The sequence below is a fragment of the Chionomys nivalis genome, chromosome 23, assembly GCF_950005125.1.
Source record: "Chionomys nivalis chromosome 23, mChiNiv1.1, whole genome shotgun sequence".
NCBI lineage: Eukaryota > Metazoa > Chordata > Mammalia > Rodentia > Cricetidae > Chionomys > Chionomys nivalis.
The window spans coordinates 1,612,689-1,755,771 of NC_080108.1; the positions used below are offsets into that span (position 1 = coordinate 1,612,689).

Here is a 143,083-nt window from a genome sequence, read left to right on the forward strand (position 1 = left end):
CTTGCTGAAGACACCTTTGGAATTCCCACCAAGCCTGTTGTCAGATGCCGCATTACAAATCAAACTTTTACTATCCCCCGACAAACTGTATTTCCCAATCTTCCTTATGTCAGTAACTGTTTTATGTTAAAAGTCTCAGGAGTCTGGGAGAGATGGCTCAGTGGGTGGAAGCCTTGCAAGCCTGGGGATCTGAGTTCAGATCACTGCGCCCACACGAAAAGCTGTGTCTGCAGCTCTAACCCTATGGGAGCAGAGACAGGAGGCCTGCCGGGGTTTGCTGGCCACTAGCCTGGCTACAAGTTCAGTACCCACACTACCCTCATACACATACATAATCTCGGGAGTTACCCTTGACTGTTTTCTCTTATAACCCACACCCAAACTATTGGCAAATTAAGTTGGCTTCATCGCAAACTTTATCTAAAACGCAGTGTGTCTCTTCCTCCTCTTCTGATCTGGACTATTTCAACAGTCGATCCCTGGTCTTCCTGCTTTCGCTTTTGCTCCCCTACAATGAACAAGAGTAGCCAGAAATCCCTGTGAGAACCTCTCTCAGCTCTAAGTTCTCCCGCTTCACTCAGAATAACCCCGGAGTGTTTCCCACCGACAACTTCCTGAACAACTTGTGACTCCCATACACACCTCATCAGCAAGCATGCCTTGACTGCACTCTTCCTGTCTCCAGACTTCCTAAGGTATTTCATGGATGTCCCCTGCCCTAATTCAACTCTTTGCTCAAATTCACTGTGGTGAGACTTTTATTGTTCCCTCTGTTTAAAATACCAATTGTGCCTCTCTCGTTATAATTTAAAAAAAAAAAAATGGGTAAGGGCCGGGCGGTGGTGGCGCACGCCTTTAATCCCAGCACTCGGGAGGCAGAGGCAGGCGGATCTCTTGTGAGTTCGAGGCCAGCCTGGTCTACAAGAGCTAGTTCCAGGACAGGAACCAAAAAGCTACGGAGAAACCCTGTCTCGAAAATCAAAAAAAAAAAAAAAAAAAAAAAGGTAAGTGAGACAAGACCTCACAACCGTAGCCCTAAATGTCCTGGAACTTGCTTTAACTCAGACTGGCTTCAAAACTCAAGCTAATTCTCCTGCCTCCTCAGAGCTGGGATTACAGAGCAGGTCACCAAACGCAGTTCCCTGGCTATACTTTTTTTAATCTACTTATTTATATGCATAAGTGTTTTACACTTTGAGCCTGGTACACACAAAGGCCAGACGAGGTTGTGCATGAGATCCCCTGGAAACGGAGTTACAGGGGGTTAAGCCACCGGAGGTGGGCTCAGAACCCAGGTCTTCTGCAAGCGCAGCAAGTGCTCTTCAGCGCTGAGCCGTCTTTGCAGCCGCTCCCTGGCTACCTTCAAACTCTTCCAACCTCTGCTGTATTTTTCTTCAGGGTATTTTCTCATTTGGGGGCACACTACTGTAAATATTTTACTTGCCAGTTTCCCACCACTTGAATGTAACCTCTGAGAGCAGGGACTTTTCACTGGCTCATCTGTTACCCTGCGCTCAAACCAATTTCTAGCAATTGTAGGCTTTCGATAAATATTTGTCCAACTAATAAATAGCATGCTACATTACAACGCCTGTTGATAGATCTGCTCCCTCCACGGATTAGGCGCTTTCTGCGGTTCCTGACAGCATTCCCAGGGTCCCCAGCACCTGACATGAGTACTCCAAACACGGCTAAGCACCGACTTTTAAATGAATGGACCAACAAGAGAGCCCCGTGAAACGCCTCCTGCCCATCAATCACACGCAGTCCCTACGCCTCTCAGAGCACGACCCGGAGGATGAGCTGCCCCAAGGGAAGAGTGAAGTTTCAATACCTATTCCCACGCCCTCACACGCGTCCTCGGAGCTCACCACAATAACCGAGGGAGACAATGAGTAACGGTCTGCCTTTGAACGCTGCGAGTGATGACAACCCCGAAGGAGGCAGCAGTTGTGACCCGACTGAAGATCAAAGCAAGCGGCCCGACTCCAAACAGAAACACTGTCCCAGGAGCAGAGGCAGGGCCGCCGGGACCGCAACCCGGGAGTCCTACCCTTCCTTTGACAGCTAGGAAAACGAGCCGGACGACGGAAGCCGCTCGGCGCCCCCGGGGTGGCACCCTCTCGGCCGGGTCCCCGAGGGCGCAGCAGCGCACGTGCGCCAGACTCCCCGCCGCCTCCGCGCCCCGCTCACCTACCTGGCCGGGTCCCGAGGGAACCTGAAGAAGGCCAGGTCGGACTGCGTGCTCTTCCGTGTGCAGTTCGGGGCGGCGCAGAAGTTCGGCATGGTCGTCCGGCCACCGGCCGGTCCAGCACTCCCCTCCCCGCCTCGTCAGGGCAGCAGCACGGCCGCCCCGCGGGGCCGGGGAGGGGAGCTGGGCCGGCCGGCCGGCCGGCTCCGCCAGGCCGCGCGCGCGGAGGAGGGGCTGGCAGGCGAAGCCGCGAGGGCCAGGAGGGGCGCGCGGGCCGAGGCCGGGCTGGGGCCGCGGCTCCACAGTGCTGTGAGCGGCCGGGAGGATTTACCGCCGCCGCCGCCGCTGCTGCACCTCCAGCCCGCCCGGGACGCTGCCGCCTCCTTCCCACAATGCACCCTGGCGCTCGGGGGTGCCCTCTCTCCTCTCAGCCTCCTCCTCCTCTCCTCGCCGGCGACCTTTCCCGCGGGCGAGCATGCGCACACGAGCCGAGCGCTTCCGACCGGGCGTGGGCTGGAGGCGGCGGAGCCCCGCGCCTCTGCCTCAGTGCGCACGCGCACAGCCCAACCCGCGCGAGGGAGGCATTGCGCATGCGGCCTAGCCTCCCGGGACTCCGGAGCCAGCAGAAGCCAGGGCTTCTACGGTAGGTTTGTCGTCCTTCAGGTCCCCGGGGCGAGTTCTGACGTTACCGCCACGGCCGCGTCATCCTGCTTTTTGAGTAGCCGCGCTTAGGCTTCCGTTGCATGGATCGCCATAGACTCTTAGGACCACAGAATCCGCACGACTTTGATGACTGCTTTGCAAACTCCGTGCACGGATTGGACGCAAACGTTGGGGTTGTAGAGGCTTTAATTTTTCCCAGCTTTTTCTCTCGGTTACTTTATAACTCGGTTAGTGCGAGATTGCCAGCCCACACCTCGACTAGACGCCAAGGGCGAAAATTCACAAAAAGCAGAAACTTCCCTGGTGGCTTCTTGAAGAGCAGGAATAGCGAGATGATTAGAGATTGATACCTCGGGGCTTCTCACCGTCGTGGCCTGATCATGTTCCTGTGTGACTTAATGCCGAAATGAGTGGTCGCTGTTTAGAGCAAAGGATTAGTATCAAGTTTTACATGAAATTGAACAAGTCTGCCAGTGAGACCCACCGTCTTTTGAAAGGGTTTAGGTAGGGCGGGAAGGTGGCCTAAATGATGCATAAAGAGTTCGTCCAGTCACGCACAGGACGGATGAAAATACCCAGAAAGTCAAGGACTCGGTTTTTTCAAACAGGCAGTTAACGGTGAGAATGCTGCTGAATGTTAGACTCATTCTGAAAGAAAACCTGAACATGAGAAAAATGTCTGCCAAAGTTCCAGCGAGTATTCTAAAGGATGAGCCTGAACTCGAGAAATTTGAATTCCCTCTGATTCATTCAAAGGAAATTACGAAAAGCCATCTTATAGTGAGGGAAAGGGTTATGGAGTCCTTTGCAGCAGAAATCTGGTGGGGAAATGTCTCTGCCTGTGTTGAATCCCAGAATCCACGTCTCCACCCCCACCCCGCCAGCCAGCTTCTGCAGGGGCCAGCCTCAGTCAGCAAGCATTCCCCCTAGGGTGGCTCAGCATTGGTTCACATCCTGCTGAAATGAGCCTGGGGTTGCCAGAACCTGACCAGGGAGCAGTCCTCATCTGCTTTTCATCTCTTGCTCCTCCTTCACGCTGGGCAGGATCCATCTACATATAATACTGACCTATGGGGTTCTCTTCCTTGCTGTTCCCAATCTTCTTGGAGGGCTTGTGGCTGTTGACTTCTGGTTATAGTTTTTTTTTTTTTTTTATTTCAGCAAGTGTGGCTCTCTTCAGTGCCTGTAGCTCGGCTTGGGGCTACCCTGCACATCCTGCTGTCCCAGGGGATCGTGCCAGTGAGAAGCGCAGGTCCAAGTCTATTTCAGTGTCCCGGGAGACATAATTTTCTGAGGGGACGCCAAAAGAAGTCCTGCAGTTTCAGCCTGCTTCACAGTCAGGGCCTGAGAGGTGTGGTACAGAAGGCAGTGTGATCTAACCCGAATGACTCACGGTTGGCCTACAATAGTCACGTCACAGAACTCCCCTCCTCCGGCAGGAGAGCTAGGTGTGCCTCATTCTCCTGAGCTTTGGACCCATTCTTTAGGGGTGTTCCTTCTGTAAAAGAGAAGGGTTGGCCCTAGAACATTTAAGCCATGAGACCCAGGTGAAGACCGTGATGTCCCGTGAAGAGACCAAAGTGACTCTGGGATGCAGTGCCAATTCACACACGACATAGTAACTGAGGTCAAGTGTGTTTTGGATGGTGTGAAGCTCTGTAGTGCTGATTGCTGGGGACAGGTGGGGTTTACAGAGGAGGTGGTTTTTAACTATATCCGTGAAGAAGGGTGAGAGAAAGGACCATGAGATTGGAGGATGCACAGGAGGTGGTGCGGCATGAGGCGGTGTAAAAAGAAAATGCACTTTTAGTGTTAAAATACTTAGGTCGGGCGGGGGGCAGGTAGTTGTGTTGCAGACGAGGAATTTGAAAACTTTGGACTTCCTCTCTTCTGACTTTAATTTTAATGCTAGTAGTTTATACATTGCTACCCCTATCTGCAGGTAGGTTTATGATAAACTCCCTTGTTAGAGCAGCTAATTGGACTCTCCCCGCCCCCTTCAAAAGCAGGCTATACAAATTTAAACAGTCTCTTCGTACCTCGCTGCCAGAGTTCATGGAATGAAACTTGTCTCAAGAGGGTTGCAAGTACTCCACATGGGCGGAAAGCATCTCAGAATGCCTAAGGGGGTGCAGAGGGAAGGAAGGCAACAGCTTCTCAGTGCTGGCCAGTGTCTGCCTTACCCAGGGGTTCTGACACTTAGTGACTGGCTTGCTAAGAAGTAAATAATACTGGGTGATAATCCTGACAGTGCAATTCACTTTACTGTCTCTCCTGCTTTCAAATGGTTTCAGGGCCGGGTGGACCTTCAGTTGTGAAGTTCCTTGAAAGCTAGATCTTGTCATCCAGCTCTTGAAGAGGGGTGGAGAGAAGGCTCAGCATATTCAGAGCACCGACTTCTTCCAGAGGACGCGGGTTCAAATCCCAGCACCCACGTGGAAGTTCACACAAAGATACATGCAGCATAACACCAATTCAGTTCGCATGACATAAAAATAAATATATCTGGGGGCTGGAGAGATGGCTCAGTGGTTAAGAGTGGTTCTTTTAGAGAAACGGGGCTCATTTCCCAGCACCCACATGGCAGCTCACAACTGTCTTTAATTCCAGTTCCAGAGGACCTAATGGCAAAACACCAATGTGTATAAATTAAAAAATAAAATTTTTAAAAATTATATTTAAGTTCGAGGCCAGCCTGGTCTACAAAGGGAGTTCCAGGACAGGCTCCAAAGCTACAGAGAAACCCTGTCTCAAAAAAAAAAAAAAAAAAAAAAAATTATATTTAAAAAAAAAACTTTGAAAAACAAGCAGCACCTTACAGACTTCTCCCTGCTTAGTAGTTTTAAGACATCCCACTTTTAGGTCATTAAATTGTCTTGTGAGATGAAGTTCTGGTTCCTCCATGCTTGTCACCCAGGACAGTATATCTTAGGATGAAGTCCCCACTATTGCAATAATTTTGATGAATTTATTAATCTTTGCTCTGGCCTTGTAATCATTACAGAATAGTGTGTCCATGGGCACAGACCAGGATCCCACGATCACTACTTTCAGGTCTTATCTCCATGTTACTTTATTTTACTTTGTTTTTTTGAGACAGGGTCTCTTCACAGCAGAGATCCACCTGCCTTGGCCTCCCAAGTGCTGGGATTAGAGGCGTGAGCCACCACTCCTGGCTCTCACTTATAGCACAGATCCTGAGAGAAGTGGTTTCTGGGTTTATTTCATCCTGTAAACAGGGTTAGAATGAACCCAGCAGTGATGCTGGACTGAGACCCATATTGAAATACAAGGCCCCAGAAGTAAAATGGTCTAGGTTAGGGTTTAAACACAGAATACTCAGAAGCAGGTGTTGGGAGTGTGAACTCAGATTGTTCTAAGTGGTTTCCAAAAAGGGACTTAATTTATTACCCGAAGTCAAGTCCCATGTAGCAGTCAGATTGAAGTGCCATTTCAGCCCATTACTCCTTTGCAAGGCTTTCCCAGACATACTCAGCAGTGGCAGAATGTCCCAGATTTGGGGGAGGTAAAATTACCGCCCTGACTTCAGTCCACTCTCATATGACTCTGCAGCATCACTGAACCCAGCCGTAGAGCCTGGGCTCCTGGGTGACGGGAGAGCTCTAGCCCAGCAGCGCTTGCTGAGTACCTGTTGTCGCTGATGGCCTGCACCTCACTGCACAGGTTTCCTGAGTTCCTGGCCCTGTAGACTGAGATCCAGCTACGGTTCTGGGCCACACCTGGAGGTGTGACTGCCTTGGGCCTTTGGTGTGGTGTGATTTTCCTTCCTGATCTTTGGACCGTCTTCCTGCTCCCGACTTAAGCCGTGGTCCAACTGAAGCAGGCCGTTTCTGCTTCAGCCCTGGTTCCAAATTGTCTTCCTGCATCCGCGGAGTGGAATGGGGAGGGGTGATACAGCCGCTGGTGGCCAAGCCCTCCCTTAGCAATCACAAGGATTGGGTACCTCTGGGCCCTAGAGTCAGGAAGCCTTTTCAGAGCGGTAGCTAGTCGTCTTCTCCCTGGCAGGAGGTCAAGCCTGGTGTCCTGTGAAGTCGAGAGAGCTGGCCATTCTCAGGCTTCGTCAGCTGACTCTCCCGTCATCTTACTCCCTGCTCTCACCTTCACTCCTCTGATTCCGAGTCAGTTCCATGCTACTGTATTCCATGTTACCGCCAGATACCTTCTAGGAAGGTACCATTCCGTCACTGATTTTTGTCTACTTTTCTCTGTCTCAATCACCTCATCTTGCTTCCTGTCCCACCCAAAGTAATGAAATAAATCATCTTTTTTGGGGGGGCAACATTTTATTGCTTTATTTTTGTTGTTGGTGGTTGGTTTCTCTGTAACAGCCCTGGCTTTACAAACTAGGCTGACCTGAAACTCAGAGATCCACCTGCCTCTGCCTCCCAACTGCTGGGATTAAAGGCATGCGCCTCCGCTGCACAGTTTATTTTTTTAATAACATTTTTAAACAGCATTTTTTACAGCGTTTTCAGTCAAATGTTTACCAAATCTTTGATTTGAAGAAACAAACAACCAGGCAATGGTGGCACACACCTTTAATCCCAGCAGTTGGATTCAGAGGCAGAGGCAGGGGGATCTCTGTGAGTTCAAAGCCAACCTGGTCAACAGAGTGAGTCCCAGGACAGCCAGTACTGATACACAGAGAGCCTTTCTTGAAATACTAAAAAACAAAACTCCGTGTATGGGTACTTGTGACCAGCACTGGGGTGTGTCCTTTTAGGTGAATCCGTTTTTATTTAGCCTAAACAGATCTCTCTTGTCTTCATTGGAACGGCTTTCCCAGGGCTTTGGTAGAATTTCAGATGGAGCAGACCTTTACAGTGTTTCCCAGGAACCAGTAGTAACCAAACCCTCCGGCAGCCGTATGAAAGAAGATTCTGTGTTAATTCACTCAACAGATGTTACTGAGTGGCTCCTGTGCCAGGTACCGTCCTGTGAGCTGGAATACAGCAACGGACAAAAGTGAGCCCAACCTTGGGTTTGGCCCCTCTGCTGAAGACTGCGGTCACGTGTGCTCACACTAACTCACTATTAACGGCAGCCCTGGAAATAGGGATGACCTTTGCCATAGGCCTCTGTGCCAGATGTCACTGTGCCTCTCCAACGTCATTAGGAACCCACGGACTGTATGTTCCACTTAATTTTATTATCCTTTTGCACAGATCCATATTGGTAGAAAAAACACACTGGCAATGCTGGAAGTGTAAATTGGCAACAGCTTTCTGTAAGGCAGCTTGGCAGTATCTGTGGGGAGCTTCGCAAATGTTTGTATCCCCCGATCCTCCAAGTCCACTTCTGGGAATCTGTCCTAAGGAAATAGTCTAAAATATGGGCAGAATTTATGCTTAATAATCTGAAAGTCTAACGGTAGAAATCGGTTAAATAAATTGTAGTCTGACTATGATAGGCTGGTAGTATGCAGTCGTGCTAACAGAGAACACTTAGCAGCAGACTAGAAAAGCTTGTGATGTTTTAAAAGAAATAAAGAATTCAATGCATACATCCAAAAAGATTCAAATGGCCGGGCGGTGGTGGCGCACGCCTTTAATCCCAGCACTTGGGAAGCAGAGGCAGGTGAATCTCTGTGAGTTCGAGACCAGCCTGATCTACAAGAGCTAGTTCCAGGACAGGCTCCAAAGCCACAGAGAAACCCTGTCTCGAAAAAACAAAAAACAAAAACAAAAAAAAACAAAAAGATTCAAATGCCTAGAAAGGATTTGTTAACTTTTGAGTTGCTGAACTGTTGAACTTTAATTTTTTTTTTTTTTTTTTTTGGTTTATATGCCTTTAAAAGATATTTCTTGCTGGGCAGTGGTGGCACACACTTTTAATCCCAGTACTGGGGAGGCAGAGACAGGCGGATCTCTGTGTGTTCGAGGCCAGCCTGGTCTACAAGAGCTAGTTCCAGGACAGGCTCCAAAGCTACAGAGAAACCCTATCTTGAAAAACCACAAAAAGGATATTTCTTTAAAATTAGCACAACAGTTTAAAAAATAGCATCAAAAGTTGGCAGTGGAGAGGTGGCAGCTCTATCACTTTGATCCATGAACGTTAACTGGCTTGGTCACTCGGAGGCTGCATGTCTTGTGTTGGTAGCCACAGTGGGACAGAAAGGAAAAGGATCCCCACCCTCTTCCACCCATGAAGGAATGTGACCAGAAGCCCCACAAATGCCAAAGTGGTTATGAAGACACAAACGCTTTCTGGAAAGTCCTTGAGTCTTCCAGAGAATTTCTTGAGGGCTAAAAATAGCTTTCAATGTGCTAATACATCTGTCTTCTCCCATAGCAGGGCACACAAGCAACATGGCTGTGGGCAGTAATATTTGCACGGGGAAAGCCACATGCAAATCACAAGATATTTAACATTGTAACTATTGAGGTTCAGAAATGTTATCCCATTGCTGTCTGGAATATATAATATGTATTCCCGATAAACATACAGTAATACAATTGTGTCCTGTACATAATTGTGTTATTTTTTTAAGATTTAGTTCTAAGCATTTGGAGGTGTATGTGTGAATATGAATATGGGTGCCAGTGTGGGTGGGGCAGAAGAGGGCATCTGATCCTCTGAAGCTGGAGTTAGAGGTGGTTGTGAACTGCCTGCCATGGATGCTGGGTACTGAACTCAAGAACTACAAGAACATCAGGCTCTCTCAACCAATGAGCTCCCCGCCCCCTTTTTTTAAAAGATTATTTGTTGTGTATAGTGTTGTGCCTGCATGTATGCTACAGGCCAGAAGAGGGCACCAGATCTCATTATAGATGGTTGTGAGCCACCTTATGCTTGCTGGGAATTGAACTGAGGACCTCTGGAAGAGCAGCCAGTACTCATAACTGCTGAGCCATCTCTCCAGCCCCCAATGAGCCTCTTTAGCCTCTATGTTGTAGGATTTTAAATGTACCCCGGATAAAACTAAAACGTGCACTTCAATACGAAGACGTTATCACCTTGGTAAAATTTCCAGCCTCGGAACAAGCACACAAAGTAAAAAGTTGCATTTAAGCGTTGTATAGATTATGGATGCCCTGAACTGCGTGAGTTCCTCAACACCTACGTGTTCATCACTCTGTGTGGAAAGAATACTAATGGGGCTCAGGCTTTGGTTCTGGCTCCTCGGCCGGCTGTGGGACTGAGCAGTTCATCTACACCCCAAGTGCCTCCGTCATTTGTCTATAAGAGGGGCAGAATACCACGTATCCTACGGCATTGTTCATTTCTCTAATTCAACAAAAACTCGGGCTTATATGTGCCTGACATTGTACTAGGCAGAGCGTATGGTAATATGCAAGACAAAAAAAAAAATCTGTGTGGGCATACATCTAAGTGAGGGAAATGTAGCATCTCTGTGGTCATTAGACGTGACTCTAACACTGAATAAGAGGAGGTGCAGGGCAGGAGACCTGGCATGCAGTTAAGTGCCCCCGTTGTCTTCCTGATGACTCCTAGATACTCTACATAGTCGGGGGGGTGGGCAGCAGAAAGTGGACCCCGCTCGCTGCTTCGTTCTATCTCTGGCTAGTCACTCCCTAAGCCAGTTCTGGCTTCAGACAGATTCTTCCATGTCCTATGAGTCTTACAGTGTGTTTCCAGAGTGACAGATCAATTCAAAGTGACCTTTCCTGGAGCTGCTGTTGGGCGTCCTTGCATGGGATGAGATGGCAGGTGTGAGGTCCACAAATGCAGGGCTGTTGCCGTCTAAGCACAACACACACAATCGTTTTCACGGTTGCTCCTCTTCAAGGAAAGCTGCACTCTGCGTCCACATCAGACACTGGAGAAGCAAGCAGGGCTTACAGCGTTAGAATTGGCTACTGTGTTATTTATGAGAGACAAGGGGGTGCTGACAAAAAGCCAGAAAAGATGCTCTCACATGCGGTTTGTTCATATTTTTACTTGTCAAGAATTTAGGAAGTTGAGAAATGCTTACGGAAGCAGCCAGAAGTTTACCCCTGGCACTGGAAGCCTTTACCAGCTTCATCCCTGCCTCAGCCTCCTCCCTTCAAATTATCTAAAGAGCCACTAACTGATTTTCTCTGGGTCTGCTCTTGTCCTTAACTGCTGCCTTGCTCTGTGGGATGGAGGGAAAGGACCAGATGTGGAGAGATGTACCCACTGTGGGGTCCTGATGTGGAGAGATGTACCCACTGTGGGGTCTTGCTTTACAGGACTAATTTTCCCAGAACACGGTTGTAAGGACCCAACTCCTCTAAAGGAAACAGAAGGTTGGAATTGTCGCCTTTACAGTCATCGTATAAATGAGCAAAGGGCGGTGAAGAGGCGAAGCGTGCAGTGGAATGGTCGCTGTGGCTATCACTAGGCCCTCTTAAGGAGAAAGGCCCCAGAGCACTGGCCTTAGGAGCGGTTTGAAACCCTATCTCCTGGAGGAGACTGGACATCGCCCTCACCTTACGAACTTAGTAAATGGGGCTTATTAGGCAAAGGGGTCTGTTGCCAAGCCTGATGACCTGAGTTCAATCCCTGGGACCTCCATGATGGAGGAGACAATTCCCACAACTTATCCCATGACCTCTATGTGTGTGCCATGGCACAGCATGTCCCTACACACACACACACACACACACAGACACACACAGAGACACACAGACACACACAGAGACACAGACACACACAGAGACACACAGACACACACACAGAGACACACAGAGAGACACACAGACACACACACAGACACACAGACACACACAGAGACACACACACAGACACACACACACACAGAGGTCCAGGAAGGTTCGACAGCTTCTTGAGTTGCACATCTGCTTAATGGCAGAGCTGGGACAGGAACAAGGGACTCTGAGCCTATCCAAGCCAGTCAGATGGTTTTTTTTTTCCATGATGTCCTTCATAGTCATTTCTTTTACTAAAATGTTTATCCTTAAGGTGTCTTGCATTTGATGACTAATCAGATGATTTGTAGAGCTTTAAGGTCAAGGCACAGACCGTGGTACAGAGCTCTGAGGAGTATGATCAAGGCACAGACCGTGGTGCAGAGCTCTGAGTATGGTCAAGGCACAGACCGTGGTGCAGAGCTCTGAGTATGGTCAAGGCACAGACCATGGTGCAGAGCTCTGAGGAATACGGTCAAGGCACAGACTGTGGTGCAGAGGTTCCCCACATCCCCGGGGTGTCCACTCACAGATGTGTATGTATGAGGACCTGCTGGTCATTCTGCCTTTCGCCTTTTCCAGATGATCTTCCCAAGTTGTACGTTGCACTTTTGTGTTTTTAGAGTTTCTCACAGAGGTGTTTAATGTCCGTGAGAAAATGAAAACCTGGACACATAAATCCTGATAAAGCGCCCAGCTATCTCCTCGCTGCTGGCTCGTATTTCTGTGTTTGTATTTATGACACGGTGTATGAAATCATGAATCCTGTCATATAATTCGGACTTGCGTTTCTGCAGGTTCTCAAAATTCTCAACACTTCACTTGTAAACCCCACTGTATCATGCTACGGTGTTTCCATAGTAACATGTTTCAAACAGAAAAACAGGAAGCCCGAGGAGGAAAGATGGTTTCAAGCAGAGAGAAAGGGGGGAATAGGGGACGGAGAGACAAAATCATTCGATGTGGTAGAATACACAAGGTGTTATGTGGGGCACACTAAATACTCTGTCCAGTTAAAAGTCTCCTGAGTGGAGTGGCCTGCCTGCTTACCACAGGAAGGCGGGGTGCAGAGGTCAACATTTGGCGTCTTTCTCCATCGCTGCCATGTTGTATGAGACAGGGTCTCTCACTGAACCTGAAGGTGGCTAATTGGCTCTTGCCTTGACTGTTCTGGAGCTTACTGTGTAGAGCAGGCTGGCCTTGAACTCACAGAGATCTGCCCGCTTCTTGCCCGTCTAAGTGCAGGGCTTAAAGGTGTGTGCCCCCATTCATGGCTTGCATACTGTTTTTGAAATTCATTTATAGTGTGCATATCCCACACTGTGCATGTGAAAATCAGAGGACAGCTTGCAAAAGTAGGATTTCTTCCTTCACCGTGTGAGTCCGGGAGACTGAACACGTCATCAGGTTTGACAACAAGCACCTCTACCCACAGAGCCGGCCAGCTAGCTGGCCCTATATATACTAATTATTTTTATTTTTATTTTATGTAAACATTGCTTTTACAATTATTAATTTATGCATAATGAACACTAAGATTACTTTTTAAGAAAGAAGAAAAAAATACACATTTTATGGCCGGAAAGCTATCTGCCCCCAAGGAGCTGATGACTTCATGGGAGGCATGGGATACATACACACATACCTTTCTTACAAGGCAATAAGAAGGATAATGGAAATTTCACCAAGTGTGGGTGGAAGGATCAACTCTGCCTGGGAGAGCGGTCCTTCAGTAAAAAGAGGTGACATTTGCACAGGGTCATAAAGATGAATAGAGGTCTCCAGGGCTTTGTAAATTGTTAGGCTCTGTGCAAGTCTAAGTTAGTCTTTGGCCGTCGTTACCCTTCTCTCGTATAAAGCTCTCTTTCTTGTCTCTCTTTCCCATGCTCTCCAAAGGCCAGGATCTCTGGGCCAGGAAGCAGCAGCAGTTAAACAGTCCCACGTCAGTGCTGCAGCCAGTGGACTGCGGTGCATCCACAAGAAGCAGATTCAGGACCAGGAGAGCTGAGCCAGGAAGGTTGAGGTGGGAAGCAGTCACCCCACCTCCTCTGTTAGCACCGTGTGGAAAGGCCAGCTTTGCTTGGGCCTCCACCCTGACTGGTGTGAATGTCTCTACCTGGGGCGGCGGGGTAAGAACTAAGAGCAAGCACCACACATTGGTCTCATTGACCCCGACAGGAAATGACACGTTAGCTGTCTTACGGTCTGCAGACAGGGCGGAGTAGAGAGTGGGGTGTGAGCCAGGGGACAGGCTGGGTGGCAACGGATGATCTGTTCTCGATTAATGTCTTCTGATTTAATTCTCCTGGTCCCCTCCCTGGGGTATCATGGTGTCGCACCCCTTCAGGGTCGGGGTTAGAGTCCTTCTAATACCTCTATGGAAAAATTAGTCAAAGCTTGCTCTGGGCCAGCAAAGGACTTGTGTTGGTCACAATGTGTCCTCCTGTGCCTGCTCTTATTTATTTACTCCCTTAACAAAAGTATACTGGACACTCACGATATGTTCTACACGTAAACTAATGGAGGAAAAGACAGCCAAGACTTCAGCTCCTGTGGACAGAGCGTTTTATTTTATTTGTGGGTTTTTATTTTCCAAGATGTGATTTTTCTATGTAGCCCTGGCTATCCTGAAACTCACTCTGTAGACCAGGCTGACTTCAGACTCGAGAGATGTGTCTGCTTCTGCCTCCCCAGTACTGAGATTAAAGGTGTGTATAGGCATACTTTTTGTCCCACCAACTGCTCCCCAAATAACCACACAGAAAGTTCTTATTAATTATAAAAGCACAACCTGTAGCTCAGGCTTATTACTAACCAGCTCTTACAGCCTAAATTAACCCATTTTTACTAATCTATGTGCTGCCCCGAGGCTCATGGCTTTTACCTCTCCTACAGATCCTGCTTCCTTTCCTTCTGGGTGGCAACTCCTATGACTCTACCCTTCTTCCCAGTATTCTCTCTACCCCCAAAACCCTGCCTAGCTATCTGCCAGTCAACTGTTTATTAACAATGAGAACAACACAGTTTTACAATGTACAGAAGAATTATTCCACAGTAGATGTGTACCACCATGCCCAGCTTTGTTTGTTGTTTTGAAACAGAGTCTCATGTTGCCCAGGATGGCCTCAAACTTGCTGAATAGCTGAGGCTGATCTTTAACTTATTTTTTTTTCAATTAAAAAAAATTTATTTTATGTATATATTTGCTTGTATGTATGTATGTGCATCATGTGCTTGCTTGGTATTGCGGAAGCCAGAAGAAGGCATCAGATCCCCCAGAACTATGGTTACAGATGGTTGTAAGCTACCACGTAGGTTCATGGAACCGACTCAAGTCCTCTGCAAGAACAGCACTTGCTCTTAACTGCTGAGCCATCTCTTCAGCCCCCAAAATACTGATCTCTTGGTACTCCTGCCTCTGCCTATCAAGTTCTGGAATTATAGACATGCCTAGATAGATCAATTATTTTGTTATGGGAAACAAAATTAAAGAAAATATCATCTTGAGCTTGGCGGTGGTGGCGCACGCCTTTAATCCCAGCACTTGGGACACAGAGGGCAGGCAGATCTCTGAAACTTGATCTATAGATGTCTGTGAGCCATCGTGTAGATCCTGGGAACTGAACCCAGGCTCTTTGCAAGAGCAGCAAGTGTTCTTGAATAGTGAGCCATCTCTCTAGCCCCCTGAGAATGCTTATTTAGACCTGGCAGATCTGTTGCTCAGTGCTGGGCCTTGTGCTGTGAACTTTTCAGCCTGCTAGCTTGCATGGGCTTCACAACGGCCCTGTGCAGGGCCATATAATATCCTACAATTAAAACTCAGACCAAAGGAGGACAGGAATACAAATGAGAGTTCAGATCCGTTTTCTTTTTCTGTTTTTATTTATTTTTATTTTACATGTATGAATTGTGGATGTGTGCCCACATGGATGTCTGCACCACACATGTGTTGTGTTTGCAGAGAGAATCGGACCCCCTAGAATGGGAGTTACAGGTGGTTGTGAGCTACCATGGGGGCACTCTTCTGGATGAACAATGGTGCTCTTAACTGCTATCCCATCTCTCCAGCCCTGAGATTTTTTTTTTCTTTTAACAAACAAATAATTTTAAGGTGCACTCGGGAAGCAGAGACAGGTGGATCTCTGTGAGTTCAAGGCCAGCCTGATCTACAAGAGCTAGTTCCAGGACAGGCTCCAAAGCCACAGAGAAACCCTGTCTCGAAAAACCAAAAATAAATTTTTTTAAAGTTTATTTTTATTTTTAATTATGTGTATGCATATATCTGTCTTTGTGTGCACACATATGTGCAGGTGCCCAAGGAAGCCAGAAGAGGGCAGCATCCCCTGGAACTGGAGCCAAGGTGGTTGTGAGCTCCCCAGTGTGGGTTCTGGGCATGGAACTCAGGTCCTCTGCAAAAAGTAGCAAGTTCTTTCTTTCTTTCTTTCTTTCTTTCTTTCTTTCTTTCTTTCTTTCTTTCTTTCTTTCTTTCTTTCCTTCCTTCCTTCCTTCCTTCCTTCCTTCCTTCCTTCCTTCCTTCCTTCCTTCCTTCCTTTCTTGGCTTTTTAAAGATGGTTTCTCAGTGTCGTCCTCACTGTCTTGGAACTTACTTTGCAGACCAGGCTGGTCTCAAGCTCACAGATATCTGGCTTTTCCTCACAAGTGCTGGGATTAAAGGTGAGTACCATCACCACCCAGCAAGTGCTCCAGCAAGGGCTCTTAACTGTGAGCCATCTCTCCAGCCTCTGCAGCTGAGCTATTAACCCAAGTCCTCCTGATACGGTACCCAGACACTTGATCTTCTCTATAACGTGATGTCACCAGTCCCACACCAGTTCATGTTGTAGACCCACCCCTTTCTCCTGGATTACCAATCCTTGAGGGAAAGCTCTGTATTTGACTCCATTCCCTGTTTCCCATGGCAACAGAGCAGGACTTGCCATTGACTACACTAAGTATGAGTCTTCTTTTGAGACACGGTCTCACTGTGTAGCCTTGGCTGAGGTGGAACTGACTTTGTAGACCAAGCTGGCCCTAAATTCACAGAGGTCTCCCTGCTTCTGCATTCCGGAGTGTTGGGATTAAAGCCATGTTCTGCCATATCAGGATGCAAGCAGGTTTCTGTGAGTTGGAGGCCAGCCTGATCTACATAGTGGGTTCCAGGACAGTCAGTGATACATGGTGAGACCTCGCCTTAAAAACAACAACAACAACAACAAAACAGTCACATATATTTTTAAGACAATGTCTCTCTGGGTACCGAGATTAAAGGCATATACCACCATGCCCAGCTCACTCCACATGTCTTACTTAAATCTCCAAGGACTGGAAAAGAATAAGAACTTCTGTAGACCAGGCTGGCCTCGAACTCACAGAGGTCTGTCTACCTCTGCCTCCTGAGTCCTGGGACAAAAGGGGTGTGCCACCAAACCTAATCCCAGCCTCTGACCACCACCACTGGCAAGAATGAGCACTTCTAACATCAGGTCATAAGAAGTGATGGGCAGGAGGCAGGCACCTTTTGAGGTAGGTACCTTCCCGGTTACCTCCAGGCATCTTTCTCAGGAAGGTTGGGGAAAACCAAGGATACACTCAGTGCTAAAGCACTTTTAGAACTCATACCTTTTGCTCAGCTCTCCATCTCGGTAGACAGGCACACAGGCAGGTCAGGCAGAGGGGAACACGCATGGTTTCCGGCGAGTTGGGAAAATAAGGTCAGGTTTGGATTCAGATAGTTATTTGTGTTTTCTGGGTCTGCCTGGTCGATAAACGTTCAAGGAGCAGTGATTCTGTCCCTCATCTTTCATTGCTTTATGGGACTGCAGGGAACGAAAGCATAACATCCTGCTTTCCCATAAGTTCCCCGGCCGCTACCCTGGCACCGATTAAAGACATGTCTGCGTGATTAATCAAAAACCGATGTGGAAGCCCTCTGGCGCTGCTCGGATGTGCTGCTGGCTTCACACACAGTGGTTCCTCGGCTGCAGCGGGTGGGCCAGCATATAGGGGCTTTTGATGAACTGGCTATGTTGCCCCAAAGTTAGCTATGTCATCCGACATGACTAATGAGGCTCCGGATCTGATCTGTGCTGAACGGCCCTGCCGTCTAGAGGAGGCTGGGTTCCGCAGCCAGCCTGGGAAGAGGCTGCACCCTGGGCTGTACATACACTCCATCATTCCAGCTGGAGTCTGGGAGGCCTCTAGCGTTGGAGCTGGGAGTTGACTAGCAGGAGGGTGAGAGAAATTTGTGCTAGGTTCTGTGTTAGGCTCCGCAGTGAATGTGACCCAGTTAAACTAGCTCAGCCTCCACTTATAGAAATGAGAACTAAGATCCAGGAAAAGTGAGGGGCTTGCAGTGGCCTGAGCTTTGGAGAGAGGAGTACAGGAGTCGACACAGGTAAACATGTATGATATTAATGACTGTGGTGCCGTGTTAATACACCTTACGAAGGACTCACTCTGGCCTGCCTTCCTTCCTCAGCAAAGTATTGACAAGGGTAAGGTAGGCAGAGCCCCTGTTCCCCACCCCCACCCCCCGTATTTGCAGAGAAAGGCGTGTGGAGTCAACAGAGCTGGGTTTGGGCCAGCTTCATCTTCGCAGATCACTTCGGTTTTCCTAGCTTCGGTTTCCTCAGCTGGAACAACCAAATACTGCTCACCGGGCTAGAGCCCTGTGAGACTTGGCAGAGTCATGCATTAGTTCCTATCGCATTATTGCCCTCTCTCAGGAGCTCTGGCTGGACTCTGGAATGTGGATCCACAGACACCTTTAACCCTTTTCTTCCTCCTCCTAGAACGCACAGGGATGCAAGGGACATAAAACCAACTGGTCACCTATAAGCAGTTGTGTGGGCATTGATCATGTCTGTATATATAAATGCACTTCTTAGTTGAGCTGTGTAGGGCTCTGTGATTTCAGTTCCGTTCTTGTTTGGAGTTTAGCTTTTCCTGGAGGTAGTCATATCTTGTCTTCTTTTGCCTAGTTTCTTCGTGCCCATCACTTAATCTTTTCCTAGACCCTTTGCCAGAACAATCTGCTGACTGACTCTGTCAGGTAATTTATTATGTCCAGTGATACTACCAGTGCTGTGCCATGCTGGCTCTGGGGATTCACCTAGGAGTAAGACCTACATGGTCCCTGCTTTCCCTGAGTTTATGGTGTAGCAAGGGGAGAAGTATAAAGTATAGCATCCCTTGGTAGCTGTGAGAGATTGGTTCTAGAACCCCCACCCCGGTCTTCAGCAGACATTCAAACCCACAGATGCTAAGATCATTGACTTAATATGGAATAATATTTACATACAATTCACACACATTCTCCCACATACTTCAAATCCTATCTAGAGTGCTTGCAATGCCTACCTCAATGGAAGGACTGTGTAAACAGTTGTACTGTATTGCTTAGGGACTAATGACAAGGAAACCATATCTGTACATTTTCAGTGTGGAGGTAGCTTTGTTCCCTGTCTATTTTCAGTCCTTGATTGGCTGAACCTGTAGGGGTGGAATTTATAAACCTATAACGTGAGCGAAAACAGAGACCGCGTCTGCCTTGCTCATAGCTGAATCCCCAGTGCCAGCCAGCCTTGCGTAGGACTGGAGATGATAGATTGCCCAACAGCTTCGGTCATCTGTTGCTTTGTCAAAGGGCCAACTGTAATTGTAATTGTTATAATGAGAGACCGTGTGGGTCCTCTGGGGACGAGTAGCAGAAACACCTCACCCAGGGAGACAGGAAAGAATACATAGTTGAAGAGTCGGTGGAAACAGTTTATTCGGGGGATACAATTACCTAGTACCACTCTGCCACTGGGAACACCTCACTTGATACAAGGCAGCGAGTTGCCTGCCTCCCTGGAGCTTGCATTCCGGCAAAGGGAGAAGAAAAATAAGCACAGAGGATGGTTTTCAATAGAAACAAAACCAGTCAGATTAACAGGGGCGGGATGGGGGGGATGGCTGAGCAGGAAGTGGGGATGAGGCTAGCTTAGGCACATTGGCAAGGTCATTTCATAGAATGTCTCTCTGAGGAGAAAATGCTGAACGTGGTATCTGAAGCATGAAATTGGCTAGCCACGTGAAGAGAGAGGGACCAGGAATGCAAGATCCTCGGGTAGTAGAAGGCAGTGAAAAGGTAAGAACATTAGGGACACAGAAAGTGGTTAGTACCGAGGGAAGGGACATGAGCTCTAGGTTGCCTGTCCTAACAATATCATCACCAATAAAACCCCTCTTCTGTAGTCTGTTTATTATAAGATCCATCCCCGGCAGCTCACAAGGCCCCACCCCCTCTACTCCAAGTTAGTGATTTCTGGGGGTGGGAGTAATTTTCTTTACTGGTTTAACCACCGGTACGTTGTTTACATTCATGCAAGTAACCCTAAGTAAACTCATGGATTAGAGAGAGAGAGGAGGGGAGGGAGAGGCTGGGAAGAAAGGGTTCACTGGAAGTGGGAGAGGAATGAGAAAGGGTAACGGAGAGCCCCACTTTCTATGCCCTCCTCTGTATTACAGGCAATATAGAAAACTTGCAAATTAGGATTTTTTTTTTCCCGCATCCCCTTGCTAGATGGCAGTGTTGACAGGAGACTGGAAAATATGTGGAGAGAGAAGGTTCTTTTTTGTCTTGCTTTTTGGAGGCCCCTCTGGAAACAGCAGCTGCAGCACAGCCCCGGTTCCTCCTAAAACAGTGTTTTCTTAGCAGCGGGGCCCAATGGACCAGAGTAACTGGAGGCTGGCTGACGGGAGAGGTGGATGGTTGAGTGGGCGGATGCGCACTGGCAGCAACCACCGCTTGCCACTCTTTTCTAGCACCGCTAAGCCTTTTTTGTACTCCTCCCAAACATCCGGCGTCTTTGAAAACAAGTTCCTGAATTTATTCATCTAACGTAGCGCTATCCGATAGAATACTCTATGGTGACAGAAATGACCTAACTGCTGACCGACACAGCGCATCTTAGCCAGACGTGAAGAGTGAGCTCTTGGATGAAGTGGTTAGTGTCAGGAACTGACATTTCGGTTTCCTCTAGTACTTTAAATGTGGGCCGTTACAATGGTCGCCTCATGAGACAACACAGAAAGACACTGGGTGAGTTAAGTCGTTGTGGCGATCTGACCCACAAAGACAGGACTCCTACGGAATACCTGACTCGGCTTGTCCAGTGATGACGTCACTGCTGACGCAAGAGGGGTTGCTCTCCACCTTGTGACGACATCAGGGAGCCCCAGGGCACCAGAAGCTTGGCCCAGCTCAGCAGACAGAAAAATTTCAGCAGGACCACTGCCTGGTAGAGCAGTTCCATTGCCTGCAAGTCTGAGAGGTCTATGCAAATCGCTGGGATAGCAGCTTTCCGTGTCGTGTGGGAGTGCTCTGCCTACGAACTGGAGCCGAGAGCTTCGATGCTCTTATGGCGAGCAGGCAGTCAGCCTATTTCCTTCCTTCAGGGGAATGAACTGTTGGCACAGAAGTCATGCTCTAGGCTCTTTGACTACCTAATTCCTTTGTGACTCAGGCGTAGAGTATAGTTAAGTCTTACCCGTTTGGCACATCTGCCGCGGACATACAGCAAACCTGGAGCTCTGCTGGATGACATGTCTCAGCAGCTAATGGTCTAATGAGAGAGACTTTGCTTAAATACCACTTATGAGAACCCGGGACAAGATGACTGTGGGAGACAAGGCTTTGGGATACCAAGTGATGGTTGGAAGGGACTTTATTTTTTAGTTTTTTTTTAAAGACAGGATTTCTTTGTGTAGCTCTGGCTGTTCTGGAACTTGCTCTGTGGACCAGGCTGGCCTTGATCTCGCAGAGATCTGCCTGCCTCTGCCTCCCGGGTACTGGAATTAAAGGTGTGTGCCACCACATGCTGGAAGTTACTTTTTAAAAAAGATTATATATATATATATATATATATATATATATATATATATATATATATATATATATATGGTGCTCTGCCTGCATGATTCCTATAGGTCAGAAGAAGGCACTAGATCTCATTATGGATGGTTATAAGCTACCATAATGTTGCTGGGACTTGAACTTGGACCTCTGGAAGAGTAATCAGTGCTCTTAACCACTGAGCCATCTCTCCAGTCCCTGGAAGGAACTTTTAAGATAGGATTTTAAAAAAAAAATATTTATTTATTATGTATACAATATTCTGTGTGTCTGCCTACAGGCCAGAAGCGGGCATCAGATCTCATTACAGATGGTTGTGAGCCACCATGTGGTTGCTGGGAATTGAACTCAGGACCTTTGGAAGAGCAGGCAATGCTCTTAACCACTGAGCCATCTCTCCAGCCCTTAAGATAGGATTTTTATGGTGGACTTACTTCTGACTGTTGAAGGCTTCACCAAAATAAAACTGCAATCTTAGTGTTCTAAAATCCCACTTCTAGGCATATTCAGAGAGCCAAAGCTTTGTTAATGGCTCTAAGAACGCTTTGCTTTGTGTGTGTGTGTTGGTGTGGTACTGTGGTTGAATCAGGGCCTTGCACATAGTAGACAAGCTACAAATCTAGCCCCAACTAATACATTATTTTTAAAAACATAGACCATCGTTGGAACTAATGTAATTGATACTCAGACCCTAACTTTGACCCTGCTGGCACAGAGTCATTAAGACTAGCACAGCCACAGATGCCCCAGGTTTCTCATGTGAAAGGATGCAGAATAGGAAAGAATGGGACCCAAAATTTTGAAATGAAGGTATTTAGTACTACTCAAACACAAGAATCCAGGAAGATTTATCCTGGGGGGAAGGGGAAGCATAAACATCAGGGGGAGGCGGGAACAGGAAAGTATGATCTTTTAAAAATATGTGTGTATGCAGGCAGTCATGAGGTGGGGTGTGCATGTGTATACAGGATGTGTGCAAGTCAGAGGACAATCTCAGGTGTTGGTCCTCAGGTACCTGAAACGGTTTGTTTGAGACAGTCTCTCTGACCTGGAACTTCACCGTGTAAGCCAGAGTTGCTGTCTCCACCATTGCTAGGATTACAGGCACACACCACAATGCTGGGCTTTAGCCATGGGTTCGAGGGACGAAACTGAAGCCCTCACACTTGCAAAGCAAGCCCCTTTCCCACTGATCTTCAAAAGATGAGTCCCTGTATATGGCGGTGGGGCATAGGTGTGGAGCAGTGGGCATGTATACGTTCCAGTAACTGCAATCCTAAAAGGCTGTCGGAACGTACAAACTCAGAATTCTTTCCAAGTGAAATGAATCTAAGGTGTCCTGCCTTCTCCAAATCGTTCTGGCACTGCGTCCTATCCTGTCTGCTAACTCTTTTGGATCAGGCAGGTCCGTGTGGAAACACAAAATTCCCAGTCGTAAATCTCTGGCTTTGAATGTCTTCCCCTGCTTCTTGCCAAGTCTGATTCCAGCGCTCCTCCTGGGACCCCAAGTTTCCCCCGCTCTCATTCGTTCTCTGCTTTTATTGTTTGTTTATTGAAGCGCTCCACTGGCTGGGATAGTCTCTCCAGGAAGTGAGCCATCATGCAATTTTGCTAAGGTTGGGATTCCAGGCGGTGACCCTGGGGGCCCCACACAACACACGCAGCAACTTCACGAGTGACAGCTGAGCCTCCTTTCACCAAGAAGAGCTCAGTGCAGTGACTCCTGAGCAACCTGAGGGCGAAGCAGTGACCACATGTCGGAGGGTGACCTTGTTCTTACGTCGAGATTTCTCTACCTAGTGATGAAGACAGAAGAGTTCAATAGAGTCCCAATCCTGGGAGACGATGGCAACCTCGTTAGACACCTGTGCATGGCGTTTTAGGGTCCTCACGCTGCGGGGGGCGGGGGTTTCCTGAAGGAGTAGAGGGTTGTCCAGGGGCTGTCACTGATCCTGAGAAGGCAAACGGGCAAGGGGAGAGCTCCACAGGTCCTTCCCAGTCACCGTGAGCTGGAGTGCGAGTGGACAGTGAGGGACGGTGAGGCTTACAGGTGTGGCAAAGACGGGCAAATGCTTAGCCTAGTGTCACACTGCTCGTAAGTGGCAGTGGAGACGGGACGGCCGCAGGATCTTGTCACAGTGGCAGCGGCTGCTGAGGAGCAAGGGAAACCAAAGATGCTTCCTGCCCACCCAAAACTGAGAACTCCTCCTAAGACAGCTGGAGTCATTGGTCTTGGGTTATGAGAGGCTTCCACAGGGAAAGCAGGGCGGCCCCTCGTGCCCTCTAGCGGCAAGGGCGTCCTGACAGAGGTCTGCCTTGTAGAGGCCACCTTCTCACTGAGCCCCTCTCAGGAAGGGATACAGACTGCACTTCACAGGGTTGCAGACCGGCAAATTAACACGCAGAATTGCAATTAGAGAATGTTAAGTATGAATTGTTTCTAGTGATTGTCTTCTGAGTTTCACACTCAGGGGCCATCCCTAGAAATCTGTAGGGGCCCGGCGGTGGTGGCGCAGGCCTTTCATCCCAGCACTCGGGAGGCAGAGGCAGGCGGATCTCTGGGAGTTCGAGGCCAGCCTGGTCTACAAGAGCTAGTTCCAGGCCAGGCTCCAAAGCTACAGAGAAACCCTGTCTCGAAAAACCAAAAAAGAAAAAAGAAAAAAAAAGAAAGAAAAAAAAAGAAATCTCTGTAGGATTCCCGCAGTTTAAGCACTCAGGCAATAATTAGATAAATAATTAGATACAGCTATGTTAAGTAGCTATTTATTAAGCACCAATGATTTTAAATGTTATCTAATTTAATCTTGTAACCTCCCCCAAAACTAGGCATCCTTTCTTCCCCCATTTTGAATTTTTTATTAGGTCAGGTAGTGGTGGCACACACTTATTCCTAGTACTTAGGAGGCAGAGGCAGGTGGATCTCTGAATTTGGGCCAGCCTGGTCTACATAGTTAGTTCCAGGAAAGACACGGCTGCACAGAGAAACCCTGTCTTGAAAAACCAAAATTTTTTAATTTATTTATATCTATGTGTATGTTTGTGTGCAGCCTGGAGGAGGCCTCCATGGCCTCCAGCCCACCAGATTTGTAGGCGATTATGAGCTACTCAGCAAGGGTGCTGGGAACCCAGCTGCAGTCCTCTGCAGGAGTGCACACTCGGAACTGCCAGCTCTTTGGTTCTCGTTTGTGTTTTTATTTTATTTTTGTGTTTAGAGACAGGATCTCCCATAGTCCAGATGGTCCTTGAGCTCAGCCCGCAGCTGAGGATGACCTTGAACTTCTGTTCCTCCTGTTTTTACTTTTCAAGTGCTTGGATCACAGGTAGGCACCAATACTACCAAACCAGAATATCTTATCCTCATCTTTCAGATGAAGAAATGGAGGTCTCAGAAGATGCATCATCAATAAGTTCACATAATAAGAGTTCATAGTACATAGCTAACAAATAGTGTTTATCACAAAGCCACACATGTAACAGGCACTGCTGGGGGCTCTACCAGCATCTGTCCTACCCCTACCCCTTCAGTTGTTGGTCTCCAGTATGACAGCCAAGCTATGACGGCAACACTAATTTCCCCTGTCAGTTGTTGGGTTAAAGCATGAGATGTTAGTTAGCTCTGGCCAAAGATATGGGGGCAAGAGACAGTGAGGGGCATCTGGGAAAGATTTTCTCATTTCTAATTTTTTTTTTTTTTGAGACAGGGGCTCCTCATGTAGTCCTGACTGTCCTAAGCAAGCTTTCTGCTGAGGTTAGCAGAGCACAAGGAGCAAACCTGAGTCCTTGGTGAACTCACCAGTCCTGAAACTCCACTACTTTTGGACTTCTTGTTATGTGAGATTATAAAATTTCCTTCGTGATTTTAGGCACTTTGGGTCCTTGTTTATGCCTGGAAGCTAAAGACATCCTGTCTGGTGCACATACATTTTTTTTTTCGTAAACCAGTGAGAACAGGTAGTACACCCTCTTTTGTTTTTTCCAAGACAGGTTTTCCCTATGTAGCCCTGGGTATCCTGGAACTCACTGTGTAGACCAGGCTGTCCTCAAACTCACAGAGATCCACCTGCCTCTGCCTCCGGAGTGCTGAAATTAAAGGGGTGCACCACCACTGCCTCTCGGCATTATTCCTGTCTTTTATGTACTATAAAACAAAGCCTCAGAGAAGTTGGGCGATTTATCCAAAGCAACAAAGATAGGAAATTGCAGACTGCCACTCCGAGCCAGTCCTTAGCCACCCCCTGCCAGCTCTCATATGATGACAACTGAGCCGCACTCACTTCGCTGGCTTCAAAGACCAGGATCTTTTGTTTACATTTCGTTGACTCCCAATCTCTGGAGTAAAACTTTCAGATTCCTGGATCTTCGATGTATGATACTTAAAATACGATGTCCTTCCCCTCTGAGAGCGAAAAGGGACAGCAACAGGATGCAGAGCAGAAATGGCAGCAAGTGACACACCCGCTGGCTTTGTCCCCGGCCACCACTAGGCTGGACCTTTGCCTCCTGGCTTGAGAACACCTGCGAAAACGAAACATGTACACCGTGAAGAGACTAACCGTGGTGTCTGGGCACAGGAAATCCCTCTCTCGGTACAGGTGCTTCGTTCCACCTGGATGAGCCTAGCCGCTTTTTCACCTGTCTAGTGGGAACCGCTTTGGCACCATGTCCTCATTAGAGATGTTCTAAAGAGATTCTTATCATCAGACACAAGAACGGATGAAAGGACATTTAAAAGCCAAGAGGCTCAGATGGCGTGAGAGAGAACAGGAAGCCTTTTCTGAGTCTACCAAATAAAACAGCAGGATGGAGGGAACAATTCATTTATATAAATATTCTCAAATACCTTGAATTTACCAGCCCCTGGTGTTATAGACAGATAATATCTAACTTCTGTGGTCTAGGCTCTAAAGCACATGACCAAATAATTAAATAAATAGATGAAGCCAGGTGGTGATGGCGTGTCTCTTTAATCCCAGCACGCTGAAGGCAGAGGCAGGTGGATCTCTGTGAGAATGAGTCCAGCCTGGTCTACAAAGTGAGTTCCAGGACAGCCTGGGCTACACAGAGAAACCCTGTCTCGACAAACCAAACCTTAATAAATTATAAACAGATGATACCCAGGAGTGTGTGCATGCATGTGTATGTGTGTGCATGCATGTGTATGTGTGTGCATGCATGCATGCATTCGTGCTTATATGTGTGCATGGTTATGAGTACAGGTGGAAGCCATAGTTCAACCTTAAATGTCTGTCTCTGTCGGTCTCCACATTACTTATGAATCTCTTACTGAGCCTGGAGCTCATGGATTCAGCTAGGCTGGCTGGCAATCTGGCCCCAGAAATCCACCTGTCTCTGCCTCTCTAGCCCTGGGATTATAGGCTCATAAGGGCTATACCTGACAAGGGAGGAGAGAGGCGGGGCAAGCGAGATTCTTTGAAAACCATCATGTGCACATTCCAGCTGGAGCTTTTGTTGTTGATAGAGGGAGGGAAGCTGATAAAAAGTATCTGGGTATCTTCTTGGGGGAGATACCAGATGCCAACACAGATACCTTGCTTTGAATTTGGTGGAAAGGGGAAGGGTTTTGAAACAGGACACATAGCATCGTGCTGGGATGTATGTTGATTCTGCAGACATAAGCAGAATGGTTGTGGGGGAAGATGGAGAGCAGGGATGTCAATCTGAAGGCTTAGGGGATCTCTTCTCCCTGATCCCCCAGCGAAAGCCCTGTTTCTAAGACGGGTGGGTCCCAGGCGGCTGGCTTACTGCAGAAAGGCAGCCTGTGTGAGCTGGGAGGAGACTCACACTTCATTGAGGGTTGCCGCCCAGCTGGGGGCTCACACATGTCATCGTGCACACAGAAGAGGTGCTGACAGAACCAGAGGACTGGGATCAGTTACACAGGGAGAGGAGGCCAGAGTGCCAGAGCTGAGCTGCAGAGAATCGTTGCCAAAGACAGGAGGTCCCTGCGGGGACCAAGGCAGCCTCCACCGACCCACAGCTGTTAGAGCCGAGAAGCGCGTCCCAGACTCTAGGAGAGGGGGAGGGTGCAGACGCTTAGAACAGAAGGGCAGTGCTGGGGTGTGAGGAGAGGTGGCTAGCAGGCGAGTGACCGGATCTAGCCACCTTCTTCCTGAGCAGCTCAGCCAGCTCTCAAGTCCCTGCATATAAAGTGTACCTCAGTCTTTTGGCCCTAGATAAGGGTGTGGACGGATCTGCGCTAGCATCTCCCCCGTGGTATTATTACTGGCCTCAGAGAACTTCGGCCATTAGCAGCCTTTGGGGCTAGAGAGTCAGCGTTGGCCTCTCTTCCGCAGGCTCTGGCCAAGCATGTCTCCTACACCTTTAAGACCAGCCCACCCTGCACATTCCTTCCTGCTGGTCTGCTAGCATCCAGTACTGTGAGATTTAATGAAAGGGAGGCGGCCCTGTGAAGTCATCGCTCTACCGGGGCAGACCCTGCAGACGACAAACAAGGGAAGGGGACAGGCACAGGCCAGGAGAAAGGTGCTGTCTCCCTGAGGACAGGCTTTGTTTCTGCTTCGCAGAGGCCCGCTGTTCCCCGTTTCCTGAAATGCCTGCCGTGGCGGTTTGACCTCTGTGGCCCAATTTTTAGCGAGACACTGATACTAGGAAATATTTTTCTTCTTAACAAGAACCGAGAACCCAAGCACGTGACCAAAAGGGTGTGGCGCATCTGCAGAGTTCCAAAACACTTGGGTGTGTCACCTACCACAACAACCCTCAGGACAACCAGAATGAGAGCCTAGGGTGGCCAGACCTGGATTTGAAACAGCCACAAAACAAATCATTTTCAACCTGTATTTGGGGGCAAGCGAAGCGCACTGGAGAAACTGTGAGGGTGGTTTACAGCCTGTTCTGCTGGGTTAATCTAAGCTCTTAGCTTGGAGCTAAGGCTTTCTTTCATTCTGACCTCACGTCTTTTCCCTTGTTTGATTCCCTGTCTTGTTAAGCCCTTCTCACTTCACCAACCTGCCTGCAGCCCTCTGGATTCTGTCTGCTGCTATCTTTTCCCTCCCCAGGGCTGGTCTTTAGCTGCTGCAGAATCTCTCTCTGCCCGGGAACTGGCCGGACACTTCCTTCTGCTGCACTCCCGGCCCTCTGCAAGGCCAGAGGTCCTCTTCATGACTTCTCTGCTCACACATCACTCTGGTTCTGCTTCAGCCAGAACACCCAGGGCTCATCCTCAGCTTCTGTCACGAACCGCTCACCCTATGCTATTTGAGCCCATTTGAATCACCCTGTCTGCAGGGCTTCTGCTGGTAATTCACCAGCTGCCCTCAATCCTACTGCTTCAAATGCTCAAGCTCCAATGCTGTCTTCTTTGTACTGCCATTTCCGCCTCTGATTAAATATTTTTACTTTGTTTTTTATTATCTTTTTATTATTCTGTTATTGGTATTTTGCTTATATTGTGTATCTGTGTGAGGGTGTTGGATCCAGATAGTTGTGAGCTGCCATGTGGGTGCTGGGAATTGAACCCAGGCCCTCTGGAAGAGCATTCAGTGCTCTTAACCACTAAACCATCTCTCCAGCCCATAGTTTTACTTTGTTGGCATATTCCCTAAGTCTTCAGGTCAGATACTATGAAAGTCACTCTCGGAGAATCTCGGGTTGGTGAATGAGAAGGAAACCACAAGTTTTGGATCTGTGAAAGATTGGTAGACACTAGCTACACTAGAGAGGCATGGAGGCTCTCAAACAAGTGCTCCTCCTGATTGCCCATGGCCCAGAAGCAGCAACTTCTATGTGGTCAGGCAGCTGGGAACAGAAACTGGGTTAGAAGCTAGGTCTTGCTCAGCTTAGGGGAACCCCACCTCTGTAATTCCAGCTCTCAAGAGGCTGGGAGAGGAGAGACCCAAGAGACTGGCCGGGGCCACATGACTGAGACCCACTCTCCACAAACACAGATAACAGGGCTATTGGGGACTCTCCTGATCAGTCCCGGCTTCGAGCCAACTGTTGGACACTGAGCTGTCAATTCGCAGATTTCTACCCCCATCTCCACCAGTTTGTCTCTTGAAACCCTTATGAAATATGAGTACTGAGTTCTGCTGGTATGACTGGCTGGGAACTCCATTGATCCCTGCTTCTGCCGTTGGAGCAGGGTTTCCCCAGTCTCCGACTGTAGATTTCTGAATTCTTTGTGGGTGGGATTTTGTGTGTATCGTGTATGGGCTTGTTCCTGTGAAACAGGTGCTTTTGGAGGTCAGATGAGGGTGCTGGATCCACTGGAACTAGAGCTAAGATGGTCGTGAGCCATCCAACATGGGTGCTGGAGACCAAACCGGGGCCTCCGTAGAACACTACATGCCTCTATCTGCTAAGCCATTCTCCAGCCCCAAAGTATGAATTCTTAAAGCTCCATACCTCGTAGCTCGTGATTGTTCTGAGCCCACAGTTGAACACTGTGATTTTCTGTTGGGAGCAGTGAGATCCCAGATCCTGAATTTCTTGTAATCCCCTGATCTGAGTGCCTACAGGAGTTCCTGATGGCAGGAGAGTGGTTTCTGGTGGGTTTGGCTGGGGCGTGGCTATCTCTATATAATCTGCCCCTGAACACGATAAAGGGGGCATTCTTGGGGAATTCAAGGATGACCCGTGTCGTTGTCTTTCTGTCTGTGTGTGTCTGTGTATTTTAACCTCCAGCCCCCTTGCCCGAAGCTCGGGTAACTGGGTGCCAGCGCAAAGAGTGCAGACACGGGGGCGCAGTGCACGGCACACATGGAGGTCAATTCCTTCTCTCCTTCCAAATGTGAGACCTGGGATTGACCTCAGGTTGCCAGGCTTGATGGCAAAGCACCTCCAGCCCCCTTTCCCGAAGCTCGGTAACTGGGTGCCAGCGCAAAGAACACAGACACGGGGGCGCGGTGCGCGACAATTTTCCCAATGAGGAAAACAACTTAGTGCACAGAGAGACTAGGATTAGAAGTCAAGCTTCACTAGTATCTCCTTAACGCCAGTGCCCCGGATTTAGGGTTTCACAAAATGCTGGTGGAATTGGATCAAGGTTGTAGATTACTTCTAGTTCTTCATTGTTACAAAGAACACAGGCGCCGGGGATTCTGGGATTTACTTTTTTATTTATTTTTATATTTTCTTTTTAAGTGTGTGTGTGTGGGTGTGCGTGTGCGTGCTCGCGCACCACAGCACATCAGAGTAAAATCTCTGGTGTCACTCCTCTCCTACCTTGTTTGAGGCAGGGTGTTCCTGTTGCTTACTGAGGTGTATGATGACTGGCCCGCCATCTTTGGAGGATTCTCCTGTCTCTAAGCTTTTCATACGGGTGTTGGGATTACAGATTCTGGGAATCTGAATTCAGGTCTCCATGCTTGCACAGCATATTTCCCACCCAGCCATCTCCCCAGTCCCTAATCTGTTTCTTGGTTCCGTTTCTTTCCCTAAAATCAACTCGAGGGATAGATAGCGTCCTTTATGGCTTAGGTCTGAGGTTTTTTAACACAGGACATCTGTTATATTAACTACATGTGGTCTTAATTGCTTGCAGTACAACAGATTTTTTTTTTCCTTCTGGCTCCAGTTTTTCTCACTTTCATGAGCCTTCTATACTGAGGGGAGGCAGGGAAAAAAGACAGAGAGAAAGAAAACTTCACTCTTGTGCATTTTTTCCAAGGAATGTATTTCATTCTGTAATCAGATCAGCAGAAAAAGATATATCAGGTTACTCTTTCGGGAATAAGAATGTTCTCGTGGGAATTATGGGAATGTTCTTCAGTCTGGCTAGGCTGGAAGTGGAAGAAACAAAGACATCTGGAAATAGAGGCTCTGAGTAAATTTGGGCTGGATGGACAGCAATCAACGGTGAACCACTTAATTGTAGGGAAATTTCTTCCTTGCTGCTTGTACCATTCAGCACTTGTTGGGGGAAGATAGACATGTTCATTTGTCTCCTGGAAAGCAGGATTACGTGTTGTTTCAATTAGACCATCATTCAGGAGAGGCCTTCCCTAAAATAATCCTATGCTGGTTGTTCAAGATCATCCCTTGAGACATGTTCAGCTTACAAACGGGGATGAGTTACAGGACCAACCAGCCCTTGAGAAGACCTAGGAGAGTCTGGGGATAACTCAGTTCTGTCCCTAGCATGCACATGAAAGCACCAGGCGTGACAGCACATGCGTGTAGTCCTGACACTGTGGAGACATAGGCGGGGATCCCTGGGACTTGTTGACGAGTCTATCTACCTGGATCGGTGACTCCAGGCTCGGTGACAGATCCTGTTTCAATGAAGGTGGGGAGGGATACGGGAAGACAAATGGTGTCAACTTCTGGCACACATAAATTCCTAAGGAGAAAAGACACAGGGCAGCAGAAAATGCAAGAAGAGGTAATTAAAGCCAAAAAATTATGGAATGGAGAAAAGGTAATAACAGGTATGAAGAATGGACAGTCAGGGACTGACTTCACCAAGCACGAAGCTGGTTTCACAAATAAGTGAACAGAGCTAACTTTACCAATCACTTGAACTAGGCACTTTACATGGTTTATCACAAGATTTTTTTTTTTAAAAAAAATCCCATTTGGAGGTATTGTGTAACATTATTCCTTGGGAGACACGAACAAATGTCTAGTTACCTCAGATAAAGAGTGGAAGGACAGACCAAGGTAAGGATAACACCAAAGTCCAGCTTCGTGGACCAAGGAGCTTCATTGGGGTTACTTAAAGGAATGTGGGTGATGAGTACTTACAGAAGCAGAAGTGACTCAAAGACAGCTGTATTACCAAAATCCTACCCGGCATGAGTGACAGTTCACAAAGCTGGAAACCTGGTTTGCACGGCACAGCCTGCCGGCAGCTCCACAGATCGGAGGGTGTCCTTTCACGGAGTTCAGCTGGTGCGAGCCTCTTCTAGATAGCTTGGCTGTGTTTGTTTCTTCTAGGCAGCTCTGTTGGTCTCTGCACCTTCCAGGGTCTTGCTGGGCAGGTCTCTCTCAAGTCTGTTTGGAGCCCACCCTCTCAGCAGTCTTTCCTGTTTCTATACTCTTAGGGAGGGAGATGAATCTGGCCAGTTTCAGGGAATTCCCGAAATGATTTGGAGTTGTTACTTCCTGTCTCAGTGATCTCTGTAGGACGGAACGTTTTATCTCCCTTAGGACACCCCGTTGTTGTCCCATCTTACAAGCATTGCGTCCTGAAATGTGCTTGTTTTCTTCCCTTCACATCCTACGTCCTAAGAAGTTGCCTCTAAAATGGAAGGTTTTAATTTGGGAAGAAACAGCTACACACTGGAAGGGCAGACACTGTATAATTCAGTGGTCTCGTGCTAGCCTGGTATGTGAGACTCTAGGTTCAATCCCCAGCACAGAAAATTCTATAAGGTACAAGAGAAGTGATATAGCTTGTTAAGCAAAACAAAACAAAACTCTTCAAAGTAGAAGACTTCGGATTCAAATTCAGATCTCTTCTGATTTCCGTGAACATTTTCTACTCCCATTTGTGCTTAGAAAATAGTGTTCAGTGGCTGGAGAGATGGCTCAGTGGTTAAGAGCGCTTGCTGTTCTTGAGTTTGGTTCTCAGTGCCCACACTGGGTAGCTCACAGCTGCCTGAACTCCAGTTCCAGGGGGATCTGCTGCCCTCTTTTGACTGCCAGGATTGCATATACGCGGTGCACATACAGAGACAATCAGGAACACATTCATACGTAGGTTAAAATAATTTTTAATTGATTTTTATTGAGTTCTACATTTAAAATAATTTTTTGAGATTTATTTTTATTTTACGTGTCTGAGTGTTTTGCTGGTGTGTATGTCTGCATCACGTGGTGTGCAGTGCCTTGCAGAGGCCAGAAGAGAAAGTTAGAGCCTTTGGCACCTGAGCTTCCTTGGGGTGCTAAGAACTGAACTCTGGGCCATTGGAAAAGAAGTCGGTGCTCTTAACCACTGACCCACCTGTTTGTTCCCTCATACTTTTTGTTTGTTTGTTTGTTTGTTTGTTTGTTTTTTGTTTTGTTTTTTTGAAACAGGGTTTCTCTGTGGCTTTGGAGCCTGTCCTGGAACTAGCTCTGTAGACCAGGCTGGTCTCGAACTCACAGAGATTCGCCTGCCTCTGCCTCCCGAGTGCTGGGATTAAAGGCGTGCGCCACCATCGCCCTGCTCCCTTGTACTTTTTAAAAAAGAAAATTATTTTCAAAAGACAGTGAGTTGGACAGCAGGATTTTTTTTTAACATACAGTTGTTAAAAGCACAGGCTAGTTTCAGTGTCACCGAAAGGAATACGCAAAGAAAAAGTAGCTCACCAGGGCAATTCTTTTTGCAAAAAGAGTACACCAGAGCACATACCAGGCCAGCAAGCAAACCTGGACAGGAAGTTCACCTGGCTTTTATCTAACACAGCGGGACCGTCTTTCCCTTCACTGGCTGGGATTCGACCTTGAAGTCTTTCCCTAGTGTTCATTTTAAAAGAATCATAGGAAATGAAGTTTTACTGGGGGGAGGGGGGAAGATGAAAAGATTGAAAGGCAAACTGGGTGGTGGTGGCACAGGCCCTTAATGCCAGTACTTGGGCCAGATCTACAAAGTGAGTTCTAGGACAGTCAGGACTGCTACACAGAGAAACCCTGTCTCAAACAAACAAAAAATTGAAAAAGATTTGAATGCCGTGTTGTAGAAGTCTTTCAGTGTTAGACAGAAAACACTGATATTTAATGTTTCCTACACTTAAAAAGATAAAGACTTGGGAGTAGGGAAGGGGTAAAGGTGTCGCTAGTGGAGTGAGGATGGCAGGGTGCAGGGGTGCAGCCACGGGCACAGGGGAGGGGTAAAGGCATCGCTGATGGAGTAAGGATGGCCTGGTGCAGGGGTGCAGTCACAGGCACAGGGGAGGTGCAAGCCTTGTTCCAGGAAACCTGGTAGAGTGCTGTGACTGGAATGCCCTCTCAGATTCAGCTCCGCACTCATTAACGCAACGATTCTAATCTGAGCAGGACCCTGCGTTCCCAAAGCCTTAGGCTCCACTCTCAGTCAGACTGTGATCTGCTGAATTAACTGCTAACACTGATTGCCTTGTGATGCTTCCGTGCAGGTCATGTGTGTACGCACGTGTGTGTGTGTTCGCATATATTCATGTGAACATGAGTCCATTTCCTTTGGTCCATTCCCTTCCCCCAATGGAGTCTCACTGGGCTCTCCATAGGCGCGTTTTCCTTTATCGCCTTAACCTTTAGTGAGGCGTGGATTTGAACCACTGACCTCAGGGTGACAAATTTGAAGCCCACAGCATCACAACAAAGCCCTTTTCAACCCAAGAGGTGTCTTGCCTAGCTCATGCGGGAAACTATGAGACACTCTGGAGTTGCTCAGGGGAAGACCTTGATTGGAACTGACAAGGAAAAGGACACCTTCTGCCATTTCTCTGCAGACTTCCCGAGTTCTCAGCACTTCTTGAAAGAGAACATGCCTCCAAGTCTTTCCTCCAGCTGGCTGGAGAGGAGAGGATGTGCTGCTTTTTTCTTTTTCTTTTCTTTTTTCTTTTTCTTTTTGCATTTCATCTCTGGCAATCACAGCACAACATCACACGCAGCTGCAAACTCTCTGAGGTGAAGACAAGCTGGATCTTATGTTTGGATTTATCATCCCCTCCCCCGTAGTAGCTGATTTCCACTTCTGACAGGGTTATTATTTCCATCTTTAGGAGCTACCTTAGACCCTGCCTTGGATAATTACAGATTATCATCAGTCCCTCACCTGAGGCGTTTTGGCACTTGTGTGAACCTCAAAAAACGCCTAGCCACCCCCCTTCCCAGGAAGTAGAGAAGCAAACTCAAATGTGTGAAACTGTGTCTTTGTTCCGATTCTCATCTGCAGCTCTCCTGGGCTGTCTGGTGATTGAGCCATTAATCAGTGTCAAGTCATGGTCCAGAGCACAGGCAATGCTTTTGCCACTTGGGGTCCACTGTGGCTTAAACAGGCAATGAGTCTGGAACTCTGTCATGAGGTACAGAGGAAATCACAGACTTAGGAATTGTTAGGGCAGAGATACCACCTCAAGGACCACCTACGACTTTGGCCCAAGGTTGGACACCTGTCTCTGGACGTTCCAGAGTGCTCCCTGCATTTGTCTGACTGGCACTCCAAGATGAGGACTTTTAAGGCTCTAACATCCCTCGTTTTACTTTTTGAGGTTGCTAATCTTTACGTTCTTTGCCTCGAGATCCTGGCTATTTTGTGACTGGCTTGTAGTTTAGATGGTAGAAGCTTGCCTAGCGTGCATGGCATACAGAGTGGGATCCCCAGCATAGCATAATGCTGGGCATGGTGGTGCAGAGATAGTCTCAGCACTCAGAAGCGGAGGCAGGAAGAGCAGTGGTTCAAGGTCATCCTCAAGGTCACCTTCACCTATAGAAAGCACAGCGTTAGACCGGGTTAAATGAGATCTCTCAAATTCAAAACCAAATGAAACCATGTGACTTCAAGCCAGGAATGGGGCGCAAGCCTGTAATCTCAGCACTCAACAGACTGAGGCAGGAAGAGCAAAAGGTCAAAGTTATCCTCAGCTACATATTTAGTTTGAGGCTGACCTTGTTGAATTGGAACCACATAGACCAGGCTAGCCTTGAACTCAGAGGTCCACATACCTCAGCCTCCAGAGTACAGGGATTAAAGACATAAACTACCATGTATGTCCTCTGCAGAATTTCTATCTATCTAATCTATCTATCTATCTATCTATCTATCTATCTATCTATCTATCTATCTATCTATCTTTATTTAGTTTTTCCTTTTTTTTGTTTTTTGTTTTGTTTTTTCAAGACAGGGTTTCTCTGTGGCTTTGGAGCCTGTCCTGGAACTAGCTCTGTAGACCAGGCTGGTCTTGAACTCACAGAGATCTGCCTGCCTCTGCCTCCCTGGTGCTGGGATTAAAGGCGTGCGCCACCATCGCCGGCTTTATTTAGTTTTTCAAGACAGAGTTTTTCTATAGCCTTGGAGCCTGTCCTGTAACTCACTCTGTAAACCAGGTTGGCCTCAAACTCACAGAGATCTGCCTGTCACTGCCTCCTGAGTGCTGGCATTAAAGGTGTGTGCCACCACCGCCCAACTCTGCAGAATTTTTTTTGTGGAGCCTGTGGCTACTCTGTTATGTGGCTTGTTTTCATAGTAACCCCTTGTCTTTTAACTCTTCTTCGGCAACAGATCTTTTTGGTTTTAAATTTTAATATCCATCCATCCAAGACAGTTGTATCGTATTGATACAGTAGGAAAGTCATGTGTGTTAGGAGTTGGAGCTGAGTTTAAATTTGGGCGTGATTGTCCGCAATTTGTACTTTCCGGCTATGGCTCATATTCCTGCCAAGTCCTACTCCCATGGCAGATTCACGAGGGAAAAATAAATCTTACTGTTTTCCACTGGAAATTTTTTGTGGTAATGTTATGTATTCGCAGGTCAAATTTTGGGACCCAGAGTAGGATGCTATACCAGAACTGGAAGTGTGATTTCAGTGCTGGTGTTAGGGCTGACCTAACAAGTTTCAAAAAGACTTTCAGCAGAAGCCTGAGGTTTTGAGAGAAAGCCATCTGTGAGAGATGAAAGGAGAGTGAGGAAAACCTTCCTGGAAGCAGGAGGAGGAAAGTGAGTCTTCAATGTAGAGGAAACATTAATGGAGCTGCTGCCAGGGATGGCAGGTAACTGTAAAAGGTACCTAATGAGTTAGTGAATCTAACTGATGCTTTCCAAGTAGTGTTACAAGTGCTACCTGGCTTCTCAAGGAAGTAAAGAATAACCCATCAAGAACAAGAGACCAGGACTGGCTAATTTTTAAAATAAAGAGGCTTTTTATTCTTTTTTTTTTTCATTCAGAATTCAGCAAGTGTTGAAGGTGGGGTCAGGGGCTGTGGAGAATCACACATATGCCAAAACCTGAGCCTCAGTTAGAGAAACAGTGGGCTGAAGTGCTCGGCCAGCCTTAGATGCATGACATCCTAGGTTAGCTTGCCGGTGCTTTCATTATGACTCTCCCCCTCTCTTTCTTTCCCATGGGGAACGGTTTATGCTGGCCATTCTGTGCCAGTTTCTGTCATTGGATGTTAGATACACAGGGAAAAGAGTTTGCTACACTGAGTGTAAATTCATCTGACGAAACTCAGCTAGACCAGAGCAGGATAACAAAACTGTGGTCCTCAAGAGTATAGTGGGGCTGGCAAGATGGCTCAGGGGGTAAAAACACATTCTACCTATGGCTGGTGACCTTCCTTTGATCCCAGAACCCAGGGTGAAGAGGTTATTCCCAAAAGTTGTCCTCTGACATGGAGCTCTTCATGTGCATGAACACATCAATGCACACACACACACACGCATACATGCATGTGCACACACAGTTCACTTATTTATGTAGTTATAAAAAAAGGAGAAGAAACCAGAAACCTATTTCTATCATGAGGACAGACTGGGAACGTTGAGTGAAGGGTGTGAGAGAGTTGTAGGAGGGAGGTGAGTTGTTTTGGCTGGAAACCAGGATATAAATAGTTATTGTGGACTATGGAAGTTGATATTTCAAAAATGTTCAGTAATCACCCAGCTGCCAGCATTGCATGTGAGGTTGAAGTAAGAGGATTGCCAAGAGTTCCTGGCCAGCCTGGCTATGTAGTGAGTTCAAGGCCAGCCTAGCTATGTAGCGAGTTCCAGGCCAGCCTGAATTATAGGAACGAGGCCCTTTCCCAACCTTGCCTTCCCCTCCAAATCACCCAGCTAAGCTACTTGTGATTTTGTCAGAAACTACAAACTGAATTAAAACAAAATATTCATTGTTTCAAGCCACTAGGGTTTGGGATAATTTATTAAGCACGAATGGCTAACAAACACAGGCGAAAATTCTGTAAGGTTGAGGACTGATGAGGGATTCCTTCTATAGCTGTGAATATGTGTTGCTTTATTGATTGAATAAATCTGCTTTGGCCTATGGCAGGACAGAATATAGCTAGGGGGGAAATCTAAGCAGAGATACAGGGAGAAAGAAGGTGAAGTTAGAGAGACACCAGAAGTTGCAGAAGAAGTGAGGTATTGTGTAACAAGCTATGAGCCTCATGGTAAAATATAAATTAATAGAAATCCGTTTTAATACTTAGCTGCTTAGTTAAGCAAGGAATAGTTAAGGCAGGTATTCTATCTGCTTCTAAGCACTACCCCAGACTGGGCAATTGTGTTCATTAAGGTCTAGTAGGGTGAGAAGTTTATCCATTTCAAATCATATTTTTGCTACTTTATTAATCTGGTATCTTATGCATGGCATTTAACCTGTGTCTTGTTTTTGTTGTTTTTTTTTTTTCATCCACTAAAACATGGCTACTGTGATGGCTATCCTTGGTTACCAACTGGACTACATCTGGAATTAATTAAAACCCACGTGGCTGGTTATACCCGTAAGGGATTTTTTTTCTTAACCAAACTGTTTGAAGTGGGAAGATTCACTTTTAATCTGCATCTTTTTTTAAAAAATATTATATTATCTGGCATCAATGGATAATCTTCTTATAAGGCAGTAACTAACGATGAAGTGACAGATGGAAAACTCATGGGGACAGGAAGAAGAAAATAGAACAATAAGTAATATATACATATCTATAGCAATCAAGCTATGAGATATAGAGTTGATTGCTGATTATTTTATTTTATTACATATCAACCAAAGAAAATCCTGCTTTGAATATGCATATGATGTATTTACTGTTTCTTAGATTCTCTATTAAGTATTTTCACATTACTGTCATTAAAACATGTTATATCAACAACAGGAAAGAGACAAATTCACATCCATAAATGTTTCAACTGGATTAGATATTTAATGTAATTGAGGAGCGGTGTGAAATCTAAAAGGCTTACATCATTATTTAAATTGTAGGGCCTTCTTTCATATGCATTTGCAGGGGCAAACAAAATAAAGGACAGTATAATCTACTGACAGATTGCTGATATTGCCAGCATTTCTTCTCCAAAATCAACACTCCTGTGTAACTTAATAATGGATGTTTGCTGAAGATGGTGCCAAATTCTTTTTAGTTAGAATCTTTTCAGTATTTGTTTTGCACTTCCTCAAAGAGAACGTTAATATGAAAAGGCTTTAACCAATTTTGCACTAAAACCTTATTCTTGTAGAAAAACCACCATAAAAAAAAAACCACCACACTGACTATCAAGTGTCTGTACAGTATATTTTCTCATGAATTTGAAGACTTGATACATGCAAAGGCTTTTCAACATTAGTCACATTCATAGGGTTTCTTTCCTGTATGTGTTCCTTTATATTTTTGAAAATTACTATGAATTGCAAAGGCATTACTTCACTGATTTCATTTATAGGGTTTCTCTCCACTATGTGTTCTTTTATGCCTTCGAAGATATGTAAAGGCTTTATCACATTGATCACATCAATAATTTTTCTCTCCCCTATGTGTTCTTTTATGTAGAGAAGCTTCTGATATTAAAAGGCTTTACCACACTGACTGCCTTCATAAGGGTTTCTCTCCAGTGTGTGTTCTTTCATGAGTTAGTACATTATGATGATATGCAAAAGCTTTACCACACTGACTACATTTGTAAGGTTTCTCTCCAGTATGTATCCTTGCATGCCTGTGAAGATGACTGGAATGTATAAAGGATTTCCCACACTGATTACATTCATAGGGTTTCTCTCCAGTATGTGTTCTTTCATGAATTAGAACATAATTATGACGTGCAAAAGCTTTATCACACTGATTACATTTGTAAGGTTTCTCTCTTGTATGTGTTCTTTTATGCTTTTGAAGATCACTGGGAGATGTAAAAGCTTTGACACAGTGATTACATTTGTAGGGTTTCTCTCCAGTGTGTGTTCTTTCATGAATTATCACATTACTATGATATGCAAAAGCCTTATCACACTGCTTACATTTGTAAGGTTTCTCTCCTGTATGTTTTCTTTTATGCTTTTGAAGCTCACTTGGAGATGTAAAAGCCTTAACACAGTGATTGCATTTATAGGGTTTCTCTCCAGTGTGTGTTCTTTCATGAATTATAATATAACTATGATATGCAAAAGCTTTATCACACTGCTTACATTTGTAAGGTTTCTCTCCTGTATGTGTTTTTTTATGCATCTGAAGACCACTGGGAGATGTAAAAGCTTTACCACACTGGTCGCATTTGTAGGGCCTCTCTCTGGTATGTACTCTTTTATATATTCGCAGTTGACTATGATATGCAATGGGTCCATCATCTTGAATAACTTCACAGGGCTTCTCTTCCATGTGAATTCTCTCATGCCGTTTAAGAGGACTTCCACAACTCCTAGAACTTTGAGAATGCTCTTCAGTGTCATGACCGTCCCAATTGTAGCCAATGGCAGTGAGGTTCCTGAAGGTCTGCAGCATCACATCATTGTAGAGATTCTTCTGGGAAGGGTCCAGCAAAGCCCACTCTTCCGGAGTGAAGTTCACATGCACATCGTCATAGGTCACTGCATTCATGGCCTGCCAGTCTTCCCTGTTTGATGACAGATGTGCATAGCTCACCATGGCCTGGCTGCACAGCTCAACCACGTTCTACCCACACGGAGCCCAAGACGCAGCAAACAGGAGAGCAAACCAGCATTAATCTAGATCTTTTGAGGTGAGTAAATCCATCATTAATCTGGGTCACAGCTTCTGCCTGCAGCCTGTATGAACGGCATGGAAAAAGGAAGCTTGCTTTTTGCCTTGCTTGCTTTTTCTGGCAAGTCTGTTCCTTCACTGGCATAGAGCCTACTTCCTCAGGACTCCAGTGTGTGCTGAAGACCAGCTGGGACTCCCAGTTTTATGGACTGAACAACTACTGGATTCTTGGACCTTCCCTGGGAAGACAGCCATTGTTGGATTAGTTGGACCACAGCCTATAAGCCACTCTAACACATTCCATATATTTATTTACTCATTTATTCTATCAGTTCTGTTCCTCTAGAGAACTATGAGTAATACAGTCACTATCAGGCTATTGCATGGATTAAGGAAGCTAACATATGGAACAGCAGCTGACACGGAGAAAGCTGTGAGTATATTTATTATTTTCATTATGTGCTAGGCACAAGAGTGCATATACCTGGTTGGTCCCTTTCCATAGAGTTCGTTCTCGTCAGGACTTTTCAAATGACCATAACTCTTTGTATTGAGCTCTATAACATGGTACGTGTGGTAGGGCCAGGGAGTTTCATGAGATGTAAGGGAGAAAGGTAGTTTGAATATGATCCTTAAGAGAAAGGATATAGGATCATTTGGATGTACAAAGCAGTCAGAGATAGCATAGAAAGGCTATTACAGCTTCTAGCCGCAAAATAAATATGTTTAAGACCTAAGTGCAGTGGCATGTACCTGTGATCCCAGTACTCGGGAAGTGGAGGCAGCATCTCAAGCTTGAGGCTAGCCTAGAATACACGGGGAGATATGTCTCTAGACAAAAACACCAACTCACAACTGGAGAAAGGGGAAGATGTAAAATGCTATGTAGTGCCAGCAATATTACTTGGGAGTTTGTTGGAAACAGGATCTGGCCCTAACTATACAACCCAAAAGTTCGCATTTTTACCAGGACTGTCATGTGTTCCCGCTGAACACGAAAGCTTGAGAGCTACTACTGGCGGAAGGTGTAGACTCTGGGACCAAACTGCCTGAATTTATGACAAATAAGTTTGTATCATTTGTGTGTGTGCATGCTGGAGGTCAGAGGACCACTTTGTGCACTCAGTTCTTCCACTACCACATGAGCAGGTTCTGAAGACTGAGTTCAGGTCAGCAGGCTGGCAAGATAAGTGTCGTTACTTGCTGAATCTTCTCGACAGCCTTGGCTGCCTAAATTTAAAACCTTCCTTTGTCCTTTACTTATGTGGACCTTAGGGGTGGTTTTTAACCTGTATCAGGGACTGATTTTTAGCTAGGGACATCCCTACTAATTGTAAGAACTTATATAGAAGATGGAGGATCAACCCCAATTGTTACTCTTATTTGACTTATAATAAGAGTCAGGTTTGTTTGCTTGTTTTTCAAGACACGGTTTCACTATGTAACAGTCTTGGCTGCCTGGAACTAGTTCTATAGACCAGGCTGGCCTCGAATTCAGCGAACCAACTGCCTCTGCCTCCCAAGTGCTGGGATTAAAGGCGTGCGCCATCACCGCCTGGCCAAGAGTCAGGTTTTTGTTGTTGCCTTCTTAAAACTTTATTTTCGGTGTACGGGTATTTTGCTTGCATGTGTTTGTGCACTACATTTGTGCTGTGCAGTACATTCGTGTGGCACCTAAGGAACTCCTGAATTACATATGGCTGGACTTATATATGGTTGTTGGCCACCATATGGGATGGAAGAGAGGCCAGTGCTCTTAACCAGCCCCCTATTGCTGCCTTTCGAGACAGGGTTCTATTATAAAGTTCTTGGTTCACCAGTTCCTGGACAACTGTGCCTTTCCATCCATAGGATGGGCAAACTTAATTACACCCACCTCGTGTAGATGCTGCAAGGGTCAAATAAAGGAATGTTTGTTAAATTACAAAGTCTCTTATTAAGATTTAATTAACCACCTTATAAGGCGTTCTTAAGCAATTGACCTCACAGTGTGCACAGGAAGGTCAAGAAAAGCGTGGAGGAAACTCAAATGGTCCTTTTTATTTCTGACTAACCTACATCTCCATTCAAGAGCACGAACAGACTCACATTTATGCAGTGGTTCACAAAACAACAAAAACCCCAAACGGTTTTTGGTCACAGGGCCTCCTGCAGTACAGGCTGACCTGCTTCTTCCACTTCCCCAGTGCAGGGATTAGAAATGTAATTCGTAGCGTCCCACTTAGAAAAAGAACTTTCATTCACGCTGTGTATCGGAATATTTCCAGATAGATTTTGCCCCTCCCCCTACGCATACCCTTAGAACAATCTACCACTGAGCTAGAAGTCCTTCCTGTGGTAACCCTGGTTTGCCAGGGAATTTGCTAACTGCAGGATGCATACTAACAATTCCTTCAGATGTGTGCACTTTCACCACATCCGATGTTACCAGAGTTTAGAGGGAGGACACCACAAAACTTGATGGAATTTACAATCCTAGAAATTAACTTTGATTTTTTTCGGATCGTTGTAATAACACATCGGGCCTCTTTCCATCTGTAAAGCAGGGGGACAAGACTTCGACAACATGGTGCGGTTAAGTAACAAAGGCTGCAGGTGAACCTACCATGCTGTAGTGAGTGCCACAAGCAAATCCCTTCTTCCCTTGGACAGCTATAGCACAAGATATCACTAGTTTTCCTATTTCGCACACGGCATAGCCCCAAGCCGAGAACGCTCGGATTCCCTTCCTCGATTTGCAACTCTCAACACCGAGAACGGGGTACGGGCCACTGTGAGGTTCTCTCTCTCCGTTCTCGTGGCGTGAAGAATCTCTCGAGTCGTCGGGGTGGTGGAGGACGCTGACGATGGCTCCCAAGAGTCTAGGGAACCAGATCTTCATCCCCCAGCGTTCATCAGAGACCAAGCCGCGCTCTTTTCATCCTTCACCTCGCTAGAGTAAAGGTCGAAGCGCGGCTCCGATTGCCGACGCCATTTTGGACGGTACGTGTGACGCCACACGTTCAGCTGAAAGGGCAGCCGATTGGCTGGGAACGGCCTGGAGGCTAGGGCGCGCGAAGCCAAAAGGAACTACACTCCCAGACTTCCTTGCGCACACGACCGGCGAGCAGCGAGAGAAAGAGGACGGAGTTGGAGCTCGGACTACAACTCCCAGCAGGCTTCGCGACGCCCGTCCTTCCCTTTCAAAACGCTGGGGGGGAGGGGGGTGGGCGAAAAAAAATAAAAAAAGAAGGACGGGACGAATGGAGGCTTTTGAGGGCTCGTTTCGCAAAAGGCGGGAAAGGCGAACTACACCTCCCGACGAGCCGCGCGCGGCTGCGCCTGCGCTCTGGCCTCTGTCGCCATCTTGCCCCTTCTGAGGCACCGCAAACAAACCTAATTCCTGGTGTCCCCTAGTCTTGGCGGAGGAGCCTTTTAGATGAGCCCCGAAAGGCCGGGCAGGTGGGTGTCTCTCAGGCAGGGTCCGGGGAAGAGCTGGCAGCTTGTCCAGGGTCTGGGGGCGCCGGGCCAGCCGTGGGGAGCCCGGCTCGGGGGCGCTCAGCCCCATTCTCCGTTGTTTCCTAACGGGATCGCGGGGCTCCCTCAAGTGGACCGAGGGGCGCTCCGGCACGCCTAGTGATGGGACAGCGGAGGTGGAGGTCTAGGGTCCCCGGGGTGACTCCGGGGGCCGTCCGGCCGGCTGTCCGCCTTTCCCGGAGGAGCTGGCCAGCGTTGCCGAGACCCGGCTGCCGGCCGCGGGGGCGCGGGCTTGACATTGGGGATCGGCGCGGAGCGGCGCAGGCGGGGAGCCCGGGCCGGCTGCCCTTGTTGTGGTGCTGCGGAGGGAGTGCGTGTTTGGAGAGGGGGCGGGGCGGGCTGCCCGCTGACACCCGAGCCGGGCATGGGGGCGACCGAGTCGGTGCGACCCCCCTCTCCCTGTCCCCCGGTTCCCCGAGCGCGCTCCGGCTGCCGCCGCCCGGCTCGCCTCGCTTGTGCGGCCCCGCCGTGCGCTTCGCCGCAGGGGGATGCTTTGGGATGCCGTGACGTGGTGCCTGATTTCGGGCGGTCGCCTGCCGCCTCCGAGGTCCTGTCGGGAGGCGGGGACTGGCTCGGGGAGCGAAGCGGATTCCTTTGGCTCTGCCCCTTCCTCCTCTCCACCCCCTTTCTTTATGTCATCCTGCCAGCTGGGGCGCGCCGTCCAGTTCGGCTCGCTTGGGGTTGGTTCTGAGCTCGGAGGACGATGGGAAGTAGGGGGAAGGGGGGCTCCACTTGAGGCCAAGAGTTGGACTTAGCAGCCCAGAGGAGTTATCTCGGTTTAGTGTTCGACTCTTAAGCTGGTTCATTCATTCATTCGTTCGCTCTTCTCGCCCGCTAACCATCCATTTATCAGTTTAGCAGATGTTTAAGGAAGGTCTGCTGTGTGTTCAACCGGTAGTGTGTGAACCTACCGGCTCTGAGTCTTTTTGTCCTCCAGACTAGGGGATTCTCAGTGCGAAATTCCGGGCATCTCAACTTTGGGTAACTAGTGGACTCAAGACTGTTTTACCGCCAGAATGTGAGAAAAGAGTTCTTTATTAAGTTCCATTTACCCAAATAACATGCTCTACCCTTGGCTTATTTTATCCTATAACTTGTTAGTAAGGAAAGTGGCAGAGGTCAAGTCGCTTGCCCAAAGTTGCACGTGCGGTACAATCTGGCAAGTTCTATGCCAGCCCCCATGAAAGAACTTGGCATGCCCTGTGTCCTAATACTTACCACTGCAAACCGGGTGGGATTGCTTTTATTTTCATAAACCTGTACGAAGTGGGTTCAGACAGGCCAGTTCACCAGGATGAAAAGCTGGACCTGGAACCAAGTGTTTGACTCCAGAACCCATGCTCTTCCCCTGTTAGCTCTCGTGGTGGTTTGGTCATTTCTCGGCAGCCGCAAAACATGGTTATGAGGTATCATTTCAGTTTTGCTTGGTAGCCCGTGGAGGGATCTACAAGTGAATGGCCTGTTGCATATCCTTTGGTGATTTTGATTTGTTTTTCTTCTGATAGGGAGGACAAGCTCTTTGGGGCTACCAGACAGAAGCAGCAATGCCTGTTGTGTGGCCAACCCTTTTGGATCTCAGCAGGGATGAATGCAAACGAATTCTTCGAAAATTGGGTATGGATTTTGTTGTTACTGTCCCGAGCAGGGTCTCACTGAGTAGCACAGTAGCATTCTCCTGCCTCAGCTTCCCAAGTGCTGGACCACAGCTGTGCTCCACCAGCCTACCTAACGGTGTTAGTCTCGTTGTTTTCTATTTCTCTGTAACCCTTTTCCTTTTCTGTGTGGGCCATGGCTGTTGGTGGCTAGAGCCCTCATCTTTCTCACTGTTTTCCCAGGGCCTGAAAAGACTTTTTTTTTTTTTTTTTGTAAATGAGATACAGGAGTCATAATGTCAAGGAGTCATGGTAAATGGGAAACCTGGCTGTCGTGTGTTCCTTTTTTTAAAATTAACTTTTAATTTTCTTTTTTTTCCTTTTTTTTTTTTTTTGGTTTCATGTAAGCATACTACTAGCTTTAGTAGATGTGTCTGTGTGAATCATGCCTTTTCTGAATCGTAAGCTAATGCAAGCTGCCTATTTTCCCAATTACTTAATTACTGTAATTGATAAAACACACTTTATGCATAAAGTTGACTATTTAATAATGTTTCTCCTTTTTCCGTTTGTAACAACCCTTTTCAACCAGCATTTAGGGAGAGAAGCAAGCCCTAATGCTCAGGCACGTGTTTTGTGTGAGTGAACTGACTTTACCCTTGTGTGCAAAATGGTGTTAGTCACATCCCATTCTTGTGAATATTGAGAGAAAAGCTGCCTAATCATTTGATCTTTGGTTTAGAGTGAAAATCTGTGCAAAATGCTGTTTTAAATAAGGCCCTTGTCTTATTTACCATTGTAGCCTGAGGCTAGTGCACTAAATAAAATAAGTGATGGAATAATTTGAAAATGAGCAGTGACTATTAATTAAATAAAAAGCCTATCATTGTGACTGGCATATGAGAATATAGAGTTTAAAGCAGCTACTTTTGAATGTACTTGTAGGCTATTAAAGTTTTCCTTCAGGGGAACTCTTTGTTGAAAATTCTATATGTAGGTCAGATAAAATTGTAGCTACTGTAGACCTACTGCTAATAACTTCTTTTCCCTTTCTCTACCCCCCCCCCAGGATTATAAACTGCTTGACATTGTTTTAGCAGTTGGAAGAGGGCTCTTTTCTGGGGGCCAGTCTTTTAAACTTCCATGCAAACTTTTATCACTATTTTGAAGGTACTTGGCTATACACAGGCACTAATGTAACTTGCTGTTGATTATAAAATTGAACTCCATTTCTTTCATAGTTAAAAAAAATGCAAGATGAAAAAAATCACAAGGACAGTAAATTGAACTAAGCTTTCTGGGTTTTGAGGGTAACATAAAGTTAGTAATCTTTAAGTTTGCCCTTAGTTTTTTCCATAAATGACGTGAGGTGATGTATGAAAATGACTTGACGATAGCACCCTATAAAATCATGCACATCAAGGGGTTAATGTTTCGGTGTTGAAGAATGAACACCCCTGAAACAGCCCACACTGTCAAGGTTACAGATAGGCGGAAGGCTGTCAGGTACCAGGAAGATGCCACTTTATAAAAGTAATGTGTACCATTGTGTCTTAGCATGATGGGGCTCTTATGTCTGTCTGTCCGGTTACAGCCTTGGAATCTCAAGGGGGAGTGCTTTCTTCTGTTTTCTGCACATCGTCTAAAATGCACAGAGCGATGCTTTGCTCTTGGGTTTATATGCAGATTCTCCGTTCCTGAGTATATCCCATGAACAAATCACCCAAGATGTGCTGGTGGACTTAGAGAGCTTAGGGTCAGATTGACCTATTTTGGGGGCTCCCCTTGCCACATCAGATTGATCATCACTGAAGAGAATCAAATTGTTCTTCAGCTAGAAGAGATAGCACAGAAAAAAAAAAGAGTTATCTCAGAACAAACTAAGGAAATAGACTTTAGGGTGCAGTAAAAAAAAAAAAAATCAGCATTAGAAAAAAAATTCAAGTAAAAATAAAAACAATGAACGTGTCTGTGGTTTTAGGCAGACGTGTGGGAGATGCTGCCGGGTGCTGCTTCTGTGCTGAAGGAAGCAGCTATTACCATGGCGCTGCTGGCCCCAGTGACCCTTAGGAAGGTGGGCTTTCCTCCCCGGGTTGCTGTCTTGACCATGAACCCTTGGATTGCTTTCAAACCCTAGTTCCAAGTTCTAAGTCTAGGGGAGATACACACTGTCTCTGAGAATTGTTAGGTTAAGGGCTGGAGAGAGCTTGGCAGTCATGTCATGTCAGGATGCTCACCACTGCTTCTAGCTCCAGCTCCAAGGATCTCATGCCCTCTTCTGAGCTCTTCTGGCCTCTTTGGGCACCTGCACTCACACGGCATACTTTCGGCATACTTTCTCTCTCTCTCTCCCTCCCTCTCTCCCTGCCTTCGTCCCTCCCTTTCTCAGGCTCTAGTGCGAGTGCTCTCTCTCTCTCTCTCTCTCTCTCTCTCTCTCTCTCTCTCTCTCTCTCTCTAGTGCTGCGAGTGCTCTCTCTCTCTCTCTCTCTCTCTCTCTCTCTCTCTCTCACACACACACACACACACACACAAATTTTTGGCTTTTGGTTTTTTGAGACAGAGCTTCTCTGTATAGCTCTGACTGTCCTGGAATTCACTCTGTAGACCAGGCTGGCCTCAGACTCACAGAGATCCACCTGCCTCTGCCTCCTGAGTGCTGGGATTAAAGGCGTGCGCCACCACTGCTCAGCCACAAAATTTTTAAAGAGTGTTGTTAGCTTAAAACTTTGTTCTTTTAGAAGCAGCTATAAATTGTTTCAATGTGGGATGCCAAACATTTTAATTATCAAGAAATTGGGGTGGGGAGTGCTGGAGAGATGGCTCAGCACTTGGAGCATTTGGCTACTCTTAGAGAGGGTTCGGTTCCCAGCACTGATATGGCAGCTCACAACCATCTGTAATTTCATTTCTGGGGATCCATGCTCTCTCTGGCATCAGACATACACATAAACATATATACATATAATCAAAATATTCATACACATTAAAAAGAAAGAAGTCAGGCTAGACAATTACGACACACTCATGGCACCAGTAGCAGGTAAGTGCTTGCTACTTTTTGACTGCCTCTCCTTCCTTATCTTCATAACGCTTGAGTTGTCACTTAGCTGACTTGGGGGCTTTATGACTAAAGTATAGATTGAAGTGGCTGATTGCTTTAAATGACATGGTTTAGGGTGGTTTAGGATTTTATAAAAGTAGTGTAGCACATCTTTTGTTTTTGAGGCATATTTATTATCTGTGTGTCTGTGTGTCTGTCTGTCTGTCTGTCTATCTATCTATCTTTCTTTATCTATCTATCTATCTATCTATCTATCTATCTATCTATCTATCTATCTGTTTTTTTTGAGACAGGATGTCACTATATAACTCTGTATTTCCGATTTCCTAGAACTCTCTCTGTAGACCAGGCCGGCCTTGAACTCAGAGATCTGCTTGCCTCTGCCTCCCAAGTGTTGGGATTAGAGGTATGCACCACCCTGCCCAGCTTCATTTTGTGTGTGTGTGTGTATATATATACACACACACACACACATACACCTTTTTTTTGTTAGTCACTGGAATGGCCCTGTAATGGAATGACCTCAGTATCCTATAAGCATGCTTGTCATCAAATATGAAGGAAGCTTGTGAGTTAGTAAAGATTCTAATGGTGACCGGACTGCTTACAGGGATGCTGGGAGTTTTTGTAGCTGAGGAAATGTTTCAGAGCCACAGTTTTGTGTGTTGGATATTGCCATGTCCTAATTTTGTGCATGACTTCTTAGTTGGCTTCAAATGAAGCTGGAAATATCAGAAATTTTACCATATTAAAAGATTTCATTGCATTTTAGCCAGGTATGGCATCTACCTTTAATCCCAGCACGTTTTCTGAATTCAGGACCAGCCTAGTCTACATAGTGAGTTCCAGGTCAGCCAGAGCTACATTGTACATTATAGAACCCTGTCTAAAAAGAAAAAAAAAAAAAAAAATATATATATATATATATATATTACATTTTAAATTATGTTTTTGTTTTATGTGTGTGTGTGCGTGTACACGTGAGATCTTGCACACTTGCTGTGGAGTGTGTGTGGAGGTTAGGCTACAACCTTCAGGAATCAAGTTTGCCAGCTTTGCTTGTCATATTTCTTCAGTTAATTCTGTTTGCTTTGAAACAGTACGTTTTAAAATAAGGCAGCACCTGCCTGTAATCCCAGCTCTAAGGAGGCAGAGGCAGAAGGATCAGGATTTAAAGCCAGTCCTAGCTACACATGTAAGAGTGTCTCCGAAACAAGCAATAGAACCTGAGATAGAAATAGTGTTTTTGTCTTTTTTCTCAAGCCACTTTCTTCCTTTAATTTGTTTCTTTTTGGCATTGTTATTGTCTTAAACATTGGCAAAATCTAAAATATTACTCGTTTTCTTCTGTCCTATCTACAGTCAGTTACTGAGTTCTATCAATTCTTTAAGGTGGGATTGAAGGATTTGTTTAGTCTAACCACAAATTACTTCTGTTTCCCTTTTTCTCTGTTCTCTTATATATGTGAAATAAAACCTTTTAACAATTTATCTGTCTATTTATCAGTCATCTATCTAACACATACATTAGACCTTGATTTTAATCATTTTGAGAATAAGGACTTTGTTTTATACCCTACAAATATTTAAATATTTCCCCTGGTATTCTGTCTTATAATATTCCTTTAGTAATTTGGTTTGAATTAGTGACTCTTCAACTATAGACAGTTTTACTTTTTTTGTTCCTGGAAGTTACTGCAGTAACATGAAGCATTCTCAGTTCTTTCGCTCTCTGTTCCTTTTGCAGGCGCTCATCCCCACTCTGCACAAGGACTGCTCTCTCTCATCCTGGTGAGAGCTTGTTTCCAAACCAGACGCCTTCACCACTGTGTGCAACTGTGGTGATTGCAGTTAAATATTTGAGGGCAGGACCCAACACTCTTTAGTGTCTATGTATTAGGACTCAACATTGATTTCTTGACTAGAATATTCCATAAGTATTTTAATGGGTCGTAAACATTTAGTATAGTGAGTTTTCAGCTGGTTATTCCTAATGCCATTTAAAAAAATCTCTTCCAGCTCTTGTCAGAGCTGAAATATATTTCTTGGACTTTGTTTTTGCTTTTCGCCTTTGGAGGGCAGGTCTGTGCTTTTGAACGACACCCCCTTCCGTGTCTGCATGGTGGGCAGTACATACTCAGCACGTGCAGGCTGCTCACAGTTGGATATCGGTGGAACTAGACATTTCTGCTGCTTTTACTCAGCCCATTCCTTTATATAAGGCTTCCTTTAAAAAAATTTATCTTTATTTTATATGTGGATATTTTGCCTGCATGTCTGTTTGTGCACTGTGTATGCATGGTGACTGGGGAAACCAGAAGAGGGTGTTGGGTTCTCGGGAACTGGAATGACAGACGGTTCTGAGTCACCATGTGGGTGTTGGTATTTGAACCCATGCCCCCGGAAGAGCAAGTGCTCTTTAACTGTTGAGCCATCTCTTTAGCCCCTAATGCCTCCCCCTGACAGAGTTGAGAATGCAATGAACAGAGTGAGACCACAGTTGACTTATTGGCTAGTTTTGAGTCTGCAGGCTTACATCTATTATTACTTAACCCACATTTACTGGATTTCTGTAGGCAGATAGAAGATATTTATCACAATGTGGCGTGAAAATACTTCTAATTTGGATGTTTTTTTCTACCATTCTGGTTTGCTCCTATGTCTCTGTTTCATAGTATTAATGATTAAAACATTTTTTTTTTTTTTTTTTACTTTGTTCCATTCTCTTATTGGTGTTGTCTTGAAGGCGTAAGTCACAAAACAATCCCACACCAGTTTGGAATTATGATTAATAAAAAGGTTATTTAAGGGGAAAATTTACAGATCACGGTCCTAGACAGCAGCCCTCTGAGCGACCAGGAACAGAGTCTGGCAGCTGAAGCTGGAGCCAGAAGCAAGAGCTAGAGCAGGGCTACTGCTGCTTTTTAAAGCAAAAGAGACCACGCCCAAGTGGGCTGGAATCCTAAAGGCTATTGGCTGAAGGAGCTGAAGGAGCTCCCTCAGCCTTGTCTGACCTCTCTTGTAGCTCCATTCAGCCAGAAGCTTAGGAGGGAACTAGGTATGGCTGAGTTGGCTGAGCCTCTTTCTTTGTGACTTTTCTTTCTGGGTTTTTTGACAGCTTGTTCCTAGAGAGCAAGGCCACAAGCACAAGTACTTAGCACGTGTCTGCATCCTATTTTTGATGCTTCATTGTCCAAAAGTAGCGTAGAATCTAGAATTGATGTAGGAGGAGACTACACTACACAGAGATCACACTGGGTGGTTGTGAGAGGCCTGCATATTTTTGGGGAAAGGCTTGAGGACTTTTGATTTATATATATATATGTTTTTGCTTTTTTGTTCTGTTTGTTTGTTTATTTTGTTTTTTGAGACAGTTTAGCCTAAGTTAGCCTCAAAAACTTATGATCTTCCTGCTTCACTTTCTGAGTACCAAGACTACAAGCATGTGTTTTCATGTCTGACTTGTATGTTTGTATATTTGTGTGCACATGTGCATGTGCGTGTATTTGTATATTTCTTCACATGTATGTGGAAAACAGAACAGCCTCAAATATTGTTCTTCAGGCATCCCCATCTAATTTTTTTTTTTTTTAAATTAAAAAATAGTTTAGGTGCTCCAAAGCCATAGAGAAACCCTGTCTCGAAAAACCAAAAAAAAAAAAAAAAAAAAAAAAAAAACTTTAGGTAGGGTCTTTCACCTAGAACTTGTTCAGTAGTCTAGGCTGGCTTAATGGCTGTCAAGCCTGGGGCATCCTCCTATCTCTCTCTGTCTTCCTCAGCACTGGGATGACAGCTGTGTACTGCCATATCTGCTTTTCATTTCCGTTTTTCTCTGTCTCTCTCCCTCCTCTCCCCTCCCCTCTCGTTCCCTCCCCCTTCCCTCTCCTTTCCTTTTTTTTTTTAATTTATTTTATTTTTTTTTTATTTTTTAATTTTTTATTTTTTTTGTTTTTCGAGACAGGGTTTCTCTGTGGTTTTGGAGCCTGTCCTGGAACTAGCTCTTGTAGACCAGGCTGGTCTCGAACTCCCAGAGATCCGCCTGCCTCTGCCTCCCGAGTGCTGGGATTAAAGGCGTGCGCCACCACCGCCCGGCCTCCTTTCCTTTTTTAAAGTAGATTTTTGTGGATTAAACTTAAGTGCTGATACATCTATGCCAAGCACGAGTCACCTCTCCTGCTTGTATTTCTTTGAGTTAGTGTCTTGCAACATATCCTAGGCTGTCTTTGATCTCTCCATCTTTCTGCTCAACCCTGTGAGTGCTGGAATTACAGGCATGTACCACCCAGACTAACTAGTCATTTTGATGGTAGGTTTTTATGTTTAATTCCTTGGATGATAGTTTTTGTAAATGTAAAGAGATCTTAGATTAAAGGTATGGCCACCATGCCTGGCTACATTACCTGCTCTTCAGTAATATGTTAGAGATTTTCTTTCCTAAGCATTTTATACCCTTGATTTCTGTGAGACATTGTATAGTAAAGCAATATGAATGATGAAGGTAACACTTAAATCTTTTTATTCAATAACATTTTTGAAAGGAATTTAAAATTTTGCATTTGGTTGATTTTGGATTTCTTGCCGTGACGTTTAATATTGCATAGCTACATTTTTCAAAATTGAAGGCTTATTGTGTTAAAATAATTTTATTTTCTAGAATTGGAGGCATATGCTGGAGTTATCAGTGCACTTCGTGCACAGGGGGATCTCACCAAGGAAAAGAAAGATCTTCTTGGAGAGCTCTCAAAAGTCCTTAGGTAATTTGTCATGAAAGTTTTGGTGATGTGAATAGAAGTTTCATTTTATAGGGGTTGATTTCTGCTCATCCTCAAATTGAAGAGCAGAGGTGTTCAGTGTGTCGGGTGCTTAGCGACCCTGTTCCAGTTGTGTGCTTTCTGCTGTAGAAATGGGGAAACTGAGTCTCTGTCGTGTAACCCAGTGAGAGGGTTTGAGTCAGGTGTTTTTGGGCTCGTGGAGTGGGAGGTCCTTTGACAGAGGTGAAAGAAAGAAGAGCTGGTGCAACTGAACAGGACGTAGAGTGGTATTTACTGGAGGGGAAAGATGAGTCAACATGGCACTGGGTGCTGGCCACACAGTCGCTGCCTTAACTCCAGCTGACTCCTTCACCTGAGCTAGAGTGCCGCTTGGATCCGTCCAACAACTCCAGTGAGGGGGCTCCTCGGTGCTTTATCTTGATTCATTTTTATGTCTGCTTTCTCAAAAAGTGTTCTGCCTTGACTTGTTTGTTTTCTACATTTAAAGTCATTTTGTTCTTTTTTTAGAAGTGAGAAGTGGAAGAGTCTCTTATTAGTTAGCATTAATATAGGAATGTATTTAAGCAGATTCTTAGTCTTATTTTTTTGTTTATGTTTCTTCATAAAGTCTGCTTTTAGTCTTTAAGTGTTGTGATCCATGCTATAAATTTAGTGTTAAGTACTAAAGAATATAAGAAGAGTGGTATTCACCTTATTGGGTATTTATGAATGGAATGAATGTAGTCTTTAAAAATTGTTTCATTTATCAGTGTTTAATGTATGTACATTCTTACCGCTGGTGACACAATGTGGAAGGCACCCAGCTGAAGTGGAGTCACATTTCATAGCATGAACTCACAAGAAACATGTTATCTTGCCACTCTTACTGATTTTATTATATTCATTGGACTCTTACGCCTTAGAAAAGACCTTAGAAGACTTTCTTCTAAGTGCCCAGTCCTCCTGCCAGCAGCCATGAAATGAGGAGGCTCTGAGCACCTGTTTCCTTGTCTATTAACAGGAAGCATTGCTAGTTACCATGGCCTGCTGTTTACAGGTGGGGCATCTGCAGTCCAGGCTGTTTGTCTTCCTGAGATCTCCAGATAAATAATCCGCAGTTACAAAGAATCAGTATGAAACCTTTCCTGTGACTTTGAAACATTTGAAGATACACATTTGGCAAAGTAATCCTCAGCCCCAAAAGATGTTGAAGTAAACCTTAATAAAAGTGTAGAGAAGAGCTGCCTGCTTGGCAGAGTTCTATAATGGCTATTTTTTTTCATAGCATCTCAACAGAACGCCACCGTGCTGAAGTTCGGAGAGCAGTAAACGATGAACGGTTAACAACAATTGCACATAAGTAAGCCATTAGTCTACCACCCTGGTTTTTAAATGATGTAGTATAAAGTAGCTCTGAGACAGTCTTCCTTTGGTGTGGCAGGCCCCTGAGTCTTTTATCTTAATAATATCTCTATACTCAGAGACTCTGCCGGTAGTGATTACTGTTTACTCCGTTGGTTACTTTTTGTTTTTGTTTTGCATTTTGTTAGGGAAGCTTAAAGTACTTAGGTCAAATCCTATTACAAGGCAATCTCTGTATAATCAAAGATCACTGGAAGCTCAGCTCAATACCAAGTAGCATGCCTCCTTAAATTGAAAGGTGCTTAGAGGTTTCTTGTATTGGTATTTGATATGTATATTGCTTTATAAATAGGCATTATAATTTTTACATGGCTCTAATTATTTCAGATATTTTGAGCTTCAGAAAAATAAATGAAATATATGTTCTTTTAAGAGATAAAATATAACTTAAGTACTTTAAAAAGCAAACACACTAAAATTACAAATGTTTCTTATCAAATTGTCTTCAGATTGTCATACCTGACAGATTGGGTAGAGGGTGGCAGAGGACTGAGCAGAATCCACCATTAGTTCAGAGAGATAGTGCCTCCTGAAGAACAGAAAGGACCAGAAAGTAATCCTCTCAGTGATAATAGAAATTTCAAGTATAATCTGTTTGTTTTGATTTTTATGTTTTAATATGACATAGAGCTAAAGGAGAAAGGAGCTCAGTGAGTTACCACAATATGATGACGTAAGGGCATTTGGCAGCATTTGCATTGATTACACAGCTCTGTTGGCTTCTTGTACTTGACTGTCCCTCATTTTACTTAACACCTAGAATGGGGTACTCACCTCTTTAACAGTGTAGTTTGACTGTTTTGCTGTTTGTTCTGTAAGTCTGAGATTTCTTCCATGGTAGGTATGCACTGTAGGAGTGTAGAAATCCCCGTAGAGACAGTAGCATTTAGTTGCCAGGCTGATGCAGCTCAAACACTCAAATTCAGTGTGTCCCTCTTTGAGTTTGCTTCAGACTTTTGAATTGGAATGCTTTAAATGGAGTCTGAATTCTAACTGGGGAACTGGTAATAGGAACCTGTGCTCGATACTGAAGTAGAAAATTAATACGTTGGAAGTGTTCAAATGGTATTGTGGGTCAATGAGTTGTAAGTTGATGCTCGGTGTCATTCTTAAAGGATAACATTTATTTAGTCTCCTTTTCCTTTTTTCCCCTTTTAAGAATGAATTTATCCTTATATTTGGGTGAAAGACCAAGTTACAGGTATGCAAATAGGTTATTATTATTTCAGGCTTTTTATTGTATTTATTTCCAAATTGACGCTCTCAATTATTCAGGGGCACATACTCCATTATGAATTAACCATGCCCCTTGCTTCTCCTCCTTTTTCCTCCTCACCTTCCTAATACTGCCCGACCTTTAGCCATTTTTGCTGCTTGGGAATATCTCTAGTCAGAGGATGGGAAGGGAGAGGAGGTGAAAATTTTTATAACACATTTCACTGCTTGTTAGTTGGCCTGAAAAACAATTGGTGCAAGAATTTACTAGTATTTGCTAAAATAATTTTTGGATAATATGCGAATTTCTTTAACCTATTTGACCTCTCCCTTTCCTTCCTCTCTCCATTAGCATGGATAATTGAGAGTTGGCTTCTTTCTACCTGTGTTTCTCTGCCCCTTCCTTTCTTTCTGATTTCTTTAATAAATGAATTTCTTTTTTTGAAAAGAGTTTCTTCAGTATATAATTAAAGAAAAACCTTCTTGGGCTTTTCTGTACTCAGATTCTGGTGTTTTATATTGTGGTTTCTTAGTTTGACTGGGTACTCCATTTCCTTGTTGAGTGCAATAGTCAGGAATGAGAATGGTAACACTTTCTTCCCTTGGGTAAGCAGTGGAGACCCAGAGCTGGCCTGTAAGGGCTTTAGTCTAAAACAGCAAGAGGAATGCATGTGAGCTGACTGCATTTCCTCCTCCTTCTCCCTCCCCCACTTGAAATTGCTGTGTAGCCCAGAAGGAATGTACTTGAAAGGTGATGGGAAAGCTGAGAAGACTAAGCAGGAAGGAAGGGTCCTGGATGCACAGGAAACTGTAGAGGCCTCTGCGCCAAGGCTTGACTGGGAAACTGAGTTCTTAGTTACAACAGTACTAATGCTTCACGTGTTTTGCTCAGGCCACTCTTTGCCCTCGTTGTCTCTACAGTTAGACGAAAATGATAGTCTGCACTTCGGCCCGCTGTCAGACATCCCCAGGATACTGTGTTTCTGGGTGACGATGCAGCGTTCTCAATGCTGCCAGCTGTAGCTCATTAGAGCGTGGCTTTCTCAGTGCAGGGTTTGCACCTTCCTTGTGGTCCTTGGATGACTAGAGGCAGGCGAGTGTACAAACTGAGGGGACCTGTGAGCCCTCAGGTACAATACTTAATTTCTCAGTTCTCCTAGAGGACCTGTGCAGCTAACACATGTTTACAGCCTCACCACTAAGGATAGGAGCTTTTGACCTCACTTCTCTTGCTTCCGTGAGGGGACATTTGGCAGACTTACAGTTCTTCCTAAAGGTTGCAATTGTGCCTTTCTGACTGCAAGCCCCATCTTTCAGTAGCTACGTCCATGTTGCTTCATAGTATTAATCTTCCATAAATTTCTGCCACCACTTAGACAGTGTGCCAGGTAAGTGTAGAGGAGTCACTTTGTGTGGTAAACTCACACTAAACAAGTTTATCAGTGACAGTCTAATGAAGTAATATCCGAATAGGAGTGCTATTATAGAAAATGCTAGCTTTTGGAAAGTTTTCTTTTAACAATCAGTAATCTCTTTTCTGCCTTTTTCTTGTTTGGACTATTCTGTTTCTGAACCAGTGTTAACATGGAACTTAAATATTCACGAGGTTACTGGGACCTTGGGAAGTCTGCCTTCCCTTGTCTTATGTAGGACTGCTTTAAATTACAAAAGAATTTAATATATTTTTCACAGTAACCTAACCGGATTTGCCAGCTTCTAGAAATTCTTCAGCCTAAATCCTTTTTCTCCTCCCTTCCTTCTTCCTTCCTTCTCTTCCTTCTTTCCTTCCCTCCCTCCCTTTTTTGAGATACTGTTTTGTTTCCTTTCAGTGTTTTGAGACAGGGTCTCATTGTGTAGCCTTGATTCAGTTCACTCCCTCTTGCCAAAGGGGTGCGGGGGGCTAACGACTAAGCCTGTGTCAGCTGAAGCCTGTGTCAGCACTCCTTCCTGTCTTACATACCTTAAGCTGTCGCTTGTTTCCTGCAGCAATTAGACAATAATTGCTCAATTGGTATAAATTGCCCATAAAATCTACTAGAAAGCTTTTATTCCTTGTGTTTATTTGACAAATAATTAGGGAGCATGATACATATTTGTTGAAAGAGACATTTATTAGTTGTGTAGCCGGAGGCAAGTTATTTAACTTCTCTGTGACTCAGTTTCTTATTCTAGAAAATGGAGATGCTGATACTGTCAACTTGATAGGATTGTTGAGAGAATTAACAGACGGAAGATACACAGAGCAATGCCTGCTATGTGACATGCCCTTAGCTGGCTTTAATGACACCATCACTGTCAACATCTGTCCACTGTCTGAGGCTTTGGGGTACTCTGCCTGAATCTGAAGAATCACTGAATATAGAGTCGTAAACACCAAGCTGGCCTGTAGAATCTGTGGTGGAATCTTGAAGAAATATTTCTGATTTAGTGAAGAAAATTAGTTGTGTCTAGATTACTTTTAAACCTTGACACTAATCATTAGGGTGTTTCATGAAGCCAAGTTAGTGATATGGCAGCTGTCTTTTGATATTTTAGCCTCTTGTCTGATTTCTGGAACAAAACTTACTCAAGAAGTCTAAAGCAGGGAGACTTAAGAATGTCTTAGAAAGAGAGAGAGGGTCCAGTTGCCTCAAGTGCCTTTTGGGGTACAGGGTGCACCATACAAATAAGGTGACTAGTGGTGGATCTCTTTCAACAACCTCAGTTCCGCTCTCTTGGTATAGCAGGAAGCAGGAAGGGTGATAATATAAAAATGCAGTGAATATTAATCAACGACACCTGCCTTCATGTACAGCCGCTTCCCTCCTACTAACTCCTCTCGTTTACTGCCTCAGTTTTCCGTGTTTGAAAGCCTTTAGAATCTCTGGCCATGCGGGCAGTTAGGAAATTTTGCAAAGATTCATTGACCTCCACCTTTAACTGTAAAAGAAAGTCTGATTCTTAACACTATCAGTGCTTTTGCTTTCGTGTATAATTACAAAATTAAGCTCCAAAAGTTAATTTTATTAGTAGAAATATTTGTTTTCATTTGCGAAACCCAATTTCATAAAACTAATACCAATTTTTATTTTCAAAGCATAGAAAAAGTTTTCATAGTTATAGTTATTCAGATTAAAGAATAAAGTATGTAAGAACCTCAGTGTGTGGCATTCCTTGAATTTAATTGTACTTAAGTTTGATTTTGCTTGCTTAAAATGAAGCGTCTCCAGAATTCAGGGCACTTTTTAATCATTTAAAAATTGTGTGTGTTTGACTCATTTTTAGCAAGTGCGAACCCTTGTAGCAGCATTTTCTCTTTTGTTTAGTATGTCTGGACCTAATAGCTCTTCAGAATGGTCCATTGAAGGACGTAGATTGGTACCACTGATGCCCCGGCTGGTTCCCCAGACTGCCTTCACTGTAACAGCAAATGCTGTGGCCAATGCAGCTGTCCAGCACAATGCGTCCCTTCCTGTGCCTGCAGAGACAGCCAGCAAAGAAGGTGAGTAGGAGCGCTGCTGCTGGGGGCGGCTCTTCGCAGTAAGTGCTAAAAATTATGAGATTGGTATGTCTTTATCTGAAGCTAGAAACTGCCAGGTTTTCAATCTCCATCAAAATCAGATTTCTTTACTTCAAAGGGAAAGTTATCTTAATCACAAAAGTTTTCTCGGATTGAATTTCTGGTGTTTGTCTTGTTTTGTTTATTTTGTTTGGTTTGAATGCAGGTTGAGGTCGTCCTTTCATCTCAGCCTCCCTACTGCTGAGGCTGCAGACAGGGGCTGCTTGTTAGAGGTGAATGGAAGGACTTAGGGAATGGCACTAGAAAATAAACAAGGTAGCAGAAGTACCTGCTCAGCTGATAGCTCTAGAAAAATAAAACTGTTTTTGTCTTTTGAATCAATGGTACATGTAGGCTCGCTGTTCCAGTCAGTGAGCACTTTCTTACTGTCCCTTAATCGTGTGATTGACATGCTTTAACCAATCTTTGAATTTTCTCACCAAGGTGGCACTAAATTTGAGAGTATGCTTGGATCAAAAGCTACTCTAAAGACAGTGTGTTTGCCAGATTCCTTTGAGACATGGTTTGTCTTGTCTAGTGGTGAGACAAGTTTTGTGTTGAGTGAGACAGTTGTCATTCTTGGCCGGGCTTGGCTTTGTGCCAGAGAAAGCTGCATTTTTCAGGGAGGCAGTTATCTGTGCAAACTCAGCTCTGCTGGGTTTCTGTTTTCTTCGTTGTTGTAGTTATATTTCTTCTCTTCCCACTTTGACCTTTTGCTAGTTGGTAGAATGGGAAGAAAGTTGGATTTTTAATAGTAAAATTGGTGTTTGGATCTGAGTTCGTCATTTTCTAGCTCTGCGACTTTCAGCAAGTCTTATCATCTGGGCTCCTCATCTTTAAAAGGGCAATGGAGTGTGAGAGTCGGTGATGGTGACAGGAAAGCACTCGGGGCATGGCAGCTCCAGGCTGTTGTTGGTTCTGAGTGAGAAGGAGGTTGGAATTTGATGCTGTCATTAGTTTAGTTATTCTTGCACTTGGTTGGCAGATGACAGAAGAGTCACTTGTTTCTCCTCCTGTATGTGCTTTGGGAATTGCTGTGGTTAGGGAGAGTTAGTCTCGTTGGTGCTGCTATTGGTAATAAGGAGTACCTCAGGTTTGTGTCTGTCCACTTCTTGCTGTTATGAGGAATGGTTTTCCTTTTTCTCAACATAGGTTTAAACTTGATTGCTTTGTACTTCCATTCTCTGCCATTCTCTGTTACCTGTTGACAAGCTGGTAATACTCGAGAAGACTTATTCAGTGATTTTCAAAGTAGTCTTTAGCCCTTGAGTCTGGTACCTTGTACTAGCATCTAGCTTCTGATCACATGAGAATGGTAAAGTTGGCCTACAAGAAAAGCAGTTTTTCTGTATGTCTGGACAGTTGTGGTGAAAGTTAACAGCAAACTTGCTTTCTTTCTTTTCTTTTTTTTTTTAATTATTTCTTCAGTAGTGGTTTGTTATTCCTATACAAGTACCACGTCAAACCCAACCTCTACCCCTGATCCAAGTGGCAGCATAGCAATGGTAAAGTCTCCAAGACCTGCCAGTCCTGCCTCCATGTAGTTGTCTTGTCAAGTGGAAGTACTGTATCTGTCAAAAGTAAGTGATGTCAGTGTTACCAGGCCCTCTGGAGAAAATGCTGCAGTCTAAGCTTTGGTTAGACCTGCTTTTCTGGAATCAGTCACAGGCCACAAACTGTTTTCAGTGGTTAGTTTTTGAAGGTTCTAAAGACTTCTTCTCTGTATATATGACTAGGTGTTGACTCTTTGGTCAGTTCTGGAATTTGAGAAATGCCATCATTTTTTTGCTCTGTGGGAAATCTGCCTTTGCACAGTGCTGTCCTAGCTATCCTCATCTTTGATGGCTGCGGAACACAGACATGAGTAGGGACTGTAGGCATGTGCTTATGTGCCTATTCGATGTTTCCCTAATTCCAGTCTTTGCGTTGTCTTCTTGACTTGCTCCACATATCATCCAGCTGTCTGTCTACTGTCACCATCTTTCTAGAGGCTACCGTTTATATTTCCAGTTGACATAATCTTTAAGAAAGTTTGAACTCCTGATTCTTCTCTGCACTAAACAGCAGTCTTTCCTGAGACAGAATCTCACTGTGTAGCCCAGGCCGGCCTCAGGCTTGTGCTCCTTCTGCTTCAGCCTCCTCAGGGCTGGCTCGCGGCTCTGCTCCCATACCCGGCTCACAAGAACAATTGGATGTCCAGTTTTGCTTCTATCAATGTCTCTTAATTTTATTTTAAAAACTGTTTCATGTTTTATTTTGCTTGCTTTGTTTACCTGAAATAATTACACGGAAACTGTATTCTTTTTTTTTTTAAATATTTATTTATTATATATACAATATTCTGTCTGTATGTCTGCAGACCTCATTACAGATGGTTGTGAGCCACCATGTGGTTGCTGGGAATTGAACTCAGGACCTTTGGAAGGGCAGGCAATGCTCTTAACCACTGAGCCGTATTCTTTTAAACACTGCCTGGCCCATTAGTTCCAGCCTCTTATTGGCTAGCTCTTACATTTTGATCTAACCCATTTCTAATATTCTGTGTAGCACCACGAACTGGCTTACCAGGAAAGATCTTAACCTGCGTCTGTCTGGAGTGAGAGAATCATGGCGATTGCCTGACTCGGCTTCTTTCTCCCAACATTCTGTTCTTTTTACCCCGCCTATCTTAATTCTACCCTATCAGAGGCCAAGCAGTTTCTTTATTAATTAACCAATGAAAGCAACAGATAAAAAGATGACCCTCCTCCATCAGTAATGCACTTTCAAATTACATTTTATACTCAAAAGCAATGTTAGTTTTTATTATTCATTCACCGCCTTTGTGCAAGTCACTGTACCAGAGAGATCAAATAGACGTTGTCATTCTTGTCTGAGAGCTCGTTAGTATGAGAGATGTGTAGACAGTCATATTGTCACATGGTAAGAGGTACAGAAGAGGGGGTACAAAGTGCTTTATGTGCTTTTGCTCAGAGGAGAAAGGGGAGGCTTACAGGGTGATGTTAGCAGGATGAAGAAGAGGTCTTTGATAGACAGACTCAGATAAGAGGGTGCTGAAGCAGTTTTGGGCAATGGTGAGAAGCTTAGTTGGTCACAATTTTAGGGGTCACTGGGTTAGGATGTTGGTATTGTGTGCCTGAAAAGATAGGGTTCCTTGAAGTTTGGTCTGGCAGGGATTTTTGGAGGATAGGGAAATACAAACTTAGGGAATTTTAGGTTGCAAAATTTCCTGATTTGCTGTAGCATAGACGAGTGTAGAATAGAAGTGTGAAGATGCAGGAGCATCTTTTAGGAGGTTTTTTGATAAAATACAGAAAAGAGACAAGCTCCCAGTGGAGGAGTAGTTTAAGGAGAAGATGGTGCATGTTCAGAGAAACAACATTTCTGAGGGAAAGTTGTAGAACTTAGTGGTAGATTGGGCATAAAAGAAAGGGAGAGGTGGGACTGCAGAGATGGCTCAGTGCTTAAGAGCCCTGACTGCTCTTCCGGAGGACCCAGGTTCAATTCGCAGCACTCACATGGCAGCTGACAACTGTCTGTAACTCCAAGATCTGACACCCTCACACACATATAAATGTAGGCAAAACACCAATGCACATCAAATAAAAATTAAAATAATTCAAGGAAAGGGAGAGGCAAAGATTGGCACAGACATTTTAGCCATCAATGTGTAAGAGGCAGTGCTAGTTTTGTGTAAGTAGGGTGCTGTCGTTGTCTTTCAGGTGTCAGCTGTTCAGACGAAGATGAAAAACCCAGAAAACGCAGGCGGACAAACTCTTCCGGTTCTTCTCCTGTGGTTCTGAAGGAAGTTCCAAAGGCTGTCGTTCCGGTCTCGAAGACTATCACTGTGCCTGTGAGTGGCAGTCCCAAGATGAGCAACATCATGCAGAGCATTGCCAACTCCTTACCACCCCACATGTCACCTGTGAAAATAACTTTCACCAAACCATCCACACAGACGACAAACACAACCACACAGAAGGTATGTGGTGGAGGGGCTCCCAGTCGCTGTCTCTTTCCCATAATGTGCTCTAGAGTTGACGGGCGCTCACGTCTCTCCTTTAATCTGCACGAAAGGCATTGCGATAGGTATTACCATCCACTTTTTAAAGATGAGGCATAGTTGCCAGATGGCTTGCTCAAGGTGACAGCTGTCACATCTGCTTCTAGACTTACGTTGTATTTGATAATTGTAATGTTGTTTTAAAACAAACTAGAAAAGTTTTAAAGTGTTTATGTGGTCTTGTGTTTAGGACACTTTTGCTTTGCCAATAGAGTTAGGGAAGAGAAGGGTATGGGTAAGTGAATGAATGTATTCTCCCTTATTCTGTGTGCTGTCATGCGTTCACTTCCAACCTTGTTGCTGGTGCTCTGTCAATTCCATGTTCTTGCAGTCCCCAGTCTTCACACGCTAGTCTGGATTCTGGTGACCTGACGCTGATTTTACACCTGTGTTTCTCTGGTTTCCTTTTGAGCATCTTTCTGTTCTTCCCTTTTTATTAGATTATATATTTTACTGAAGCATGTCCTTTAGTAGGTTCCCAGTATGTTAGTGACTGTGAAGTTTTTTGAGACCCTGTGTATACAAAGGGAATCTTCCCCTGAGAGTTTTAAAGACATTGTTCACTTGGCTTCCAGCTTCCAGCAGTGTTCTTGAGATGCCCAGCGCCATTCTGTTGTTTAGCTTCTACTTTTACGTTTGGAGACTCTGTGGAGTTGCCCTCAGGTTGTCACCAGAGCTTTTATCCTGCACACACCTGCCTTCAGTCCTCACAAGTTCTTGGGCTAACTCTTTGATGTTCTACATTTCCTTTGAGGGCCACTTACTGAGAATGTAGAACTTTCTGAATTGATCTTCTGATTTGCTCTTACTATTCATTCCTATTTTTCATGTCTGTGTCCCCACCACCACCACCACCACCACCACTGTAACAGTGGCTTAGCGTATGGGTTTTGAAATCTAGACTTCCTTGATTTTCATCCAGCTTGCCATTAGCTTTTTTGACCATGGGGAAACTAAACTCTATACTCAGAGGGGGAGAGCCCAGTGTTTCTATAAGAGCTTTGGATGTAGCAAGTAATGTATGTGATGATGTTAGAAGAGGCCCTAGCGTGGTGAATTTGTATCGCCACTTTCTGTACCCTTGATTAGTATCCTGTATACTTGCATGGAATTGTTCATTTTTGCTATAATACTCTCTTTTTTCTTGGTGAAATGATCTCACTATTTAGTTCAGTCTGATTTGTGACTCACTATGTAGCCGCAGCTGATCTGAATGCCTGATTGCATTAACATCCTTGGCAACCATCATACTTCAAATTTCTAATAACTCTTCCTTCTTCTGTTAGATGGTCCTTGTTTTTCTTTTTAAAAATAATAGCCTGCCTTTTGGTAGGATGATTGTATTCTTTTATTTGATTATATTTATAAGTCTTTTGGTTTGGTTTTCTTTTTTCATGTTCTTTATCTTGACTAGTTCGTTTTATTACTTGATGTTTTTTTTTCTTTTCAGAATTTCCTTAAGCATCTGGCAGTCAGCTTATATATGAAACTGACATTAGCTACCCTGTCCCTCTGCTACTTGTCCTTAGGGTGGTCAGGTTCATCAGGCAAGAATCTTCCAGTTTCCTGCTTTGAGTATTATAAACTTGACTTCCAGTACTTTAGAGTCAATGGTGGAAGTTGCTGTGTTACATGAGATAGTAAGTGTTTCTGAAGTCTTATCTCAGGGACAAGAGTAATGCCAAGTCAAAGATTATTACAAGAGTTACATGAGATTGAATATTTAAGATGTGCCACAGAACATGTGTCTAAAAATGCGAGCTCTTTTGCTTTGCAAATTGTTTTTGGAAGTCAACATTTCACTAATAATAACAAACTGTTTCAAATGTATGAATCTACTGGTTCACTGAAACTTATCCACTAATACGTTGAAATTAACTGTCTTTGATGATTTCAGTGTTTATTGAACACATTTGCATTTTTACTTGATTTCAAGGAAGCATTTCTGAAGGCCACTTTTTATATGGTGGTATGGAATCCCTTTTCTTTTTGTAGGGGTGTATGTGTGCGTGCGCGGGCACATGTGTGCGCATTTGTGTGAACACAGGGCCTTGTATATACTGGACAAATATTCTACCTCTGAGCTGTATCATCCGTAACTCCATCCTAAGTTGTCCTCGACACCAACTGACTATTATACGACTATGCTTCAGGTTGTTAAATCTTACTTCATTTCTATTTATTAAGTTTGTTAAGTAGTTGATGTTATAAATTACAAGTTTATTTTCTATTTCTCCCATAGACTACTGAGGATAGCTTAGATTTCTGTTTTATTCATTACAATATTCCCTAGTATTTTGAACAGTGCTTTAGCTATGCTAGATGCTAGTTAATATTTGTTGAATGAATGAATGAATTAATAAACGAACAAATCAGTCCACACATAAGTAGATCTGACCCAGTACTGTCTGGTCATTTTCCCCAGAGCTGTGTGTGTCACTGGCCCTCTGCTAACAACTCCTTGAACCTGTTTCCTTTTAAAACAAAAGTTACAATAGTTCTTAAGAGTTGCCAGGAGAATTAGGTGAGATTATTCACCTAAAATAATTATAGCCTACACAATGAGTGCTTAATAAACATAACCTCACATCATTAACTTTGTAATCTTCTTTGGTAGATTTACGTGAGAAAGGTTTGTAACAGATGGGGCTCCCTGTAAGTGGAGTCTGGGTGCTTTGTTTTCACTTTCTCTTCTTCTTTCTCCTTACTGACTTTTTTGTGTCATCAGGATTTTGAGGTGAGGATGAGTATTTCAGGTTGTCAGACTCATGCTTTTAAGAAGGCTCATTTCTTTCCAAATTCATGTATAGGTCATACCATGAATCTTCAGATTTAGAGATTTAGATTTACTTGTGTTTTAAAAAAATAAACATTTAAGGCAAATTAAATAAAAACTAGGGCTCATTTATTCCACAAATAATTGCTGAGCATCCACTGTGTTCCAGTTGTAAGGCTGTGCTCTCCTACGTCACTCCTCCTCTGACATCTGCTTTAAAGCCTTCTGGACAATTAGAGAGTGGCGAGGACTAATAAATACACTTAACATGTTTTGTTTTGTTTTCTGTTTTCTGGGTAATTGGGTTTAAAAAAAATATTTTTATCCAAGGCTGTTGTCCTAATTGTATTTACCTTGGATTTCTCACACTTTGTATTTAAGTCAACTTAACAATTAATTATATAGTAAAGTGACTTTACATTAAGTATAATTGTTTCTGATTTTGTAAACGGTATTCACATTTAAATGAATAGGTTGTGCATTTTCAGCATAGGTACATTTCCACGTAAGTGACTATGCCTCATTTAAAAACAACATTGATGCAGCACAGATACAAACAGCAACAGAATACAGCTTTATGCTTTCATGTGCTTGATTGATATTTTTCATTCTGTCCTTAGGGTGCAAGTCCCAGCACTCTTAAGGAGTTTTTGTGAGTGCTAGAAGGTCAGTAATTTGAATATGGCCTGAAGAAACACTGTCTGGTTCACTTGGCTTCAAAACCTTTTAATCTCCCCTGTTGTAATAAGCAGCTTTAAAGTGTAAGTGATTTCTCCAGGGTGGAACTCAAGTTTGGGAAGCAAAGCCCTGTACAGATCAGAAATCATTTGTGTATTGAAATCTCAAAGTATGTTTTATCATTTGTATCTGTAATCTGCATGTGCTCCTAGAGACCCTAGATTTATTCTTTCTTTTTTTAAAATTTATTTATTTATTTATTATGTATACAATGTTCTGTCTGCATGTATGCCTGCCCACCAGAAGAGGGCACCAGATCTCATAGATGGTTGTGAGCCACCATGTGGTTGCTGGGAATTGAACTCAGGACCTCTGGAAGAGCAGCCAGTGTTCTCAAGTGCTGAGCCATCTCTCTAGCCCCGATTTATTCCTTCTTAAGTTAGAATCCTGCCTTTCTTCTGAAGTTTCAGATACTTGAGCTGTACATACTTCCTTCTCCCTTTTCTGCCCAGCCTTGCTAATTAACTATGTCTACTTTCCTGCCAGGCCTGGTGAATCCTCTTGTACCGCAGCCATCAGCATTGTGCCTCTTGGAAGCTGTGGCTAGTGCTTCAGGATTGGCAAAAGTGAAACCAAATTGCCTTTAATACCCTATTATTGTGGATCTGGTAGCTGTGGATTCTTTGCATACTCAGGGATATCAGACTTAGGTAGGGAAGGAAAGAACATGTTTCTAATAAAACAAACACAGTATATTCCACATTGTTTCTGGATAGAAGTGGTCTACAATGCTTTATTCGTATCCATCTACATTAAATAGGGGCAGTGAGCGTCTAGTAAGCACCATTTATTAGCTGTCATATTGACCACCTGCTATGTGCCTAGTAGATGCTTCAGTGATTGTATCATCCAATCCTTGTCTTCACTTTGTAAGGTTGGAATTATTATCCCTATTTTATAGAAAAAATAAATTGGAGCCTAAAGATTTTAACATGTCCGGGGCCTGTCATTTGAAAGTGGCAGAGGCAGGATGCTCTAAGTGCAGGCTCATTTGACTCTGGAGCGTATGACCTATTGGCGTATTGGTGCACTTGTCAGTTTGTATAATATTACTGCATTCTGTTTGCTACTCCAGCCTGCGTGTGCTTACACTCACCAGCTTTCTCCACATGTCTGCTTAAACAGCAGACTCCTTAAAGTACTGGACAAGTGCTCATGTCTTAAGTTCTTTGTTACACTGAAAATATGCAGGGATGGTATGGTTTATGTTTCCTTGATGTAGATACCAAATACAGACTCACTCAGAAAATTCTTGACTGATTTAACTTCAGATTTTCTTTAGGACCAATGTAAAACTGAGAGAATTTCTCCCATAACTTCTTTATATTTTTTCAAAACAATTTGTTCTGTCCTAGGTAGGCACAAATGATTATAGTGAAAGAACTGGGTATTACTATTACACTGCTTACTCACCCCAAAATAAAGCTGCGATGCGTACCACCACAGCATAAGTAGTTTTTATGTTCTTTACTGTGAAATGGGGATAATAATAGTGTCTGTGTCACGGGATTGGAGACAGCTAAATAAAATGTGCACATATCAGCTCTGGAAGCTTTTCTTGGTTCTGCTCTAGGAACTCCACAAGTTTCAGTTTCTCTGCTTGTCAGAATAGTTTGAATCTGATCACTTCCCTTCCTTTCTGATAGCCCCCAGCCCAGGAGACTGCTGCCACTTCTCTTCTGGCCTGCTGGAGTCGCTTCTACTTTGCCTCTCACTTCGTGGAAACGGGAATGATCTTTTTAAATAGATATCACGCCTTGTTTCTGTGCTTAAAATCTTCCTATGGCTTAATTGTTCTTAATATGAAATCCAGATACTTTAGTCTGGCTTTCATATTGATCAGCTTCTGCTTACTGTAGGCTTTCTGCACTGCTTTTCTTTCTGTCTTCAGCACACCGGGTGATTCTGGGTCTTTTACTCGGTGAGATGCACTGCTGCTTACTCTATGGTTTCTCAGCCTTACTGGCTAAACCTTGCCTTCTCTCTTTGTCTCTGCCCTCTGTTCCAGGCTGGGAGCACATCCTTCTAGTCCACTTAGAAGGTGTAACTAATGGTGGTTGCCACCATATCTGCTGGTTTTCATAGGAAGTCTTCATTTGTCTATGTCTGCTGTTACTGCCTACTGTAGCTTCCATCCGCAGACAGATATGTTTAAAAAATAGATTCAGTTTTGAGAAGTTTTAGATTTACAGAAAATTTGTAGAAGTTGCATATTTTACACCTCTTTCCCTGTTAATATTTTTATTTGTATGATGCATTGTTTTAACTTACAGTAATGATGCATTATTAGTATTAACCTAAGACCATAGTTTATTTGGATTTCCTTGGGTTTTCCTTACTGTCCTTTGATGTTCCAGGAGTCCCACCCAGGATGCCACATTCTATTTGCCTATCTCCTTAAACACTTCTCACTGTGAAAGTTTCTCAGATTTTCCTAGTTTTTTTTTTTTTAAATAACTTTGACAGGCCAGGTGTTTTAGTTAGCCTCACTCCTAGAATTTGCTTGATGTTTTTCTCCTTATTAGGTAATAAGGTTATGAATGTTATGGAGGAAGATCACAGAGAAGTAGTGCTGTCAGGACTTTGCATTGTCTGGTCCTCCATCACTTCTCCATGGTTGTGTGCCTTATCAACGCCAGTCTGTCCCATAGAGGATCCAAAGCTCGCTTTTGTCTTAAGAGGCATTGTTTCCTACTCCCCATGCCACTGAGCGTCTCTCTAAGTATGACTAGCACATGGTTCATACCTTGTTCTGGTTTTTGCTGAAATGTCACCTTACAGAGCTCTTCACTGAGAAGTTTATACACTCTAACCGTCCTTCTTTCTTTACCCTGGCTTGTTGTCTTTTCCATTTGTTTCTACATGTCATGTATGTTTTTATTTCTCTCTCTGCACTAGAATGTAGACACCATGCAAGTGAGTTTTGTTCATTCTTCTGTCCTCAGCATCTAGAACCATACCTGGCACATAGTAGATGCTCAATAAGTATTTACAGGTGAACAAACACATCTCCAGATTACTTGCTCATGTGATGGTGTGGATTCATTCCCTGAATGGTGTACTGGGATGCTCCCAGAGCCAGCCACATCGTGCACAATACTGAACAGTGCCTCTTAAATTACTTGCTGGAAATTGGTGTAGTTTTGATGATTGCCGGTAAAGGAAAGTGTTCATATAAGTTCAATTAACTGTATATTCTTCTCTGTTGAATTGTTTTTCCTATTGCAAAACTAATTTTAAATTATATGAGTTTAAATACACTGATAGTATATAGTAGGTACATGAAAATAACTTATTTTTCCTCCTTTAGGTTATTATAGTGACCACATCACCAAGTTCAACCTTCGTGCCCAACATTCTCTCCAAATCCCATAACTATGCAGCAGTCACTAAGCTTGTACCAACATCAGTCATTGCGTCCACAACTCAGAAGCCACCTGTTGTTATAACTGCATCACAGTCCTCGCTGGTCACCAGTAGCAGCAGTGGCAACAGCAGTTCCACGCCATCACCTGTTTCTAGTACAGTTGCAGTGACAGCTGTGGTGTCTTCCACACCGTCTGTGGTCATGTCAACAGTAGCACAAGGTGAGTGGTGAGCCACTGTTTAGTTCTGTCCCTGTGGTGGGGGACTTTTGAAGACAACAGGGAGGGAGGAAGGGAAGGAGGGAAGGGGGGGGGAGAGAGAGAGAGAATGTGTATTAGGTCAGCGAAGACTTCCCTGCTCATCCTCCCCCTCCCTTAGCCTGAGAATGAAGTGTTTGCAGTTTTCTCTTCTCTGTACCTCCTGCACCTTGTTCTGTCCTTTCTAAGTTCTTCCATTTATAAACATGGAAGCAGATAGTTACACACTTAGGCTTTTCCTTAGAGGAAGGTTCACAGCGTATTGTACATGCTGTTGTGCATGTGTGATTTGGTATTTGAAAGTCTGGTGCTGGTATCATAGAGAGAGGTGTGAATTGGTATGTTTTCTGTGTGTGTTTGAAAACAGTTTATTGTTAGAGGATTGCTCCTTATTTGATTCTTCTGAATTTTTGCTCAAGATCTCAAGCTGTGGGGGCTGGAGAGATGGCTCAGAGGTTAAGAGCATTGCCTGCTCTTCCAAAGGTCCTGAGTTCAATTCCCAGCAACCACATGGTGGCTCACAGCCATCTGTAATGGTGTTTGGTGCCCTCTTCTGGCCTGCAGGCATACACACAGACAGAATATTATATACACACTAAATAAATAAATAAATAAATAAATAAATAAATAAATATTTTTTTAAAAAAAAGAAAAGATCTCAAGCTGTAACTAACTTTTTGGTTATCTCAGGTATGTTCTTTTGCTCTCCAAAGACCAAAGAATGGGCCATTGCAAATTAGTTAGGTTGGTTGCATTTTTTATTCTGTTGCTACCTTCTCTTACGTGGTAAGAAGTTTTTTTCTTTCATTTTGTGGTTTTCCTCATGTTTTCTATGGTTTCATGAATTCCTTTCACAATAGTGTGATAGTCTTCTGCTGACCTTAGATATCTCCTATCTCGAGCCTGTTTCAGCTTACGTAGTATGTTACTTCCAATTATGTTGTATCTGCTGGTATTGTTTCTTTCATTATATTTAGACTAGCTCTGTAGAAATCTCTGTTCTCCTCTCTTATTCCATGGGGTTCTGTCCTTGTCAGATTCCCTGTCCTCCCAGTTTTATGATTGTCCACATTTAACATCTGAGCAATGTTTTTAAAGTCCTTAAAACTTGAAACCAGTAGATTCAGGAATTCTAGAGAACAGTAGAAAAATAAAAAACAGTCTACCAGTTGCCTGCAGAAGTATCGCAGTACACTTCCTGTTTAACAGTCTGGCCATGTTTTTAATGTCTCTGTAATAGACAGTTCCTACCCCATTTGATAGCATTTTCTTACAGTTTAGCATCATTGACATGTTTCTAGTTTCTAGAATCACTTTAGTTATTTTCATTGTTATTTAATTCTGTTTCTGTCTAGCCATTTATTACTCACTTTTCATTTAGATTATTTCCTGGTTTTAGTATTCTAGATTAGTGTCTTTGTGAATTTTACTGGGCTCACCAGCGCTGGAGCAAGAGTCTTCAGTGGAAATAGGGGAGCTTCTGGGAGGGTCCTCAGTGCACATTTTATCTTCTTGAACATTGTCTTAGATTATCTCACTAATGCCTGGTCAATAGTAAGTCCTTGTTATCTTTTTTGATAGAACAATGTAAAATAAAACAGAACATTATGGGGGAATAATTTCTTTACTTTTTAAAAATCATTATTTATGTCGTTTGTGAATGTGTTTTTGTATATATTTGTGTCAGTATGCACATGTATGCCATACATGTGGAAGTCAGGAGACTTTTGGGAGTTGGTTCTCTCCTTCTACCGTGTGGGTCATAAAATCTAAGCTCAGGACAGGAACTTGCATCTAGTGATGTACTTCTTGCTTTCAAAGCTTCAGGATAGTACACAGTGGTCACGTGGCAAGAGGAAAGGAGTGCATATGTGTGCCTTCTCTGAGTGCTTTTTCTCTTAAAAAGCCACCGGTACTCATTCGTGGGTTCCTCCCAGACTACCGTGCTTAGTTTTATGGTGTTCTAAAGGCTCTGCTTCTTAACTGTAGTCATTAAGTCAGTTGGCGTTTCCAGCTTTTTAAGACTTTACATTGGGGATTGAATTTTAATACGTGGACTCTGGTATATACTAAAACCACAGCACATATTTAACCAAAATTATTAATGTAGCTTCATTCATAATTCTTCCAAAGGTAGACTAATATGTTTGATTTAGTAGTATTCCCTTCATTCTTTTGTGCATCCAAATGTATAATAAATTACTTATTCTGAGTCTGACTGGATTAATGTCTAAATTTATTTGCAAAATGTGAAGAGTGATTGTTTGAATGACTGCACATAAGTAAGCACCGATTGACTGGTGTTCTAAGAAGCTTTACTATTTCAGAAGTTCATAAGACAGAAGTCTTCAGTTAAGTTGGGTGAATCACTGGGCCAGTAAGGAATTTTTTTTTCCTTGGGTAACTCTGCTGTTGGTTAGATGCATCCATTGTAGGCACCATAGCCATGAAAATACCAAAGGAAAACAAGAAAATCCTAGAAAAGAGAGAATACCTTACCTAGATGTTCTCCAGGAAGATTCCTCTCATAGCGTGTTGGCTATAACTAGTTTTACCTTATTGCTGGAAAAGTAAGGGAGTACCATGGCAAGCTTAGGTCAGTTGAGAATTATCCTCTAGAACTGACTTAGGGAGAGGCCTCCCTGGAAGTGTATGCCAGTGCCCAGGACTGTGGGTTCTCAAAGGGAAAGATGCTGTTTTGTTAGAAAGGGAAGAAAGAGTTAGACTAGCAGCCAGCAGTGGTACTAGAATTAAACTACAATGAAAATAAGTAAGGTGGTTACAGAAAAATTAGAAGCTTGTTAATGAAGCAAGACTATAACCAAGAGTGGGCACTGTAGTTAGTCTACTTAGTAAATTTTTTTTTTTTAAATAATAGTTGACTTTACATTTGATCCTTTGTGTTTCCAAGATATTAGTTGGCTGATGGTTTTTTGTTTTTGTTTTTTTTATCAGATAGTTTTTTATTGAAATATTTTCTCTTATTACTTCTTAACTAGCTGGGCATTCCACTGTTGATGTCATGAGGGTGGCGGCTATCCACATTGCAGCCCAGGATCTCTTTAATAGTTCCAGAAAGATCTCTGACAATGTGGGTGATCTTGTGGAACATGATATTTCCACTGTGTTTAATGTTCTTCTGCTTCTCTCTGTCTCTTGGAGGCTTCTTGATCAGGGCAGAGGCAGAGGGCACCACCTCAACCTGGGCCTCTGTGTTCTGGATGGTCAGTTTCACTGTAATCTTCAGACCTTTCCAGTCACCGGTTGCCTTGGCAATGTCATCACCAACTTTTTTTGGAGACAGACCCAGGGGGACAATTTTGGGGCCCAGGTGGATGGCGCTGACCTCACCTCCAGTGCACATCAGGTGCATGACTTTGATCTTGTTGGGGTCATACTTGGGCGGCATGGTGGAGGCGGCTGGTGTCGGGTGAACCCAATTTGGAATGACTGAAGAAAGTTGTACCGTGGTTTCCTCTGAGCCGAAATCCGAAAATCCCCAAAGCCCTAAATCTTCTTTACTTTTCTGTAGGTGTATCCACATCAGCAATCAAAATGGCATCGACAAGACTTCCTTCCCCCAAAAGCTTAGTGAGCGCCCCTACCCAGATTCTCGCACAGCTTCCTAAACAGCATCAGCAGTCTCCTAAGCAGCAGCTGCAACAAGTGCAGCAGCAGACGCAGCAGCCCGCGGCCCAGCCTTCCTCAGTGTCTCAGCAGCAGCAGCCACAGCAGTCACCGTTGCCACCCGGCATCAAGCCTACCATTCAGATCAAACAGGAGTCAGGTAACTGGAAAAATGCACAAGGGCTGCTGTTTTATTACCAGATGTTTAGAGGGTTTTGTGGTCCTTTTGGTATTTGTTTCTATTGGATTCTACTATGGATTGGAAATATTCTCTATGGTATTTCAGTTGGCGTTAAGCAGCTGTGAGGAGGATAAGCTGAAGTCCTGCTTCTGAACAGAATGTGCAGAAGGGACCATGCTCTCTGTAACTGCAGAGCCGAGGGAGGGGAAAGAGAAACGGTCTTGTCTCAGATGTCGCAGAACGTGATTTTAACTATTGGGTTTGGTTGGGTAGACGTGTCTTTGTTTGCTATTTGCCGTAAAACCCCTTTCCAGAGTGTCTTAGTCAGGGTTTCTACTGCTGTGAAGAGACATCATGGCCGTGGCAACTCTCATAAAAGAAAACATTTAATGAGGTGACTTACAGCTCAGAAGTTTAGTAAATTATCATCACGGTGGAACATGGCAGCATACAGGCACACGTGGCGGAGAAGCCGAGAGTTTTACACCTTGATATGTAGGCTACAGAAAGTGGTTTTTCCTCTCTGGATGTGGCTTGAGCATTTATGAGACTTCAAAGCCCACAGTGACACACTTCCTCCAACAAGGCCACACCTACTCCAGGAAGGCCACACCTACTAGTGCCACTCCCTTTGGGGGCCGTTTTCTTTCAGACCACCACACAGAACATTCTTTTTTATTGCATTTTATTTATATTTGGTGTGTACACGTGTGTATGTGCACATGTTCTGAGTGAGAACATGTGTTTGTGCCTGCATGTGTGCCAGTGGTGTGCATGTGGAAGTCAGAGTATCCCTTCCATGAACAGGTTCTCTTTTTCCACCGTGTGGGTCTTTGGGATGGAGCTTAGATGATCAGGCTTGATGTCAGTTCTTTGACCCATGGGGCTGCTCTGTAGTCCCCAGAGCCTTTCAGTGGTGGTTGCTTTGTAATTCCATAGTCCATTGTGTGGACTGAAGAGCTCCTCACGCCATCTGAGTGTCTTAGTCCTTTAGAGGGCGGCTTCCCAGGCCTGCCACTTTCTGAGAGGGTCAGAGTTCTTAAGACCCTCTTTGGAAATGTGTTTATGTGGTTGGCTTTCTCGTTCATGGTCAGTTGATTTGCATAGGACTGAGTAGAATTGCCTTTTGATTTTGTGAATTTTTTTTTTTGTGTGTGTGTGGTTATTTCTTGGAGCCTCTTTCTGCAAGGACATTATACAGGATTATTGTTCATTAGTAAGAAATATTAGAAATAATTTTCCTTGGATGACCTTACTGCTTATGGTTCATTATATTCAGAACTGTTTCCACAATACTTACTGAATTTCAACATGTGTTAGAAACCTTACAAGTTTGTTTAATCCTTACAATAATAGCCTTGTGAGGTATATACTAATTGACTTTTATTTTGTAGATTAAAAAAATAGTCACAAGAGTTGTTACTTACCTAATTATGCCCAGATACTGTAATTTTAATTTTTTTCTTAACTAGTAGAAGTTTAGAATTACTTAAAGTTACTAAATACATAGACCTGTTTTGTAATTTCTCAGTTTAAATTACCGCCTGCATTGGTTGCTTCCTTGATGCTGTGACAGAGGCCATTTAGGAAAGGAAGGGCTTACTTACTTGAAGTGAGACCCTGGTGGGGAAGTGGTGGTGGCCGGAGCTTGAAGCAGCCGGTTTGTGTCCTCAGAGAAGCAGCAGAGTGGGCGGTGCTGCTGGTCTGTTCTTGTCTCCTCTTTATTCAGTCCAGGATGAGCCAAGGAAGTGTCCTTCTTAATCCAATCCAGAAAGTTCCTCCAGGCAAGCCCAGAGGTTTGCTTCCAGGGTGATTCTAAATTCTGTCAAATTGACAGTCAAGATAAATTATCACACTACACCAGAAATAATGCAGTTCTTAATTTTCTGTATTGAGAATGTTTTTTTCTGTATTTTCTTTAAAAGATTGGCAATTGATAAATGGCACTAAACTTTCCTTCTTTAGTTACCACTGATTTAGAAGTGTAGCTAGATCTCATGCATTTTAATGAATACTTTATGTTTGGAAAGCCAGTGTAAACATCATAACATTGTAAATATAAAAATTTAAAAAATTAAAAAGTCCCAATATAGCTTCCTTAACATTTTTATTGTTTTTCTTGCATAACGCCTTTGAATTCTTTTTCACATGCATGTTTTATATAGGTGCAGTACTGGTGTGGCCTCTTTTGGCATTCTGCATTTGATAAAGTGAGTTATTAAAATACTTTTTTTAGAAAGCCGGGCAGTAGTGGCACACACCTTAATTCCAGCACTCAGAAGGCAAGAGACAGGTAGATCTCTGTGAGTTGAGACCAATCTGGTCTACAAGAGCTAGTTCCAGGACAGACCCCAAAGCTACAGAGAAACCCTGTCTTGAAAAAAGCCAAACAAACAAACAAAATACTTTTTTTCAGAAGGCTGTTTTAGGACTTCAGGATATAGCTTAGTGTAGAGCACTTGCCTAGCATGTGTGAATCCCTGGGTTCAACAGTACTAACAACAAAAACAAAAGCAAGAAAAGATTTTTAAGCTGGACATAGTGGCACACATCTGTAATCCCAGCACCCAGGAGGCAAAGGCAGTAAGATCTGTAGTTCCAGGCCCGGCTGGACTAGTCAGTGAGTTTCAGGCCATCCATGGCTATATAATAAGATCCTATTTCAATATAAAACAAATGAGAGATCAGACAGCTGTTTAACAAATCAAACAAAAACTCTGCTTAGCCTGTTAACTGTTTCTCAGCTTATCATGTCAATTCCGAATCATGAAACGTCTTTGTTGTTGCTGGAAGGGCTATGTGGACTGCTCGTGATGCCGTATGCTAGTCCTTTCTCCTCAAGTACTTGGATGAAACAGATTATTTGCTTTCGCTAACTCGTTTGAAAACTCGTATTATAGATAAAAGTTCAGATTTAGTTTTCTTTAAGAAATCTGTTAAAATAAAATAGCTGCATTCTTGCATTGGGAGGATTTAGGAAAGAGAAATTTGAGCGACGAAAACTTAGAGTTTCATCAGTGTTAAAGAAGCATCTCTAGAGTGAGACTCAGTAGACGTGTGTAACTGTTGCCCTATTGGGCTAAGTGGCATTCTTTTACAATTATCTGTACTGAGATTTATCTTTTTTCTTTCAAAGGTGTTAAAATTATCACACAGCAGGTTCAACCAAGTAAAATCTTACCCAAACCAGTGACTGCAACTCTACCCACCAGTAGCAACTCCCCTATTATGGTGGTTAGCAGTAACGGTGCAATCATGACAACCAAGCTGGTAACTACTCCTACTGGTAAGTCTCACAAGCATCAGGCCATCCGTTCATGTCATCAAACAAGCCCCAGGCCAGCGTTATGACTTGCACATTGAGAAAGGGATGAGACAGTTCTACAAAGAAGTCCTTTTTATTTTGCTTTGAGACAGGGTCTGTAGCCTAGAACTCTGTGTGTAGCTCAGGATGACCTTGAACTAATTCTTGATCCTCCAGTCCCCACCTCCTGGTGCTGGGGTTCAGACCAAGGGCCAGGTGCACGTGAAGCACTCACTCTCCCAGTTTTCAGGTCTTTCTGACTCTGAACTCTGTCCTGGCCCTGAAGTTAGTTAGCCCTCTTTGATTTTTTCCTCATAGTCCTCTGTTATTTCTCTCCATTGCGATGAGTTACTCCAGTTTCTACTCGTGCAGTTGTTGGTTGAGTGGCATCCACATAGACAGCAAGCTTCATGGGATAAGGGACAAATCTTATTCCCTGCATGTAGGTCCTCAGCCAGCACTTGTTGAGTAGCTGAAAATGTGCCCACCATCAAGGACGTCACTCACAAGAGTCTGTGCACATCACAGTGTAGTGGGGGCCGCCTAGACTGGAGCATGCTGTTGTTCCTTTTTCAATAACTACCCTTTGTGAACCTTATACATGTTAAATGATATCAAGTCAGGAGCTAAGGCGATAACTCAGTATGTAAAAGCACTTGTTAAGGCGCAAGTGTAAGGACCTGAGTTCAAATACCCAGACCTACATAAAAGCCAGACCCATACATAGCCCGACTGGGTCATATTTCTGTGTTTATAGTACAACATTGTTTCCTTCTCTCTCTCTCTCTCTCTCTCTCTCTCTCTCTCTCTCTCTCTCTCTCTCTCTGTGTGTGTGTCTCTGTCTCTCTCTGTCTGTTTTTAATTGTTTTTGAACAGAAGCTGGAGTTGCTTTGTTTTGTTTGCTTGTTGTTGTTGTTGTAATTCAAAACATTCAAACTTTATAGCCCTGTACCATGTTTATTTTGCACTAGACTTTTTTTTTCCTGGTTTGAATGTATTCTGTGATCAGACTAATTCTTCTTACTGTTCCTCTTGTGGTTGTAGTGGTTGTAAGTTTTTACAGCATGTGACTTCCTACCCTAAAAGTATTGTTTTCCAAGCTGGGATATTTTGGAATTAACTGTTACAGTGTTTTCCGAATCTCACTTGAGGTTAAGCAAATGCCATCTTAGTCTTTTCTTGTTTTCCTCTTCATTTTCCCTGAGGCTGATCCTTCTTGTAGGAGTAGTTGTTCAGAGCTCCTGTGTTTATGTGAAAGGGCATCACGCTCATCTGATGAGTTTTCAGTCCTCTGGGAAAGAGAAGTAGAAATAGTAGGAGAGGTGTGAAATCTTTGGAGAGAGATGTAAAGACAGGTTTTCTAACAGGCCAGTTAAAGTGGAGGAAATGCTCAAATAGAGGTGATTTTAGTCTATAAACTGCTCCTGACAGTTCTTGCAGTTTCAGCTGTATCTCTAGTAGAATGATGGGTTGGTCCTTGAAAAGATGAAAATCTCTTTAGAGAGTAGCAGGGTATAAGACAGATATTGCCTTAATTGGCTGAATGGTGTCACTGAGTTTAGCTCTGGGACAGCATCAGACAGACTCAGGGACCGTAAATATCTGTAACAGAGACACCTACAGGGCTTTGACAGGAAGGCGGTTACATTTAAGCTTTGAGGTAAAAACCAGTGAAAAAATGATAGCAGGAGAAGGGAAGGGAATGCTCTACCTTTCCTTGGGCTGGTAATTTGATGCAACACGTCACAAAGTTTTACGTGTAGAATTAATTAGAATAGACTTGGCATTGGTCCCTGCTGTACACATTGAAAACTGGCTATAAAATTGTAAATGGACATCTTGACGCCTTGCGGTTCCATTTTCAGGTTAAAGGGACACATATGACATTGAACTTTGGTGAAATTTACAGTTACAGTTCTTTTTATTAGTTGAAAAGTTTGATCAGTTTTTCTTTTCACTACTTCCTATAGGTACTCAGGCAACCTACACCCGGCCAACAGTGAGCCCATCCTTAGGTCGAGTAGCCACAACCCCTGGAGCTGCAACCTATGTGAAAACTACCAGTGGGAGCATCATTACTGTAGTACCCAAATCATTAGCTACCTTGGGAGGCAAGATAATTAGCAGCAATATTGTTTCTGGTAGGTATGTCTAGAGTGTGTTAAAGATGATTAGCAGTAATACTGTTTCTGGTAGGTATGTCTAGAGTGTGTTAAAAGCACACTCTAAAATGGTGATTTTCGTTTAGAAGAAAAGCCATGTTTAGGGGCTGGAGAGATGGCTCAGAGGTTAAGAGCACAGGCTCTTCTTCCAGAGGTTCTGAGTTCAATTCCCAGCACCTACATGGTGGCTCACAACCATCTATAATGAGATCTGGTGCCCTCTTCTGGCACTCAGGCATACATATAGGCAGAGAGAACACTGTACACATAATAAATAAATAAATCTTTTAAAAAAAGCCATGTTTCTCTACAGCAGGACTTTATTAACACCAGATTTTGCTTCAAAATTTGACACTTTTCAGTCGTTATATGTAGTGATTAAATATCAAGTTGGAAGAGCGTTCAGTTGTAAGTCACGGTGTAAAGCTATGATTTATGTTTGCATAGTGATTTAAAGCTATGATTTATGTTTGCATAGTGATTTAAAGCTATGATTTATGTTCGCATAGTGATTTTTCACTTAAAAAAGTCTCACATTGGTCACCCCCTTTAGACTCTGTGTAACTTGAGGTGTTGTGGCAGCTTTATAGGAGGAGACCTGAGGATTTAGAGGTAACACAGTGTCCAGCGCCTGCAGAGAGGACAGTGGAAGAGCTTGTATGTGCATCCGAATGTCTCAGTCGTTAATGCCACTTTAGCTTAGTGAACATCTTTGTTTTTGCACCATTTGTACCATTTGCTTTTTAAAAATATTTTACTGAGATAGTAGAACTGCCTCTGCCTATTTGTTGGTATGCTGTAACAGTACCTGATTTTTATTGGCACACTAATCTTTACAGTATATGGGTTACAGATTCTGAAGTGGAATGTTAATGTGGCATTTGTTTTCATTGATTATTATTTTTAATTAAAATTATGTAAATGATGTGATTAAGCAAGCCTATGGATTTTGGCTGTCTACTCTTTTTGTAGACAAGTCATGTTTTGTCTATCCCAGGTGAGTTGTTCTAACTTTTAAAATGAGAGGAATAAAGTTCCTGACGGTAATTTGATGTCGCTGATAACTCAGAGAATGGAAAAAAGCAGAACAGAGTGTGGCGTTGGCACAAAGGTCTCTATTCAAAGCTGTTAATTTTGGCTCCACTCTTGAGTGTGGGTGAGAAAACCCAGTGCTTGCCAACCCGAGGAGGACGGGATCATTGTGCTGTAGCTTCTAAGTGGAGATATAAGTAAAACAGTTAATACTCTAGTGTATCATTTGATAGTGCCTTTCAACAGTATAAAGCTCTCACTCAAACACATTTCAGAGAGTTGACTTGGAAGGTAGCTTTTTATGACCCAGAGCAGCTTTCTTGTGTCTGAGTTCATAGAACTGTATAGCTTGCGGGTATGTCTAGATGTCAGGAGGGACCTTATTTATAGCATTGCTGCTCTCTACTAGATTAGATTGTACATACATCCTAGAAGCAGAAGTTTGATCTGATACCTATCTATCTGCACACACACACACACACACACACACACACCACCTTTGTGTTAAAGAGGAAACTGTTCAAGGTTAGTTGTTATTTGAATGGAGTGGGTGGTTCTGCGTGAGAGAATTATTACAGTGTTCCAGCATTGTAGGATATATTCACTTAGAGTTAAAACAGTCTAACTTGGTGGCAAGTACTTTTACCTAGTGAGCCATTTTTCTGGCTCCCATTTCACAATCTTTATTTTAAAAAAATTAGTGTTTTTTTTCCTTTATATTCTTGCTGTCCTATGACAGTGAGATTATAATATAGTAATTAAAAAAAATCTCAGCATCAGCTGGTAGCCTGATTGAACAAATTTAAGTAATTTCTGCCTTCATCTATGAGCAGGTGGTGGGTTCTGATTCCTGTGTCCTCCATACAAAAGAATCATTTTTGATAAAATATTCTCAGACACTCAGCTATAAGAATAGAAGACTTTGAAACAAAAACAAAAAAAAATCTTCCTCTAATTGTGGGAGAATTTAGAAAGGTACAAGCAAAATTAAGAATCTATAATATTTTGTGTAATTTAAAATTCAATTTTTAATTAACAATTTAGATATTTTCCCATATCAGTAAATGTATTTTGATTACTCCATGGTTATGTAATATTCTCTTGTGTGCCATAATTTAATCATATTCTTACTATTGAGTGATTTAATTGTTTACAGATGTGGAATTTTTGGCTTTTAGATTTTTTTTTCTTGTTTGGTTATTATAAATAATCCTGTGGTGAACATATATATTATTTGTGAAGCTCTTGCTTCCTTTGTATAACACCTTAGAAGGCAGGTTAAATTTTCCATAGTACTTTTTAGAAAAATCGTATTTTCATTTTTATTGGAAGAAACAAATGGAAATCATGTAATTTATATACATACGCATCACGTAACTTTTAGATTATATATATATGTACATATATATATTGTGAATGTTGTTGAATTTTGACTGTAGAAAAATGCTCCTTTTATGCAGAAGTTTGGCTCCTTCTGGGTTGAATTAATTGTCTTAACTCTCAGGGCATTTTGCAGGCCTGGGGCAAGACTTGGCCATGGCTCTTTATCTTCCCAGTGTCTAGCAAGGAACTGTTGCTTGTGCGTTTTTTTCTGCTTATTTATTGAATTAATTTTTGGGAAAGCTGCATAAAATATTACACAGAAACCAAGGTAGAGTGGTTTAAAAATCTGTGGAGCTGGACTATGGTGGCGCAGGCCTTTAATCCCAGCGCTCAGGAGACAGTGAGTTTGAGGCCAACCTGGTCTACAAAGCAAGTTCCAGGACAGCCAGGGCTTTTATGCAGAGAAACCCTGTCTCGAAAAACCAAATCAAACAAACAAAAAGAGTCTGTGGATAGTAGGATCTAAGCCAATAAATTTAAGTCAGCATACCATAATATTCACACTCCACTCCCCACCCCCAACCCCGGCTTCCAGCTAAGCACACCTCTCAGTGCCCCTATCCTTACCCCTTTCAGCCTCGGATTTTGAACCAGGCTTTTCCCAAGTTACTCAGACTGACCTAGAATTTGTGATCCTTTGGCTTTAGTCTCCAGAGTAGTGTAGGCTCATACCACCAAACCTGGCTGTAATAGTTTTGATTTGTTTCATAGTTTGTTGTTACTGTTGGAGACAGGATCTCACTGTGTATTCCAGGCTAGCCTCACACCAGCTGTATGGCCTAACCTGCAACTATATAGCCTACAGTTCTTTTGCCTCTCCAGTTTAAGCATCCCACACACCCCCAAAGTAAAGACTTTTTTTGGAATTCATCATCATTATCAGAGAACCCATTGTGATCGTAATGTAATTGTTATTTGGTTCCATTGTTTTTACCCTTAAGTATAGTCTCTATTGGTAGTTCTCTGAAGTGCCAGAATCTGTATGTGGTGCTATGATATTTAAACATGTACAGGATTCAGCATGTGCCAAAAAAATGGTAAATGGGTTGGGAGGTTGTGGGACACGCCTTTAATCCCAGCACTTTGGAGGCAGAGGCAGGTGAATCTCTGTGAGTTTGAGGCCACCCTGGTCTGCAGAGTGAGTTTCAGGACACCCAGGGCTGTTATACAGAGAAACCCTATCTTAAAAAACAACAACAAAAAGATTTGAGACTGGAGAGATGGCTCAGAGGTTAAGAGCACCGGCTCAGGTTTAATTCCCAGCATTCACATGGCTTTTCCACACCTTTCTGTAACTCTAGTTCCAGGGAATCCATCACCCTCATACAGACATACATGCGGGCAAAACACTAGTGCACATGAAAAAGATTTATGTGCTTCATTTTTAATATCCACAGAAGGCAGTTGTGGTGGCACATACCTTTAATCCCAGCACTAGGGAGGCAGAGGCAGACAACTCTCTGGCTTCAAGGCCAGCCTCATCTACAGAGTGAGGGTTCCAGGATAGCCAGGGCTACACAGAGAAACCCCCGCCTCAAAAAACTAGGAGAAAAAAAAGAATCCTAAATTGACTGCAGTGAAGCTTGGGTACCTGAACAGTTGCCGAGTGTGAGTGAGCAAGGTCCTGGGGTTGATTCCTGGAACTGCAAAAGAAACAAATCTTAAAAACCAAACTAAAGGAAAACAAGGTGCTAGCCCGCTTGTGCGGGTTCTGTTGTATTATGAGAACTGCAGATCCTCTACTGCGAAAGCCCAGCAGTGGCCTTCTTTTCTTTTTGGATGTGTAACTTTTTTTGCATAGACTTCTCTGTGGTCAGACATGTACACTGGAATTTCAGGCATTTAATACTGGTCATTCTAGAAAAGATTGGTGTTCCAGACTAAAGCAATGTTATACTTGTTTCCTCTTAATCCTCTTCCTCCCATTTGGTATTATTGACACCCCCTCCCATCCCCCTTGTTAAACTGGTAGACTTGATTTATGACTGTCTCCTAAGTTGCAAAATCTTTATAAGGACTCAGTAGATGTTTTAGTACATGTAAATAAAACCAGTTGTTAAGCAAGTTTTATCTTAAAACCAAAAGACCCTTATATTTTGGTGTTAATTTAAAAGCATAGTTTATGATTGTTTGAGGTCATTTTTATAAACCCTCTTTTCCATTACCAAATATTTGATAATTTCCCAGTGTCTAAAAAGGCCTACACATCATATGTGACGGATTAGAATTAATCAAGAGTTAAAGTTGCCTTACTGAGCAATGAGCAGCTTGGTTCCTGTGATTTATAGTGGCTCACCTATTAACAGTGTAGTTGAAGGAAGAAAACGATTTTTCCCATATGCTTGGATGAGGCTTTGGGTATTGAATATTCCTACACAACAGCAAGTATATTGTGAAGAATTATAACAGGATTACCCCAATGTAGCAGATTGCTTCATAATTCTTTAAACATTTTTTAGATTTATTTTATGTGTATGAGTGTTTTGTCTGCGTGCCTGTGTATGTGTATTCATTTGTTTACCATGTACGTGCCTGGTGCCCGTGGAGGTCATAAGAGGGTATTGGATCCCTTGGACCTGAAATTATGGATGGTAATGAGGCCCCATGTGGGTGCTGGGAGCTGACCTCAGGTTCTTGGCAAGAACAGCATCTCCCAGGCCCCTTCTGAGTAAATCTTAGAACTAGAACCCTATTATTCTTGGTGTAAAATTACTTCCTATAATATGTTCGTTTGAAATTCTAGTAAGGAATGTTAGTATTTTTCCAGTGGAAAATAATATAACTTTATGTAATATTTTTGCAAATAAGTTGTGTTTTTGTTGAGTGGCCATTTTGTATTTAAACATTCACTGCACAGGCCTGTAGAAAAGTAGAATCTGCCTGCTTCCTTAGGCACAGAAAATTTAAGGAGCAAAAGTAGAATTGGGCCTAATATGCTCAGTATGAGATCAGCACGCCGAGGGAAAGAGGTAGATGGAGCAATCTTAAAATCTATCGGAACTTCGGAAGCTCCACGCAGGAGTGTGGACCTAGTGGATCAGTGCTGGGAACTTCGGAAGCTCCACGCAGGAGTGTGGACCTAGTGGATCAGTGCTGGGAACTTCGGAAGCTCCGCGCAGGAGTGTGGACCTAGTGGATCAGTGGTGGAAAGCCTCATAGTTTGGTCGTCCGTTTGTGTTCCTGAACAGGAGAAACTAATGTGGCTATGTAAGCTGCTATTTTTGTTGGTTGGTTTTGATATTTATTTTGGGGAATGGAGGTGCCTAGGTCAGAGGACAACTTGCAGGAGTTGGTTCTCTCCTTCTACCCTGTGGGCCTAAGGATTGAATTCAGTCATCAGGCGTGGTGAGCAAGTAGCTTTACCTGCTGTGCCACCCTGTTAGCCCGCACGTAGGGTTGTGACTTTCAAGAGAGAAGAGTGAGGGGTTAGGAATACTCTTTAAAACCAATTTAACCTGTTAGAGTCTTGGTATAAAGGCTTAATTTAGGATGCTGGGTTTGGTGTAGAATATCAAAACTGGGAGATGGAGAAGCCTGAAACGGAGGAGCAGTAGTGAAGCAGAGGAGAGCAATGTTGAGTGAGCTTGCGTGGCCGTCATGTTTAGAACCGTGTTGCTGGTGAATCCTTGGCTACACACCGAGCCATCAGTGACATGAAAAGGTCATTTTTTTTTTTTTTTTTTTTTTTTGGCAGGTACAGGGACTCAAGGCAGGAATCCAAAGTCTGTACCTGGCCTTTAACTTAGACAGTTAGAATATAGAGCACAAATTTGATAGTAGATAGATTTGATAGGTGGGAGAGAAGCAGATTCTAGAGGGAAGAACACTATATTTCTGTCGGTAGAGTTACATATACACTTAGAAATTAGATCTTTTATCTGTCTTATAGAAGATTAGGCTCATTATGCTGTTTTCAAACAACTATTATTTTGTTGTTTCTTTACCCTCTTGTGCCCCATCCCTGTCCCTCCCTTCTTCCCTTCTGCTCCTGCTAGTAACCCCCTTTCCACTTTGATGTCCCTTTTGCTCGCCCTCCTTCCTTCCTTTTTTTTTAAAAATGGTTTTTCAAGACAGGGTTTTCCTGTAGTATTGGAGCCTGTTCTGGAACTCACTCTTGTAGATCAGGCTGTATTCAAACTCACAGAGATCCACCTGCCTCTGCCTCCGAGTGCTGGGTTTAAAGCGTGTACCACCACTGCCTGGCTCTCCTTCCTTTGCTGACACCTGTTGACCCTCACATTCCCTTATTTTCATGCATAAAGGATCCAAATATGAGGGAGAGCGTGAGGTGCTTGTTTTCCTGAGATTGAATTATCTCTCTTAGTATAATAAGAAAGTAGATCTTAATGGCTGAAAACAATTTGCCCTGGAAGTCTGCTTCCTCCTTTCGGTCTCTAGAGCTGTGCACACTTAGATGCTCAGACTGACTGTCACTTGATCTGCGTATCTGTGTTCGCTTTTTCTTGTTTTTGTTTTTTCTAATGTAGAGTATCACTCTAGTTCAAGCTGGTTTAAAACTCACAATCCTCCTGCCCTCACCTTTCAGATGCTGGGATTATAGGCCTTGACTACTACACACAACTGTTTTATGTCTTTCCATAAAATAAATCCTTTCTACAATTTAGTGAATTTTGATATATGCCTCTAATGTTCCTTTTTTGAAGAGTTTTTCCATCATGCTGACCACATAAATTTAGTATTAGATTTGAGGGAAACACGTGTCATAAGATTTCTGTTTAATTTTAAACCAGTCAGGAAAGAGTGCTGATGAAGAAATGGACAGCGATAGTTGTAGACTTGGAATTTGGTGTAGGTCCTCAGATTTTCAGAAGAGGGTTGCTTTAATACTCACTTCTTGCTGGGCTGTGGTGGTGCACGCCTTTAATCCCAGCATTGGAAGGCAGAGACAGAGATAGGCAGATCTCTTTGAGTTTGAGGCCAGTTTGGTCTACATAGTGAATTCCAGCCCAGCTATGGCTACATAGTTAAACTGTCTTAGAAACCTTTAAAAAAAAAAAAAAGTCAATTCTTAATATTTATTATTCTGGGGTGATTTAGAATTTACTATTCCAAGCCTTCATTTTTGTCCTTAGGATCACACTCACATCACCTAACGATGACATTATGTAGTCATGTATTACTTGTATACGTCATGAACAGGAACAACCAAGTATCACTAGTCCTTAACTCAGGCCTCCTTTTCTTCCCACTCTCTAAGGAACGACTACCAAAATCACTACAATCCCAATGACTTCCAAGCCCAATGTGATTGTTGTTCAAAAGACCACAGGAAAAGGAACGACCATTCAAGGCCTCCCTGGCAAAAACGTTGTCACAACATTGCTAAATGCTGGAGTAAGTAAGACCTTGAACACACTCAGTAGTCCAATAAACATTTTTTTAAAAAATAATTTATTTTTATTTTATGTACATTGGTGTGTTGCCTACATGTATGTCTGTGTGAGGGTACTGGATCCCCTGGAACCAGAATTACAGAGAGTTATGAGCTGCTCTGTGGGTGCTGGGAATTGAACCTGGGTCCTATGGAAGAGCAGCCAGTGCTCTTAACCTCTGAGCCATTCCTCCATCACTCCACTAAATATTTTAAAGGCCATCCAACATCAGAACCCCATAGTGGGTAGACCAGCTTGAGTCTCTAGTGCTGTGATAGAATCACCTTTATCTGTCTTCTGATGCCATAGTAGTCTGAAAGCATGTTGTTCATAACTGCTCATAGCGAGGTGGCTTGTGACCATGGCTTGCGTGCTCAGTTTCATGCAGATGGAGAATTTCTGCTTAACTGCAGGAAGACTTGGAACAATTTTATTCCTGCTTATGGCCAGTAGATTAGTGTTTGATTTACGCTGGACAAACAGAAATATTTGAGATTAAGATAAAATTGATAGATGGGGATTTGTTGCATTTTTCCCATTTTAGACTCTGAAGGCAGTTGTTAAGAGGTTGGACTTAGACATATTTAGGCTTTGTTGTCTCACTGCTCTTTGACTTTGGGTGGCTTATTAGCCACCGTAATCTTTTATTTCTTCATGTCTACAGTGGGGTGATGATGGGTATTTTGAAAGTGCTTAGAACAGTGTCTAACAACACATGGGAAGTTCTCAGTCATTGGCTTCTTACTGTTGTTGGTATTTAAGCACTCAGGCTCAGAAGCATCTTTACCTTTTCTGACCTCACTAGAAGTCGATCCTAAAAGCTTATGTACCACATCTTTTGTAATGTTGAAAGTGGTCCACATTAGTCCTTTTTGAATTTACATAGCAATTCAGTAGGAAAGCCAGGATTCTGTAGTATTTGAATTTATAAGACAAAAAAGGGTATAGCCGTGTGGTAGTAATGCACACCTGTAATCCCAGCACTTGGGAGGCAGAGGCAGGCAGATCTCTTTGAGATCCAGGACAGCCAGAGCTGTTACCCAGAGAAACCCTGTCTTGAAACTGCCTCCCTCCCGCAGGGTATTTTGTCTGCTATGGGAGATCTAAGAGTCGTGTCTGAATTTTGTCTAGTAGATACTGAGCAGTAATTTGGCAGGAAACGCCAGTAAAGTAAGTGTATCGGTCTATGGGACCTTTGTCATCAGCACACGGAGCACACAGCACATGCTCCTACTCCCCACCTGCATCCATGCAGGCCCACTTACATCAGAGGAGCGTTCCCACATGACATCCTGCAAGCTGCACGTGGGTTCTGTGTGGGTCACCGTGCTTGGACAGGCTGCATACTTGCAAACTAGTGGCTGTTGGAGGACAAGTCACAGCTCTTTCTGGGAACACTGCTGCAGTCAGGATGTGAGCTGAAATAAGACACATTGTTTCCTTTAGATAATTGTAGCTGATAGTTAGGTTTATAATTCTTAGGCCCAGATTTAGATATGAATTCTGAATGGCTACTCTTTAGACAGCTCACTGGTTGCTTTCAGCTTACCAACTGCTAAGTTTGGAAGCTACACATCTGTGATGATGATAGCTAAAATTAAAAAAAAAAACTGCTAATGTGAAAACTGCTATCTTTTTTGAAATTTAATTTGAAAATTATAAAATAAAACTGTACTGATATTAAAACTGTGACCAGAAACTGGTACTTCAGAAGAAAACAAAGGGCTGAGGGTATGGATTAGTGGTATAGCATTTACCTAGCATCTATGAAGCCCTGGGTTCAGTCTCTAGCAGCGCACGCACGCACGCGCACGCACACACACACAGAAAGAGAGACAGACAGAATAAAGCAGATAAAAATTCAGAAGACGGTGAAAGGTTAATGGGCTTGAATCTGTAATAGACTAAAGTGGTATTCGTAACGTACTAGAAGACATGAGAAATGCTTTAAGTTTTCTTCTTCCTTCCCTCCATGTAACCTTGGAAAGAATGTCAATATCGTTTTTCTTTTTATCTTTCCATAGTTCTTTCTACAGCATCCTGCTCTGTGCTCCTTTATAGTTCCCTGTGCCTGACTTATTTGTATGTGTATGTTTATCTGTGGTATACTGCACCATTTTTTTGTTACATAAATAATTCACTTCAGGTTATTAAAAAGTAAAAATTAGTGTGGGAGATGACTTACAATTTCAACTCTCAGATATAACAGTTGTTAAGGTTTTAGTGTATGTTCTTCCAGAAATTTCTGTTTTAATATAGGTATTCTATGAGTAGGGCAGTATAAGTTCTTAGATGTTCTCAGATGTGGTGATTTTTTAAAGACTTACCTAATTTGATTTTTTTTCTTCTGGCTAGAAAGTTGGTCAGATGACTTACAATATTTAACTAAGTCCAGGATTTTTTTTAAATCACTTTTGTGTACTTTGTTGCACAATCTACAGTCCTTTTCCCATCCTGGCAAAATCTTTCTGTCCTTTTTCAGTAAAATGGCAGTCGTTTGTTTGTTTTAATAATTTAAATGCATATAAATCTCCTGAATAATGATTGGCTTCAATCTAGGGAGAAAAGACTCTGCAGACAGTGCCAGCTGGAGCAAAGCCAGCTATCATTACTGCAACAAGACCCATCACCAAGATGATTGTAACACAGCCCAAAGGAATAGGTTCCACAGTCCAGCCAGCAGCTAAAATCATCCCCACAAAAATTGTCTATGGACAACAAGGAAAAACGCAGGTATGCTGTAAGATGTGGTAACTTTTCGTGCCTTTTGAATATTTAAAATTCTCAGGTAGAAATTTTCTTCCCATTTCTTTTCTCCAGAAAATCAGAGTTTTAGTCTGTGTACTCACATTGGGAACTCCAGCTCTAGAGGATTCAAAACCCTCTCCTGGCCCCTGAGGGCATCCATATACATACACAGACACACAAAAAAAATAAAAAGAACCATATCTGTTGCAGTTTGGCATGTCCCATTTAAAATATTGTGCATAGCTTAGCTTCTTGTTCATCTGTGGAGTGAAATAGTCTTTGGTAAGCAATACTGGACCCAAAACCTAATAATAAATATACATGATGATAATTTCTTTATCTGGAAATGTCCTACAAGTTTAGCTTCTGTTGTTCTTTGTTTCTTTTTGAGACAGGATTTCGTTCTAGCCAAAGCTGTCTTGGACTTAGTGACAGTCTTCTAGCCCGTCCCGAGTGCTGGAGTAATAGACATAAAGCACCGTGCCTGGCTAGTTTAGTATTTAAATGGTGCTCTGACATTTCATCTGGGCATGTTTCTGATTTTCTTCTAGGTTCTCATTAAACCCAAACCAGTGACATTTCAAGCTACAGTTGTTAGTGAACAAACAAGGCAACTGGTAACAGAAACATTACAGCAAGCATCCAGGGTCGCAGAGGTCGGTAATTCATCTACTCAGGAAGGAAAAGAAGAACCACAGGGTTACACAGATAGTAGTTCCTCTTCCACGGAGTCCTCCCAGAGTTCCCAAGGTAAGACTTATTGTACTTCTGATTACACAAACCTGATAACACTGTGCCTCAGTTTCCTCTAGGGACTCCAGACCAAACTTGTATGCTCGTAGTTCTTTTGATTTGATTTGATTTTGCCTGTTTAATAAACGAGTTGATGTTTCATTTTGATATAGCTTACCATTCTTACCTCGTGTCAAATGTTTATCAAATCATTGATAGATTAAAGGTAATATTTTTATCAGGTAGGTAGTATTGATCTGGGCAGAGCTGTGGTTTCCAGATGGTAATGTTTATGTTCTACTCTTTGGTTTGGGTAAGTAGAAGAAGTATATAAGAAAGGAATATGCTTTTAGAATTGATTATTGCTGAACCCTGAGAAAGAGTCAGGGTGGCCAGAGGTGAGCAGTAGGTGGGTAGCTGTGTATCCTGTTTGTATGGAGTCCTAGTTTATGTTTGTTATTCTGCCTAATTATGAGTAACATTTCCTTTAACCCTCAAAGTTATCAGAAACTGAATATCACAGTAGGAGATAATTTTCAGTATTACCGTCATTATGACGTTTTTCTAGGAAGTCTCAGAATATACACTCAGGGTCTACTCTGAAGCTCTGAGACATTGTCTTCTGTTCATATGACTCAATTATCCTGACTGCCCTTATTGGGTGCTACAAACTGAGGATCCTGTCTGAAATACTTGGGATAACAAGTGTCTTGATTTCAGATTTTGTATTTGTGTGTTAGTGTTTGTGTATGCGTGTGTGTGCATGCGTGCATGAGAGAGAGAGTGGAGAGATCTTACAGATGGGATTCAAGTCTAAACATGATATTCATACATGTTTCCCATAAACCTTATACACTTAGTAAGAGGGTAATTTCCAGGTTTTTTCCTGCACATGTTCTGACTGCCCATCATGTGAGGTCTGATGTGGGATTTCCCGCTGGTAGTGTCACTTAGCTCAGAAAGTTTCAGTTCATGGAGCATTTTGGATTAGAGTTTTTCTGCTTATGTTTATGTCTGTGCTTATACACTCTTTTTTTCCTCCTAGTCCTTGTTCCTCTCTTCCTTTGTATCAGTTTTGCTGGCATGCCTGCTGCTTTTTTATTTTTTAAACACGGTTAGAAAGCACATTTTTTGATATTATACCCTTCATTATTTTTAATTCTTTAACGAGGCCTTCATATTCGTTTTACATAGTTTTATGTTTGTTGACAATTATTTGTTGGTTTGTACTATGTACTAAGAACTGTGTTAGACCCTATAAATGTTGAGTTCTTGCCTCATTCCTGCCCCCACCTTAAAGAAAGGGTTTCGCATAGCCCAACCTGCCTTTCCTCTCTGTAATGACGTTGGCCTTGTGCTCCTCCTGCTTTTGTTTTCCTAGTGCTGGGCGGACAGGTGTACCACCACACCAGGAGATTTAAAAAGATTTACGTACAATTGCAGCATACAAGTTTTTGTTAGTGACGAACAAAATTATTCCAAAGGCTAAAAGTCTGCACTCCAAGAAAATGAGAAACGTTCGTTCACAAAACAAGTAGAATTTAAGATGATCTTTGAAAGCTTGTTAATTACAAAAAAAGCTGTTGATTTCAATAAACACTACAACACTGATTTTAGAAAGTAGATAGTTTTCTTCAGCCTGTTATCAGAGATTATAATAACTTGCAACTTACTTTACTAATATCTGTTTTATCTTTCTGCTGAGTGTGAATCAGTATGTAAACTAGTTATGTGTAGCTCTTATTACCAGTGATTTCTATTTACTTATATTTTGCTTTGTTTGCTTGATTGGAGGCTTTATTTTTTTTAATTTATTCTATATGTGTATGAATGTTTTGCCTGCATGTATGTTTATGCACTGATGTGCCTGCCTGGTTCTGGAAGAGGTCAGAATAGAGCATTCGTTCTTCAGGGCCTAGAGTTATACACAGTTGTGAGCAGCCAGTGTTCTTAACCACTGAGCTATCTCTCCAGTTTTATTTTTTGGTTCTGAGGATGAAACCTATAGCCTTATACCTGGCTAAACATATGCTCTCCCAGTGAACAATATCCACACCATTGCATTATTGCTTCTGTCTCTAGTTTCTTTTCTGTTGTGTCCATTGTATGTGTGTACAATTTTAAAGTTTTTTTTCAGCCAGTTGAGAGTAGTTATAGGTACCAAATCCTTTTACCTCTAAATTACATTTTTAGGTCTCTGTTTGTTATATGCTATCCTTTTTGCTACTAAATCACCATTATCAAAGTCAAGGAATTTAATGTCATTAATAGTACTATTATCTAATTTGTAATTCATGTTGCCGTACTACCAGTTGATAAGTGATGCTCCTATGGCTGTGTCTCCTAGTCACGTCCAGCCAGGGTCACACATTATGCTCCACTATATTGCATGCAGCCATCACGTTGTTACCATCATCTTCCTCTTCCGTTTGCCCCTCCTCTTGTCACTGTGTGACCCTGACTAGCCATTTGTCACACTGATAAGATGAACACTTGGTTAGGACGCCTGCTTCTGGTTTTCCCTACTGTGAAGTTGGCGCATCCCTCTCTGGGAGGAGGTACTCTGAGACTGTACCCTCATTAATCATTTATCCACAGATGTAACATCTGTAGATGATTCTTTAAAGTTCATCATTCTTTGTTCTATTCTAAGGAAGAATCAGTCTTTTTTTTCTTTTTTCTTCTTTGCTTCAAAAGTCCTAAGGTTCCTTCTTAGTATATCCATCCCCACAAGGAGACATCTCAGCCCCATAGCTTAGGGTAGACACCATGGATGTCCTCCTGATGTGAGTCTTGACCACCCTGGCAGGGCTCATCATGCCACATTATGCTTCTGATACTTCTTTTTAAATGTTAATCACTTTGTTTTGTACTTTTATTATTATTTCCTTCTCTGTTATTGTCTCAAGGATAATAATAACCAGGGAATGAGTAAGCTTCATGCTTATAAACTCATTTTAATTCCCTCATTCCAAACCATTGTATCCCCTTTGCAGTTTCTCCTAAACTTGTAGGAGCTCTTGACTGTTGATACCAATAGACAGTGAGTTAACCAAGACTCTTAGATCAAAGACACGTTTGCCTAGGTCACTCACTGGAAATCAGACCATATATTTTTGTTTTCTGTGTTTTTTTTCCATTCCTAAATATTTCTTCTGTTTTTTTGTTTCTTATATTTATAAAGGGTCTCCTTACTGGTTTCCAGATTTTTAAAAAGTACTGGTTTGTTCATTTATGTCCAGTTTTATCTCTAAAGGTTTTTTCTTTCTTTTTTTTTTGGGGGGGGGTGTTTGTTTTTTGTTTTTTAAGACAGGGTTTCTTTATGTACCCCTAGCTGTCCTGGAAGTTGCTTTGTAGACCAAACTGACCTGAGATATCTCTATGCCTCTCTCCCCATTACTGGGATTAAAGGTGTGCACCACCACCGTCCATCTAAAAGGTTTTAAAGTGGATTAAATACAAGATTATATTAAGCAAACCAGAAGAGAACAGGGAGATGAATTCAGAGTAGAGATCTAAAGGCGCTGGGCATGAGGCAGATGTGAGAATAAGTATCATAAAGACATTGTTTTACGTCAGAACTCAGTCCCTGGAGATCCATCATCTTAGGGATTTAGAGTGAAGACGATTTTAAAAAACGCCTTTTTTTTCCCCAGAACTTCATTAGCTAATTTATTTGGTAATTTATATTGTTAAGGATGAAAACTAGGATATATAATTACATAATATAAAATGTTTCCCAGTGTTTTTGACAACAGAACCCTCTTTTGCAGAAAATTTGTGGATTTATGTTCTCTAGAACATTGGGGCAATACTTCAGAGGGAAGGTTTATATTGTCACATAGAAGGAATATAGAACAACTTGGGCTTAGCTTAGAAGAGCTGGCTTAGGGAGGTAAACATCTGGGAATCATTTTCTGTGAGGAAGGATTGGTGGGGATAGATTGCTTGGGAGTAGTCAGGGAACCGTTAGTCATGTTGCAATCTGTGATATAGATGAAGGAAGTGATTGGGTCTCTGTGGGTAAGTGGAGAGACAATAGTACTATTGTAGAAACCACAGGGAGATCTTTATATCACAGCAGCACAAGAGAAATGAAGGAACTGTTAGAGAGCCGTGGGTCCTATGGGACTCTAGGGTGGATGGATGGTAACGTTGACCTTTAAGTCCCTTCTGACCGAGAGGTCTTGAGACTATGGAAGTGTGATATAGACAGTTTATGACAAAGGCATAGAGATGCCTAGGTTTGCCTTTGAATGTAACACTAAAGTATGTATTTCTGGTACCTAACATAGAAGACATTTAATAAATAATTGTTATAACATGTAAGGAAAATCTGCAGCAGGCCACCATCCTTGAGAAGTATGGAGGTCTAGTTCTAGGCATGCCAGTACCACATTGTCATGTTAAAGTGTCGGAAGGCTGGACACCTGAGTGCACATTGCAGAAACAAGTAGTAACAGTCAGATCAGCGTCCAAGTGTCCTGTGATCGAATCATCACTAGATCTGAGCCTAAGCCAAAAGAGCACAAGAGGGGGGACTGTGAAGGGTTTTCTCCTAGGGTCACACTCTCATTTTGTATCGTAATGGTTGGGGTTGCTCCATGTAGACAGAAAGAGATGGCACAGTCTCCCAGTCCCTATGGAATGGTTGTATTTGAGGAGATGTTACATGGTTAGCACTCTTGTACAGAAATTTGTTACTTTTTCTATCTTTTCCACCATATTTTTACACTGTCCCTACTTTCAATATTCAGTGTATCTCAGAGTTGGGTTGAAGAGACTCTCTTTGCCTATATCATCAATGAGAATTTGTTTGTTTTTGAGACAGAAACCCAGACTAGTCTGAAACTATATGGCTCAGATTATATGACATCCAATTGATATTCCTCCTGGGTGCTCAGATTATAGGCTTGTAGGCACATTATTCTGTCCTGCCTGCCAGCTCCCAAATAACCACACTGAGACTTCTTATTAACTAGGAAAGCTTCGCTGATAGCTTAGTCTTGTTACTAATTAGCTCATACAACTTAAATTGGCCCATATTTATCAGTTTACATGTTGGCACATAACTCATGACATTTACCTCTGCCCTAGTCTAGAACTAGACTTTCAAACTTTTCAAGGAGCCAGAGTGCTCTCTGTCTGGCCCTCCCACCTGGACCTCTGCCTGCTTAGCCATTAGCCATTTAGCTGTTCATTAAACCAATAAGAACAACATATCTTCACAGTGTACCAAAAGATTGTTCCACAACATTTATCCCTTTTTGTCTAATTATAAAAAGGAAGGTTTTAACTTTAACATAGTAAAACTATATACAACAAAAACAGTTATCAAGAGTTAGAGTTACAATATTCAGTCCGTTTGTTTTTGGCAAATTTAGAAAAAGTTCTGTATTATCTATCTTGTCTTTGTGGATCTAAAGTTTCATACCTAATTTACTTTTTATCATAACTAAAGAAAACTATAAGTTTAACTATTTAGTCTTTAACTCCATCAAAGACACCAAAAGGAAATAATATTACCTAATAGCAGGGGCATCTGACTACCTGAACAGTCACCCAAAGTTCTTTTGCAATGTTGGGCATCCATCTTTGATATACGGGCCTGGAATATCTGACAGGCTTTTCTGAGAAGCAGGAAAATTTGAAGGCCTGACCTACCTTGTCTTGGTAAAGTTCAGTAGTCACTTTCTTTTGTGTTCTATTTGTCCAATTTGGAAAGCTACTGTCAGCAGTCAAGGCAAGAGCAGTTTCTTGCCCAAGTGGCTAGGTTTGCCACAAAGAAAGTAAACTCCACGTAGAGGTTCTGCGATGCCCATCATCTTCTCTGAAGTAGATTGGTGCTGTCCGTAGCAGATTTGTCTTATTGTCATGAAAAGCCTCAGGTTATTAAACGTCATTAACACCATAATCTGTATGTCTTTGAAGTATTTGAAGACCATCTATCTATCTATCTATCTATCTATCTATCTATCTATCTATCTATCTATCTATCTAATATCTGTTTAACCTTGAAAGCATACCTACTATGACTACAAGTTTTATTATTAGAGATGTATTTCTTAATTATACATTGCAATCTAAATGGGGAGCATAAACACAACACCCCAGACAAGAGTAGAGAATATCCATACGACACAACAAAAATAATTTTAAACTTGTACCAATAAACCAAAATCCATACCAGTATAAAATATTTTGAGATTAATAGTTGCTTTTTGGATTAAAGAATGTTTAATAGAGCCTTTAATAATAAACCCATCATTTCTATACTATATCCCCCCTTTTTCCTTTAGAATGAGATCTGTGTATCTAACTCTTTTGTTTAGGTCTTTTTCTGACCATGACCAATGATAACTTATCTAACTTCCCCAAATGATGACAAACATCCATAACCCATTTCTTGGGAATGTGGACGTTATTTTCTCTAGACTGCTTTCTGTTATCTGGGGCCACTAACATCTTTGGGGGAAACTCTGAGAAATCAGGATAATGGTCAAGTCCTGGCTGGAGTAGTCTGAGGCTGGACCGTCTCAGCCAGCAGCCTTAAAGCGTTCTGGAAGTGGAAACTGCAACTGAGGAACTCTGAGTTGTTGGATCTCCTGGCCTTCGTTTTTATTACTGTCTTGTCTCCTTGCTCTGAAAACACATAAACTTTCAAATGTACACAAGTCAGCCAAAGATGATTTTTTGTTTTATATTTGAGCAGATAAAATATACATTTTCTATGGGGACAAAACTATAACTTCTTGCATTGTGAAGTCAAGACTCTTAAAACATAGAGGTTGGTTGATCCAGCAGCGTCCATAACCCAGTGTGTCTCAGCAGCTGTCACCTATTCATCAGCCATCAAAAGGTTTATTACTTTATAGGATGCTGACTCCCTGTAATTTTCATCTTTACATGGCTTTTTTTTAAAATTGCTACTCTTTCTTTAAAGACTTTATTTTTAAACTAGTTTTTCTGTGACTGTCTATACCCTAAACTGCTGTGCAGCTTAGCTAGTGGCTGCTGGCTGCTGGCTCCACCCGGGTGCCTTTGTTTCCTGAGAACCTGACCGCATGGTGGAGGTACTGGCAGGAGCCATGTTTCTGGCTCCAGCTTTGGAAAGTTTCTGGGTCCACACTGCTGTAGGTGTTTCTACCTAGTCACATGCCATTGAGTAGTGTGCTGACCACTGCTCAAAAACCCCACGTAAGTGCTCAGGCCTCTAAAAAGAGCCATGCCTCTGCTTGTTGATAGCACCGAGTCTACCCCAGAGTGTGTGGTCATCAGAAAGACACATTTTACTCTGTTTCAAACTCTCTCAGGGTTTATGTGGATGTTTGTGGACCCACATTGGGTGCCATTTGTAGCTGAATTTTTCTCTCCAACCTGCCAGCTCCCAAATAGCCACACAGAGACTTATTAATTATAAAAGCTGGGCCGATAGCTCAGACTTGTTACTAACTACTTCTTACAACTTAACCCATACTTATCAGTTTACATGCTGCCACATGACTTAGGGCATTTTCCTGCCCTCTTGTGTGTCTTGCATCCTCTCCATCTGGCTGGCCACTCCTCCCTTTTTTTTTTCCCAGAGTTCTCCCTGTACCCAGAGTTCCTGTCTATACTTCTTCCTGTCTAGCTGTTGGCCATTTAGCACTTTATTAAATTAATAGAGCAACACAACTTCACAGTGTACAAAAACATTGTTCCACAATGGGCTTGTGCTCATCATTCTTATTTTTAAGAGCTTAAGTTATATAAAATAGTGTTTTCCTAGTATAATCAGTTTCAAGTTAAAATTTTGATTATTGGGATACTAGTGATGTGTTTCAGTTGAAAAAGTGCTTGTTTGGTATACATGAAGGCCTGGGTTCAATCCCCAGTTCTATATAAACAGCAAGGTGGTATATGCCTGCAAATCCCAGCACTTGGGAGGTGGAAGTAGGAGGTTCATGAGGTCAAGGTCATTTTGACTGCGAGAGACCTTGTCTCTAAACAAACAAACACAGTTTCCTGTATTTCTTCTTATATTATGTGAAGAAAAATTACAGTATTCTTTACATGGCCTTTGGCATTACCGGCAACAACAGCTGGTCTTGCACATGTAGTAGGAAGCTTAATAGAACTGGTATGTCTCTGGTGTGATGTTTTCTACTCGGGGTTTTGTTTCTTAAAGACAGGGTCTCATATAGTCCAGTTTGACCTCAAACTCCTGCTCCTTTTATTTCACCTCCCATATTCTGGCTTCCGAGCCTGTGCCACCACCCCGACCTGTCTAATGGTGATTACATATTCTGAACTTCTTGTATATTTTCTTCAGGAAAATTGTTTCATTATGAGAATTATTCCCTTGCTCCAGTATTTTTGGCCATCCTCCTGACTTTCAGATGTAATGTTTTCAGAGGGTGGACCTCCATGCTTTTTCTAGTATTTTTGAGCAACCAGAAGACTTCTGGTGCTTTAACTAAGCAACACAAGGAAAAGCAGTCTCTTTCATTGTTTTAATCATTTGAAGTTTACCCCAGGACGTGAAGCTATCTCTCCATTTCTGTTTCCCCCATTGCGATGTCCAGATCTGAGCCTTAGGGATCTTATCTTTGTGTTCTCTCCATTTTCTTATGCAGTGTCTTAGACATAGTGCTCTGGCTTATTTGGTTTATAGAGAGCTCTTAAGTATGTGTTGCTTAATCTGGTGCACATTCTGTATTTCTGTGTGTGCCTCCACAGCTTGGACATAAAGAACTTCTAGTGCTGGAATTTATTTTCCAACCAACTTAAATAGAATCGAGTTTTCAGTCACCTCCCAACAACCACATTTCTGCTGACCTTTATAGTTTATTAAGATTATTTATATATCATCATACACCTTATAATAATGTTTTGCTCTGCAGTGGACTGTAAATATATGATGACAGTTTTAGGGTGTGCTGTGTAGCTGACATGAAGCAAGTTATTTCTTCTCAGTATGGAAATGTTCTCACAGTGACACCATTGCCTAAGGTATTCCTCGGAATGTCATTAGCATCACAGACTCAATGCGTTATACCCACCAGTCTTGTTCTTATTCAACAGTAGAGCTAAGACCCAAAGAATCATCTTGCTAGTAACTGACAGGGTTGAAGCTTTTCACCTGGCTTTGACCTGTTAGACTTGTGTTACGTCATGATCTTTCTAGACTGTCTCTCTTTCCTTACTGTCCCAAGTACTCAGGCTTTATATAGAAACATTTTCATGTGCACTGGGGAAAGCTAGTCTCTTAGAATGTTTTGCTTTTGGTAAACACAAACAAGCATTCACCTTTATAGATGCACACCTGTGTAGGCAGCAGTTAGCATATTGAATTGTACTGTCTTTTTACATGTTTGTCTCCTCAAATAGACTGTGTGCTTTTTGAGCATTCTTGGATTATTCTGTGGGTTTCTTGAACCTTTAAATGTAGATCCTGATATTTAGGTGTCCAGTGTAAACTAAGTGAGTGAATGAATAAGTGAGCTCAGAAGTGAGAGACAGTGTGCCTTCTGATAGCTGCAGTCTTCTTAGAGAAGTCAAGTGTGACGTTTACATTAAATACGAAGATAAAAAATTGCTTTATTTTAAGAGAAACTTTGTTTATAGGGTTTGTTTTTTTTTAACTAATATAAAACAGATTCCCAGCCTGTAGTTCATGTAATTGCTTCCCGGCGTCAGGATTGGTCAGAACATGAGATTGCAATGGAGACTAGCCCTACCATAATATATCAGGATGTATCCAGTGAATCACAATCAGCTACTTCAACAATCAAAGCTCTGTTAGAACTCCAACAGACAACAGGTATGAACTCACATGCTCAGCTGATGAAGCATGTTTTCTCTAGAGACGGGTTGTGCTGGAATACACCACTGTTGCATAGTTTCTCCTCTTCTGGACTTGTTTGTAATCACTTTTCCTTAAGATACACGTCGGAGTGCGATGTATAGATGGAGAGTTGTCATTAGAAGACAGACAGACAGGGCTGACTTCTGTTTCAGATGGACAGTCCTCTTGCCAGCAGGAGGGATGGGCTTGTCACTTGTAAGCACAAGCGGGACACAGATCGAAGGGTCCCTGCTGTCCTCATTGATGCTGCCAGAGCAATTTTGCACCATAAAATGCCATTAGACTTGATTGTAAACATGCACATGTTCTCACCTTATTTTCAGATTGATTGATTTATTTACTTCTTGTGTAGGTTATCCACTAGAGTGTTTGTGTGTAGTAAGAGCCTTTCGGTGTTTGTAGTTACTAAATATCTTTGATATCTTCTAGGACACCCCTATGTAAGTTACACTGAGTTTTCTGCTATAATAGGACATTTATGTCAATATTTTGGGGGTTGTATTGATGATCTCATCTAACCCTTTCATGTTTTGGAGAAGCTAGCTGACATTGAGGAAGGTTACCCACTTGTTCAGTGGCAGGATCCTGGTCAGGGCCAGGATCACAGCAGGGTTTGGCTTCTTTGTTTAAAATGATTGTTTTCTTTTGTCTGATTCTGCTCTTGGTGGGAGCTGTCTTTTAGTGGACTTAGTTACTGAAAACTGTGTATTGTAAATTCTATGCTAAACTGTATACTTATATTTGATATAAATTGTAGATGATTCCTTCTAGTAATATTATTTTTTTAGCCTTGGGTACATTTTTTAGCTGCTTGTCTTTGACAGATTCAACCATTTCCATCAATCATTTATATAGATAGGAATGTTGAGTAAAGAGATTTTGTTGAAAAAGTGGTAAGAAGTTGAAAAATATATCTATGCATATACTACTATATGTATAAATTAAATACATTTATACATATGCACTATCTGTATTAATTAGAGGCTGTTTTATCAGACATTTTAGACTCATAAGCAGAGAACCTATTTTTATCCTAACAGTGAAAAACTTTGTTTTATTCTTTAAAAGTCATTAAAGACTTATAACACTTTTTTGACCATACCTTAAAATACACACACACACACACACACACACACACACACACACACACAAACACGGTCTCACTCTATAGCTCAAGCTGGCCTGGATATTGCCCAGGTCAACACTGAACTCTGCAATCCTCCCTCAGTAAAGGCTATATGAATTTCCCCCTTGTGCTGTGCTGGACAAGCACCTGACCTCTGGGTGCCATTCCCGGCCCTTAGATTTTGAGTAGGTCAGATGAAGTAGTCAATCAATGGGAGGTGCTATTCTGGGGTATGCCCCAGAGCAGATCGTGCTGTCTGTCGTGTACTGAGGATACAATGGAATAACATCCTGGGAGGAGTATGTAAAGAGAAACAGCTGGCTGTCTGGAGTAACAGGGGGACTTGAGTGTGACTGACTAGGAAGTATTGTAGGCTGCTGGGCGTGGTTATGCAGGCTGCAGGCTACCCAACCACACTGAGCAGTCTGCAGTTTTTATTTCATTGTCTTTCTAGTCACTGCATTGTGGCACCCCAGAGGTCTGGTTCATTATTCCCATAGACAACTCTGGTTTTAGTATTTGTTTATAATAAAAGTTAACTTTTCCCCGACTTTTTTATGCAGTAAAGGAAAAATTGGAATCTAAACCAAGACAACCCACTATTGACTTGAGTCAAATGGCAGTACCTATTCAGATGACCCAGGAAAAGAGACATTCTCCTGAGAGTCCATCCATTGCTGTGGTAGAGTCAGAACTAGTTGCTGAATACATCACCACTGGTAGGTGTCCTCTTGCAACATAGTATTAAGGTAGTGCTGCCTTTGTGGATCTCATGGGTGCTCATGTGGGGGAGGACATACCTTTATATCTTAGCTCTTCTCCTGTTTGTTTTCAGAGCAGATCGGCATCATCTTTGGGGGTTTCCCTGACCTTTTAATCTCAATCATTCTCTCTCTCTTTCCGCACACACACACACACACACACACACACACACACACACACACACACACACGAAGCAGATTAGATATTTACCTGTGGTCCAGCAACCGAATACTAATGAGATTTTGGGGATGGTACTTATGGAGAAGTGAAATTCTTTGTCTTGCATTCAGGTGAGGTCACACCTGGAATATTGAACACTTACTTAGCTTGAGAACTGATGGAGCTCATGATGTGAGTAACCCAGGCTGGAAGAGAGCAGACACACCAGGGGTTTGTCTAAGCAATGGTTAAGGGAGAAGGTAAAGTTTCCGGTATCTGAAGATTCCAGAGGCCATAGGGAAACAGGAGTTCTTTAGTGTTATTGAGCAGATACTGAGACTGATGGGTGAAACTGCCCAGGAAGAAAATCCAGTGACGATAATAGAAAACGATCAACTTCACAGATACTTAGCAGAAAGCCATTGGTGCAGAGGCCGGTGTGCTGGAGAACTCCAGGAGCCTAGACAAACACGTAGTGACTAGATGAAAGACCTATGATTTCTTTCCTGACTTATCCTTTTCAGAATGCACTGAGGGGACAGAGATTGCTTTTCCCCTTCTAGGTAAGTGGTGTGCATCCATGTGTAGCATAATGAAAGGTAGATGATGATTAGTTATGGGGAACTACTTAAATGGATGCGCTCTGCTCTGCTCTGCTCTGCTTTGCTCTGGTAGAGGGAAGGTAAGCTCCACTTAGCGAAGGGAAAGAAAGGTTATTTTGCAAAGTAGAGGGAAACCGAACTCTTTGCTGAAGAAAAAAAAAGAACTGTCTAAAGAAATGGATGACTGTGTGGGGCTTCTGTGGCAGCTAAGGTCGCGCCATGTGTCTCAGAAAGGCCCTTCCACGGCCTCCGTCCCTGTCCCCACCTCTCACGCCTACAGCAGTGTCGGTTCTGCAGTGAGTGCTAGTGTTGGGGTCACTGAACTTTAGTGACCTACATATGAGCATCTGTTAAGAAAATATTAATAGAAACTTGAGGGAGAATTATTTTTACATAGTATTTTTTGATCTTTTGTTAAGTCTAATTTGTTTCTTTAATTAAAAAAGTCTTACTACTGGGACTGGAGAGATGACTCAGCAGTTAAGTATGGATACTGCTTTTCCAGAGATCCTAAGTTTGCTTCCCAGTACCCATATTCAGTGGTTCACAATCCCCTGTAATAACTTAAGATCCACGTTATCAAACACCTTCCTTTAGTCCCTGTAGGCACCCAGATATATATGGCGCGCGCACGCGCTCACACATACACACACACACACACACACACACACACACACACTCCAAAATAAATAAATTAATGAGTGAATAAATCTTTAAAAAAAAAAGCTTACTGTAATAATTATGAAAGCTAGTATGGGTATCAAAATGGTCTATATAATTAAACATTTTCATCAGAAATTTATTGTTATGTTTCAGATGTCATTCATTTTTATATTGCTTTCATTTAAAATTTTCATTGATTTGCTTGCTTGAGTTTAATGTCATAATTTTTTTTTCCTATTTAGTTCTATTGTAAATGATTTCAGTAGTACTTTAAATGTAAATCCTGGGTCTTTATTTTCAGTTTAGCTGAGACTATGTGGAAGATTATTAAGTCATATAATCTAAAATACACATAAAAGCATACTGTGAAATGCAGTGAGGTAGTCCACCACAGCATAAGAGGAGTCCAGGGGATGCTGTCTGTAACCTCATGGCGCATCAGCTGCATTTGTGAGTGTATAAAGAAGAGCATTGTGACCAGTCATAGCTGGACTCTAGTCCTTAGACCACCACACACACGCTTTGCTCTTAGGTCCAGCTCACTCTTTCTAAGCATGGAGCAAAGCTCCTTGAAATTGAAGCTAAGCTACATAACCTTACAGTTATGGGTTATTGGAGGAGTTTTCATACTCTCAAAACTCTTAGCTCATTTACAGATTTGTTTTTTACCTGTTCTTGATTCAAGGGTTTCCTTCCCAGTAACTAAAGGCATTTGAGTGTTCTATGCGTTTGGATGTAGCAAGTGTCTATACTGTTAAAACTTGAAGTTGAGACCAATGTGGGGCTGGAGAGATGGCTCAGCAGTTAAGAACACTTGACTGTTCTTCCAGAGGACCTAAGTTCAATTCCCCGCACCCACATGGCCGCTTACACCTGTGTGAAACTGGTTCCAGGAGACCCAACACCCATGGCAAAACACCAATGCACATAAATAAAAATAAATAAATTTTAAAAAAGAAGAAAATGAGGCAGGTAAATGATGACATCTATAGAGATGAGTAGTGTGAATGAGCCCTGTGTTGGGAGAGGAGGATGTGGGGTTGATCCCTCCAGCTTCACTCTTGCTGCTCTGTTTGAGCTAAAACTGAGGTGGCAGGCAGAGCAACCTTTTTTTCTGTTGATCCTTTGTTTAAGGACCAATTTCAACCCATTTTTTTTCATTTGCCTTTTGTAAGAAAAAAAGCAAATTTTTATTATTCCACTGAAACACAGGTAAACAGTCAGGCTCCGAGTTTTGGTGCTTTAATAGAAACCAAGTGGCTCCAAATTCACAGGAGTGGTTGGAGCAGAGTGAGACGGGATCCTTGCGCAGCGTTGTTTTGTCCTGTGACGTTCTCTTCACGTAGAGGAGAGTGCTAGTGTTTTAGTGTTTGGATTGCACTCGTTCTCGCTTCCCTTAATGCTGTGTCTGGGGCTGCGGAAACGCTTTGTTTCCCTATGAGTTCAGTGGGCTAAAGTCGCTAGAGAAAACACAAGAGGGCGCTGCTTTAAAGGCAAGTTCTCACGGTGCCTCTCTGCACATCCCCTCCGCATACAGTGGCTCTGTTCCCATTTTGCAGATGAGGAAGTGGTTTCATAAGAAGCTCTTAGGGTTTACAGAGTTCCTAGATACAAGTTCATGTGTGTGTTTAAAATGATGGTCACTGCTTACCGTTGCTGTGGTGATTTCTGAGGAAACATCACCCACCTCCTCTGTTTTCAGTCAGCCATCGGTCCCAGCCCCAACAGCCTTCCCAGCCCCAGCGGACCCTGCTCCAACATGTGGCTCAGTCACAGACTGCGACACAGACTTCAGTTGTGGTAAAGTCCATCCCAGCGTCTTCCCCTGGAGCAATCACCCACATTATGCAACAGGTATCTCTTCTTTTTCTTCTTATGTTCTGTAACCTCTTTATTCCCGAAATAAGGTTCATTTATTTTCTATCTGAGTTGTAGGATGTATGTGTAACTCATCCATCTGTGAGGAACGAATAATCTGAATTGGGGTCTGGACACCAGGAGATAATTAGAAAGCAGTATTTTTTTGTTTTTAACATTGCAGAGACTCTTGGCATTTCAGAAGGGTTGGGGTTGTCTGGGTGAGTCTCCTAACTTCAGAGTTGGTCACTGTCTCTGTGTCTCTTACTATTGCAGACGGATTTACTAATGGTATAAGTAAGATTTTTCAAAACGAAGTAGCATTTGACTTGTTCAGCTGTTTGCTAAGTTTGTTTTTGCTTTTATTTTATACTTTATAATGAATCCTCATGAGGCCATTATGAACAAGAAAGGAAAGAAATATTTTACTGCTTTAATTATGTGTGACCAGTAAAAGAAGATTCAACAGGAAGGAAATGAATTGATATCAGATAGGAACCTGGTATTCAGGCTAGTGAGGAAAAAGAAAGCTATGCTGTTAAGTTGATTTTTGTGTGACGACATGTTTTGAGCTGTAAGTACACCTTACTATGATTTTGAAAGGTAGGTATATCTTACCTCTTTCTAGCCAAAATCATGTAACTTGCTCCAGGTGGCAGAACCGTGATTTAAACCTATAGTGACATTTCTGCCTCATAGCTTCATTGTGGGTATCAGATTTGGCTGTGACTTTCCTTAGTCACTTGGCTGCCAGCAGTTAAACCCGAAAGATAGTGAAGAGGCGCTGAACCACAACTGTGTGTGTATCAAGTCTGATCCAAGGGCACGTTCCACTTTTGAAGTTAGAGTAATGGTGTACTGTATGACAAGGCAGCAGGAAAGCTAGGATAAGGTGGATTTTGTTGTGTCCCGAAGGAAAGCCACCTGTCTCAAGATTTCACTGGGTGGGAGCTCTTAGTCTGTCCTTCACTGGTAGGTCCTGACGTTGATCTTTCTTATATACAGAGAGGCCAGAGAGCCTGGCTCTAACAATTGCCCTCAGTGCTAGATAGCTAGAGCACAGTTAAGATGAACTGACCCTGGGCGGTCAGTCTCCTTGCCCACGAAGAAGAATGCCTTGTCCCCTGGCTCACTCCCTTCTAGGAAGCAGGCCTCTAGGAAGCTGTGGCCTAGTGAGTCTGGACTCTGAGGTGACACAACCTCTCCTCAGAGAGACCTGCTGTGGAGATTGGGGTGGACGTATCTCCAAGACAGCCCAGCTGACCTTTGGGGCTAAGGGCATGCATGTGGCTAAAGAGGGCTTTCCCAAGCCTTGGTTTTGCAGCCTTTAGACAGGTGAGTGTCCCTCAAGCACAGGCTGAAGTGTGGATCCTGACCTGGGGAGCCACCTGTTCTTCAGGGCACCTCATTCCCCTAATCTATAGGTTTGGGGTTCTCCAGGACTTTCTGTGTAATAATGAGTGGACTGGATTTTGAAGTAATTACTGTTTGAGAGTTCAAAATATGGGTTTTGATTAAAAGCCCATGAAGCTTTGTAGTCTCTTTAGGCTCCTCTAAAAATATCAGAATGAATCTCTAATATTTTCCAGTTCAAGAAAAATGTGACACTGTAGGTGGTTTTTGTTTGTTCGTTTGTTTTTTCTTATTTCATTCTTATTTTGTGTCTCTTTTACTTAGGCATTAAGCAGTCACACTGCTTTTACCAAACACAGTGAGGAACTTGGAACTGAGGAGGGTGAGGTTGAAGAGATGGACACATTGGATCCTCAGACAGGTCTGTTTTACCGATCTGCCCTGACTCAGTCTCAGTCAGCTAAACAGCAGAAACTTAGCCCCCAGCTGGAGCAGACTCAGCTGCAAGTGAAGACTCTGCAGTGCTTCCAGACCAAGCAGAAGCAGACCCTCCACCTGCAGGCAGACCAGCTCCAGCACAAGCTCACGCAGATGCCCCAGCTCTCCATCAGACATCAGAAACTGAGTCCTCTCCAGCAGGAACAAGCACAGCCCAAGCCAGATGCACAACACACACAGCATCCCGTGGTGGCCAAAGACAGGCAGCTTCCTACCTTAATGGCACAGCCCCCACAAACTGTAGTACAGGTGCTTGCTGTGAAAACCACGCAGCAGCTCCCTAAACTACAGCAAGCTCCAAACCAACCAAAAATCTACGTGCAACCCCAAACTCCCCAGAGCCAAATGGCGCTCTCAACGTCATCAGAGAAACAACCGGCAAGCCAGGTAACAGAATTTTGATAGCTTGCAAAATTACTTCTCTGTTCGCGGGGGTTGGGCATAGGTGAGGTTTTTTGTTTTGTTTTTTAAGGTTGTCATCACAGCCAGCAGTGCTTCCTCCAAGCAAGGGAACCCCAAAGCTTCATTATGCTGGTGTTGGTGTTGGGGGAAAAGCACTCTGAGAGCTGGGCTTTTCCTAGGCCGTTTCTAAAGAATCACGTCAGCTAAGTAAACCGCAGGCTTTTAAGGAACGAAATTGACCATCTGTCTTCCTTTCATCTAGTTGATGAATTTACCCTCTAGATTTATCACCTAGATAACAGAAGAAATATGTGGATAATCAAAAGAAAAATTTTATTAGCACTAATTGATAATTCTGGACTGATATGTGTGTGTGTATATATGTATATATTTATATATTGCAAATACATATATAGAATATGTTTGTACAGTTGTACTTTGAAGGAAAAGATTGAAAAATCCAACTCACTTTTAATTTTAAAAGTAGATTATGTGAAATCATTTGAGCGGGTCGAAGGTATCTCGGGATGTAAATCTCAGAAAAACTAGGCTGCTGTGATTTTTTTTTTTTTCCTTTACTGCCTCAAAGCTTGGCTGGCTGAACAAAGGTTCTTTCAACCCCTCCTCTTTCCCTAGGTTCCTTAAAAGAAAACAGATCCTTCCCATCCAGCCCTCTTACTAAAACATGGAGCTTCAAAATGTCTTCTAGTATACTGCACAAATGTTTCTTTTACCATATTTTCTGGAGTGTTTGATTAGTTTTTCCTCAAAGAGATGTAGCTATAATACACACAACCCCAATTTGTTTTCAGGTGGAGCAGCCAATTATAACCCAAGGATCCTCTGTTACAAAGATAACATTTGAGGGGCGCCAGCCTCCCACAGTTACAAAGATATCTGGTGGCAGTTCTGTTCCTAAGCTGACGTCACCAGTTACAAGCATACCTCCCATTCAGGCCTCTGAGAAGACAGCAGTGTCAGACATTTTGCAAATGTCTTTGATGGAAGCTCAGATTGATACAAATGTAGAACACATGGTAGTGGATCCCCCAAAGAAGGCTCTAGCCACCAGTGTGCTCGCTGGTGAGGCAGGAGCTTTGCCCTCCGCCCACGTGGTGGTGGCAGGGATGGCGAAATGTAGAGAGTCCTGTTCAAGTCCATCTGCTGTTGGCCCTTCCCTAACGACCAGAAAGCTGGAAGCAGCAGGAGTGCCTGCGACAGGCCAGTTCATGCGTATTCAGAATGTAGGCCAAAAGAAAGCTGAAGAGAGCCCAACAGAAATTATCATCCAGGTAAGACCCGGAAGGAAAACAGATGCCTTGGGCAGATGGGAGGTTGTGGGTTTGATACATTTTGGGGTGTCACCAGACTAGCCACTCTAAGGTGATAACAAAAAGCAGAGATAGGTTTTCTTTGAGTTGGTTTAGAGACTATTACAATATACTAATTTATATTTCGTGTTTTTTATTGTTGTTGTTTGTTTTGAAAGCAATCACAGACTTGGTAGATATGATCACACAGCGCAGTGTGACTCAGGGACCGTGTCTTTGTGTCACCCTGATTTCATGTCACTCACAAGGTCATTGCTTTCCGAGGCTCACATTTTGGGCTGCGTGGTCTGACAAACTGGAATATAAGTGTTTGCACTTCTGTTCAGCTGGATTTCAGGGACACTTGGTAAACATTTCTTGTTCCTCATCTGAATTTGTGGTTCCCAGAATAGTCAACTTCAGCAGGCTGGAATGTCTGCAGAAACACACTCCCCATGTGTGTGTCTAACTTGGCACAACCATAACCTTTGCTTCGTGTGTCAGTGTTATTTGATCACCTTGTTGAGGTGTTGTCGCCACCATGGCAGTTCACCGGAGTCTCCTCCTCCGCCTTTATCGTCTGTCCTAAAAGCCATCCGCCATTCTGTGTTATAGGTTAAGGTTGATGACTCAGACTGAGTCAGACTAGCCTTTAGGGGTTGTGTTTTATTTCAGTCTCTAAATGCAAGATTTTAAGACTTATTTTCCTTGATATTGGCAGTTTTTATTTGTTCCGAACTGGTACATAGTTTGCACAGTAGGAGAGCAGCCCATTTCAGTTCACTGAGAGTTCCCACTTACAGACCTGTGGAGACTCTGGAATTGGCGTAGAGCCACTGCTGTGTGCTTCAAAGTTCATAAATAAACTTCCCATTTGCAAGAATGCAGATTGACCATAATTAAACCAAATGGGACATTAAATACGAGGGCTGATAATTAAGATGTGTCAAAAGTAGCTGTTAAATTCAATTATTTTTCCCATCTATAAAAAATAATTTAGTGAATTACATATTTCTTAACAAAAGGTTTTGTTGTGGTTGCTGGTCTTTTCCCTGAAGAGGTGGACTGTTGTGGTTTCTGGTTTTGCCACTCAGGACTGTGGCCTGCACTGCTGACGTCACTCTCGTCTCAGTCTCCTCGTCGGGCGTGGGAGTAGTGATGCCTCATTTGTAGAGTGTGTGTAAGGGACACCTAGCACGGTGACTGCCTCAGTGTGTGACCAACAGATGGTAACTCTTACTGGTTTTACTGAAATGGATTGTGACATCTGGGGGCTTAGATGGCCATACTCATTTGGGGTGGCTTAGTTGAAATGTTTTTCTGCATTGTATTAGCAGGAATGAAAATGCAATTTATTCATGTCCAGGATTAAGAGAGAAGTGTGATATAGCTGATATTCCATGCGTGGTAGTGCATGCTTATAATCCCCACACGTGGAAAGTAGAGGCAGGAGGATGGGAAGTTTAAGGTCATCCCAGCTACATAGTCTGTTCAAGGCCAGTTTGGGATACTTGAGACCCCCCCCCCCCAACTTTGAAGATAAAAGATTCTGGTAGGACCATAAATCACCAATAAGTGCTTACCAAGGGGCTCCAGCCAGTGTTAACCTAGTAATTTTTGTTGTTGTTGTTTAAATGGCAGATTTTTGGCATACCTTTATTACTTAATTGCAATAAAAGTGTTTTGCTATGACTAAACAAGTTGGTTTCCTCTTCGAACCACCGAAGAGGCTTAAAACTGTGTGTCAGCAACAAGTCATTCATCTTGAAGATGAAAAACAAAATATTGTATCATTCAGGCTGGGTGTGATGGTGCATGTTTTTATTCCCATAACTTGAGAGGCAGAGGCAGGTGGATCTCTGTGAGTTTTAAGCCAGCCAGCATTTCATAGTGAGATCCTGTCTCAAAAAACAAAACTGATAAAATTCAGATAAGATGGAAAAAACAAAGCAAAAGGCCTAGCTTTTAAATATGCCGTTAGCTTCTTTGTTAGAAGAGGCCCCAATAAAGGAGTACAAAGGCCACTTTGGTTGTATGGGATTTGAGGTGGAATCCAGCATTAACCTTGACAGCTGTGTGGCCTTGAGGACATCTTTCACCTCACGGTTGCTCACTTGTAACATGAAAATGATAATCTCATTCATACAACATTGTCACGGGATGCAGTAGAATGCCGTGTGAGATCTAGCACAGTGCTCCATGTGGACGTTGTCTGGTCCATGCCAGCTTTCTGTTTTCTGTGCCTATTTCAGGGCGAGGAGGGGTGCATCCCCCGCTACCTTTCTCCACTGTAAGCACACTGTCCCGCATCTTCTCTTCCAGGCCATTCCCCAGTATGCTATTCCTTGTCACTCCAGCTCCAACGTGGTTGTAGAGCCCAGTGGGCTTCTCGAGCTGAACAACTTCACCAGTCAGCAGCTGGATGACGACGAGACGGCAATGGAGCAGGACGTGGACAGTAGCACGGAGGATGGGACTGAGCCCAGCCCGTCCCAGAACTCTGCCGACCGCTCCTAGTCTTCAGACACCCGAGTGCACTTTAAAGCCTGCTTGGTTACCAAGTGTCCAGGGAAACTTAGAAAAGCACTTTGCTCGTTTAGGCTGTGGACTTAGAAACACAGCGTTCCAATGAGACGTTGCTGCAGGAGCAGCATTTTAACAAGATAAAACTCACGGAGGAATGTACTTTTTAAGAAATAGAGAAAAAGAAAAAAAAAAAACAAAGGAAAAGGTGCACACCCATGGAGACCTGGCATCCTGCTGAAGCTGGGAGTGGAAAGACTTCCTGTGAGTGGGTCCCAGCTGCCTTCCACTGGGCAGACGCCACCAGAGGATATGAAAAGGAAAAGGAGGAAAATGTGGAGCGTTTGTATTTTTGAAATGATGTATCTGAACATTCTTTCAAAATTGTATTTGTTTTTGCATATCCCTGGAGGTATTGATTTGGTTAACATTTTACATTTGGTCAGTTCATGGTTAGTTTATGGAGACCTAGGGAAGTTCTGGCATTGAAGAGTCCTTGCCAGAGGGTGAACATCAGACCGCTGACCGGGAAGTGTTTGGGGTAGCTTGTATATGCTCCTTGGTTGTATACTAATTTATTGTGGTATTCCACACTTGCCTATTTATTTAATGTAAATGTTTCCAAGCAGGCTGAATCCCTTCTCCTACATGTCCTAGGAAGCCAGATCACCTGGCTTTCATACCTCCCTTCCCCCCTTTAAGAAGATGGATTGGAGGAGGTTTGGTTGCAAAGCAAAGGAAAAGACATGTCTAGCCCAAAGGAAATGTTGAGCTGTGTTGAGGAGAATGAACTCTGTCGTTTATGCTCTCTTGACACCGAAGTTGCACACCCATGTTGGACTGAGACTTTGAGAATAACTTTTACTACTTTTGTTTAAGCCCCTTTGAAAGAATATGGAAAAGTTCACTTGCAGATCTAAATGTAATGTTTTTAAGTTTTTACTTTTCTAGGGAGCAGTTTGTTTACGTGCTGTTTTTTGGTCCTGTGATTGCTGTCTATCACAAGTTGAGTGAAGTGTAAGGGATGGGAGGGAAAGAATTTTGACAAGCTGTGGCAAAAGAAACTATACTTTTCATTTTTAAAAAGTGTAAATAGAAAAGTTTTTAACGGTTTTATATGAATTTCACTATAAATAAGCATTTTAAGACTGACAAATGTTGAACTGTATATACATTTATCAGCGTAACTGCCCAGGTTATTTTGGTGCTGAAGTACTATAAGTAGAAGTTACCAACTGCCTCCTCATCTTCGCGTCTCCACTGCGGATGCCGCAGTGAATAACTCACACTAGAGTGACGCACTCAGGAGCATCCGTCCCTGAGACACGCTTGCTCTTCTACCAGGTGGCAACTGTTCACCCATAGATGGAGCTGTTGGGTAGCATATTATAGTACAGATTGGTTTCAGCCATTGTGGCTGTTTCTAGCTGAGACAGAATCTAACCTCTCTTGGGTCATAGGCATCTTTAAGAATATGACTAAACTATGAACTCAGTCACCAAAAATATGCACATGCCAGTACACATGTTAGATTTTGCATACAATTTTCGGGGCTTGTGGGCTCCCAAGAGCATCCGTGTATTCCAGGTTCAGCCCTCTGTTATGGTCAATCCATTGCTTACAGGTGTAAGTTTTTATAAAATAAAATGCCTTTTGAATTCACATGGATCAGGAAAGAAGAACAAACTTGAACAAGTTATGTTTCATATCGTCTGTGAGCATAGCATACCAGTGTCCCTCTGAGAATTTAGCCTTACTGTGTTCCAGCAACTGAAATGTCAAATAAGTTTAATTAATCTACTTTTAAAAAGTCACATGTGTACACACACACACACACATTAATTATTTTTTCTTTTAATAGTTCTAATTTCAATTAGAGCATGAATTTATGAGCTAATATTCATTCCCTTTTCAGTGCCAGGTATGGCTCTATCCACCAAGGATACTGCAGTGAGCAAATGGAAAATCCTACCCATCTGGAGCTTACAAACAGGGCTTCCTGCTTGTGAAGGAAGGGGAGGGGAAGCAGGAATGATTCTGGGGTCCTTTCTCTCTCTCTCTCTGTCTCTTGTTGGCACATATTCAGTGTGTGTAATTGTGGTTTTGTCTGTGTATGTGGAGGGCAGAGATCAACCTTGAGGTTGTTGCTCAGAAGCCATTTTCCTGGTTCTTGTTTTTGTTTTTTTTTTAAAAAATTACATTTTATGTATTTTATTTATGTGTATATGTGTATTTATTATGTCTATGTATGTTACATGTCTGGAGGGCAGCTTGTGGGAGTCGGCTCTCCTGCCATCTAGGTCCTGGGAATCTGACTCAGGCAGCCAGGCCTGGCCGCAGGTGGCTTTACCCACTGAAACTGGCCCCCACCTTATTTTCTGTTGCAGGGATCTGGAGCTAGCTGGCTAGTCTAGATTGGCAGTCTACAGTCCCAGGAGCTGCCTGTCTCTGCTTCCCTGGTGCTGGGATTAAAAACACAGTTATGCCCTGGCTCTTGGAGTGAGTGCCGGTTTTCATGTCTGTGTAGCAAGCATTTTACTGACCTTTTTCCTCAGCCTCAGCACTAGCTTTCTTAGGAACATTTTCATATAAGTATATAGTGTTCTTTGACCACACCCCAGGTCCCCCATGCACATCCCTTTATTTTACATATGTGAGTGTTTTATCTATATGTATCTGGTGCACCGCGCACATGCACCTGGGACTGGAGTTACAGAGACTTGTAAGCCACCATGTGAGTTCCGGGAAGTGAACCCAGGCCCTCTAGAGGTTTCTTCGGTGGAATGATGATGATAACATGGATGGATCCATCTCCAGATGTGCTTTGCTGAAGCTGATAGCATTATTTCTTTGTCTCATGTTTAAGTCCATAAATTAAAAGTGATTGTCAGCTGTCTCTGAAGGCTACTTAGAGGTGATGAGATTCATCTCCAGCTCAAGTTGGTAGAGGGCTTGCCTAGAATGCACAGAGCCCTGAGTTCAGTCATTAGCACCACAGAAAAACTAGGCATGGTGTTGGATGCCTGTAATTCCGGTACTTGGGAGGTAGAGGCAGGAAAGTGTCATTCTCTGCCATAGAATACGTTTGAGGGCAAACGTAGTATCTCAAAAAAAAAAAAGTATTTGGTTTAAAGTAAACTTTAGAAAGTACCTACTATTACAGGTGTAACTTGTGGGGAATCTAGAAGACTCCTTATATTTTTCATTTTATTTATTGTTTTTGAGACAGGTGTTACTATGTAGCTCTGGCTGACCTGGAACTGGCTACACAGACTGTGCTGGCCTTGAACTCAAAGAGATGCAGTTTTATTGAGTATTCATGCCGTGTGCTTACACATGTTACATGTGTGGCTCAGTGGTTTCTAGGATTTTTTTCACAGATAGGACACCCAATACCAAAACCAGTTTTAGAACAGTTTTGTCAATTAACCAAAGAAAGTACCCCAAACAGCGTCACCACAGCCACCTTGCTAGCCCTCGTCTTTCTGTCCCTGTGTACTTCCTGTTTTGGACACCTCATGACTAGAATACAAGAAATGGTCTTTTGTGGTGGCTTTTCACTTGGCGTCATACCTCAGGACTTTTCCATGTTAGACCATGTATCCGTGCTTCTTTGATCATAACCGTTCCAGTACGTGGATGTGTCACACTTTAAAAACTCATTGGCTGATGGGCACACGTGTTGTGTGCTGCTGCAAATGCTTGTGCCCAAATCATGCTTAACGTTTCGACTCTCCTGACCTTTGACCTTTTAAGGAAGTGTCAAGATTGTTCGGCCACAGAGACCAGGTATTTGTTTCTGTTTTTCCTTACAGTCTGCTGGGTCGCAGATGAACCGTATGTCGAGTGTATATTAGATTGTGGTTTTAAAATCTGTTCTGAAGTTCCTGTCTCCCCTCCCCCACGAGCATCAAACCCAGGACCCTTGGGCATGCTGAACAAGCACTCCACCTCTAAGCTACATTTGGGCCCCAGCTCTTTTTAACTCTTTGCCTAATGGATTACCAACGAGGAATGGCTTCTATCATTTGGTTTGATTTTCAGTTGTCTTATGTCCTCTTTTGCTTCCTGGCTTCTTCTTGTTTCCTGGGAACTGTCCTCGTTCCTCACTCATTTTTTTTTTTTTTTTTTTTTTGGTGTACATCTTAAGGATTTTTTTTAAGCTTTTAAAATCACATTTATTTGTTGGAGGAGGGAGGTTCTAGGATATTTAAATATTTCCTTTGTGGTTACTGTGGGAATTATATTGAATGTTCTAAATATGTAGCAATTCAGTTTGAGTTGATACGAACTTTCCTTCCAAACTTGTGTTTTTTATAGCGCCTCTCTATGTTGTCACAACGTATATTTTTATGTGCCCAATAACATAGGTTTATAATCATCTTTATACTTTTATCTTTTAGATCATGTAAATTAATGTCTTTTAAGTCTTCCCATTTTGGATTCAGGGTCTCTCTCTATAGTCCTAGCTGGCCTGGGACTCACTGTGTAGACCAGGTTGGCCCAAATTCACAGAGCTTTGCCTGCCTCTGCTGGGCTGAAAGGCACGCAGACTCAGCCTGGGTTTTCAGGCTAGCTATCGAAAGCTGTAGCAGTCCATTTGGGTAGTGCTTTTTCCTGTACTTCCCATGGATTGTTTTCTTCCTCACGGGTGGTTACTGAAATCTTTGTTCCTAGCTGGTGTTCAGCTAATATTTGACAGATTTTCTTGGATCCCAGGAGCTAAACAGACAAAAATCTTTACAGATTGCTTTTCTCATCTGGTTCTTCACCCTTACTCGGGCTTCCACAGATCCTAGGGGCCTTCTCCAGGTGATAGTTTCAGGTCTGCTGTGATGAGCGTTTTCAAATTCCCTCTTCAAGAGGTGCTTTTTGAACGTCTGCCTCCCTCCCCGCCTTTTGCTCCCGGGCTCAGGGTGATCTACCTTGTTACCCTCGGCACCTGTGAGCTGTCCTCGGTGTTGTAGGACGAAAGGTGAGTGTGCCTGGCATCTCTATCATGCTTCTAGAGCTGGGGACCAGGGTCCCACAGTGGGGACATGAGTTGGGCAGTGTCATAAAGTGCCGTCAGTCCCCCTCCCTCGTGGCAAAATAGACATAAGCTGGAATTACCATTTTAACTGTCTTAAGAGTGTAACTCGGTGGCATTTAGTGCCTTGAGTGTTGAGCCATCACCGCTGTCTATCACTGGATGTTTCCATCAACCCAGCTGAATCTGTCTCGTTTGCACAGTGGCTTCCCTTCCCTGCCTCCCCCAGTTCCTGGTAAGTACCCTGAAGTTGTGAAGTCACGTCTGTCTTTACTGAGTACTCGACTGCTGCTCTAACTCTGTTTTCCAGAACTCTGACAAGGCTGCCTCTCACAGTTTCTGCTTGGTTTCCGATGCTTCTGTTGGGGGATGGGAGCATAGAACATTTTATTAATGTCACTCAACACCAAGGTATTTGAACCGGGCACCTTGGAAGAGTCAAATGGCCTCTGAAGTGGGAAAGACTGGCAAGTTCTCATATGAGGGAGCGAGAGCGGGACTGAGTCTGTCATCCATTAAAGTTCAGGGTGCTTATTAGACATCAAATGGAGAAAGCCGGAGGGCGAGTGAGTCAGCCTAGGACACTACGGCACGTGTGGCCAGGGTGAGTCGGAACCAGAAAGAGGTGGAAGGGACGGCCAGAAGGGTGGGGGGAGAAGCTGGACCCTGGTGTCCTAGGCACAGATGAAGAAGCAGTTCATTTAGAGCCAGAGAGCAGCTTTTAGGAGTTGGCTCTTTTTCCCTCCATGTGGGTTCCGGGTGTCAAACAGGCCATCAAGCTTAGTGACCTTTGGCCAGTGGCCAAGCCATCTCACCAGCCCCAAAGAAGGAATTTCCATAATGACATCGAGTGCAATAACCCTTGAGGTGCCCCCCCCCAACCCCAAGGAAGGCATTGGTGAGCTTGGAAAAATCAGTTCTGATGAAATTGGGAGCAGAAACTAGGAGAATGGAGAGACTTGGAGAACACAGACAATCCCATGAGTTACTGTAAACCTACAAAATATGTCATTTCTGTAAGAATGGAGTCAAGAAGTTTTAGAAAACAAATTGATTGAGTAACACTATGTGGTCCAGGCTAGTCTTAAATCCATTATCCTCCCACCACAGCCTCTCAAGGACCGGGCTTGGAGGCATGCATCACACCATACATAGCTGCTTCTGGGGTGCTAGCTTGTTTATTTCAAGGTGAGACCTCACTCTTGTCCAGCCTAGTTGTGATTCTCTTGCCTCCGCCGTTCGGGAACGAGAGCTGTGCATCCCACCTGGTTCTCTGATTTTGCTCACTTAGTTTCGGTGTAAGGAATTGTTCCTGGTGAGATTCTTCCGGAGAGGCTTTCTGATGCCTCTTCCGGAGAGGCGATACATTGGCCTCAGATGACAGGAGAGGGTCTAGCTGGTACTGGGCTCCCAGAGAGGAAGCTGTCCAGGGTTAGCACATGGCCGAATAGACGCATCGGTTCCTGTCTGCTCTCCCCTGACCGCAGTGTCCCCTTTGTGCTGAGAAGGAGGGGCTGACGTTCTCTGTGGGGAGAGGTGTAGGATATGCTCCAGTCAGAGCATCTAAAGCAGGAAAGCAGAATGTGGAATTGGGCATAGCTGTGGGCTGCCAGGGAGCCTTTTCTGACAAGCCCTTTCCCTTACTTGCTTCTTCCTCATTCACTGCATTCACCTTTTTCCTTGAGGCAGGATCTCTCACTGGGAGCTGACTGGGGTTCTCTGACTAGGCTAGGCTGGCCAGACAGTGAGCTCCAAGGACCCTCTGTCTGCACCCCAGCTCTGGAATTACAAATGCATGCCACCACACTTGGGGTTTTCACATGGGTGCTGGAGAACCAACAGATTCCCATGCTTCCATGGCAAACACTTGACAGACTGAGCCATGCCCCTGCCCTTGACCCCTAATTGTTTATGAAACCCTCTTTAATCTTTTATCTCAAGTCACCTCCCAGGACACTTCCTATTCTACCCCTTAGTCTCCTCATCCACACCTCCTCTCTGGATGTCTCCACCGGGTACCACAACTTTCACTGTGAGAATCCAGTTCACTTTCCTGCCCTTAGTGCAGGGTCTGCATGAAAGAAGCCCTAGCAAGTTCACAAACCATCTTGGTTTTTGGTCTCTGCACACAGGTGCACATGCTTCCTCACTGAAGGGCACAGGCAAACGGCAGAAATAACAAGCTTGTTTTGGTTGTTTTTAGATGAGGATGTTATTGTTGAGATGGTGTTTATGCAGCATCCATTCTGGACGCGGGGGACAGTGCCCATCTCTGCTGTCATTTGTTCTGCCGCTTCAAAGGACAGGAAGAACACGGGTGGTGGTTTTAGGATCCCATTCAGAACCTCAGGGAATGAGTCATGTGGGGGTTGACGACTTTTCCGGTGACTGCAGCACAAATAAATGAAGCAACAGGACATTGTTGATGTTGTTATTGTTCATTCTAACCATGATACAGAGCTTCCAGAAGCACGCTCTCGTGATCCCTCGACTGTGAGTCCGTCTGTATTTCTTCAAACTGTTCTGTGAGCCTAGTAACTTCCCAGCTCAGCATCGAGAACACAGCCTGGTGGGAGAAGGGATTGGAGGAAGTGGGAGTTCAGTGCTGTCACCTAGGGCCCAGAGTCTCCAGAGAAGGTCTGGTCTAGAGTGCAAACCTAAAGCAGAGGCCGCTGGCTTGCCATAGAAGTGCTTCAGTGTGCTGCTTCCTGTGTGTAGCTCAGGCTAGCTTCAATCTCGCTATTTAGCCCAGACTTGCCTCAAATGCCTCACGAGTGCTGGGATTGCAGACATGGTTTGCCACGACTAGCTCTCCCTGTGCCTTTGAGTCACCTGGTGTCTGTTTTCTCGTTGTGACAAAAGGAGCTGAGAAAATAAGGGGTCTTGGCTCACAGTCTGAGAAGGCACAGTCCTTCTCCACCCGGAGGTGTGAGGTGACAGCAGTGTCACCCATAAACAGTGACAAACGCTGGTGCTGCGTGCTTGATCTTCTTTCTGCATCTGTGTGTGTTTGCATGTGTACACACGTGTTCCAGGGTGTGGAGGCCAGTGGTCAGCCTCAGACGTTCCTCACAAGCCGGTATTGATGTTTTATTTATGTGTATTTCTGTGGGTCACACTTGCATGCTTATGTGGGGGGTACAACCTTGAGTGTCATCCTCATCCACTTCCTTTGAGACAGGGTCTTTCATCGACTTGGGAACTCTATGTTAGGCTAGACTGAGCTGGCCAGTGAACCCCAGAGATCCTGCCTTTTCCCCAGCGCTGGGATTTCTGGGTACGCCACCACATGCAGCATGTTTATGTGGGTTCTGAGGATTGAACACAGGTCCTTATACTTAAGAGGCAGACATTCGACTGACTTATCTCCCTTTGTTTTCTGTGGCAGAGTAGACTTGACCTGGTGGCCAGTGAGCCCTGGGATCCACCAGCCTTCATCTTCTTAGTGCAGGGATTACAAGTGCTGGGAGATTGGCATGCCCCTCATTCAGCTGAGAGCTATTGGAAGCTGATCAGAGTCGCCCTGGGATTCCTGCTGGGGTCACGCCGAGTTCTCCCACATATCAGTAACTCCTGGGAATGTTCCCTTTGTTTGCTGCCTTCTCTCTGCTGCAACCCCCTCCTCTCAACGGGGCTTTCCCAGGGGCTCTTGCTAAGCTTGTCTGGAGCTGGGGAAACTAAGTTAAGCCACTTCCTCCCACCATCCTGCCATTTCTGGCCTGCCTACCGCTGAACTCACATGGATCATAGCATTTGTCCCAGGGGGAGAGTATCCTGTTAAGGTCACACTCTCCACCACCACATCCCTCCAGCCTGCTCTAGGATTTTCCTCCTGAAACTCTTTCATGTCTATACTGTACTGCTTTCATGTCTGTAAGTGCTTTGCCTGTGTATGTGTCTGTGCACCGCGTGCATGCAGTACCCACCCGGACCAGAAGAGGGCGTCAAAGCACCAGAAACTGGAGCTAAGGAAATTTGTGAGTTGCCATTTGGATGCTGGAAACTGAACCTAGATCTTCTGCAAGAACCCTTGTAACCACTGAGTCATCTCTCCAGCACCAAGGGATCCCTTTTCTATTCAGCATGGTCTCCCTTCCCTCTGTCTCCTCTCCTGATCATCCTGACTTATAAACATGCCCCAGAATAGCCCCCCCTGGGCCTTGTTGTTTGGTTCTGATCAGTGCAGAGTCGTAGTGTATGGATTTTCTCTTCTCCTGGGCCAACAATAAGTGGCACCGTGGTTTTCAAGACATCGGACGTCAAGCACCAACGGCCGAATCCTTAACATCCGTAATTGCAGCAGAGGAGAAAGCTTCACTGCCCAGCACAGGAAGCAGAACCAAGGCAAAGCTTAGTGGGCTCCATTAATGAAACAGGAACAGGGCAGAGAGACCCCGGGGAGCAAGAGTATGCAGGGACCTCAGTTCCTGAGTTCTGCAGCCTCCTTAAAAGCATGCCAGGAACCTGTTCATCCATACAGAACGGTGTCCCAAAACTACGGAGAGAAGGACCACGAGGGATTAGAGGAAATCATGTTCCTGCCAGGTACCCAGAAAGCTTCATGCCTCACAAGGCACTGGGCTAGAGTACACAGAGAGTGTTGCTGCTCCAGTCCAGCTGAGCAGATCTCAGATGCTTAAAAGGATTAGAGTGTTTCCAAGTAACTGTCCCAGAGCAAAGCTGTAGAATATACATGCATTATTCACACATGTGCATCACTCAGATGCTACTTAGAGTTGTTAGCATTACATTTTAAAAATGTCAAGGCTTGGCCGGGTAGTGGTACTGCCTCTGAGTTTGAGGTCAACCTGGTCTGTCTTGGTTGGCGAGTTCCAGAACAGCCAAAGCTACACAGAGAAAACCTGCCTCGAAAAATCAAATAAATGTCGAGGATTGGAGAGGTGACTCCGTGGCTAAGGGCTGCTCTTCCAGAGGACCCTGGTTCGATTTGCAGTTCATTGTAGTTCATAACTGTCTGTTTCTCCAAGTCCAAGGGATCTGATGCCCCTTCTGGATCTTCAGGCACTGACCTAACATGTAGGCACAGCAGTCATAAACAGGGTATTTAAAAAGCGTATAAAAATTAAAGCTGGGCAGTGGTGGCACGCACACCTTTAATCTCAGCACTCAGGAGGGAGAGGCAGGTGAATCTTTGTGAGTTTAAGGCCAGCCTGGTCTACAGGAGACCTCCAAATGCCGCACACCGTGCCCCCGTGTCTGCGCTCTGTGCGCTGGCACCCAGTTACCAAGCTTCGGGCAAGGGGGCTGGAGGTTACACAGACACACACAGAAAGAGATAGTGACACGGGTCATCCTTGAATTCCCCAAGAATGCCCTTTATTGTGTTCAGGGGAAGATTATACAGAGATAGCCATGCCCCAGCCAAACCCACCAGAAACCACTCTCCTGCCATCAGGAACTCCTGAAGGTCTCGTGCTCAGAGCAGCTGTAGGCACTCAGATCAGGGGATTACAAGAAATTCAGGATCTGGGGTCTCACTGCTCCCAACACAGATCAAGCTCTAGGATAGCCAGGGCTACCCAGCGAAACCTTGTCTCAAAAAAACAAAACAAAACAAAAAAACAAAGAATAAATAAAATTACTAAGTAAAGATTTTAATGGCAATCTTGCAAGGAAGCAGGAAAATACAACCTATAATGAGAAAAACTATATCAAAACTGACTCAGGATTGGCATGTGAAAACTGCAGACAGGATGGGAACTGTCGCTATGACTGCATTAGATACGCCCAAAGTTAGGGAGAGGTGTAGTCATAAGGAAGATCTAAACTGCACATCAGTGAAGACTGCAACGTGCAAGCTACAGAAACGTGTATGAAATTACAGTAGATGAAGCGTTTCAGAAGATGAGAGGACTATTTAATAACAGCAACTGTTCAAAATGAGGTGACTCAAAAAGAATATTCTTTTAACTTATTTTGTATTTTATATGCATTGGTGCTTTGGTGTTGGGTCTCCTGGAACTGGAGTTGCAGACAATTGCAGGCTGTCATGTGGGCGCTGGGGATTGAACCAGGGTCAGCAGTCTCCAGCCTGAAGAATATTTTTTTAAATGAATAGAGCATCAGTTAACTGGGAGACAGTATCAAGCAATCTGGCATATGTGTAATTGGTATATTAGGTAAATAAAGAATTTGGCAAATTATATCAAGATACTTCATAGTCAATCAGCTCAAGGCCAGCAACAAAGAGAGAAAGTATTAAAAGCACTTGAGTTTTCTTTTGGCTAACGTTCTGTGACAGAATGTTCTATGACTTTTTGTTTGCTAGTTTGAGGCAGGGTCTCCTGTTGCTCAGGCTGGCCTTGAGCTTGGTGTGTGTGTGTGTGTGTGTGTGTGTAGACAAGGATGTCCTTGAATTCCTCATCCTTCTCCACCTTCTGTTTCCTGGGATTACAGGCATGCACCACCACGCCCACTTTATGGGGTGCTGGGAATGGAACCCAGGACTTTGTGCATTCCTGGCAAGCACTTTGCCAACTGAGCTACTTTCCCAACCTTCTCTTCTTTTGACCTATCTATATCTTTTTGTCTAAAATGAGTTTCTTGCACACAACACAGGGTTGAGTCTCACTTTTTCATCCAATATAACAATCTCTGTTTTGACTCTATTTAAGATACCTATATTGAATGTAGTTATTGACATGGTTGGATTTAAGTCTATCCATCTTGTTAGACTTATCTTTTCTGTTTGTCCATCTTTTCTGATTCACTTTAGCCACTGGGCCCGAGCCCCATGGCTATCCGGCTGGGTCCTGGGTCCTCGGAAAGAACCTAATACTATTACTCTGCTAAATGGGTGTGGTATTGAACCGCCTCTTAGTTCTTGTCTTTCACCTATGGGTGACTGTGTCTCCTACCCTCATCAGGGAAGCTTCTTTTGGCTGTAAGTGGTCACTAATATTGAGACCCCCCAAACTGGTCATAGGAGATTCAGAGTGCCCAGCTCTACCTGGGCCATCTGTCTCACACCCCTTTCCCACCAGGCTCGGGGAATGTGGGGAAGATTGCAGAAGGGCTGCAGAGCCAGCCACGGGCTGACTGAAGCAACAGTGTTTCACCAGATGTGACAGCTGTTGCGCACAGCAGCTCAAGTGGCTGTGACTTCATGCCCAGACTGCCACAAGGCCAGGTCAGGCAAAACCCCAGCAGGGATGGGGAAGGGGCTCATGAAGTCCCACTCCTATCCGAGGAGCTATTAGCAGTTGCCTTTTTGAAGAATGTCTTTATTTTATGTGCATGAGAGTTTTGCCTGCATGGACACATGGACACCATGTGCCTGCAGTGGTACCTGTGGAGGCCAGAGAGGGTGTGGGATTACCTGGAACTGGGGTTACAGGGAGTTGTGAACCAAACCCAGGTCCTCTGGAAGAGCAGCAAGTGCTCTTAACCATTGAGTCATCTCGCCAGCCCTGGCAGCTGTCTTTTATGTTTGATTGGTTGTCAGACACTGTAGAACAGTGGGGATAGTAGGGCTGCAGACCCTTGGTGTAGAGGGAGCAGTTCGGTCAGGAGGTGGGTTGTTACTGTGGTCACCTTCAATGCATCACAGACTTGCCATTTCTCTAGGGTTAGATCTTACCACTGTCTGTCATTAAGACTCAAAGTGGGGCCGGGCGGTGGTGGCGCATGCCTTTAATCCCAGCACTCGGGAGGCAGAGGCAGGCGGATCTCTGTGAGTTCGAGACCAGCCTGGTCTACAAGAGCTAGTTCCAGGACAGGCTCCAAAACCACAGAGAAACCCTGTCTCAAAAAACCAAAAAAAAAAAAAAAAAAAAAAAAAGACTCAAAGTGGGTGTTGGAAGCGGGCTCTCAGTAATCCCTGGTCAGGCTTCTGCCATCACTACATGGCTGCAAGGGGCTGAGGTGTGTGTAGCTCGTTGGTTGAGTATGTACTTAGCGTGCACAAGGCCCTGGGTTTAATCTCCAGCACACACACACACCCAACCCCGCCCCCCCCCCCCACAAAGGCAAAGAAAAAACGGTCTACAGTTTGAGTTTATCTGACATCAGCCGGGAAGCGGTGGCGCACGCTTTTAATCCCAGCACTCAGAAGACAAAGGCAGGCAAATCTCTAAGTGTGAGGCCAGCCTGGTCTACAGAGAGAATTCTAGGACAGCCAGGGCTACACAGAGAAACCCTATCTTGAAAAACAAACAAACAAAAAACAATAAATGAATGACATCAACTTGGGGGGGGGGGCTGTTATTTTTACTATGGGTTCAGAGGTTTCAGTCCACGGTCGCCTGGTCTTCTCCTCTTGGGTCTATGGTGAGGTGGAACATTATCATGGAGCAAGACTACTCACCTGGTAGAGGCTGGGAAGGAAGGACAGAGGGGAGAGGGAGGGAGCGGGGAGAACCTACCCCTGAGGGACATACCTCCAGTGAGGCCAACCCCTCACTGCAAGGCTCTGGAGAGAGATTCAAGGTTCAGGGTGCAGCACTGGCTCTTGGTAGAAGGTCAGCTTTCTACACAGACATCCTGAGCAGTAGCGAACTCCTTCCTGTGTTCTTAGAATCCCACCCACCCTCTTGCCAGGTCCTTGCCCTGCTGCCTCCCTCAGTTAGACTCCTCTCTGCCCACTCTCCAGTTCTCCATGCTAAGATGAAGGATGCCCCCTACCATGGCGATATCTGCAGTAAGGGAAAGGATAGAATCACAAAGAGTTGTGCGAGGCCAGGATGCCTCCTCTTTGGATAATTCTGTTGGGTCAAATTTTGTCCTTCAGGGGGTTGGAGAGATGACTCAGCGGGGAAGAAGGCTTTCTGCTCTTCCAGAGGGCCCAGGTTTGACTCCCAGCACCCACGATGGATGGCTCACAACCACCTGTAACTCTAGTTCCAGGGGCTCTGATGTCTTCTTTCCCTCTTTTGGCTTCTTTGGATACCCATGTAGTCATCTCTCTCTCTCTCTCTCTCTCTCTCTCTCTCTCTCTCTCTCTCTCTCTCTCTCTGGATATCCATGTATTCTTTCTTTCTTTCTTTCTCTCTCTCTCTCTCTCTCTGGATACCCATGTAGTCTCTCTCTCTCTTTCTCTCTCTCTCTGGATACCCATGTATATTCTCTCTCTCTCTCTCTCTCTCTCTCTCTCTCTCTCTCCACACACACACACACACAAGCATAAAATATTAAAACTATGTCTTAAATAGTGACAGTAACTGGGATCTGGGATAAGATGTGGCTGCTCATTCAGGATCGTCCGCCCCATCCTGCAGCTTTCTCTCTGTCTCTCTTTCCTCTCCTCTCCTTATTGCTAGGGGAAAGGCCAGGCTGTACACAGCATAAAGCCCCATGGGACAGAGATGACAAGGGGCTGGGTAGTTTGGGGATGGAATTTTCCAGGGGACTGAGAGAGAAATCAGAGCAGGCAAAGAGCAGGAGTGGATGGGAGAAGTGGGTTCTTGGAGGGCTCTGTGCTTTCGTGCATTTTTTCCTTCTCCAAAGAATGTACTGTTGTAATGGCTTCACTCGGGTGTCCTTTTAAGTCCATTGCTGTCACAAGGCCTGTGCGTGTCATTATGGCCTCGGGAGGGTTACACCACCAGTTTCCTGTGGCGTCCTGAGGCCAGACGTGGCAGTAACATGTCCCCACACCACATGCCTCAGAGGTGACAAAGCCTGGACGGAAACCCGGCCAAGTCTGACTTTAGCTCAGGAATTTTCAGTATTTCTGTTCAACAACTGTCCCCTGGTCAGCCGCTGAACCTCAGTTCACCTCGACCCTCTCTTCCACCCCGCCCCAATACCAGGGATAGGCACTGTCTCGAGGTCTGGCTGCATCTCCATCTGCCACGTTAGCCTCCCATCGTACCTCCTGGCCCCATCAGTGAAGAGAGAAAGCTCTTGGCTTTCTGTCATTCCTTAGACAGCCAGGCCTCAGGGCTCACAGCCAAGCACACCCCTCTGGGTACCCCCAGTTTGGGCCCCCAGTACACACTCCATCGCAACCCAGGAATGTGGGCATCCAGGCACCAGCAGCCAGCCACGCTGAGACGCCTGATAGCTGACAGAGCTGACAAACCATTAAAGCGGAGGTCCGGGCTGAGGGGCGAATCACAGCAGCTGGACTCTCTAGATCATCACCAGGTATCTATGAGAAAACCGTTTCTGCACTTCCTGACTATTGCCTACCTCACCCTATCTCGGGGATGTGAGGCTCTAGGAACACACGGTGTCCTCAAGTTGGTAAAAGCACCACTATCAGGCTTCAAACCCTTTTCTGGAGAGACGCTGCCCCCACCCAAGGAAAGGGGATGACTTCCTGCATGGGGGAGACCAGGATGTGCTATGCTAGTTCAAGGATCCAGGCTCAGGGCTGTCACTAACACAGTGGCAAACAGGACAGAGGATGCTCCCAAGGTGGAGCAATCGCTGAGAGTGGAGCTCCCGTTAACTGTAACAGTGCCCCGTGAGCTCAGAGGGCTGCCAATTGCAGATTCTCCCTTTCAGGCTAGGACGAGGCTTGAGCCACTGTTTCCAACAAGCTCTAAGTCTGCCAGTGCTGCGGTCCCGAACCAGCTACCGGATCAGATGTTTGGTGACTTTGGGGCTCTGAGGTGCCTCCCTTCCTCATCCCAGCCCCCACTGCTGTTCTGAGGTTTGCAGAACTCATTGGGAGCATGGCCTCATTCTCTAGAATCTTCCTCCTTCCCGCCTCGCTTTTAGGATCTGGAAATCTGTGGAAACCCCTTGCTTCAAGGGGGGTCACCCTTCTGCTTCGGTTATTTTTATTGTTGCTGTTAATAGCTGTGTGTATGTGCACATGTGTGTGCGCCTATGTAAGAGTGCATATGTGGAGGCCAGAGATAACCCTTGGAGCTTGTTCTTAGGAGCCATTCGCCTCAGGTTTTAAGACAGAGTCTCTCATTGACTGGAATACCAGGCTGGCTGGCCTCCATGTCCCAAAGATCCACCTGTCCACTCCTCGCTGGCCTTGGGATTATAAACACTCTCCTCCATGTCTGGCTATTAAACACAGGTTCTCAGGGTTGAATTCAAGTCTCCTTGCTTGCACATTACGGACCGAGCAATCCTCCCATCCCTGAAGAACCCCCTTCCCAAACTGTCTGGCAGAAGACAGGTTCCCATCTCTGCCGAGCTTATGGGAGCTCAGCATACAGCTTTCTGTCTCATGTGCGGATAAACTCACAAGTGGTACCCCTCACTTTCGTGTCTCCATCTCAGAGCCTGGCTCTCCCTGCTTCCTGCTCCTCCCACCATCCCTGTCCACAGCAGCTGCTGGAGTGAGATTTATGTGTGTGCCACTGGGGTTTTGTAAAGAAAAGAGGGTGTGTGTGCCTAAGGAAGGAAGAAGCGTGCATTAAGGTCCATTGTGTGACAGGCACATTGGAAAACATCACTCCCAGCCAGCCCTGAGGTACCCCACGTGGTAGGGACGGAACAGATGGAGTATGTTCAGCTTTCTGAGTGACTGACTCACAAGCAGGATGAGAAGACGGAGATCAGCCTGGCTTCAGAGCCCAGAGAGGGAGCTGGGGTGGGGTCCAGCTCCAGAAGGGCTGACAGATGTGGGGGACTGGGGGGTGACCGCCACTTATTCCTGAGAGCGATGGGAAGCAGGCAGAGGGTCAGGTGAGCTGGGAATCAAGTCAGGCTAGCTGTCTCCAGAATGCAGTATATCCATTGAGGGGGGAAGGAGGGAGCACATTGGTGGGAGCCGGAGGGTCCCAGAGAGCCTCTTCCCACCAGCGTCTTAGGCTGGTGGGCGATGTGGCCGATCTTTGCTTATACACAGTTGACAGAACATTCCTACTGCCAAAGTCCCCTGTCCAGATCCCCAGGAGGGGGCAGCAGAAGCCTCAGTTTCCCCTTTGGAAGACAGACCTAGGGAGGGAGCATCAGAGGCTTCCCCAAGACCACCCCTGAATGAGCCACTGGGTTGGTCTGGAGTCCCCAATCCTATAAACTGTGTAGCTGTTAAAACTCTGGGTCCCCGTGGGGAGAAAGGCCGCAAGGCCAGAGCCCAGCCTGGGTCAGCCAGGGTTCGTTATCAGGAGCACCGCCCAGCCAGCCCTGCTCAAAATAGCTTTCCAGATGCAAGGGCATTTTTCATCTCGTTCTGTTTTCCCGCATGCACGCACACACACAAATAAATATCCCTGGATCTCAATGGGGCCAGACTCTAGAGAGGGGGAAGAGGGACCGGGGCACTGCTGACCGCCTACTGAGAGGTCCAGGTTTAATCCTTTAGTTCCTTTCTTGGGGTCAAGACTTCGCTTCCTGACACGAGTATAGAAACTCATGCTGGTTTCCCAGAGGCCACTGGCTTGTTCTTAGGTCAGGCTGGTCATTCCCTCGGGGTCATACTCCCCAGACATTGTGACGCTGGTGGGACAATTGAAGGGACCGTGCACGGGTGTGGGGGTGTGTTAGGAAAAGTACAACAGATTCTGTTTTGGAGGGGCTTCCTAGCCACAGGGAGACCTGCTATGCTTCCTCTTATTTCCAAGAAACTCCTGGAACCCTGGGAGTAAGAGGCCTCTCCTTCACAGAAAGCTGAGTACACACCAACCACCTCCACAGACGACACTGGCACACACCCGCCGCTTCCACGAATGCCAGTGTCCCGTTGGCCCTCAACTAAGCCACCGAGGTATCTGGGCATGATCTGTTCGGGGTTTTGCCATCAGGACCAATTTTCCATCCTTAGCTCAAAGGCCATGCTGGCTTCCCACTGCCCACTTGGACACTGGTAGGTAGATTAAAGGATCTCAGGGCTACCTGTGAACAGCAATTCAGTGTTGATAAGATAAAGATGAAGCTAGAGGTATAGGTTGCACTGGGTGCTCCCAAGACATATTTAGGGAGTCTTATGCACTTTGGTACACAGGAACGTGAGCAAGGTATTTTCAGGGGTTAAGCAAGTTATGGTAACAAGGGTGGGCCCTAGCCTGAGATGATTAATGTTATTCTTGTATGCACGTGTGTGTGTGCGTGTGGAGGCTGGAGTCAGTTGTTCCTCCTCTGGCACCGTTTATCTTGTTTTTCAGAGTCAGGGCCTCTTACTGGCCTGGAGTTCATTAAGGAGGCTAGACAGTTGTTGAATGACTTCCAGGGGCCTGCTTGTCTCTGCCTCCCCTGCTCGGGGATTCTGAATATGGTGCACCGTGCCCTCGGCACTTCTGTGTAGTTTTTGAGTTTGAAATCGGATCCTTAAGTTTTAAGGCAAGAACTTTACCAGCTCAGATCCTTGAAGTCAAGATAGATACTATGCCAACGGAGCCAACCCCATCCCTACCAGACACCCCCTCAGCCCCAGCCCCTTGCTCCACCCCCATCCACTCCAGGCCCTGTGCCTGGTGCTCCTGTAATGATGCATGGGATGGGGCAGGCAGCACAGACTCGGGAACCCAGCACTCAAGGAGGCTGCGCTAGATGTAAGTTTGTACGTTCGAGGACAACCTGGACGGTCACCATGAGATCCCATCTCAAAATCACAGAGAATAAAGAGGAGAGACCACACATTTTGTTGCTTAGAGTGTTCCGGTGTGTGGAACTTCATTGCCACCATGCTAGGGAAGCCACAGGGTGGAGTGCCTTCTTCTGCCCTCAGCCTCTCTGGAAGCAGGCTGAGCTGGGGGACTCTTAGCTCGCCCATCTGCTCTGCCTCTGAGTGAGCGCAGGACGCTTCCTGGGTTGTACGCATGTTGTCGGCTTCTGTTTTTAGTTTTAAAGATAACGGGTTTGGTTTGGTTTTGCCTTACATCCCAGCACTGAAAGAAAGGCACCTGTCTTTTTGTTAAAAAAAAAAAAAAATCTAATACTACCTTTTGCAAATGTCTTTTATTCATCTGCAGTTGATTTTTGTGTTGGTTTGCGTCTGTTTGTTTACTGAGGTAAGGCGTCTCTGTAGGCCAGGGCTGGCCTGGAATTTTCCATGCTCCTGCTTTATCCCAAGAGCCAGGATCACAGATGAACACTTCCACACAGCTTCCTTGCAGGCCTTGCTGGAGCTTCTTTACCAGGCTGCATCCTAAGCTGGCGGAACAAAGCCCCTCCCGTCTTCACCTCGCTATTCTGGGGTATATATATATGGATGCTCCCCCACCCATATATGGTCATTTTCTCTCCCACTTCCCTCTATCAGTCTGAGGATCACACCCAGGCCTCCCACACACCAGCCAAGCTCTTTACTACTGAGCTACAGCCCCAGCTCTAGAAAAATTCTCAACCATGTCCTTACATAAAGTTCTCTTGAAATAATATTTAATATCGCAATTGATGTGAATGACTTACTTTGAAATCTGTAAACCATAACAGAGAGAAGAGGCGTAGTTCGGTGCAGATTCTGTGAGAGTCTCTCATTTGCTGTAGGCAGTAATGTATGCACGATGCATTTATAATTAGTTACGCCACCTTGCTCCATGTTCTGCTTTAACCTTTTCACGTATGAATACATCTTAAGTTGTCCACACCTGTGACCCCAGCCCTCTGAAGGTGGAGGCAGGAGGATCTGAAGTTCAAGATCATAGCAAGTTCAAGGCCAGCCTGGGCTACATCTCAGACAGAACAATCTCTGCATGGTGGAAAAAGAGAACGGCCTTGCTTTTTAAAACCGTCTTTACGGAGATTCACACCTTAAGTAAATCCTCTCACACATTTAAACAATTGGTAGAGTTCCTAATGACCTGTTTTAGGAATAAATGTTTCCGATACTCGGCCCCCACAAAAAGATTGTTCTCATTTGTCCTCCCATTGGCATCATGTCACGCTGACCACACTAACAGGTGCATTGAATGACGTAGCTGCACAGGCACAGTTAAAGGCCAAGCGAGGGTGCTGGAGAGATGGCTCAGAGGTTAAGAGCACTGGCTGCTCCTCCAGAGGTCCTGAGTTCAATTCCCAACAACCCCACAGTGGCTCACAACCATCTGTAATGAGGCCGGTGCCCTCTTCTGGCCTGCAGGCAGACACTGTATACATGATAAATAAATCTAAAGACCTAGCAAGGAGTGAAAGGAGCATGTTTCCGGTCCTGACTGGGTTCGCATCTGCTGATGAAAACTGTTCATTTTCAGATTTTCCCACTGTTTTCTTTCGTCAGAGAGCGTGGTTGCTAGGACACTGGAGTTTGTTCAGATTGCTTTGCAGCCTAGTTCATGCTGAGTGCTCTGAGGAGGGCTCTGTGTGCTTTGGAGACACGGCGGTATGGATGGCGTAATGGATCACGGTGTACCGTCAGCATTACGTTGACTCTCGATGCTCAGGCTGGAACCCCAGTCTTAGACTATTTTGAGACAAATGATATTAGCCATCTCATCTCATTTCACACAAGTACTTCTCCAAGTCACTCCAAAAGACACAAGCTCTTCAACAGCCCCACACAGATAAATAACAGTTATCTAATAGAATCACACATCTACTATCTAATTTCCTTGGCTGTCTTTTAAATAACTGTTGGTAAGGTTTGGGAGCTGTCTGGAAACGTTTGGAAACGTCAGGCAGGCAGTGACAGCTTTTTCTCATCAGGTTTTTAAAGCATTACTTTGTTTTTACAGTACGGGCTTGCTGTTTTCTGCCTTGCTCAGTGGGTTTGTTATGACGCACTGAGACTCCCCAATTTGGCCTGGTGTGGGGGTGGAGGCTTCAGACTGGCTTCTGTGTCCCTTTAAGACATGCCATCGCTCCCCGAGAATGTCCTTACCCTGGGCATTGCAAGCTGTCCAAGCTAGTTTTGTACCTTTCCTGTCCTCATTCTCTAAGGAAATGCAAAGATGGTGATTTCTGATTATATTATTCTCTATTTATTAGCTACAGTTCCTTTATTAAAGAAAACAGCAACTTCCTTTCCACAACTGTGAGCCCATTTCCTCGAGGTTTACTTTAGATAACGAGTCGGGATGAATGTGTCTCCCCCTTGACTCATCAGTTTTTATAGCCGTGAGTTAGTTTCTGACCTTCTCCGAAGGCGAACAGTCATGGGTTTCTTTTCAGAGTTACGACACACTAGTCTTTATGCCAGCCTGTCTGCCATCACTCCTACTGATGCTCAGATTTCCTGCTCCTTGGCTAGGGAAACCTGCTTTGGATATTTGCTCTTCCATACAGGTCCTGAAGGAACAAGCCCACGGTCAGTTCTTCTCCCAAAACAAGATTGGTTGGAATCTCATGAGGATTCTGTGCCTCTGTGGGTCTCTATAGGGAGAAATAACTTCTTCATGAATAAGACAAACTATTCATGAACATGGTATACATCACAGCTTACTTAGGATAACTTCAGAGTCTCTAGTGAAGTTTATCGGCTTTCTTCCAAGATATGTATTTTTATTGATAATGGGAATCGTATATCCTTGTTAAAATATCTTTTCTTAGTAAAAACTGGTATCATATAGGAGCACAATTGACTTCTGTATGTTGATTTTACATCAGGAAAATTGCTAAACTCTATTAAATCTGACTTAAAGTTATTTCTGCTTTTCTATGTAGAAAATCATATAATCTAGAAAGCAATTGCTAGCTTTCTTTTGGTTCTCAATCTTTACAGTTTTTTGCTCTCTCCTTGGTAATTCCCCAAGCTTCTGATATGATGTTGAATAGAAATGGTAATACCAGGCACACTTGCTTCTCTCTTTACTAAATTTAATTACATGTATCCACCCACCCAACCATCCATCCACCCATTCACCCACCCACCCACCCATCCATCCATCCATCCATCCATCCATCCATCCACCCACCATCCATCCACCACCCACTCACCCCCCATCCACCCACCCATCCATCTACCCATTCATCTATGTGGATGTGTCTGCCACCATGCCTGCAGAAAACAGAGGACAACATCAGGAATGGGTTCTTTCCTCCACTTTGTGGGTCCTGCAGATCAAGCACCTCTAGCTGCTGTGATATCTTGCCAGCCCTTATTCCTGTTTTTAAAACAGTACTGCTGACCAGACTCTGTGACTCGCACCTACAATCCCATCACACAGCAGACTCCAGCAGAATTCCTTGTTCAAGGCCTGCCTGAGCTACAGAAAGAGATCCTGACTCAAATAAACAAACACAAACAGCTCTCGGAATTTCATAAAATGTTTGCTACCAGGTTTTTGGGGGTGGGTGAGTATGTTAGATTTCAAATTTTAAGTTTCTAATGTTGCTTACTTGCTGGGAATTTTATCATGAACAGATACTAATTTTTAAAATTGGTGCTTTGACCTGAATCATGATTTTTTTCCTCTACTCTCCTAATACAAATACAATTCATTTTCAGATTTTCCCACTCTTGAATTCTTTTGACAGGGAGCATGAGTCCCATGACACTGGGACTTTGGGGTCTCTTAACTTTGCTGTACAGCTCAGTTCATTATCGGTGTATTGAGGAGGTCTGTGTGTGTTTTGTATAAATTTGGCTACCCGGTGGCTGCGAATACGGCTCAGCTGTTAAAAAGCATTGCTTACTGTTTGTGATTTTAACCTTATTTAGGACCAGGCTCCAGGTGATCTGACACCATTTTCTGGATTCTGTTACACTGTCTTCAGGATTCTGTGGCACTTGCACTCTGGTGCACACACACACACACACACACACACACACACATAATTAAAATATTCAGTTTGGCTCCATTTCCCAGGCATTGCCGTCTGGTTCAGTATCTGTGCCGACCATTTCTTTCTGCAGTTGCTAAAATCTCACAGGTGACATTTTATTGACTTGGTCCACCAAACCTTGTTACCACTGTCTGATAGGACTTCAACAGTTTTAATTCTTCCTGGTTGGCTGAATCTTTAATGGGGTCACTTTATATAGACATTGTAGCAATGTTTCCACCGGTTCTACCTACTAATAATCTTTCAGTAAGTATCTATCCGGAGGGCTTTGCTTATTCTTTGAGCTGTCCTAGGTTCTTAACGTTGATTTGGGAGTGGGGGGGCTACTTTGACAGAATTACTCTCGATATTGTGCTGAGTGATGGATCCTGAGTAGGGGCTCAGGGAAAGAGCCATGTTAACCCCATGCCTTGCAGCGGTCTGCCAGGGTGTGCTGTCAGGGAGAGTAAGTCCTTCATTGGAGTGGGGATATGTGTCATTGTTACCCTACTGTCTGGAGGACATGTTTTCCCCCCGAGAAAAGCCTGGTGTTTCCAGAAAGATTTGGCTGAGAAAAACCAACTTTGTCGGAGGCCGCCTATCTGTTTCCTAGAAACTAGATGTGAGTGAAACCCGGCCGGTGCCCGAGTCACAGCGTACGTTTCCTGTTTTTCACCCGCTAACTAATAAAGTTATTTCCTCCGTGTGCTGTGTGACTGAGCAGGAAGGCCCCAAGGCTTCAAGGCCTGAGGCCAGCTATTATCCACTGCCCAGGTCCGAGTGAAGGGCGGAAGTTCCCTGGGCTCCCCTGGGGAGGAACTTCCTCTCCATCAGGGTTGTCAGCCCTTACTGTCCTAACTGTACTGTCCCCTGCTCCCTAGCTGTCGCGGTGGCCCTGAGACATCACTACTCTCTACCCTGACATCATACAGGCTCTGTCCCCAGCCTGGTGTCTCCTGGATGTCTGGCCAGCATTTCAGGCCCCTTAGATCCTAGATGGACTTTCTCTTCATTAAATTATATTATGTTATATTAATTGATTGATTGATTGATTGATTAGTTAGAAACTGGGTGTTATATAACCTAGCTCTGCCTCGGGCTAGCTATGTAGCCAACTTCCTCTGTCTTCTGAGGGCAAGCCCTGCAGTTGTGTGATATACCACACGGGGTTCGTGGGTGGCTGAGGCTGGAACCCATGCTTCAGGCCTGCTGGGCAGGTGCTCTATCCCCCGAACTACATTCCCAGGCCTCTAAATTAATCCTGATATTGCCTAGTCTATTTTCCTCATCGTGTTCCTGGAGACCACAGGTCTGTGGTGGTCCTAGGTGCCCAGAAGCTCTGTCATCATCAAGAAAACACGTCTCTGCAACTGTCCCCAAACCATTTGCCCAACCAGCACCCCCTCAGGATCCACGCACAGTAGTGTGGGCTGGCAATGGTTCTGCCCTCTATTTTTGGGCGCTTCTCTGAGGCAGGTGCAGGCAGGTGCCCCAGGGATATCCTGGGAAGACTTCTCAGAGAGCTTGTCCAATTGCTGAGTGCTGAACGAATGAAGGAAGGAAAGAAGACATGCATAGACCCTCGGGTGTTTTTCCCAGCTCAACACCCCATATCCCACTCCCCAACCATCCTCCCTGGTTTCCAGAACCCTCTGCTTCCTTCCCAGGACAAGCTGGCCTTGAGGGCAGGACTCCTGGTGGCCAGAGACCAGGAGACTTGAGCACAGGCTGCTGTGCTTCTAAGTGGCTGTGTGGCTTTGGCTAGCCCTTTCCCCCTTCTCCTGTGCCATGTCTTTCTGGTGTGTAGACAGTGTCCAAAAAAGACTTTTCCTCCACGGTGCCCCAAGGCAGTCTCTGTCGCCGACTGTCCTCCTGAACTCACCTGGGCAGAAAGGCTGGGTGTCAACGAGGAATCCTGGTGCCTGTAGGAGCTGCTGCCCCAGGGTGCTTTTGTGTACTTATGTCACTTGAGGGCTGGGTTCTGGCTCGCTCTCACACACTCAGGCATTCTTTTAATCATGTGCTCACACTCGCTCACTCGTACCCTTAATTGACCATCGTCTGTGCCAGGCTTTGTACTGGTTTGGGTGGAGGGTCTCAGAGATGCACGGGACTTGGTGCCTACCTGCCAGGGTTGCCCAGGCTGTGGGAGATCAAAGTCAGGCACAGACGTGGAAACAAGGATGACATGATTTCCCATTGTCCTCTGCCCTGGGGAGTGATGCATGTGTACGTGTGTGTGTGTGTGTACTTGTGTGTGCGCATGTGTGTGTGCATGTGCATGTGTGTGCACGCGTGCGCGCGCCTGTGAGTTTATTTGTGCACGCATGTGTATGTGTGCATATGTATGTGCATGTGTACTTGTGTGTGCACATGTGTGTACGTGTGTGTGCATGTGTGCATGTGTGTTGGGGGTAGCTGTGGTGAAGGCGTGCCAGAGCAAGCCCTCTCTCCTTCTGTCTGTGAAATGGGTGAGTAAGAGCAGCCGGCCTGTGAAGTGCAATGAGGCCCATGGGGAAGAGCTGAGCTTAGCCGTTAAGGAAGCTATGGACTGACTGTGGGCACCCCATGGTGTTGGTGTGTGTGGCCCGTGGTGGGAGGTGCTGCCCTGGGAGCCTGTCTGTCCCTCAGCCCCACACTTCCTAGCACCTGCTGGAACAAAGCATGCCCCGGCTGCTCAGCTGCACAAGGGACTTCTCGAGAACCCCTGAGATGCTTATCTGTGCCTGCTGGTGCTTCTCAGAAAGGGCCTAGATCTGGAGCCTGTGCAAACCCTGGAGGCCAGGCCCCTTCCTCCAGATCCTCTGTAGGGGACAGAAGGCAGGGGTAGAGCTACCAGCGGGGTAGCCTAGGGTGGGTGGGAGTGTGCTGTGCATGGCCCCAGTAAGGCTGAAGGAGACGTGTGCTGTGCGTGGCCCCAGTAAGGATGAAGAATGCATGGAGCAGGTTGATTCCTCTCTCGGATGCTGGAAGCTGAAGGACGATGCCATGCTGGCCAGCCCTGATACTGCTCCTCATAGGCCGTCCCATTACACCCCACATGCATAAGTATGTACAGACACATGCGTGACCCATACAATTCCCATTCCACAGATGTGGAAAGTGAGGTTTGGACAAATAAGGTCACATTGCTGACAGCTGACTGGTCGGGAGCTGGCTCCCGGTTCAGGGAACAGTGGCTGTCATCACACTTTCTTGGCTCATAACCTGCTCCCTTCTGACATCTCTCCTGTCCTCCTGCCCTTGGACATCTTATTCTTTGACTTATTTCAGATTTACCGTAGGATTACAGGGCTGGGCCTGGAGAGATGGGTGAGCCATTAAGAGAAGTTACTGTAGAAAGCTGGGGTTCAGTTCCCAGCACCCACACAGCCGCTCACAACCACCATTAGCTCCAGTTCCTGGGAATCTGACACCCTTTGCTGGACTCCTGGGGCTCCCGCATGCACACAGTGCACACAAAACTCACAAAGGATTGTACACAGTCACATAAATGCAAGAGTAATGAATCTTAGCCAGGCAGTGGTAGCACATACTTTTAATTGCAGCTTGCAGCAGGCAGAGGCAGGCAGATCTCTGAGTTTGAGGCCAGCCTGGTCTACAGAGTGAGTTCCAGGACAGTCAGGGCTACACAGAGAACCCCCATCTTGAAAAAACAAAACAAACAAAAAACAAAAAAGTAATAAATCTTTACACCTTATAATTTTTTATTATTATTTTTAAAGAAGAGTTTACACCTTATGATTTTTTTTATTATTATTATTTTTTAACTCTCATCTCTCTGCTGTGGCGGACTGACCTGTGGGAACTTCCTGATGCAACCCTGGGAAAGGTGACTGGGAAATTCCCACAGCCCTTCCCTGTCCAGGTCCAGCCCAGGCTCCACCTTTGGGTGGAGAATGGAGACAAAGCGTCTTTGTTCCTACATCTGCTTTCACCCGGCTAGAGCAGCCTGGATCTGGGCAGGCGCCGGCAGCTTTGCCAACCAGGCTAGGGCTTGTTGAGGCGGCAAAGACAGAGTACCCACAGACTGGGTACACAGGCTGTCAACACTGCAGGACAGATTCACCAGGCTTTGCCCAGATCTGCAATGCCTGGGCCAGCCCAGCCAGGTTAAACGAGGATATGGGGTTAGGAGCAGCACACTGTATCTGAACATAAATGGTTCATCTCAGGAGCTGTGTGCAGCCAGGCTCATCCCAGTGGAACCTAGGGTGCCCCTTGGGCTCCAGAAGCAGGGCTGGGCATGAACTATAGCTTATGTTGACCCTCACTGGTCCCAATACCCCAAAAATTCATGCTGAAATCCTGGTTCATTGTGTCTTAGAATATGCAGATACTGTTATTTTGTTTGGTGATTTTTGTTTATAGGTATATTTTGTTGGTTTTGGTTTTGGAGGAGCGAGGGTCTCACGATGTCGCTCAGGCTGGACTGGAATGTGCCACCCTTCTGTCTAATCAAGTTAGAGCGAGGTCATTTATAAGGGTCTAACCCTGTAAGACTGGTGTCCTTATTAAAAGGGGAAAATATGTGGAAAGAGAGGCCCAGAGACTCAGAAGCACCAAGGGTACCAGTGAGCCTGCAGAAGCCCTGGAGAAGATGCTCCCTGAAGCCTCAGGAGGTGTCGACCCCCACGTGACAACCCCACCCCCACCCCCACCACCAGGTGAGGTGGCACAGGCTGTGGCTGGAGCTGCCTGTCTGTGGTCTTTGTTGTGTTGGTTCTAGGAAGTAGTTACCTCTTTTCTATGAAAGAGGAGCACCAAGCTGGGATGTGACTTCCCCGAAGGGGACAGATGACCTCAGTGCCTCCTCCTCATGACTGTGGTGCTGACCAGCACACACTCCTGTCAAACCTCGGCTCTCACACACACCTGTGTGAGTATGTGCACACTCAAGCAACGTTCTGAGCTCAAAGGCCTAGTGGAGAATCAAGCCAGCAGTGGGCACAATCCCACGTCAGGGAGTGGCCTGTGGGTAAGGTGCATGAGCTGATGCTTAAGGGCGTATTTCAGTGTACAGGTTCTGTGGGGAAAATGAGGCAGGCGCTGGGTTTAGATTCTCCATTAGGGACAGTGGACTCAGTGGCCGCTACTCTTCCCAGGTTCTCTCTGGCCCCTGGTCCTTACATGGTTCTCAACTTAGACTCACCCTACCCGGCCACACCGTGCCTTTCCTGGTGCTCCGCCAGCCCTGCTCATACTCCAGCAAATGGCACCACCATTCTACCCCATGTGACAAGCTCCCATCTTGTTGCGTGACTCTGTGAGAGTTACTTGTCTTCTTAGAGCTGACTTGCTTGTCTTCCCAAGTGAGATACCACTTGCCTCACGGGCTTGTTGGGACGTTTGCTGCCTCTGGGTGTCCAGTCCAGGAAGCTTCTGGCACAGAGTTCAGACCTGGATTATCATAACCGTGTCATCCAGTGCAGGGGCCATGAGTGACTGGTGTGCTTGAAAAACAGTCACTCTAAAGGGGAAGTCCTGACAAGATGCACGCCAGATGACCATGCAATGCAGAAGCATTGAATTTGGCAAGCATTACTTTTTTGTTGTTTGTTTTTTTTTTTTGCAGCAGGGTTTCTCTGTTGCTTTGGTGCCTGTCCTGGAACTAGTTCTTGTAAACCAGGCTAGCCTCGAACTCATAGAGATCTGCCTGCCTCTGCCTCCCGAGTGCTGGGATTAAAGGCGTGTGCCACCACCGCTCAGCGGCATGCATTACTTTTCATACTGACTACACGCTGAGGTGATTTCTTTTTGTATTAAGCTAAATAAAATAAATGTAAATGAATCAAATTGGGTTAATCTTTTTCTTAGTTTTGGACTGTGGCTACTGGAGAAATAGATGCAAGTGTGAACTTGAGCTGAGTGGTGCCCGAACTTGGAGAGGTCATCTTTGGGGCGCCTTGCCTCCTGTACCCCAAAAAGCGGCTTTGGGGCTTGCAGCAGCCTGGGTTTCTACTCCCTGTGTCTTCTCTCCCTCCAGATCCCCCGCCTCTCAAAGCCTCAGATTCAGTCCAGGGTCGGCGAGCTGCCCTCCCGCAAGATGAGTAAAAAGTCAGTTCCCAGCGGGTGGGGAATCTCAGCTGTGTGGGAATGTCCCTGGCCTCACTTTCTCCCTCCAGTCACCCCAAGGGATGTGGCTTCCTGGCCTCAGGGTCTGAGTCAGATGTAAGGAATCCTCTCTCTTCTCAGGAGGGTCTGGGTGACGGGCAGGCCGTGGACACTGAGCATCAGACACGCAGGGCAGATCTAGGCTCAGCAGGGTAGATGGAGGCTCAGCCTCACGCTAGCCACGAGGCTGGGGAAGCCCCACCTGGCTGCATCACAATTCTCTCAGCTGTAAATCTGGCATAATCTTCCTTTAGTTTGTGTCCGAGTCCAAGGGATGAAATGATGTCGTGGAGGCGTGGCCCTTGGCCTAGGTCTTGTGCAGAAGATGACAGTGGTTGGGAGATCCTTCTTGGGCTGTGGTTGTGGCTACGGTCAGTCAGTCTTGGAGGGGAAGCAGATCCAGGGTGCACAGGCAAGGTTGACTTGTAGTTCTCTTTCAGGCCTTGGACTGTGCACGGCCTACTTGTAGCCTGATGGTTTGTTTCAGATGGGGACACGGAGATTTCCATCCCCAGAGCCTGTGTTCTCTCTACCACCAACACTAGGAGGGCTCCAGGAAGAAATGGATCTAAAATAGAACTGTGAAGCCTTGAGCCTGTGTGTATGCGTGTGTGTGTGGTGTGTGTGTGTGCGCGCGCGCGCGCACGTGTGCGTCCAGACCGGCGTGGTGGCTTTTATGCATATAATCCCAGCATTCAAGAGGCTGAGATAAAAGGATTGTCAAGAGTTCAAGGCCAACCTTAGCTACTTAGTGAGACTTTGTCTCAAAAAATGGAAAGAAAGAAGTAAATCCATAGTGCTTGGCTTGAGCCCCCTCTCCCCAAGAAGACCCTGAGTCAAGGGCATGGGTCCAGGCAGCTCACTCAAGAGGGCACCAAGAAACTCTCAGGAGGAGACAGGGAGGGAGTGATCCCTGGGGGGGGGGTGGTTGCTAAAGAAGTTTCACCTGAGCGCCATCCTGCTCAGATGTGTGTGGACACCCTTCCCCACTGCATCCCGAGGGCCCGTGAGTGGGCAATGCCCACCTGCCGTCTGTCCCGATTGAGGGCTGATGTGTCAGGAGTTCTGGCCCTTCCTTATGCCAGGTAAGGTCTCTTGATGCCAGAGAGAGACAGGTGGATGCCATCTATGGGGACAGCCTCAGCTTGACTCTTAGGAAGTGCACTTGTGCAAAACCAAACCACACAAGGGTATGTGTTTATCACAGCCTTTACTGTGTCTGAATGTAGAAGTAAGCTGCAAATACAGCAAGAGGGGATTAGCACATCAAGATCCAGAGCATTCTACAGCCACCTGTGAAGCCCCGGTGGCACCAGGGAAGGGCTGAGGAGGAAGTTCTAGAGTGGCCTAGGCAGGTGACCATGGGCCTCCTCCAAGGCGGAGTGTGTGTACTGACAGGCCGGGTCCTGT

General features: G+C 44.3%; 5 protein-coding genes across 14 annotated transcripts in view; 2 read left to right on the forward strand and 3 right to left on the reverse strand.

Annotated features, from left to right (window-relative positions):
• The window catches only part of Thap12 (THAP domain containing 12), a 13,373-nt gene extending 10,804 nt beyond the window's left edge, over positions 1-2,569 (reverse strand). For both annotated transcript variants that reach the window (XM_057756551.1, XM_057756550.1), the window contains exon 1: positions 2,198-2,569. In XM_057756551.1, coding sequence (XP_057612534.1) covers positions 2,198-2,286 — 89 coding nt within the window. In that variant the 5' untranslated portion in view covers positions 2,287-2,569. The remainder of the gene's footprint in view (positions 1-2,197) is intronic.
• A 228-nt stretch (positions 2,570-2,797) lies between these two features.
• On the forward strand, positions 2,798-5,155 carry Gvqw3 (GVQW motif containing 3). The gene is given in 2 exon segments (XM_057756233.1): positions 2,798-3,357; positions 3,360-5,155. Coding segments are annotated over 2 exon segments (522 nt in total). The 5' UTR covers positions 2,798-3,260; the 3' UTR covers positions 3,785-5,155.
• Positions 5,156-38,839: 33,684 nt separating this feature from the next.
• Positions 38,840-43,972, reverse strand: LOC130865245 (zinc finger protein 431-like). Of its 2 annotated transcripts, none has more exons than XM_057756185.1 (2): positions 43,609-43,972; positions 38,840-40,896 (listed from the first exon to the last, which is right to left on the reverse strand). In XM_057756185.1, exon 2 carries the CDS (start codon positions 40,878-40,880, stop codon positions 39,885-39,887), a length of 996 nt encoding a protein of 331 aa, XP_057612168.1. In that variant the 5' UTR covers positions 40,881-40,896; positions 43,609-43,972; the 3' UTR covers positions 38,840-39,884. The 2 variants fall into 2 exon arrangements, with proteins under 2 accessions (XP_057612168.1, XP_057612167.1); XM_057756184.1 differs by having other exon boundaries at positions 38,840-41,242.
• A 376-nt stretch (positions 43,973-44,348) lies between these two features.
• On the forward strand, positions 44,349-115,137 carry Emsy (EMSY transcriptional repressor, BRCA2 interacting). 8 transcript variants are annotated; one of them, XM_057756075.1, is made up of 20 exons: positions 44,349-44,444; positions 46,025-46,133; positions 53,827-53,926; positions 55,209-55,283; positions 56,505-56,546; positions 59,866-60,041; positions 63,821-64,080; positions 70,986-71,262; positions 74,831-75,085; positions 78,243-78,392; positions 80,381-80,551; positions 88,206-88,342; positions 90,940-91,113; positions 91,680-91,878; positions 101,498-101,662; positions 103,397-103,552; positions 106,722-106,873; positions 108,554-109,114; positions 109,942-110,421; positions 112,762-115,137. In XM_057756075.1, exons 2-20 carry the CDS (start codon positions 46,064-46,066, stop codon positions 112,954-112,956), a joined length of 3,795 nt encoding a protein of 1,264 aa, XP_057612058.1. In that variant the 5' UTR covers positions 44,349-44,444; positions 46,025-46,063; the 3' UTR covers positions 112,957-115,137. The 8 variants fall into 8 exon arrangements, with proteins under 8 accessions (XP_057612058.1, XP_057612064.1, XP_057612062.1 ...); XM_057756081.1 differs by lacking the exon at positions 109,942-110,421; XM_057756079.1 differs by lacking the exon at positions 101,498-101,662.
• LOC130865222 (60S ribosomal protein L12-like) lies at positions 74,294-74,784 on the reverse strand. Its single transcript, XM_057756151.1, has one exon. The coding sequence runs from the start codon at positions 74,705-74,707 to the stop codon at positions 74,294-74,296; it is 414 nt and encodes a 137-aa protein (XP_057612134.1). The 5' UTR covers positions 74,708-74,784.
• Positions 115,138-143,083: the final 27,946 nt, after the last annotated feature.

Coding starts and splice junctions, on each gene's coding strand:
- LOC130865245 (XM_057756184.1), bottom strand. CDS start 40,928: ATGGTGAGCTATGCACATCTGTCATCAAACAGGGAAGACTGGCAGGCC.
- Emsy (XM_057756075.1), top strand. CDS start 46,064: ATGCCTGTTGTGTGGCCAACCCTTTTGGATCTCAGCAGGGATGAATGC. Junction 60,042..63,820: donor AGAGACAGCCAGCAAAGAAG/GTGAGTAGGAGC, acceptor GTTGTCTTTCAG/GTGTCAGCTGTTCAGACGAA. Junction 64,081..70,985: donor CAAACACAACCACACAGAAG/GTATGTGGTGGA, acceptor TTCCTCCTTTAG/GTTATTATAGTGACCACATC.
- LOC130865222 (XM_057756151.1), bottom strand. CDS start 74,707: ATGCCGCCCAAGTATGACCCCAACAAGATCAAAGTCATGCACCTGATG.